Here is a 144,179-nt window from a genome sequence, read left to right as displayed (position 1 = left end):
AAAAGATTGAAATAATAACTAATTTCTTCAGAAGACAAACAGATGCAGCTTAGTGAATTCAATGGGATATGATTTTCATCTAGTCCTAAAAAGTCAGCACACTGGTTTTACAGTTTGTCTTGTGCCCACCAAAAATAGAAAATGGATATATTTACTTGAAAAGAAAATGAATGAATGAATAAATAAATAAATAAATAAAGCAAATTTAGGATTGTCAATGGAAGATGACAAAGCTTTCAGAGAACTTTGCTGCCAAAACAAAAAACCAAACAAATAAACACACAAAACAAACAAACAAACAAACAAACAAACAAAAGGAAGAGAGATTAATGTTGACAAAAATAGAACTTTTGATTCATCACTCAGAAAAAGAGATGCTGGGAAGAAATCTACTAGAAAAGTAGTTTAATGATATCACCAACTGAATCTGGATCTACGAGCATTCACTTAATCAAGAAAAGGAATATTCTAAAGAAAATGGAAGAGCACTTAAAATTAACACATCATTCCAATAAGCAGATCACAGAATCACAGAATGGCCAATGTTGGAAGGGATCTCTGAAGATCATCTAGTCCAACCCCTCTGCCAAGCAGGATCACCTACAGCACGTTGCACAGGATGGCATCAAGGCCGATATTGAATATCTCCAGAGAAAGTGACTCCACAACTTCTTTGGGCAACCTGTTCCAATGCTCTGTCACCCTCACAGTAAAGAAATGCCCCCTTATATTCTGCCAGAACTTCCTGTGTTTCAGTTTTTTTGCCTGTTGCCTCTCATCCTGTCGCTGGGCACAACTGAAAAGAGTCCGGCTCCATCCTCTTTACACGCTCCCCTCAGAGATTTATTAATGAGGTCTCCCCTCAGTCTTCTCTTGTCCAGGTTAAACAGGCCCAGGTCTTTCAGCCTGTCCTCGTATGACAGGTACTCCAGTCCTCTAATCATCTTAGTAGCTCTCCTCTAGACTTGCTCCAGTAGTTCCATGTCCCTCTCGTACTGGGGAGCCTAGAACTGGACACAATACTCCAGGTGTGGCCTCACCAGGGCTGAGTACAGGGGGGAGGATCGCCTTCCTTGACCTGCTGGCAACACTATTCCAAATGCCCCCCAGGATACCATTGGCCTCTTCTCTCCAGGGTCTGAGATTCCTAAGGGCTGATCTTAGCAGTAAAGACTGAAGAAAAGAAGGCATTCAGCAACTCTGCCTTCTCTGTATCATTTGTCACCAGGGCACCTGCTCCATTCAGCAGGGGACCAACGTTTCCCCAGTCTTCCTTTTTCTATTGATGTATTTTAATAATCCCTTCTTGTTGTCCTTGACATCCCTTGCCAGATTTAATTCCAACTCTCTGCTCATCCATGTAGGTCTCCTGCCCCCTTTGCTTGCTTTCTTACTCAAAAGGATGCACTGATCTTGAGGTTGGAGGAAGTGATACTTGAATACTGACCAACTGTCTTCAACCCTCCTTCCTTTCAGGGCCCTAGCCCATGGGATTCTTCCAGGTAGATCCCTGAGGAGGCCAAACTGTACCCTCCTGAAGTCCAGGGTCTCAATCCAAAGCCCTGCTTCCTCCTCACAAGATCCTGAACTCCACTGTATCAGGGTCACTGCAGCCAAGGCTGCCCCTGACCCTGACTTCTCCAACTAGTCCTTCCTCATTTGGTAATACAAGGTCCAGCAGAACTCCTCTTTTTGTTGGCTTCTCCACCACCTGTGTCAAAAAGTTGTCATCAATGCACTGCAGGAACCTCCTGGACTCTTTGTGCCATCTGTGTGGTCTTCCCAGCATACATCAGAGTACTTGAAGTCCCCCATGAAAACCAGAGCTTATCACTAAGAGGCTTCTTGGAGATGTCTGTAGAATGCTTCATCTACCTCCTCTTCCTGATCAGGTGTCCTGTAGCAAATTCCCACAACAGCGACAGCCATGTTGGCCTGCCCTTTAATCCAGAAGCACTCAACTCACTCTTTGCTTCAAGCATTCCAGTTGCTCTCTCACATAAAGAGCAACTCCACCACCTTGCCTTCCTGGCTGGTCTTTTCTAAGAAGCACATAGCCTTCCATGACAGCTATCCCACCATGCCTCTGTGATTGCAATGAGGTCATAGCCCTATGACCACATACAGATCTCCAGTTCTTCCTGTTTATTACCCATACAAGCATTTCAGGGAGATGAAATTATTATTTCTCATGCTGCATGTGTATGGAAAGAAAAACTTCAGATGTCTTTCATTCAACTCAGACCCTTGTGGGGCAGACTGAAGGACCTCCCCAGCATGCAGTTCCTCAAAAATTGATGTGCATTCCCATAGTTTATCACTAGTGGGCCTGTTTTTCTCCCTTTCCACCTTCAAATCTAGTTTAAAGCCCTGTCAATCAGCTCTGCTAACTCCCGCGCAAAAATCCTTTCCCTCCTCATAGAAAAGTCAGTAAGCTTGGTGTCATGTAGACCTTCTCATGATCAAGAAACCCAAAACTGTGTCAGTGGAACCAGCCTCGGAGCCACATATTGATCACTTGGGTTCACCTGTTCCTTTCAGATGTCTTCAACCATATATCCTTAGGTTTCAGATATTCACACATCCTTTCTTGATGCAGTGGAAATTTAGATTGCTTGCTATAGGAGGTTGTAGAGATGGACAATATGTTGCTGGTGCTGGCGTTGTCATTGGAAGATAATACAAACACCAGTATGTTGAAAAAATGGTTTAAAGACATTCAGTTAACAGATATACAAAGTGGTAGTTGTGATAGATATATTTTCTACTAACTCTAATACTGTACCTATAAGTGTTTTGAATAGTTATATCGTTCTAATATCAGTACTCTGAAAGGGAATGGACTGGATAAGTCTTTGCCTTCTCCCTATGGATCTTTTCTTCTTAACCACCACAGACATGGCTACACTCAGTACCCCATTTTCTACTCAGTATTCCTGAAACTTAGATCTTAAATGTAATACATAAATGCAGTAGAATAATATTATAAAGTTTTAGAATTTTAGAAGAGCCAGAATAACGTATATACATTAGATTTCTTTTATTTTACTTTAACACAGTGAATTGTGTTAAATATATATATATATATACACATAAAGGCACCTATCTGTGTATCCTTACAAAGAATGACAAATCAAAAGTTCTCTCCTGCACAAATTCTACTGTAATAAATTTATACTGGGGATGGTTGTGTCTTTGAATGCCTATTATCAAAAATTTCTGAGAAGTATCTGTTATGTAAAATAGGAAAGAATCTTAGACTGAAATTTAAAGGATAGGAACCACTTTCAACAGTTCACATAATTCAATTTATTTTTATCTTTCAAGCAAAGTGACATTCCACACATTTCAAAAAGAATTATCTAAGCTGTGTGGGACATAGAGCAGATGTCAGGTACCACTGAGAAAATCCTAGAGCAACTTGCAACCAACTGATGAAAAGAGAAGCCTTACCTATTTTTATCTTCTATTCATTGTCACTACCATGACTGTTGTCTGACAGCACAGCTCGCTCCTCAAAAGTAGAGTATGAGAGATTATTCTGACAGTGGGCTTTTTAAAAAAGCTGTTTTTTTATGAGGCCATATCTGAAGTAGTTCACACTGACTTATCATTAACTCCAAGGAGTAATTCCAAATACACATGCTAATAGTACTTGCTAGAGTGTTTTTTTCAACACATACCCTTAGGAGAAAAAATCAAAACTCCATCTAGATAAATGTATATAACAAGATGGTGGTTAAATCACCATGAAATAATAATAAAAAAATATGTACCATCATTAAAATTCTGTTTTGTGACAGCCAACATGGTTCCACCAAGGGCAGATTGTGTCTGACAAATCTGGTGGTCATCTGTGATGAGGTTACATCTTTGGTGCATAGGAGAAGGGCAACTGAGATTGCTTACCTGGCTTACCATCGCTTACCTGATTTCTGGGTAGATCTTATAGTTTTCAATAAACTACCTTTCTAATATCTAAAGTGTCCTGGAGGAAATCTGGGAAGGAATATTTGTAAGGAAGTATTATGGTAGGACAAAGGGATAATAGCTTTAAACTAAAAGAGGGCCGATTTAGATTAGGTATAAAGAAAAAATTATTCACTGAGAGGGTGGTGAGGCCCTGGAACAGGTTGCCCCAAGAAGCTGTGGATGTCCCATCCCTGGAAGTTTTCAAGGCCAGGTTGGATGGGGCTTTGAGCAACCTGGAAAGTGTCCCTGCCTATGTCAAGGGAGTTGGAATTAGATGGTATTTAAGGTCCCTCCCAATCCAAACCCTTCAATGATTCTGTGATAATTACTAGCTAATTATGCACTGAATAGAACACAGCTTTGTTCTTAACATTGCCAAATTTAATGTTTAAGTGTAAAATTAGCCAAATGTGCAAAATCTTCTTTTCAGTGTGTCATTATTGCTTGATTTCCTAAACAGTATTAATAAAGCTGCCTGTTTAACTCAAGGTCCAACTCCATTGTTATGGTCACAGTTTTCTATTTTTTTTTTAATACAATCAATACCAATGAAAATTTATTCTCGGTTTTTCATTTTTCATGAATGACATTTCTTTTGTATTAGGAATGATATTTCTGCAGGCTAGAGGTGTTCTTTTGAACTCATGAATTCTAATCTGTTCATACATGCACATTCATTAATGCTTGGACATGTATGCAAATGCTTAAATACATATATATGCACACACACAAGAATGGAAAATTATTTGGATAACATTTCGTTAAAAAAAGCCCATGTATATATATTTTGTACACATATGTACGTATGTATTTTCAGATTCTTCTCAATAATTTGTTGGATCTTTGTTTACTTTTTTTTTTTTTTTTAATTTCTCTGGAAGATAAAGGGACAAAAGCTTCACAAATCACACTCTGACTCAGACCGTGTATTAAGACTAATAGCACAGTGGAAAAATATCTCATATGAGAACAGCTGACACATACAACTAAGGAAATCCATATGAAATACAACTCTTTTATTATACAAGTATAGATAATATTTGATTTTGATTTTTAAACTAACAGATTAACATCTATGAAGAAAATGAAGTATTTTGTTTGATCTAGATTTGTAAAGTGAACCCGTTAGCAATCCCTATCCAGGAAACTTACTGGATGTCATGTTTTCTCTTTTACCTTGTAAAAGGTTACCTTTGTTAAGCAGTATCCCTAGGACAATGTATCTAACATCATTTAAAGAGGCATAGATTTTAAAGGCAGTCAAGTGTGCAAGGGTAAAGGACAAGGGTCAAGACAGAAGGTGAAATGTATCATTCTAATGAAAATTTCAGGCAGTTTCAGTTCATAAGAACAGTAGCAATCTGTACCAAACTGAATTATGATTCTTATGCCATTCTGGACAGATGCCAGCAATGAAGGAGACGGTGACCTGAATTTGCTTTTATTTGTACAATAAATTTTCTTCCCCCTGCTCCCAAAAGATTTCATCAAACAAAAAAAGCGTTCAACTAAGAACAGTCCTCTAGCTTTGGAATAAGGTAAAAAGTAGAAAAAAATACATTTTATAGTAACATAATCCTTCAGTTGCCCAATTATGTTCAGATCTAAGTCTAGGGTCCTGTCTTCAATAAATTAATAGGCCAAAATAATACCATAAACACTAAAGAAAGAAACTTGTGGAGTCTTGCACTGGGTAATAGTTAACATCGACATTGGGTTAAGGTGGGCTTCATGTTATAAAAGCAATTTTAAATAGTTTTCCCTTTTATGTTGCTTAGAAGAAAATGTTTAGATCTGGCTATTTTGTAGTCTTCTCATTCTGTGATTCAATGATTCTATAACAGAAATGATTCTATAATAGAAATTGGGTAACTTACTCTCTTGGTCTCATTGATGTCACATACTGTTTCCCTCTGCAAAATCAGAAAGTCTGAAATAGTTTGTGGTATAGGAAATTTCACTCTGATGATCTAAATTCCCTCACCAGCAAAATCTGTTACAAGGGTTTTGATGTTTTTGGACACTTAGAGTAAGTAATTTCATAATGACAGAAAAGAAAAAAAAAAAAATAAATGAAGGTGGGGTTGGGGAGAGAGATAGAGAGAGAGAGAAATATAAACAATTATGTTGCATAACTTTTAAAGAATTAAGTTAAGTTTCCTTCTTTCAAACTTCTTTCTTTCCATCTTTCAAACTTCTGTGGAGATAGAGAAAGTTCTCTGACAGAGTATTTGAGAAGAGCTTTTTATTTGACAAATATCTGACATATTTGACAAAAAGTCCTATGAAGCACTTAGAAATTCAGATTTTTCTTTACAGAAAAACATATGCACACACACATATATGACAGGACTGCACTGCAGATCTGAAAGGAATGTTGCAATAAAAAGTACAACTAGAATTTATTTTGCCTTGTTAGAAATCAACTTTCTTGTAAAAATCTTAACTATCAAAATATATATATATGTTTTTTGAGTCTTCCCACATCATCCATAAAAAAAAAAAAAAAAAAAAAAAAAGCAAAAACACTCCCAAATTGCAGAAGAACTCATTTTATTATTGAAGCAAAATATATTATTGGGACATTACTTGTACATTATCTTGTACATTACTTGTACATTACAAGCATTCAGAAAATATTGTGTGACATGCATTATATGATATTGTATTGTATGCACAGTACATATCTAAGATCAAAGCACTTTAATGCACCCTTAACCTTTATTCACATTTGCCTAAAATTATAGGATATAACATATTTATTACAAGTTCAAAAGCCATAATAAATTTATGACTTGAACTTTCAAGTAAAATTGGTCAGGCAACCAGACGAAATATCTCAGCCTTAGACATGTACAGGTTTGAGAATTAGGAAACTTCAGGACATTAATCTTGCAGTATGACAAGCTTGCTTTAGAAAAATAGGATGATAGTGTACCAAGCATGCTATTTGCTGCAAAATATTATGGACAGCTTTACATAATTGCAAGCATAATATCTTCAATATAATTTCAAATAAGAGATGCAGATGCTCTGCTTTCCATGGCTTAGCCTAATACTTACTTGAAGAAAAAAAAACAAAACAAAACAAAACAAAAAAACAAACAAAAAAAAACTATACAGATGCTTCCAAGCCTAATTTTACATTTATGTTCAAAGACACCTACACCATTGCAAATCCACAATGCCACCATGATGGCCTTTGTTACAGGAGGAAGGGCAAGAGCCTCCGTAACTGAGTAACAAAATAAATAAATAAATAAAACTATAGATACATCAGTGATAAAAAGAAGACTTGGGAAATTTTGGGCCTTCTCAGGAAGGATATGGGAGACCTAGTTATAGAGAGTTATATATATGCTCCAGGGAGTGCCCTTCTAGTACCTAAAGAGAGCCACAGAAAAACTAGAGAGGGACTCTTTGTCAGGGTGACAGGACAAGGGCTTTAAATTAAAAGAGGATAGACTTAGATATAAGGAACAAATTCTTTACTCTGAGGGCAGTGAGGCACTGGAACAGGATGCCCAGAGAAGCTGTGGATGTCCCATTCCTGCAAGTGTACAAGGCCATTCTGGATGGGGCTTTGGGCAACCTCGTCTAGTGGAAGGTCCATGGTAGGGGGATGAAATTAGATGATATTTAAAGTCCCTTCCAACCCAAACCATTCTATGTTTCTAAGAACTTAATTGCAACAAAATATGCTGCTATGTTGCATTTATTCTAGTGCATACAATGTGGAATTTACCTTCTTGTCAATTCCACATTTTGTTGTTTGTAATTAAAACATGTTTATAGCTATAGGATTTTTGTTGTGAGGGATTATTCATGAATATTTATAGAATAAAAGTTTTCAGAGGCAAAAATCTGAATTATCCTTTATATATGTATGATATAAATATCTTTAAATTCAAATTTTTCTCAAGCTATAAATATATTAATAATTGTACTAAGAGAAAATGACACATCAATAAAATAAAATAAAATAAAATAAAATAAAATAAAATAAAATAAAATAAAATAAAATAAATAAAATAATATAAAATAAAATAATATAAAAAAAATAAAATAAAAGGGGGGAATATGCCTTTCTGACTTAAGTATGTGGCATATTGTCTGTCTTTCTGCTCAAGATAATGGATGCTGGTCTTTGAGGTTAATACTCAAGGCAGAAGGTAGAAAAAATAATTTATTTAGTGATTTATTCACTGGTAGTCTGTTTCTCAACAAACCCAAAACAATCAGCAGTTTGAACCCTTAGCAGACATTTGATCTTACATTACTTTTCCTTGTTGAATTATTATTGGGGAAAAAAATAAAAATATGCCTTATCATATAAAAACATGCAATGTGCCAAACATGAACTATGATTTCTCAATAAATAAATTGATGATTTTAAAATATCTATGTTTTGTTTGTTTGTTTGTTTGTTTGTTTGTTTGTTAGTGACATACGCCACACAATATTTGTGGCGTATATGTGTATATTTGTGTATATTTGTATATACATGTGTATATTTGTGTATATGTGTATGACAAAACCCCTTCTTTTCTTGTTAACCTTTTCCCTTCTTGGTGATTATGTTTCTGTATATACAAGATATGTTGCGGGAAGCAAAAAATTATAAAATACCAAACTCCCCATCACTTTCCTGATGCCCTCCAGAGCTCCTGCAATAACTATATTACCCAATAACCTGAAATAAGATTTTTTTGGTTATGTTTTATGATCACACAATTGCTTTTTTATGTCTTGTGTGCGATAGCTCTGAGAAGTTTTCTTCCTTGCAGACTTTTTCTCCATTTTTTGACACTTGGTATTGCTCTCCATGTTATGGTACAGAAGCTGGATACTTTTGTTCTTTAGCAAACGTCTTTACCTTTTATCCCCTTTTCCTACAGTACTTATTATTCCTTTCTTGTGCATTAAAAAATAAGTTTCAAATGTAATTGAGATTTTACCTTATAAAAATAGTGAGTTGGAATAAGTAATTACATAATGTATATAGACGAAAACTTATCTTCAATCAAACCAAATGAAGCATATTCAGTGCAACAGTAGATGGAAAACAACCTAAACCTAGCAAATTGAAAACCTACCAAAAAAAAAAAAAAAAAAAAAAGGTGTCCTAAAGGTGTCCTACCCTAATAGGTCTGACAACAATCCTGACAGTCCAAATATTTTTTGTTGGACTTCCTTAGATCCAGAAACTATCTTCAAAGAACCTCCAACTGAGCTTATTCACAAATTAGACATTTTCTTCCTCTGTTTTTGTGTTTCCAAGGCTTCTGTGTCCACCTAACACCCGGTATTGCTATTTATTTTGCTGCTCTAACAATCATTACTGTTTTTGCCATGAATCAAAAATAATTCATGTTCTCCTCCTAGATGCACATGGAGGTTTGTTTGTATATATATGTACATATATATGTTTAAATCCTTTAAATTAATTTAACACCACTGAATTTTCCATCTTCCACGGACACAGACATTCTGAACTTCCATTAAAAAGTTCTGAAAAGCCTACCTTGTCAAATTTCAGTTGTAGCTCACCACAGCTCTATTAACTAGCTCATATCATTACATCCATTTCCTACTGCTGTGTTAGTGCTGGAGGAATTACTGAATTCTCACTGCCAGCACACAACTTGTGTTAGTGTGGTGAGTCTCTGGATGTTGCCTGTCAATAACACAAATGGTACTGCAGCTTCTCAAAGGAGGCACAATACTTTCATTTGGGCTCTGTAGTCTACTCTTCCTTCCTTCCTTCCTTCCTTCCTTCCTTCCTTCCTTCCTTCCTTCCTTCCTTCCTTCCTTCCTTCCTTCCTTCCTTCCTTCCTTCCTTCCTTCCTTCCTTTCTGTCCAAAAAGTCCAAGAAGAGTTCCACTAATGAAGTAGACCTATATAACACTAATGAGAATACTTCACAGCAACTGAACACGTTAGGAAAATGATTGCCATCTGAGTGCTGATACACAATCCTGATAACATTTTGCCTGTTTACAGGTAAGTATTTATTTAGTGGGGCAACAAATTTAAAATGTCAAATGACATTTCCCACTTTTCCCAGTAGTTCAAGGGTTCAAGGAGTGTTCACTGTAGTTAATTTTTCTTTCTGTTAAAATGCAGTGAAATATAGAACTGAAATATAAAGTAACATAAAGAAAGAGGTGCACAGCATATTTGCAACACATGCAGACATTAAAGCCAAGAATATAAATGTATTTAACCCATATACTTACCAAGCCATACTCTTACCAAAAAGACAAGTTTTCAAGCATGTCACATGTCAAAATGCTTTAATGGTTATTCATCCCAAGAGATGTCTTTTGTTGTGAAATGATGGGCAAATACAAAACCCAATTAAACAGAACAGAAGGGGTTGGGGGGGGGGGGGGGTGTATAAACATATATATATTTTCTCTCCTTTTTCTCTCAGTCTTGATTTTCACCTGTTGTTTTAAGTCAATGATTAAAATCAATCCTCTTGGATTATTTTTTTCCCCCTGAGGAAAAAAAAAAAAAAAGACTTTTCAAAAATTTCAAAAAGAGTTTAAAAGCTTTGTTTGCTTGATCACTCAAGTAATCTGAAAAGGGATTTTAGAGAAAATCTTTCCTCCTTTTGTTCAAACTCTATCTTTTTTGTTTTTTAAAGATGCTTTCTACCCTCAATGTTGTCCTATATCAGTTGATACTAAAGACCATTAAAATAATTTTCTGATCACCTTGATCTGTCCTTTAGATACCATATCTGGCAGCTGGTACTCCAGCTTTGTGATAAAAGTCATACCCTAACTTAATTATTTAGGAGCATAGCATTGTTTGTTCTTTGTCTCCACATATTAAGAAAAACATATTTTTCCACATACATTTTAAAACATTTCCCTCAAGCAATATTCTGTACATCAGAAATTGAGTACCAAAATTCCTAATGCTGCAAGAGTTATAAAATGTCACTGGGAATGCTGATAGTAATTTAAAACAACTGAGCAGTAAAAGAAGACTAGACATTGACAGCTCTGGCAGCTGCATAAATGTAGGTCTGGAAAAGAGAGTGAGAAAAGCTCTACAAAGCAGAACAGAGGAAGCAATTATTAAGCAGTACCAGTCCCTGAGGGACACCACTTATCACCGGAATACCTTCGTGTCTTAAATTCCTTAGGCTTGAAACCAAGATACTCAAATGAGGATAGTCAAGCTGTGATTTTAACAATTTGGAGATTTAATATGTGTGTTTTGGAAACCAGGCTACCTTTCTCCCACAGGATGGAAAACATGGGGAAGGGATTTCCTGGTGGATACCTCTAAGAATATATATATGTATATCTATACATATATATAAAATTACATTTTTGTAGAAAATAAATCCAATCTGATGAACTTGGAAAGTAGGAGAGTTTCAATGTAGTATAATTAGTTCTGAAATAAATAAAATAAAATAAAATAAAATAAAATAAAATAAAATAAAATAAAATAAAATAAAATAAAATAATAAAATAAAATAAAATAAAATAAAATAAAATAAAATAAAATAAAATAAAATAAAATAAAATAAAATAAAATAAAATAAAATAATTATTTGTTTAATGAGTAGTTACAATATAGAAATTATGTAACAGAGAATGGTCTGGCACAAGACCCTTCTGTCCACATAGGTACCTGGGGACCTGGGGTCTATGCCCAGGCTGAGGTACATGGCTGCCAATTTCACATCTGCAGGTTCAGGTGTTAACAAAGTTGCACACATATCTTGGAGATGCATGGGGGGGCGTACACAGGAACCCATGCACACACACACACTCTGGTCATAAAGAGCATCCCCACGCAGGACCAGACCAGCACTGATGGCCACATCCCTTCCTGTTCTGGGACTGCCATGGGTGGGAGGTTGCTCATGCAGGCACACACATTTGGGGTTCACCAGTACACCCACTCACCAGATGTCCTCAGCATCAGTCACACAGGCTGTGACCAACAGCCTTACTCCAGCTGTCAGTGTGCAGCCTCTCACTTGGCTCACTCATGACAGTCCTTTCAGTAGATGCTTTGGAGAACACACACTCTTCCCACCCCAGTGCCTGGAGATTGACTCCCACAGTCTCCAGTATTTGCACTGGGCTTCTACAGGAGTCAGCACCACACTCCTGGTCTGACTCCAGGAGCTGGTACCTGGCCCACTCACACTGGTTCCCCCAGTAGCTGGCATTTGGTCCTTGCAGCAGTCACGCGTGGGGCAGGGACTGGGATTACACTGAGACAGTTAAGAAATGATTTTATAATATGGCAGGACAGACTGCAGTTAAGAGTTCACTATCAGGGATCTCCCTCCCTTTCCCTGTAGTTTATCAGTTAGTGTAACTTGTGAGAATTGTTTCTGGTTCATTAACATTAATTGGTCAGGTTTCACATCTCTGTGTGTTTGTCTCTTTCCCTTTTGCTATAATTCCAGTTTGCTATAATCACAGTCCTTAGTTGGATAATCTTACTGAAAAAATAAACGTTCTCACAATTCACATATCCATACCAACTCATGCAACTGGCCAGGGTCATTTGTGGCAACCTCACTTGGTCATTTTTCACCCATGTTTGTATCAATGTGTGTTCTTGTTTATGACTTCCTTCTTTTCATTTTTCACTTTTTGCCTTGAAAAGTTCTTTGACCCTTAAAGGCCAAGCACTCTCATTCCACATAACCTTACAAAGCTATGTGAATTTCTTAGTTGCTACTTGCAGAAGAATACATGAATACTTGAGTACTTTGAAGAGAGTTGCTTGTTTGATTCCTGCTCAATGAAGTCATTGCTGGTAAAAGTCCTTTATCTACAGAATAGATAAAACCACAGCAGTGTTATTTTCCCAAAATACCTACGAAATTACACTGTTTCTATTTAAGACATTTGAGGAGATGGGATGGCAGGGGAAGGGAGGGGAGGGTAGAAGAGGAGAGCCAAAATGATAATTCACTTAGTTTTGCCTACAAATTGGAAACATTGTAGTGTGTAATTGGTAAGTTTTACTGCAAAATAAAAGTTGACTTAAAAGGTTAAAAGGTCTTTCCTTCAAGGAGGGATCAAGAAACCTCCAAAATGTTGAATTTCCATGTGGAATTTTAGTACAATAAGAATGGTAAAACACTTTTCAAACAATCAAAGAAATAAGATAAAAGGCTGTGATGTGACTTTATTTAGCTATTTGTTTTCATTTTCCTAGCCAAAACCCTATCTATTGGCTGTCTCGTTACAATCTGATGGAACACCAGTTTAAAGGAAACACAAGCGAACACTGAAGAAGCCTTTCATTTCTGCATTTAGAGGCATCAGCCAGAGAAGTTTTCTTCTTCCCCCAAATACTGCTCTTCAGCTGGTATATACAATATGATAATATTATGAAATTTTATCATGTCCATTATGGTCTCTCAATAGTGTTTGTATTATATTTAGTGAGCCCTAGAGAGGTTTGAATTTGTTTCTGATTAATTCAGCAGCAATGTTAGATATATATCTTAATTTAAGTATAATTTAGATTTTCATTGACAGTTATTTCTATACAGTTGATAGAATCCAGATGTGCAAATGTTTAAATGATATAGCCTTCAACGAGACAGTGCAGTAACCCCATGAGAGAACTGAATGTTATAACAGGGGATCCTTCTAGTTCATATGTATCTTGTCTGCCCTGACACTCCTTTTAGTCTTACTTGCCAGAGTTAGGTAACGTTGACAATAGGTAATAGTGCTGATTTACTGATCCAGTAAACCTTAGATGAAAAACAAACAAATAAACAAAAACAGACAAACAAGCAAAAACAAACAAAAACAAACAAAAAACAACAACAACAAAAAACAGTTCATGAAATCTAAGTATATACAAGTTGTCATCTACAACATTGCAATTTTGGATAATGCAGTATTTATTAAGTATGTACAAATGCTCAAAAAAAAATGTTTTGCATCAAATTGAAAGAGATCTGTGGTTGATGTGAAAGAACTTTTGAACAACTGAACCAGGCAAGTGTATTGTTAGGTTTTTGATCATACAAAATCTGAATCTCACTAAAAGCTGTTTCTAAAACACTAACCAAATTTAAAACGCTTATGTTCACAGGTCTATTAAATATTGTGCTAACAGATGATAGATTTTAATAGTAAAACTAATACTGATAGATAAATGATGAAAATTATGTTGAAAAACAAACATCACAATGAATGTGCTAAGCTAATAAATCACTCCTTGTAAGAGGCCATTCAAACTTGACATTAATGATACCAAGTGAGCTGTAGAATGTGCAAGAATTATATTAGAGTATAATGACAGCTTTAGTATTTAGTGTTATGTGACTCACAAAATGGAAAAGGAAAAAGTGAAAATGTGTATTTAGGCAGAAAATAAATAGTCCAAGAGATGAGTGACATCAATGCAGAAGTCAGATCACCCATCATCTTCAATTAATAAAAATTCTCTCTATTTTAGTAAGAGATGTGCAAGGGTGATAATGATATTCACTTGTCTATGAATTGTTCTATTTATGATACATATATATATTTTAATATATTATTTTCTCAGAACTGGACAGAAGTGTTTTTAATATTGAAAATATGTGGAAAAATATGCTATATTTCAAACAATGTAATCAGGATTACCACTTTGTGGAATGTGTTAGGTTGAAATTATTAAATGGATTGTTAAATCCAAGTAGAGACAATGTCAAAGTACTAGAGCACTTTACTCTATCAGAGTCAAGTTCATGTACAGAACATGAACTTCATGTTCACAACAACTGTATGTAGCTATTTCTTGTTATTTATGCCCTGACACTACCATATAAATTCTTTTTTCCAATATAAGCAATAGGATTTTAAGGGTTTGTCACTAAAGCCTGTCCTTTATGATGCTTTAACATGGAGCCTGATTAGGTATTAATTTTCTTATTATTCATAAACAATTAGGAAAGTTGTTTTTCTATTTGAAGGCAGAATGTATCACAAGTTCTACTATCAAAAAAGTAAGAATTAGTAAACACAGGGTAGGTAAAACTGGCTTAATTAAAATTGAACAGATTTGCAGCGTATCTTAGCCCATGATAATATATCAGTGCTTAGAGAAAGCCAAATCCTGCAGACTGCAGAGCATTTTCACTCTTGTCTCTACTAGGTGTGGTTGTTGCTGCTCCCATTTTCATGTCTAAACAGTATCAAAGCTGAGAACAAATCCCAGTGAAACAGATGCATACCTACACAATGCATACTCTGCTGGCAAAATGGATCGATGCAGACAAGACAAGTGCCTTTACCAGCACCTGTATAAACACACATTTGCTCAAAGAACACAGATGCACACTCACCGCCTCATATGCTCATATTCATGGGACCTTGAACCCTCAGCCAGACTGTAAGTCTCAGAAGAACCCAAGTCCAGACGTACAGATGCATTTATTCAGTCTCCATATCTGACCTTAGGTCTTTCCAGGCTTTGGTTTCCTCCTGCTCAGCTAGACCAACTTGAAGTTTGCTAATTCGTGAATACACAAACACATACTATGAAGAAAATAATTAGCAATGGCATTTTCTAAGATAAATTGGACATTTATAAAGTGTAAGCCTTAGTAAAAGATTACTAATGAGCAGCCTGTTCAAACAGCTTTCCCCTGCCCCCTGCATTTTCAAAAGCTTATTTATCCCTGATCCACTCTGACCCATCCTTCTCACCATTTTTGCTGCTCATTTTTGCTGCCCATAATAAGCTTCACATACTACCACAAGCCTCCTCATACATCCCATAAATCAGCTCTTTCCCATGAGAAGTGCACTAATCTTGCTTTATCTTCTTGTCAACTGCAAAGTTCTGGGTGGACTTCCCCAGGGCTGCAAATGTGCTTCCTTTGATGGCCCATCAGTCAGTGATCTACTGGTTCTGCTATTTGCTATCTCAGTTATCTACTGTTCAATATAATTTGTGTATTTATGAGATTAATTTATTGCTTTTCCTGTTTCTTTTCTCTCCCTTTAATCCTTATATGCCATAAACCTTTGAAAGCCTTTTACACATTGAAAACTTGTGTGGGGGGAGGGAGGGGTGGGAGAACAGATGATGATAAATATCAAGAGCAAAATATTTTTTAATAATTAAAACTAAAAATAAAGTATCTAAAACAATAGTATTAATACCCAGCTGTGTCAGACCCATGATGTACTTAATGTACATGTACTTGGTTTAGAGTCCAGCCACAACAGTGATAATAGGGGATGCTATTTTGGGAGAGCACATGAACCTTGCAACTACTATTGTTTCTTTTCCCTTGTAGTTTCACAGCAACACCCTTTTTATGAGGAATATTGGAGGTCACCTTCCTGCCTGTTGTCAGTTGTTTGTACCTGTTCATTAACAGAATCAACAGCTTGAAAAAGGGACAAGAAATGTCTGCCACCTACCTCCTGTGGCAGGAAATTCAGGAATTTTACCAATTATGGAATATGAAATAATTTTGTTTTAAACTAATCTACTATTTTTAGTAACAGCATTCTTGTTCTAATTCTGTAGAATTTGGTAAATAATACTTTTTTATTCAGCTTACTCAATGCTTCCATGATTTTGCAAATTTTAGTCATATTTTCTTCCAGCCATCTTTTTTTCTCCTAAAGAGCTCCAGCTCTAAAATACATTCTCAAAAGTCATTTGTAGGAGTGATTCAAACATCAGTTGTCTCTACTTAACCTTAAAGTCAGACTAGACCAGACAAGTACTTTCCACAAGTCAGGTACTTTGATTAATCATGGCAATGTTTCAAGCACCATGTTCACAATATTTCCTTTAGGGACCTAAATTAGATGTCAATCTGAAAATACCTAGTAAGAGTTTAGTCTGTGCCTCCCAGCATCTGTGCTTTAAGTATATGGTGGAATGACTTAAATCAGGTGTTTTGGTAGCAACAGCTGGGGGAACCTTGCTAGAATAATGCAACCCAGGACAATAATATTAGGTAGGGTAGAGTTTGTGAATAGTTTGTACTTCCTTAGGCCATCTGAAGACTCACTTTTTTCATTTACTTGGGATAGTACATTCAAAGTCATCTGAATGATTAATAAAATATTTAAGGCTATACTACAATTGCAAATGATATCAAACTTTAAATGGCAAGCTTTAAATGGCAGACTCTTTTTTTTTTTTTTTTTTTTTTTCTTCCTACAGAGTTCTGCATTATAAGGCAGGCCACCTGGAAATTAATTGAATTCTTGTTACAAACATAAATGTTATGTCATCAGAGACAATATTGGGTCTTAGCAACTGTAAAGCATATAGTTTTCTGGGGTCTCAGAAAGAGAATGAATCTTTTTCTGTTAGTATCTACATGTGCTGACTTCGGATACATTTCAAGATCTGTCCTATTTCAGTGTAATTGTGAGGAATAGTTTTGATATTATGTTGTGGTTTAACCCAGCCCGAAGCTAAGCATTATGCAGCTGTTTGCACGCCCTCAACCCTCTCTTTTTGGGATGGGAGAGAGAATCAGAAAAATAAATAAATAAATAAATAAATAAATAAATAAATAAATAAATAAAGGAGTTGAGATAAAGACAGTTTATTAGAACAGAAAAGAAAGGAAAATAATAGTAATGATACTATTAGTAATAATAACGTGTACAAAACAAGTGATGCAATTGCTCACCACCCCACTGACTGATGCCTGGTCTATCCCTGAGCAGCCGGTCCCCCCACCCATATTAATTGTTCAGCATGATGTCAGATGGTGTGTGGTGTGGAATACCCCTTTGGCCATTTTGGGTCAGCTGTCCTGGATCTGTCCCCTCCCAGCTCCTGCTGCACCCCCAGCCTGCCCACTGGCAGGACAGAGTGAGAAGTTGGGAAGTCTTTGGCTTAGTGTAAGCACTGCTCTGCAACAACTAAAACATCAGCTTGTTATCAACATTATTCTCATCCTAAATGCAAAACATAGCACCATACCAGCTACAAGCAGGAAAATTAACTCTATCCTAGCAGAAAACAGGGCACACTAGTAAATTGCCTGGAATAAGAATTTAGAGGAAATAACAAGAAATCAAGAATATAATTCACTCTTTGGTGTTCACTGATGTGTGTTACATTTTAAGTAAACATAACTGAAATACTTACTTCAAGATGACAATACACAAGTAAACTATTTCAAGTAAACTATTAATTTCTTGATTCTCATTATGAAAGGCTTTAACCAGTATGCATTCAGTTGACTTTTACTGCTGAGCACAGGTGAAAGCAGACCTGAGTCATAGTAATGGGATAGAGGAAATTGTGAAAAATTTAGAGTGAAAGATTTTAACACTCATGAAGAGTTAATGAGACTCATACTTTCAAGTCCCCTAAGCAACGTTGGAGTGGAATAAGCTGACAGTTCAGGTATGGAATGATCTTGCTTACTATGGCAAGATCTTACTTAATTGGTTATCACGGCAAAGTCAACTGGAAGACTAGAGTTGAAATAATAACGTTGCATCCAACTCAACCTCAATGAAAGGTTCACATCCTTAGGGGTGAAGAGAGATATCATTTGTCAAGAGAGAACTTCTCAAAGGAAGTTTCTGCAGGCACCCAAAATGTACAGTTATTTGTGGCACTTTAAAAACCATCACTGGGGGGGCGGCAGGGAGGAGGGGAAGATGCTTTACTTTGTGACAGTTCACAGGCTGGAAGGGAAGGAAGCCTGTGTATTGACTAGGTTATAGCCACTACAACAAACCCATTGTGTGTGAATAAGACATCATGAGGATCATGAGGATCTTATGAACATTGAATTGTAGTTAATTCCAGTTATGTCAAGTAAAATTTGTTCAGTTGGGGTGGTTTTGTTGTTGTTTTGTTTAATATATCAGGATTATTTGCACAGGTAATAATCAGTGCAGTCTTGAGAAACTGAGACTCCATACTTGTCCTTAAAATATTTGTAGGTAAACACAACACTCTACAAAATATCACTAAAAGCAGTGTAAGCTTCACATCAATCTTCACCCTCATGTAAGCCTGCAAATGAAGGTTTGCCCCCAAATTGAACTTAGAACATCCCTTGACAATATGAAATTGGGTTACTGTAGCAACAAGCCCTATCTATATCATGCTCAATGAGTCGATTTTGGTTTATTAATTACTGTCAGCCTAAAGGTGATCATGAAGATTTCATAACATCGGTGTTTAATGGTTGATTAAATCACATGCAGGTTTTGTAGCATGACTGAAATAACGTTCAGTGAACTTAAGTACAACACAAACTAAAATGTTTGCTACTGTATAACTGTGGGACTACCATATGGAGTAACTGAATTCAATACCTTATTAAATTCCAAGGACTGGACACAAAGATCCAAGGAGAATATTATTCCCAAATTTGTAACTATATTTTGGATACTATATCTAACGCCATGGCTTTTTGTTTAAGCCCATCTTGTTACTTAGAGGCCGCAATGTTATTCAGAATCAGTGGAACCCAGTAATAGGAACAAGGAGTTTGGTCAGGATGTTTGGTAACACCATTCCTGTGAAAAGGATTTTAAGACCATTAGTAAACAGAAGATATCAAAAGTGAGTCACCTGGAAAATATACTTGTAACAGCTTGGTAAGACACTGAGTCTGTGTTAACACTTGACACATTTCCTGAAAATGTATTTCACACAGAACGTAAAGTTATCTACAGTAAATTTTCTAAAAGCCCTAGATGAAAAAGAACTACAAATAATAGCAATCACTTTAGCTTAGACATCTTTTTTCAAGAATTTGTAGTATATTAACTGATTTATGTCTATAAAAACTAATTTGCACAGATACTCATTTAGTTTCTCTTATTGTAAAAAGTCTATGATTTCTTCAAAATGTGTAATGTTATTTATATGACATGGAGTTCTGCATATTAAGGCTAACACTTTGTTCAAATTCAGCCTTATTATTGGCTCACTTGTTTTGTGTCCTCTGTGCACCAGTTAAATTCATTTTCATTATGTCCAAAAACAGAGATGTAAGTTCCCGTCTTAGTTTTAATACACTATTGAAATGGTTTTTTTTCCTGTAACAGCTCCTACGGTGCTAGAAAATAAATGGCTTTACTGGGATTACTTTTGATGCAAGGCTGTTTAATTAAGGAGGCTCTTCCATAGGGCTGTAGTATGTTCTGTTCAAATATTTAGTGTAATCTTCCCAAATAGGTATTTGGATACTCATTTTTACATGAATAATCATTCTATTGCAAGGCACCAACATGATAGCATGTACTATAGTATATACTGTAGTGCTCTCATTGCAGTATATAACCACATCTATGGAATGTTACTCAGCATATAAGTCTCAGAGTAAACAAACTAACAAACTGTGTAAGTGATGGCCTTTAAAAGAAATTTGTTAGAGTGGAGAGCAAGGAGCACTGAATAGAATTTAAATTCCCCAATGTTAATGGTAAAACAAAATGGAAGAAATTGTCCTTCTATTGGTAATCTTTAAAACAATACCTTTACATTCTGGAACTAGAACCAGTAGCAGGGGAGATAAACAAACAAACAAAGCCCAGACATTTTGTTTTAAGCTAATTTCACAAACTTCAGAGACAAGGATTAACAATAAATGTCTTAATTGGAGTCTGTCATCTACATCCTTCAGTAGCTTTGGGACACACTCTCTATTTTCATTCGTGTATATTCCACATTAGTATCCAATTTATACTAATAATGCAAACTAAAATGTAAATTAATTGGATTACTAATACATCTATGCAAAGGAACTCAACTTCCACTTTAGTGATATAGAAGGAGAAGATAGTTGTCTGAATATGAGCCAGTAGTGTGCTCAGGTGGCCAAGAAGGCCAACGGCATCCTGGCTTGTATAAGAAGCAGTGTGGCCAGCAGGTCTAGGGAAGTGATTGTCCCCCTGTACTCAGCTCTGGTGAGGCTGCACCTCAAGTACTGTGTTCAGTTTTGGGCCCCTCACTGCAAGAAGGACATCGAGGTGCTTGAGCGAGTCTGGAGAAGGGCGACGAAGCTGGTGAGGGGTCTGGAGAACAAGTCTTATGAAGAGCAGCTGAGTAAGCTGGGTTTGTTCAGCCTGGAGAAGAGGAGGCTCAGGGGCGACCTTATCACTCTCAATAAGTACATTAAAGGAGGCTGTAGCGAGATGGTGGTTGGTCTATTCTTCCACGTGCCTGGTGACCAGACGAGGGGGAATAGGCTAAAGTTGCGCCAGGGGTATTTTAGGTTGGATATTAGGAAGAACTTCTTTACTGAGAGGGTTGCAAGGCATTGGAATGGGCTGCCAAGGGAAGTGGTGGAGTCACCATCCCTGGAGGTCTTTAAAAGATGTTTAGATGTTGAACTTAGTGATATGGTTTAGTGGAGGACTTGTTAGTGTTAGGTCAGAGGTTGGACTCGATGATCTTGAGGTCTCTTCCAACCTAGACAATTCTGTGATTCTGTGTTTTCACACATTAGTTAATTTTGACCTCTGCACACTGCATAGTGCACAGTGGGCAGATGTATACTCCTGGAGTAAACACTTTGAAATATCTTAAGATTTGTTTTCTTTTCTTTTACCTCTATGTAATTTAGATAACAATTAAGCACATTCTGACACTTTCATAATTAACATTAATGCCTATAAAAGACCTCAATTAGTTGAAAGTAGTAGAAGTATAATTGAACTCCATTAGCTTTTCTTCATAAATTAATGTTATGTATATCTTACAGATGTTTTAATTTAAAGCTATTAACACGAATAATGAAAAACATACTTTTTTTTTTTTTAATTCTAAGTATTTCTAAGTATTATTGGCAGGTTGAGCAAAACAGTCAAAGCTGAATTTCTCTATTGTAACTTGAATTTCATAAGATAATAAGGTCTTGTTTAGATGTTTTATAATCACATTTGAACAAAATAGAATTGTTTAGACATAGAAAAACAGTTCTTAGTCTGTAGATTATACTATTTTTTTCACGGAAATTTTTAGCATTTGTCTATTTTCAAATATTTAAAGTGTCTTTTTTTTTTTTTTTTTTTTAGGGAGAAGAAAAATTGACATAAATTTTCTTACTTTGCATTTGAAGAGACAGGTCTATGTTCTTTTCTTCCCTTCTGAAAAACCAGGTTTCCTGGGAGTTGCTATCCATGTATAGACACAGACATAGGAAGCACATGGTGGACCTTTACTTCTCCCTGGTCAAGACTCTGAAGCAGTGAAACACCCCAGGTAGAGACATCAGTGTATGTCATTGTCAAAGCCATTGTGGGAAGGGAAGTTTTCATACACATTCTGAAACATATCTGCTTATTCACCAGGACCAGTGAATATTAACAGTTATGAATAATTTCCTTTATTAATGCTTCTAGTTCCTTAAATTTAATGCTCTTACTATGAGATAATTCTTTTTATCCTGCCCTTTATTAACCTTCTACATTAATCAGCATCTGCAGTACTGTTCAAAGTTCTCCCTTTCTGGCCTCCAAAGTAATGAGATAACCTTTTGTCTGTCCCCATTAATACTTAAATTTCTGCTCAAATTCAGAATCCAAGTAAATTATTTCCTCAAAACACAAAGGATTTGCCCTTCTAAACAGTGGTTTTTTGTCTCAAGTATTCCAGAAGCTCACAGGCAAAGCTTTGCTTCTGAAAGCTGTTATCTGTAGGAATGGGTAAACATAGATTTGCAAAGTAAAGCCCATTTTATATTTTATGTTATGATAGAATAAGCAGAAAAGTTTACTGTGAGATATTCATGTGATTTCGCTTTGTATAGGGATATAGAAAATTCCCATTCAATCCCAAATTCATCCAGTGTACCAACCACTATGCAAGAACAGTACATAGTAGAATAAGGAATACTACAGATTACCTTCTTTCCTTTTAAACTACAACACATATTTAGGCAAATATGATGGTGTTAACCAAACTGGAATTTACATGTATATCCTAATGAGTGAACAGCTGTGTAGTGCTTAGTTGCCAGCCAGGTTAAACCACAACAAAAGTGAGGTCAGAACTGTTTTTTATCTTGCTTGTACTGTATCATGTGCTTTGACATGTTCATTAATCATGAAAAAAAATGTTTTAAAGTCTTTGATCTGATTTCATTCTATTAATGAATATCTATAAATTGAACAATTGAACTGGATATACTAGTATCAATCACATTTAAAAGTTGTTAGGCTTAGACATTTTTTTCCCACTTGAGGCACGTAATGCTGAATCTTAGTTTTAGCAAAATGTTTTTGTTTGTTTGTTTGTTTGTTTTTGGGGGGGCTTTTTGTTTGTTTTGTTGTTCTAGTCTTACCATAGGAATTGTATGTTTCTTTAGCACATACAGTGTTTGATCTGGATCTGACCTCAAGGACTGCGTTTTAAAATTTGGATCCGAGAATGGGTAGAGAATTTGTACAATGTAGGCTGCAATATCCAATGCAACATCATGCAGAAGTGCTGTTTTTGATACAAGAAACCAACTTTCCTTTTTTTTTTTTTTTTTTTTTTCTCCTCAGTGCCCATACCACTGCCAATCTGAAGCCACCACTGGTGAGGCCACCAGTGCTCTGTGGCCTCTTCATAAATTCTGTTTTGTTGAAGTCTGAAACAGAGTACAGTGCACTCTCTCATAACTATTTCAGGGTTAGGCAATAGCTGTTATATAGCTGCATAGCTGTTTCCCAGTATGCTTTGAGTATCCTCAGTAAGCATAACTCTCTGCTACCAGCGAGGTTTAGAAACACCATGCCCTCAAGAAAGATGAGCAGCATGGTTTGGTCTTTACAATGCACCATCAACTAATGAAAGTTTAATATAAACTATAGAAACAATCTCCAGAGTGAAGACCAGAACATCACAAACATTCTTGCCTCTAGGCTGTGTTACATTCTTTGTTTTTTTTTTTCTCCCAGATCACATTAATCTTTCACTACACAGTATCGAAATTGCAGACATCAAGACTGTTCTCCCAAAAAACTTAATGACTGTGAGTTTATGCACTCCAGGTGAGGATGTTTGTTTTCATTCCCTCGGGCAGATAAGAAAATTTATCTCCCAGTCCAGACAATGGACCTGTGCATTTTATGAAAAGCCTCAATGAGTCTTTTATAAAAATAAAACCTTATCTAAAGCTGTTATACAGTCCTCTTTCTCTACAAAATCACTTGGCTCCTGGGTCTACTGTCAGTGCTGTCCTGTATCATACAATATTTGATGTCATGCCATCACATTTCCACAACTCCACCTCCAGTCCATTCAGTTAAGTTGTACTTTACATTGAATGCAATCAAATAAACTTCATTTTGTGGCAAGAGACTTAAAAAGGAAAAGCAATCAGGCAATGAGTAGAAAGAAATTATTTCCCCACAAACCATAAAATTTTTCCTTTAAAAAGATTCTGTAATCTTTAAACTGCTGCCAATGTTACTGGCAAAGGTCTTACTGTTACTGTATAAAGAGCATATAGAGTCAGTCTAGTTCAAAGGTTTTATTGTTTGTTTGTTGGGTTGTTTAGGTTTGATTTTCCAATTATTTTAATGAACAAATGGTTAAAAAAAATACAGTTCTAATCTAGGAAGAGATATATGAATTTCATAACATGTACAGTTCCTTCCAAGCTTAAGAAAATTGTTATCATAGTTTCCTAATTTGAAAGAAGATCTGAGATTTTCTACCACTTGTCTGAAATATACCAAGAAAAAAGTCAATAGAGAAGCCTTGTTGAAACATTACTAAGTCAGAAAATGTGAAAACTTAAGCAGAGCAGACAAAATTGTCAAGGCTATTCTAGTAAATTAACAAACTTTTCAATGACTGGGAGCTGATCAAGGCTCTTTCCTTACTCCAGGAAAATGCATCTGGCAGCAGACAGAGCTTACTGTTTCCTGAGAGACACTTCAGGCAATGGCAAAGCCCAGAACATACAGCTTTCTCCGTAACCTGTACTCATTACCAGATGATAGCTAAAATGGCTTAGGGAGATAACACAGGTTTGCATTTAGCAAAATCCTTAACATCTATAGAAATGTGTTATGCAGTTTATAAACTCTTTATATATCTTCCCTGAAGAAAGAATCACAAAAACAGTTTCTAAACTAAAGCCATGTTTTCTTTAAGAAAAGAGCTCTGTGACAGACAGCAGTATTGGAAATCAGCTATATTGATCGTTACTCAAAGCTGCCTTGCAACATTCTTTGTTTTGTTCTCTGCTGTTATCAACATTTACAGCTCTTTTCATTTACAAACTCTGTTGTTATCAACATCTCTGAGGGAGACGGATAGGAGGTGTCAACCTGCCCCTGCTGATACCCAGCATCCCCCTCCTAAGTCCCTACATGGGGTAGTAGCTGACCCAGCTGCTCACCTGCAGGACAGAGGGCTTGATCGCCCATAAGAGGAAAGGGGATGGACCCTTGTCTCAGCTCGAAGGAGAAAGAGGCTTATGATCCTGGCACCCACAGTGCCACCAACCCCCACGGTGTCCCTGGGTAATAGATTCGAGGCTCTTGGGCAGGAAAAGGAAAAAGTTGAGGGTCTGGACAGTAGTTGGAACATGGGAAGCAACCCCAAGAAGCATGACAAGATTGGGGGAAGTACTGAGCCTAGGGCTCAGGGCCAGACAGGGCACTGCATCAAAACCAGTGCCACAAAAAAAGGCCAGAGAGTCTTAGTGATCAGAGATGCCTTGCTGGGGAGCACTGAGGCTCCCATTTGTTGCCCAGAAAACCTCTCCAGAGAGGTGTGTTGTCTTCCTGGAGCACGTGTCAGAGATGTTAGGAAGGCTCTGCCACAGTTCATTAAACCGGAAGACTACTATCCTCTTACTGTCATTCAAGCTGGGTCCCGGGTAGTTGTGACAAGAAAAATTAGTAATACTAAAAAGGACTTTGCATCCCTGGGAAGGTTGTTGAAGGGATCGGGGATGCAGGTCGTGTTCTCCTCTGTCCTCCCGCTAGGTGACTGGGGGAGGAGAAAGGGACAGGTGAACAACTGGCTGAGGGGGTGGTATCTGGTCCAAGGCTTTGGATATTTTGATCTTGGGCAGTCCTTTGAGAAGCCAGGTATGAGAGCTGCTGATGAACTCCATCTCAGTAAGTGGGGCACAAGAGCGTTGGGGAGCAAGCTCTCTGGGCTGATTATCAGGGCTTTATACTAGGTTTGATGGGGGAAAGGAGGGGGGTTAGAAGTGACAGAGAAGGGCTGGGGGAAGTCATCACTACCATCAGTATCTTCTTCTTGCATCCCCGCAGGGGTAACTGCACCTGCTGCTTCCCTAAAGTGCCTGTACACCAGTGCACGGAGCATGGGAAATAAACAGGATGAGCTCAAGATCTGTGTTCGGTCGTGGGGCCATGATTTCATTGCGATCACTGAGATATGGTGGGACAGCTCACATGACTGGAACACTGCCATTGACGGCTATGTCCTCTTTAGGAAAGAGAGGCTGAGGAAGCAAGGGGGCAGGGTTGGCCTTTATGTGAGGGAGCAATTAGAGTGCACCCAGCTCCAGCTGGGGGAGGATGAATTAAGAGGTAGGCTGGTATGGGAGACATGGTGGTGGGGGTCTACTACAGGTCTCCAGATCAGGAGGAGGAAGTTGATGAGGCCTTCTATGAACAGCTGCTAGTAGCCTCACGATCACGAGCACTGGTCTTCATGGGGGACTTCAATTACCCAGACATCTTCTGGGCAAGCAACTCGGCCAGGCACAAGCAGTCCAAATGGTTCCTACAATGTGTTGAGGGCAATTTTCTGACGCAGGTGGCGGAGGAGCTGACGAGGCGGGGTGTGCTCCTGGACCTCATTCTTACCAACAGGGATGGCTTTGTTAGGGATGTGAAGGTTGGGGGCAGCTTGGGATGCAGAGACCATGAGATGGTGGAGTTCCAGGTGGAACTAGGCAAAGGAAGTAAGGCTAAAAGCAGGATTGCTACCCTGGACTTACACGAAGAGACAGCTTTGACCTCTTCCGGGACCTGCTTGGGAGTATCTCATGGGCTAGGCTGCTAGAAGGCAAGGATGCTTGTGAGAGCTGGGCTACATTTAAGCAGCACTTCTTCCATGCTCAGGGTCGGTGCATTGGGGAAGGGGGGCAGGAAACCCATGTGGATGAGCAAGAAGCTCATCAATAAGATCAAAAGGAAGAGGAAGGTCTATGAAATGTGGAAAAAGGGCCTGTCCTCTTGGGAGTAGTATAGATGTGTTGTCAGGGCCTACCGGGACGCAGCGAGGAAGGCTAAAGCCCACTTAGAGATGAGGCTTGCAAAAGAGATGAAGGATAATAAGTGTGTTTTTTTTTGTTTTGTTTTGTTTTAAAGTATGTAAACAGTAAAAGGGAGACTAGGGATAATGTGGGCCCCTTGCTGAACGAGGGGGGTGTCCTGTTAATGGGAGACACCGAGAAGGCAGAGATGCTGAATGCTTTCTTTGCTTCAGTCTTTACTTCAAGGACTCCCTTCAAGGACTGTCCTTCCCTCTCCCCCCCACCCCCCACCCCCCCACTACCCCCAGGACTCCTGGACCCTGAAGGGAGGAGAAAGGGTTTGGGAAATTGAGAGCTCCCCCCTGTTTGATGAGGGAGTGGTTCGGGAGCATCTGAGTGCGATCAGTGCACACAAGTCCATGAGCCCCGATGGGATACATCCACGTGTGCTAAGGGAGTTGGCAGAGGTGATGGCCGAACCACTGTCTATCATCTTTGAAAGGTCCTGGAGAATAGGAGAGGTGCCTGAAGACTGAAGGATAGTTAATGTCACTCTGTTTTTCAAGAAGGTCAAGAAAGGATCTGGGAAAATTTACACCGTTGCCTATCCTATCTTTTAAAAATTGATGCTCCTAGGGCAGAGTGTCAAGATCCACCAAGGTTTTTCTTTGCACACAGAGTAAAGGAGTAAACACTCCTTTCTGTGAAGCCTTTATCTTTGTGCACCTCAGTGCAAAGACCTTGGACTGACTAATGCACTTTTAAATTCTTTCCTACTTCAAAGGATGAATGTCAGTTATTCTTGGCCCTTACTTTGCATTGCACATAGTATCTTTTTCTTAAGAGGAGCTCTACATAGTTTTTAACTATGAATAAACTCGTAGTATATGATGGGTATGTCTGTTACTTCAACAGTTTCACTGTTTACTGTAGGGTCTCTCCAGAAAAGCTAAGACTCTATGAAATCCGAGGTGTCGAGGTGTGCCAAAAAAAAAATAAATTGATACCACATGTCACACCTTGCTAATTTCTTGATATTTTCTGCAATCTAAGGAAAACTTTCCTTTTTACTGTCTCTGCTTCATAACTAATTTTCCTGCATATTTTTCAGATTGGTCACTGGAATTCTGCCTTTCTTTAACATCTACTCAACCTTGTTTTCCTTTCAAATGATTCCTTTCAGCTAATCATATACCATCTTTTTCTTTTTTTTTTTCTTTCTTTTTCTACATAAGAAAACATCTTGGAAAAAAAAAAAAAAAACATTGTAGAATAATCTTGCAGTTTTTGTTCTTTAAGTATCAATATCTTCAAAGGGACAGCGAAATAACCTTGTAAATATCTATGAAAATTCACAATAATTTTATTTGGAATTATTCGTAAAGTAATTTGTGAATTGCTTCAATTATGGTGAAACATTTTTTAGACATGAGTCATTTTGGATTTTGCTCTGTTTTAATATTTTTGTGACATGTACGTATAAGATATTCAGCTAACAAAAAATGTATTTAATAGATTCATAAAAATTAAGCACAGAACATGAGTTATTTGTCAGGAAGGGAATTCAAAATAGAGGATTAACAAAGAGGATTACAAAGTTTAGCTACTGCATTAACTGTACATTCAGTTGAATATTACCTTTTCATATAAATAACACATTTCCCTGATAATGGAGGAAAATGCAGTTCTTTGGTTATATTCCTCAGCATTTTGGGGCTTCAGGAAAGAATAAAGACTGGTACAGCAGGTATATACAAAAACATTTAAAGTTTGAACCCAGTATTTTGAAGATCCAATAAATGCAACTTTGTGACTATCAAAAATGTGGCTATCTTCCAGGTAGTGCATCTCTTCCAGTCAATATCCAATGGAACAATAAGCAATACAAAGTTATTGTGGAGCTTTCATACTTTCATTTTATCTTAAAATGCAGGTTGATTCCAGGAGGAAAAGAAACTCAGATATTGCAGCGGTACTTCACAGAAAGGACACATTTCTCTAATTACAATGTCAAGTGTATATTATCAGAAAATTAGAGTTATCTAGCCTGTGGGCTTTTTGTTGAAAAATCCATTTAAGAACTTGCTATATTTTTATAATCCAATGTGAATAGAAACAGAAATAATGTGTTTGAAAGTGTGACTATGGAATCAGAAATACAAGAAAACTTCAAAATAAACTCCTAGAACTAATTAATATGTTACTATATTTTACCTTTATAGTCTTTATGCTGCACATAGCAAAGAATTCCTTTTCATAGACATTTTCATAAATATTTCAGTGCCTATGAGCATACTTTCTAGAATAATACTCAGACTTTGAAGGAAAGCAAAAAAAGTTTTTTTGTTTTGTTTTGTTTTAAGTGACAAATATACCCATACTTAAAATTGTGTTTTGTTTGCTCATGAGAAATAGTAACTCCAGGAAATTTCTATAAATGAATTTCTAATAACCACACATTAATGGATATTTCAAGGAATATTCACACTTCTTGTCCTGAAATAAATCCTGCGTTCTTGAACAGGACACTTGTGATAGTATTGGAATTGGAAATAATTAGCTAAAAGTTAACCACAGAATAGAAGTAGCATGAGTGAAGAAATAAAAGGAAATGTGTAGTTCATTTAATCCTGCACTACTTAAGGTTTCTCTAAAATTCCTTAAGTGGGAGAAGATTTAATACCCATTACCAATTGTTAGTGTTCATGTCAGGAAGGTGTTCCAATATACAGCAATAAGAAAGGTAGCTTTCTAATGTTGACATTCATCAAATATAATTTGGGTGAATCTGCATCATTTAAAGATTTAATCTGTTAATTAAATTGATAGGACAGCAGTTATACCACACTTTATATTTTTCTGACTATTAAGTATTATCTCACTTATGAGTTTTTACCTTACCATGTATCTCCTTAATCATACTCAACATATGCTGCATTTTGCCAAATTAAAACAGTAAATTTCATTTTTATACAAAAATGAAGCAAAATATGACACTTTTATAGTACGCAACAAGCAGTGGATTTTTTTTTATATATTTTTATTTTTTAGTTGCATACAGAATTCTGGAACGTGTCATGAGAAAAAAGAAAAAAAAAGGTAAATAGGAGATAGATTTCACATTTAAAGTAGTAGTTTGTTCATTGGAACAACCTGAATAGCAAGTCAAATTAAGTTAAATCACTGAGCTGTAAAATAAACAAAATAACAGCTGGAAAGTGTTCTACCAAATTAGGGACAGACGTTTAAAGGAAATGATGTTTCTTTAGAAGTGAAATAGATCTCTTGAAGAGATGGGCAATATAATCGGTGAAAATGTGCTTTCTTTGGAGAATCTTGAGAAACAGAAAGGTAAAAAAATAGAGTCCAAAAATAAGTCAATACAAGTTGGTAATGAGCAAAAAAAAAATAAAGTCAGTTACATCTTCATAAAGCTAAGGTCCCTAACTCACCACAATATTGCACAAGATAATAAAAATGTAAGATTAGGAAAAGATCCAAAGAGACGAGCTGGTCCTTCCTTCTGCCATTGCATGACTTCAGCTATTTGTGATAGATATTCTTTCTTGCACTGATGTTAAACACTTCTGGTGGAAAGGAAACAAAAACTGATTGAAAGACAGCAAAAAGTTGTTAAAACACAGGATGGATGAATGAATGAATGAATAAATAAATAAATACATTAACAGCAAAAGGAGGACTTAGAAGAATCTCCATACTGGATGACACATGATATTAGCACTTCACTTAGTGAACAGAAGAATGGTGCAAATATATATGTGCAAAAAAAGTTGTAGGTGTACCTTTGATCACAATACAGACATATCATTCAGTGTCTAGCTTTGAAGCCTCTTGAGTTAAACAACTGGAATAGAAAATTGATAGGCAAATAAATTAAATTTTATTGAAAAGTTAACTTACTGTTCAGACTTAATTATGAATCCCATCTCAGAGATTTTCTGTTGTGCTTTTCAATAGTAGCAATTTAGTCCTTAAATCCACAAAGGGCCTAAAAAATAGCTATGCAATTCATAAGATGTATTTAGAATAATAATGAACTTCTGTTATAAAGATGTTGAAAATTCCTTCCCTTCCCTTCCCTTCCCTTCCCTTCCCTTCCCTTCCCTTCCCTTCCCTTCCCTTCCCTTCCCTTCCCTTCCCTTCCCTTCCCTTCCCTTCCCTTCCCTTCCCTTCCCTTCCCTTCCCTTCCCTTCCCTTCCCTTCCCTTCCCTTCCCTTCCCTTCCCTTCCCTTCCCTTATGGTTCATACCGAACAAGAATTGAATTCTTTCAGGTTTGAAAATCTATTTTAGATCTACTGAGTTTGTAGAAATTCTACTGGGACATTACATCAATGTCAAAATAAAAAAAAAAAAAACTTTTTTTTTTTATTATTACAATAATTTGGTGAATTTGATCTGAATTAGCACATAATTTTGTACCACCTGAAATGACATTTTTGACCGATTCAGTACCCATAAAAAATACAGAATTAGATTTTCAATGAAAGTGTGAAACTAAAATTATACAGTAGTCTAAACAGTTTACATTATGCATTTTGAGTAATTTTGTGAACTCTGACATGTCACCTTAAGAGGAGAAAGAATTTATCTTTATTAGTGGTAAACATCTGCTGCTGTGAAAGTGTTGTGGTTTAAACCCAGGAAGCAGCTAACTACCATAGATCCTTTTCCTCGCTGTCCCCATTTGGGGTAGGGAAGAGAATCAGAAAGGTAACAGCACAAAAACTCATGGGTTAAGATAAAAACACTTTACTAGGTAAAGCAAAAGCTGCATGCACAAGCAAAACAAAACAAGAAATTCATTTGCTACTTCCCACCTTGCAGGCAGGTGTTCAGTCACTTTCAGAAATGCAGGGCTCATCATGCCTAGTGGTTTCTTGCAAAGACAAATGCCATCATTCTGAATGTCCTCCCCTTCCTCCTTCTTTACCTCAGCTCCCCTTTCTGAGTGTGAAAACTTGTGTTTCCTCACACATATATGGCATGGAATATTCTTCTGGTCATTCAGGATAACAAAAGGGGACCAGGAAATGCAGACTCAGGCCTCAAGATCTTCAAATAAAATTTTAATTGTCCATAATGATTTTCAGTTAGCCACAACAAAAATATCATCCACTAATCCAGGGTAAGATTTGTGTTTCAAAAATAAAGAGGTAAGCAGACTAAGGCTTCCAAACATTGAGTGATTATATCATAGACTCATGCATATGTGAAAATGATGTTTCTCTGATGCTTTGATGCTTCTCCATGAATCTGTGTAGTTCTTCAGACTTTAGCATGCAGAACATCATTTTCTCCCTAAACATTGTCCTAGCCAAAAAAAAAAAAAAAAAAAAGGTTCTTTGAACTCCTTTCTATTGTGAAATAGTGAAATAAGTGAATTAGAAAGGGGGTTGCTGGATGCCCCTTGTCAGACCAGAGCCAGCTTCAGATGTCTCCAAAAGGGACCCACCACTGGCCACAGCCAAGCCAGTGAGAGATGCTGGTTGGGCCTCTGGGAGAGCAGAGTTAATAAAAGGGTGTTTGTGGAGGAGGCAGGGGGGCAAAACTGCTGGGCATCAGCAGCTGGGAGAACAAGCATTGAGAACCAGCCCTGCAGACGCCAAGGTCAGTGCAGAAGGATGGCAGGAGATGCTCCAGGCATGCAGGAGAAGTTCCCCTGAAGCCTGTGGAGAGGCCCCTGGTGGAGCAGGCTGTTACCCTGCAGCCCATGGGTGGAGCAGATCTCCATGCTGCAGCCCATGGAGGAGCAGGTGGATGTGGCCTGAAGGAGGCTGCAGCCTGTGGAGAGCCCCTGCAGGACCACAGCTGCAGGGCATGGACAGGAGCAGAGGATGTGGGGGAAGCTGCCAGCCATGTGAGGGGCCCGTGTTGGAGCAGTTATCTCCTGATGGATGGACCCCATGGTAAGGACTCATGTTAGAGCAATTCTTGAGGAGCTGCTGCCTGTGGGAAGCCCTGCAGGCTCAGTTCAGGAAGGATGACATCCCATGGGAGGGGCCCCACGTGGAGCATGGGCAGAAAGTGACCATGAAGGAGCAGTGGAGATGAAGCATCATGAATTGACCACAGCCCTCATTCCCCTGTGCTTGCCTGGGGGGAGGATGTGGAAGAGGGTGGATGGGGGAAAGATGTTTTTAGTTTGCTTTTGGTTTCTCACTTCTCTAGCTTGTTAGTAATAGGCAATAAATTACATTAATCTCCCTATTCTGAGTCTGTTTTGCCTGTGACAATAACTGTTGAGTGATCTCCCTGTTGTTATCTCAACCTTGAGCCCTTTTCATGAGTCCTGTTCCCTTTGAGGAAGGGGAGTCAGAGAGTAGCTATGGTGGAGTTTATCTGCCCAGCTGAGTAAAACCACCACACTGGATAAACCCAATGCCTCAGTATACCAAACCTTTAAAGTGAATGTCAGTGAACAGAAGCAGTTTTATCCTTTAAAGTATTCTGGAATAAAATAATAATAATAATAATAATAATAATAATAATAATAATAATAATAATATATGTAAATCTATGTCAGCTTTGTTTTGCCTCCCCAGTCTTCCTCTTTCTTTGTACCTTGGATTCTGATTTGGGCTTCTTTATTCAACAGTGATTAAGATAGGCATACTGTAAAAAAGCCAGGCATACTGTACCTTGCACCCAATTTCCACCATGCTTTCTCTGGTTATTTTGTACCCACTGCAGATACATGCAAATCCCTTTCCTGTGTCAGCTAACAATCCATAACTATTTTGGCATTCTATGTATATTTTTGCCCCTTTAATTATTTTTCTTAACCTATAGTAGTTTATTTTGTTCAACAGTTATTCCCATTCTTCTCTTTTCCAGAGGATTATAATTTTAACAACCTTTTCAATCTATTCCTGCTTAACACACTGGTATCCCATACCCTTTTTAACTGTTCACACTTAATAGGATTAATTTCCCTTGTGTTCTGTGTGGTAGTTTATTAAGTATTAACTAATTTTCTGCAGTAGATGGCATATGCAATTCACTATAGTATTTCAGTTAATATTTCTTCCAGCATTCCCCATTCCCCAAAAATCTTTGCAGGATTAAAAATGGGGAATAAGTATGAAAGGATGATTTTGAGAATTTTCTTCACTGCAGGTAAATCCCCTCACTGAAGACTCTTCTATTCACATGGTAGAGAAACCCTGAAATGGTTTAGAGCTTCAAAAGTACTTGCAGTAAGGAGTATTCCTCCAAGCAATGTATATATACTGATGATGTTATTAATAGCTACAATAAATGTTAGTAATTACTACACCTTATTGCTCTCTACAACTCCCTGAAAGGAGTGTGTGGGTAGTTGGGGGTTGGCCTCTTCTCACAGGTAACTAGTGATAGGATTAGAGGGAATGGCCTCAAGTTGCACCAGGGGAGGTTTAGGTTAGAAATTAAGAGACACTTCTTCTCAGAAAGAGTAGTCAGGCATTGGAACATTTTGCCCAGGGAAGTGGTGGTGTCACCATCGCTGGGATGTTCAAAGAAAGGTTGGATGTGGTGCTTAGAAACATGGTTTAGTGAGTGACATTGGTAGCAGGGCGATGGTTGGACCATGTGATCTTGGAGGTCTTTTCCAACCTTAATGATTCTATGATTCTACCAGCTTTCTTAATAAATTATTGGAGCTAAAAAGTCCTTGTTTAGCCAAGCATCTGGCCATCATGTCCTGACCTCCAAAAGTCATGCTACTGTAGGATTTCAATGCTTAAATTTATGGAGAAGATAGGAATAAACCACACATAGTTCACATACTTTAAATGCAATTTTGAAAAGAACTCATACACTGAAGTTATGAAGATAATATCAAGTATTGCTTAACACTTTCTCAGTTGCATCTGAACAAACATGACTACTGATACAAAAGGGTGTTATTTTGAGTTTGACTATCTTCCATAATTAAAGACCCAGTGATCATTTTCTCAGGAGGAAGAGGGTCAGCTTAGATTTCAGCCACATTCCATTTCAGTTTCTTAGAATGTCCTGCATCCTTTGAATGAAGTGTGTTCATTTTCTCCACTTTCTGCCTGTTTGGTGTTGAGGCATACCATTAAAAAGATTTTGTGTTCTATCATAGAGGTGAAGTCATTTCTTTATGTAGCACATTGGGATCTTTATGGATAAAAGTTATTTGATGCTGTAAATTCAAGCTATGCTACTGCTCTGAAAATATGATTTAAAGACAGCTAGTGAAATGTTATCTTTCCCTGCAGCCTTCTTCCATGAGGGTTTGCATGGCCTGCAGACAGCTGTGTGTATTATTATAATGAATTATCTCTTACCTAGAGAAGCTACAAAACTAGGCAGGTTTTCAAGATTTTTTCCCAGGTTTATAGCCGTCTATAATTTCCAGAGATGACCAGACATATATGGACTATGGACAGGCCTGAAACTAGAAAATCGGAAAGGGTCCCAAAGCAGGCTTCTCAGAAATTATTTACAATAGCCACATTTTGTATATGAATTTATCACTGAAGTTGGGAGGGTACAGGTTAGATTTAATTATGCCATTCCACTGATTTCAGTACAGCTGCATATGGGTTTTCGAAAGGCTGGGACTTCAAAAGAAAATCTAAAGTATCTTGGTGAGTTTGTCTGGTTTTAGAGCATGAATTAATCTTTTCAACATCACTGAAGCTTTGTTTCATTATTTTGGAATAACTCTTGTTCAAACTAATGCAAATTTAATCACCTGACAGTGTCAATGCAGACATAAAATCATGTTTGATCAAATTGCTCTCTGACATGTGCAAGAACATCTCCCTTTAGAAATGGTACCATCAACATCATAAAGATCAAACTTGAAACAGAATTCAGCTGTACTTGAGTTGCTAATCTGTGTACTTCCTATGCCTTCCCTGTATGTAATACAGTTATAAATCAAAACCTTTCTGGTTTTGAAATTTGGTCTCTTTGCAGCTATGAAATTTGGTCTATTTGCAGTTCAGAAAATATCCAGGGACCTTCAGTAACTGTCTTGATGACACTTACAAGACGGATTTCTCAATTTAGCCAAAATGTCTAGGGTATGTGTATTTCTGAGGAAGTGGAGAAAATGCATCTTCCTCAGTTCAAGCAATGCAGCCAAAGCATCAGCAAAGAGAAGCTAAATTTGATTTTAATTTCTAGTAATCTGATTATTTTACTGCAGTAAAATTTGTGAAAAAAAAAAAAAGTTATACTTCTGTATGCTTAAATATATATATGGTAATATATAGATGCTCACGTGAGGTTCAGAAAACTTTTGAAAAAGTTAGTGTATGTCAAAATTTTATTACTATTATTATCACTGAATTGGAAAATATGAATGAAAATAATTCAAATAATTAATTCAAAGCAAATAATTCAAAACAAATATAGAACAGTAAGGAACAATACACTATGCTAACTTTTTTTTTTTTATTTTTAATAATTTAGAATGTGCTAGCAAAGTGAAAAATAAAAATAAAAATAAATGAGAAGATATTTTCAGCTCCTTGTCATTGTGGTTTCCTCATAGGAACAATTTACATTTGCTGTTAATCCTTCCTATTTCACAAAATAAGAGAGCTTTTCTCATCATAAAAGGATGAATACACGACTCTCTATTTAATGATTAACCTCTAAGGCTGGGTTTTACTACTATGAAAGTATTACTGATGATTATATACAGTTAGATTATATTTTCAGTTTCTATGTTCTGTTTTGTTTTTCTTAAACAAGCAGAGTTATACCACATATTTGCCTAGACTAATATGTTGTCTTGAATACTATCCTATAACATATATATCAGTGAAAGATAAAGTAAAAATGTGAAATGTATAAGCATGGACAAGTCTTTCTAAAACTTAACCAGATAATATGTCTTCTCTGGTATAATGTCTGTACTGGTAACCTATAAATATTCATTCCATTATAAATTCTATTCTTAGATTTGTTATTGTTGAATTTTGTTTGTTTGTTTGTTTTTCCAGAGCCTACTATTTTTTGTTTAATTAATTTTATATTTTACTAGAGTATTTTGAACTGACTCACAAGTATGATTTTTAGAATGTAGCTATTACCTCAGTGCAAATGCAGACTTTAATTACAGGTTTACTTTTATTGTTGTTCAATTCAGTCACTTATTGGTGTTCAATTCAGTCACTTTTCCAGCCTGTCTAAAGCAAATAATAATAATAACAAAACCAGAAATTTTAGCCTTCTGTTCATTAAATCTTCTTCTTCCCAAAATTCAATTAAAAATATATTAAAAAATAAATAAAAAATCATTGCAAAGTAATATTATTTTAAAACATTTTTAGATTAAGGAAAACATTGCCACATGGCATTCATATTGCTTCAGAAAAATGTATTACATAATTTGAGACCCTTTTAAAACAACATGATGGTGCATCTTATGAAGACATTGGAGAACAGGTTTTAAATAAAGCATTCTAGGTATATAGAATTAGTCTTCATTAGAAAGTCAAATAGCTTATGTGAACAACTTCTTGTATGCGAATAAACAATACACTAATAAACAGTACACAACAAAATAGTTTCTGATGTCTTAGTTACCTGATTTCTTATAGGACGTATTAATTTTATTTCAGCTTGGATCTTTTGTTTGTTTCTTTGTGCATACAATGTCCCTTATAATGCATGAACATTGAGTGGGCCAAATCCCCAGCTGATGATAAAACTTTAAGAAATCAATTACTCAACATTTTATTAAAGCAATATGTATTTTCTAAGTCTAAGAGGGAGAACAGGGTAAGTTTACTTGTGGTATTCATGTTAATGTGAGTGCTGGCTGTGTCTATATGGTGCCTTTAAAGACTCTGAGTGATTGTTCTGTCTGTGGCTGGCCATGTCTGTCCACTGTGTGCTTTAAAAGAGAATTTAAAAGTTGTGCATAGAAACACAGAATCATCAAACCACCTACGTCACAAAAGACCTTCAAGATCATTAAATTGAGCAATCAAACTGATACCAAGCATGATGTATGTTCATGCATTCTTGTCAGGCACACATGCTCAACCTCAGTGGTGGAAAGACATAGGGACAGGGACAAGCAGTATCTTTATATCCTGTCTGCTCCAGATGTGACCGTCATTAGCAATTACAACAGTTACTCAATGACTGAAAGCAATTCCCTGCTCTGCCCTGCCCTGCCCTTTGACTGAGCACCTAAATGGAAATCTAAATTTCATTTTCATTTTTGGAAACCTAAACGAAAGTCCTTGAAAGTAACTGTTAAAAAAGTATTTTACAAGCCACCTTAGAGTCTGAATAATTCTGTTATTTATTCTATGTATTCTATTCAATGTACATTTGCAATTCAAATTATTAAACTTTGATTGTTTTTCCTACTTGTCCAAGCCATAGATAATTATATTGTTAATAAAATGGTTTTTTTTGCAATAACTTATATCCAAAAATTTAAATACGTGATCAATTACTTAGTCATTTTAACAACTGATTTGCATTTAATTTTATCTTTAACTGCACAATGTGCTACATTCATTACACTTTTTAATTTCTTGTGCTTTCTGCAATTTAACTTTTAATATTACAGAATGTACTCCATAATTAGTTTTTATTATTTTTTTCAGCAAAGATATTATCATATGTAATAAAAATCTACCAGATGGCACTGGTAGATTTATCTCTAGACCCCAATCAACAAAGTCGAGAGATGTAATTAACTTCATATATTTATCACTACGCCACTTTGAAAATGGTCTCAGGTTATCTTTGGAGTGTCTTAAGAGTGTCCCATCTAGCTTTCATTAGTCACTCCAAAAAGGCATTGATTTTCCAGACTCTGTATCAAACAGTTGCTGCCAAAACATAGCAGTGATATACGTGAGTATAAAGATGAATTGTCATAAATTGGGTCATATGGATCATGAAAAATCTTCCAGTAGTTCAAATTTTTCTTCAGATGCTTTTTCAAAATTGTACCTATGTACTAAAGATGGTACATAGGACACAATGACTCCATAAAACACATATGTTAGCAGGTGGTCTGTGGCCATGTAGTGGGTTTACATGGCAAGGTTTTGGTAGTGGGGGAACATAGACGTGGCTTCTGAGAGAAGAATCCAGAACCTGCCCCATGTTAGATAAGAGCCTTGCCGCTGGCCAGAGACAAGCCAAGGTAAAAAAAAATGCTGCTTGACAGCAGCTGGGACAAAGAGTTGTGAGAAACAGCCTTGCAGATGCCAAGGTCAGTGAAGAAGGAAGGGGAGGAGTGCTCCAGGTGCCAGAGCTCCAGGTACCTGTGGAGAGGCCCCTGGTGGAGCAGGCTGTCCCTCTGCAGCCCATGAGTCCCACTGAGGAGCAGATCTCCATGCTGCAGCCTGTGGAGGAGCCCCAGGTGGAGCAGGTGGACCTGCACTGAAGGAGGCTGCGGCCCATGGAGAGCACCTGCAGAAGCAGACCCCAGGCTGGAGCTGCAGCCTTTGGAGAGGAGCCCACGCAGGAGCAGGAGGCCTGGAGGGAGCTGTTGCCCACCCGTGGATGACCTGTGCTGGAGCAGTTTGCTCCTGACAGATGGACCCCATGGGAGCCATGTGGGAGTGGTTCTTGAAGAGCTGCTGTCTGTGGGCAGCCCCCCAGGATCAGTTTGGGAAGGATGGTATCCTTTGGGAGGGACCCCATGTGGAGCAGGGGCAGAGAGTGATCGAGAAGGAGCAGTGGAGACAAAGTACTAGGGACTGACTGCAGCCTCCATTCCCTCGTTCCTCTGTGCACCTCTCGGGGGGAAGAGGTGGAAAAGCGCGGATGGGGGGAAGGCGTTTTTGGTTTCTTTGTTCCTCACTTCTCTAGCTTGTTAGTAATAGGCAATAAATTTTACTATCTCCCTACTCAGAATCTGTTTTGCCTGTCACAATAACTGTTGACTAATCTCTGCTTCCTTATCTCAAACCTTGAGAACTTTGCATCATATTTTCTTCCCCTTTCTCTTTGAGGAGGGGAAGTGAGAGAGCAGTTGTTATGGAGCTCGATTGCCCACCTGAGGAAAAGCACCAGAGGTCCTAACATGATGTCTATTCACAGACAAGGTCTTCAAAGCTATTAACAATATACTAGCAAAGCACGCCTACATTGAATTTTTGAGATTACATTAACGAGGGAAGGGGAAGGGGAAGGGGAAGGGAAGGGAAGGGAAGGGAAGGGAAGGGAAGGGAAGGGAAGGGAAGGGAAGGGAAGGGAAGGGAAGGGAAGGGAAGGGAAGGGAAGGGAAGGGAAGGGAAGGGAAGGGAAGGGAAGGGAAGGGAAGGGAAGGGAAGGGAAGGGAAAGAGGTGAAAGGCGAAGAGGGAAGGGGAGAAAGCAGGAGGGAGAGGGGAGGGGGAGAAGGTGGAGTGGGGAGAGAGAGGAAGGGAGGGAGGGGAGAGGGAAAGGGGGATGGATGTAGGGTGGAGAGGGAGGGGGGGGGAGAGAGGGAAAGACAGGGGAAGGGTGAAGGAGAAAGAGAGGGGAAAGGAGGAGGGAGAGAGAGACGGTCTGAAAATACCAACAGTACATTTCTCTTTTGTTGGTAATAATCCAGAAAACACTACAAAACTTGCCAAAGAAGCTGTGAGCACCTGACACGTATACTGTATTAAAATGTTGTCTGTTTCTTCACTTAAACAAAGAAAAAACTGTGGTTTACAGTTTGCATCTTTAAATGAGTTGTTTCTGGATGACTATTAGTGATCTACAGTAAAAAAAGAAATACATTTAAAAAAAAACTGAAAATTTATTGGTCTTATTTTTGCTTCAGCTAAACACAGGGAGCAAAACCAATGAAATGTATATTATAATCTTGATCATTTAGAAAAAAAAAAAAACAAGTTGTCCTCTTTTTTTGGGATTGTGGATTAAGATGCAGATTTTCTTGGCATTTGTTGCTAAGTGAAACACTGCATGACAGAATGAACTGTCATAATTCACATGAGATGAAAGCTTGGAAATTATTAATTTGCTTTTCTAACTTCTGTAATTTGATTTATAATTGCTTATTGTGTTTAAAGGGAAAATGTAATAATAAACCTTTTGTGTAAAAGTAATGACAGCTAGTGTATAATGTATTGATTCTACCATGGAGTGATAAAAACTAAAATTTCTATTTGTCACTTCTATGAACCATTGTATCTTTGCCCTGTTTGTTAAACCACAATGGGTAGTTAAATATTATCATTTTTCTCTCCAATAAGCTGTCAGTAAGAAAAGATACAGAAAAGCCTGGATTTCTTACTCTATGTATACTAACTGCAATAGCAGAAACACCTAAACTTCTTGTTTTTATCAGCAAATTCTATCAACTTCTATATATGAAGTTGAAGGACTACACCTCAAGTGTGTCTCAAAAGGTCAGAAAACCTCCTCTAGGTACTGAAATGTGTTTTTCATTTTTCTTACAAGTAATTAATACAAATAAAATATACTATTTTATTACTGTGAATATAACCTATACATTCTGTTTTGTGTGTGATACAGTTTATGAGTGTTCAGGTTGATCCTATCTCTGCAAGCATTTATCATCTTGAACACAAATATTTCCTATTTTTATGTTAGAAAGCAGCTACTCTTGTAGAAATTGATAGGACACATTTCCTACATTTTGTATTCTAGGTAGGTAAATATATGAGTTGAAAACTGAGCATGGCAGTATATATATGCATTTAATAATCCACATCTCAGAATTTATTTTCTTAACTACAACAATTTATTCTTATCTATAGCCAACCTAACTAAGTCTTAATTAACTAATTAGCTAGCTCAACATTTATTTGTAGGGTAAAGAATTTAACAGAAGAAAGCAAAGTATTCGTTATCAAGGGACTATTTATAGTTATTTTGCTTCCATTAGTAAGTGAATCCCAGGCACATGCCTCGTATTTGAATCTCCAGGTGGCAAATTTATATTTACTGTTGAGGTAATCATATAATTAGGGTTAAGTGTGACTATCTTTTGTGTCACATTAGAAGAATTAATATGCCCTTTCAATTAGTCTTGAAAAGGTTTGTGCTATTATGAACTCTAAAAGCACTGCTGCAAATAACTAAAATGATGTTAAGGGTTGCAAATTGGGGATATTTGCAGTCTGCCTAAAAAGAAATACACCTTGCAATCTCACTGTTGTGTCTCTCTACGGGACATATTGCTTCTCACTTTTAAGAGAATAAAACTGATTATGGCTTTCTTGTTTTCTTGTTTGTTTAGAAAGCTCACAACTACCTCTCCCCCTCCCCCCTCCACCCCGTATGCCTTAGAAAAGTATGAGGAAACCCATGTAGCCAAATCACAGGCACCCACAAATCAAAGCAGTCTACACAAGATACAGAGAATATTTGCTTGCATTTTACTTAGTTAAGCACAGTAAAATAGCATTACTTGTACAGCGTGCAGGAATGTTATGACACCAGTAATACCAGTAATAGCATAAACAGAAAAAATCTGTGTAACATACATAAGTGTATATAGTATATATTACATAGTATGTAGTATATAGTATATAGTATGTAACCACAAAGGTGCAAATTAAATGGTGGTGCATTTCCACAAGCAGGGTGCAGGTTCCACAAAGAGGGTATACATGTAAGTAGCAAAATCTGCAATATAAGAATAAGTGATATAGAAAAAATAGATAAAATATCTGGTGGAAGCAGAAGAATCTATCAGAGGAAGCAAGCAAGATGCCCAGTGAAACCAGAACAAGCATAGTTCCTAAAAATAAGATAAAGATAAGATCACACACTTTCTTTTATCTTTTTTTCCCCCTCTTCTGCATACCCATACATAAACTTCCAGTGTTTTAAGAAAGCATGATAGTGGCCGTTTTAGCATATATTTTTAAATCCTAGGTAATAGACAGAACTCATCTGAAAACATGTTGGACATTTCACAAAAACATAGAATCATAAAATGATTCCCTCTCTCTTCTCCCTTCACTCACCCTCTGAGAGAATAATTATTTCCTTATATGCATTCTAAATCCATCTTTTTTTCAGTTTAAAGCTGTTAGTCCCTGCCTATACTGACCCCTGAGGAACAGCACTCATCACAAGTCTCTTCCTGGACAGAGAGTTGTTGACTGCAACTCTCTGAGTGAGACCACTCAGACGATTACTTATTCAACAAGCAGTCCATCCATCAAATCTGTATATCTCCAGTGTTTTGAGGAGTCTTTTGTTAATACCCTCCTCTCTTCTCCACTCCACTCCTTTCCCCTCTTCTCCCCTCCCCTCCTCTCCTCTCTTCCCCTCTCCTCTAAATATATAATATGTGCTACTAGAAGATGATGCATGAAGTATTTGTATAGTGTATTACTCAGATTGAAAATAAGATCATGACAAAAATGTCAACAGTTAGACCCATCCTATTTACTTTCGTAATGAATTACAGTCTCTAGAGAAAACAAAATAAATAAATAAATAAATAAATAAATATATTTCAGGTATAAGTATATATAAGTATATATTTCAGGTGATACAATGTATGCAGAATATACATTAATTTCATATTTACTAATAGACCACCTTTTAAAAGAGATTAATAAAATAGAGTGTTTATTTCACTTTGGTCCTCTGAAGAAAGAAAGAGAAATACTAAAGTCTCTTTATTTTCCCAGTTATGTTTGTTTGTTTGTTTTCCATTCAGCAAACATGGAATTTCTCAAAAGTGCCAGTAAAGTGTTTGCACAATAAATGGGTTTTATAGTACAGCACTTCTCAGTCAAATAAAACTTTTCTCTTATTAAAATACTTCATATGATCATAATGAATATTAGTCACATTAAGTATATGATTATTTAATTCTAGATTGGAAATAAGTTTATAGACTTACTAACATTAGAATTCATGGGGGCTTCAAATTATGAATAAAAGAAAATTAATAAAATTGTTTTATCTAAATTATTTTTTTTCTTTTTATTATAACAATGAAACAAGGCATAAAAGAATGTGTCCTACATATATTTTACAGTGTGTGCTAACATTTTAATGTCTTAGTATTTCTGAAAACTCTTGATTAAGTGTTATATAATATCAATGTTTATAGTCTTGTCTTCAATTTCTTCACTTTCTTATGGCTGGAGAAGAAACAGCAAAGGATCTACCTTCCTCCTGTAACAGAAGATCATCAATACAAGAGAAATATTTAACTGTATGCTGTTTTATTTTATTGTAATTGATTTATTTTTATAATCAATTAAAATTTTTATAATATTTTTTTTTATTTATTGCATTATCACTTTCAACACTTAATGTCTGGAAATATTCCAATTTTAATCAAAGTGTAGGGTTTTCAGAAGTTATTTCTCTCTCAGGCATCAATTTAAACAGAGTTTTCTTTCTGAGCATTTGGACCTAATAAATTTCAAATGGGTCACTGTCACTCAGAACAAGAAAACACTTTGTTTTTAACACAACAAAGCCATCTAGAATGATTTTTTAAAGCAAATGCATTGTGAAGATTTCAACGTACATTGGACAACACAACTCTATTCATTCACGCTTTCCCATGACAAGATTTTGTTGGCCTTTTAAATCTTTGTATGTCAGACTCAATCAACTCAATCATTCAAAAAACAAACAAACAAACAAAAAAAAAAACAACTTTGAAATGTCTCAAATATAAGAAGCCATAAATGAGACTGACACAAAAGGAAAAGTTAACAGTAATAAGACTTTAAGCTTCCATATCTGGGCTTCCATGGAAAATAATTTGGCAACTTTTAGCTTTTCCATTTGGACTAATCCAGAAAGTCTTTAATGCCAACATAAAGTAATCTTCTCTGCTCTTTACAGGCAGATCAAGTCCTACAGTGACACCCACAGAATGAGCACTTCTCCACCTTGGAGTAGTACTAAATAAATCAGTAAAGAGTTTAAAACTTAAATGCAGCTAGTTGGAAGACTGTTTACAACTGTTCATGAAACTACCTCACTCTGAGGGGAAAGAAGCCATGCTGATTAAAACAGCACTTTTTCGAGTATATGCTTCTCCCAGAGCAACGGCATCTGAGTATCACAAAAGGCACAACTCCTCACTGTGTAGCATCACCTTCTGTGCTGAAAGGAAAACAGTGTCTCAAGAGCAGGAAAATCTATGGAGGGAGCTGATTTGCAGCAGGGAATGTATACCTTAAAGATGGAGGAGAGAAGGGAACAGGTGTGAGTTATGGCTCCGTTTGGATAAATGCTGCTTCAGCAAGTAGCTGGGTAATATAGCTGGAGACTGCATTATCTTTATTGTTGAAACTTTGCACTCCTGAGGGGGCTGGAGAAAATCTGATAGCTATTACTTTTACAGTTCCTTTGAAGCTACACAGAAAAAAGATTGCTCACTCAAGGCATTTTGTAAGATACCCTCTGTTTTCTTAATGTCTTCATGAATACATTGTCTAACACTTAATTTTCCTGAGGCCAGGTTTTGCCAACTCATTCAGAATTGTGATTGCATTGATTATGTTGGAAAAGGTGGCAGAATCTCATTTTGCTAAGAGCACTATACTAATACTGCAGTGAGCTGCAAGTTACGAATATTGGGGTTAAATGTTCAAAGCCCTGTCCATGGTCCAAATTTACAAAGATCTTTCTTTCAGAATAAAGATTATTCTGAAAGAATTTTATTCAGAAAGAACTTTATTAAGATTTATTCTGAAATAATTTTATTATTATTAATTCAGGTTATATAGTTTGGTGAACATTCTGGCCTTCCTTCGGATAACAGTAACATTTATACACAATTATCTAGAAATCCACTTGCATGGATTTTTCAGCTTTTCAGCAGTCTGAACAGACAAAATTCTTTTTTTAATCTGAAGATTATATGGAAATACATTGAGGGAAAGACTGCAAGGGATTTACTGAATGTTTTTATCTAACATCTGGCTGAACAGAAAAAAACAACAACAACAAAAAAATAAAGCTAATCCATTAAATTCTTCTATTCTTCTCTACAAAGATGAAATTGTCAATTGATTTTTCAATTTAAAATTACACAAAAAGATTTGAATATGGAAAAACTTTGTACAAACTGTTGCAATTTTACAGAACCTCTACAACACTTCTCAGAAGCATCTATAACCAGAAATCCTTATATTCTTAAACAGATTGGCATATATTACCATGATTATATATTGAAGAAACAGAAATCACCCACAAAGCAGTCCTATGTAATGTGGTAAACAAAACAAACAGTAACTGCAACTTCAAAAAAAAACAACAACAAATAATAATAATTAAAACAACAACAACAAACAAACAAAAACATACAGTCATAGGATAATTTGGATTGAAAGAGACCTAAGGAACTTTGTCATCCAACTTACTGTCCAGAGCAGGTCGGCTCTGGGGTCAGACCAAATTGCTCGGTCTTGAATACCTCCAGGGACGTAGATGGCATGACCTTTGTGGAACATGATACTATGACTGTCTGCACTCATGAAGAAAAATGTTTTCCATTATATGCTGTTTCCCTATTGCATTTTCACCATGGACTACCGTGAAGAGCTTAGTTTTGCCCTGCCTTTGAAGAAGTAGTGAGACAATGTATACTGGCAACTACAGAAGATTCAGAGGGAGAAGCAAGCTTATAGTTTTGCAAGCCCATTTACTTTTTCAGGACAATACAAACAGGAAGACCTCAGCAGAACAATGAATGTATGCAGTCTTTGATGGTTCCTGCATGGGAGGGAGGCTAAGGTATTTGTGGTTGCCCACGCACAGCCACTGGCTGTGATCTGACCATGTAAAAGGTATTGAGCAAAACATCATGAACACTGCTGCAAAATAGCAGTGCTTTCCCAGCCTAGAGTGAAAACACTTCTGCTCCTTTCTGTGAAATTAATTCACTCTGTTTCTCATTGCTTTATCTCCTTTTAATAAGCCTTGATCAGCCTAGTCAAAAACAAAGAGTATTGCTAGGAAACAACTTTCTTGCTGAGATGTTCTGAAAGAATGCCTCTGTGCCTTTAATGTGTAAGGCTTTAACTACTGCATGTTTTGTGTATCTCCAGTAGCAGCTAAGGAATGAGCGGTGAATCAATCCTACATTCCACAGCAAAAAAAAAATATTGCCAGGTTTCTCTGAGGATGCCCAGTTTTAGTTTGCTGTGATGGTACAGTGATGTTTGATATCTTCTAGGACTCTTTTGGAAGTGAAGTCTACACCTCTACAGTTTTGAAGCTTGATGGTTAGCATCCTTATGTTGAAGACATTTTTACAATAAGGTATTAATTCAGGTTTGATTGCCTTTCTGAACCTTTCATCCCAGCAGTGTACATGTTGAAACTTATTTCCTAGGTACTAATTTTTACTCTTTGAAATATAAAAATGGAAGTAAGATACAAAAACCTTGTAATGAATAATACTCTAATTCAAATGAAAGATTAAAGCCCAAAGTAGATTTCTAAACTCCACCTTAAGCTTCCAGAAACATTTATTGTCTTCTGATATTATAATGTCTTAACTAAAATAATGTACATCTGCCTTTTTTCTAACATTATTCTTCATGAGAAAAAAAAAATCTTTTTTTTTAATTTTTTTCTTTTTGTAATCCTTTATTTATTTATCTCCTAGAAAATAAGGGTTTATTCTAAAATGAGAAAAATTCAAACCCATCATTAAAAAACAAAACAAAACAAAACAAACAACTAAGTGATTTTGTTAAGAAACAGAATAGTATTCTGATGCTACCCTATTGTTTTCCAGTATCCATATGAAAAAAGAGTGCATTGAAGTTAAAAAACCTGTCATCTTCGACATGTAATATTTGTTTCACTGTGAAGAAAAAAAAAAAAAAAGTGAAGTATGCAAGAAGTATTTCATGAATATGAAATTGAATCATAGAATATTTTAGGTTTGAAAAGACCTTCAAGATAAGACTAGCCACTCACCTAACACTACAAGTCCACCACTAAAGCATGTTCCTAAATGCCACATCTACTCATCTCTTAAATGTCTCCAGAGATGGAAATTCCACTACCTCCCTGGACAGCCTGTTCCAGTGCCAAACCACCTCTTCTGTAAATTAATTCTTTCTAATATCCAATCTAAACTTTCACCAGCACAACTTGAGGCCCACTTTGGAAACAAATCATAACATGCTAATTTTTAAAAAGCTATTTGAATAAATGCTGCATTTGAAAATGAAATGCCATGTGTACAAATCACCAACTAAATAAACAAAAAGTTGACAGTTTTCATTATAAAAACTAATGGATAGCACTATTAGTCCATGATAATTCTGATACTAATAAAAATTCTCCCCTATGCAATACAACTGCAGCAAATCATGAGTATCTAGCTCTATTGTAGACACTTTCTAGATACAAACACACCCTCAAAAACAAACAAACAAACAAAAAACACCACAAACAAAACAGAAAAACAGGTTAATCCTCCCAGATTCACATGCACAAATGTTACTTCTACATAAATTGGACCAATTCTTTGATAAATTGGTACATGAAAGGAGAATTATAAACTGCTGGTGGAAGAAATAAAATGAATTGGATATTCTGTAAAGGATTTCTGTGGCCTGTGGAACACTGAAGGACAATTATTTCCTAGTTGATGATCTCTAGGAACTAACCTTTTTATCTTCTGTCATTCTTCCGTTGTCCATTCTTCCATTCTTCCATTGTCATAGGTCCAGCACCTTTTCCCAAAAGTCTAGGTGAACTGGGACTACAAAAGAATTCAGCTTCTCCAAAATAATTTCATTGAGGAAAATAAACAAACAAACAAATAAATAAATATGACTTTGATGGAAGAATAGGCTAGTCCTGCCTACGTCTGGTTGGATTTCCTGGATTTTAGTTATCCTATTGAAACATCAAAACAATCAAACAATAAATAAGCCCTTCTGAAGTTCTGGTACTGAATACCAGCATATTTAGGTTCAGTATTAAATAAAGCAACATAAAAAGAAGGCAAAAGAAACACAATGAGAAGATGAAAATCACTTGAGCTCATCAAAATAAATGATTGGCCAGAAAAGTTATTCAATGAGATGAAACAAAAGCAACAAGCTGAAAACCTTAAGAACAGCTCAAGTAAAAATCACAAGAAATTGTAAATCCATCATCTGTAACATTAAAAAAAAAAAATCTCTGCCAATTGACGTTTGAATGGCTTTCTTTTTATGTCAGAACTTGAGGACTATATTTCTGTACTAACTAGAATTTTAAATAGGTTAACAATATTCACAAGTTTTACATGCATGAGTATTTTATATTCTATGATATTAAATCCTTTGGCTCTCTTCCTTTATTCCCTTTAATAAAAATAACATTTTGCCCAGCATATTTTGATAGATTATGCAAAATCTTGTACATTTTACACAGAGGAGAGGAGAGGGGAGGAGAGGGAAGGGGAGGGGAGGGAAGGGGAGAAGCTTTTTTAATGGAAGCATATATTCTATTGTACTCAAATCTCCATGGGAATTACTGTCAGGAAACTATATATATATACATCTTCCCTTCCCTTCCCTTCCCTTCCTTTCCCTTCCCTTCCCTTTTCTCTTATTAAAAAAAAAAAAAAAAAATTGTTCTTGCTGATCTTTGATCTTTAGCATCATCACTTAGTGGGTGAAAGGGGAATGGTCACACACAGGTTTTTCCTGTTTCTCAGAGCAGAAGGAAAAAACATCCATCTGGCAACAAAGATGGAATATTGTTGCTCTGGATGGGCTAGCAGCATTGTCATAGGGGTTGTTACAAAATTTGTTACAAATTATATGAATTTGATTTTAAGCTTGTTTTCATAATGGAAACAAGTCTTAGAGAATTGGTGTCTGTCTGTACATGCATGCCTAACTTTCTGTAACTAGAGTTGCAGTTAGATTTTGAATGATTTATGTAATTTAAAATTGTAAATATCTTTTAACAGGTTACTAGAAAATTCAAAGTGAGAAACCCGGTCAAACTTTCTTTATAAAGGCTATATTATAGGTTCTGTCCTTGTTAGACATCACAGAATTGAGGCATACCTAGGAATTCATCTCAATGAATTACTTGTTTACTTGAGAGTGAATGAGATGAAGAGATTATTGCTAAAGTCAAACAATCAGGTCATTTGTTAATGCAAGTGCATTCCCAGTTCTTATTTTGTCCTTGAAAATACCATGCATCTTCAAGCTATATTATTTTAAAGTAGTATTCATTTTTAAATAGTTAATTTGAATATTTAATACAAAAAGTAGGAAATATTTCCTTCATAACTAATGACAATGACTTTTAAGAGATAACATTGCCATTAATGAAATCTAATTACAGATTCATCTAAAAAATAATGTCTTGTGTTAATTTATCATGAAAAGCTAATAGCATTCTAAGACAAAAATAGTTCTTTGGAGTTTTATAAATGTTCTTCTCTAAGTTAAACATTTCTATTACACACAAAAAAAATAAATTACAGAGTCTGAAATTTGACTATTAAATAAAGAAAATCACTGAGTGCTATATATTTATTTATTTATTTATTTATTTTTTTGTGAAGGGGTTATTGTATTTTTTCATCATTGTAGATTTCGGGAAAAACAAACAAACAAACAAAAAACTTTTAAATACACCATTATCTTCCCTCAGTATCTATTGATTTCAAAGTTTCTATATTTCTTTATAGATGTCAGATATTAGTCTCATATTGTATAATGACAATATAACATATTTTCTAATGTTTCATCTTCAGTGTTTCATCTTCAGTACCAAAACATCATTTTATTCTCTCATTTGAAGTACTTGAATTGTCTTCAAATATTCTTCTGACCTGAACTGTAATTCTCCCCGCATCTAGGAGACATGGCAGACTACCTTACATGGTATTTGAAGGTAACAACTGCTTTTTGGTAACTGAAGATGGGAAAATTGCACTGAAAGGCTCTCAAGACGAAAGAGACAGATCAGCATCACTTAAGTGAAGTGACACAAGTTAAGGTACCCAGCTGAAGACTAATATCTGTAAAGAAGCAAACCAAAAACAAATGACAACAACAACGCACACACAAAGAAAAACACAAGGATCAGGTAAACAGGGACTAGTAGAGGTATGATGAGACTTACATTTCCCTTACATTTCCAACTTTCATTTCCCTGACTTCCCTCCCTCTCTGGGACGGGGGAGAGAAATGGAAAGTGAAGCCCGTGAGTTGAGATAAAGACAGTTTAATAAGACAGGAAAATAATAATAACAAAATAATAATAACAATAATAACAATAATAATAATATGGTGATAATAGGGAAATAATATGTACAAACAAGTGATGCACAATGCAATTGCTCACCACTCGCTGACCGATGCCCAGCCTAACCCCGAGCAGTCCGGCCCCCTCCCCCCGGCTAGCCACCCCTATATATTGTTTAGCATGACGTCAGATGGTATGGAATACCCCTTTGGCTAGTTTGGGTCACCTGTCCTGGGTCTGTCCCCTCCCAGCTCTTACTGCACCCCCAGCCTGTCCGTTGGCAGGACAGAGCAAAAGGCTGAGATGTCCTTGGCTTGGTATAAGCACTGCTCTGCAACAATTAAAGCATCGGGGTGTTATCAGCACTCTTCTCATCCTAAGCCAAAACACAGCATTCCACCAGCTACTAGGAAGAAAATTAATTCTGTGCTAACTGAAACCAGGACATGCAGTCTATCCTGTATTCTCACTAAATTCCCTCTCTTCCATCAGTATGGGTGCACTTTGAACATGTTGAGTCAGTATAGGTGCACGCTGGCAAATCTCAGGCTGGACTAGCCAGCAAGCAAAGTCTGAAAACTAGCAGATGGAGCAAGACCATGAACATCAGAGGCTGTAGGTCCAGGGAAGATGGGGGATTTTGGATAACAGTCATACACACATGCAAATATAATGTTTTCCATAGTGTTTTTTAACTCTGATCAAACTGTAATCAGGCCATTGGTTCTGTTCATGTTCCTCTGAGTTCTGTGTGTTTAGGTGGATGTATTTTACTGCCTGAGTGGATCTGTGTGTCTGGTCACATATGTGTATATACTATGTGTGTGCACAAATCTACTGGGAGTATGCACTCAGCTGAGCTGGCAACAGGAAACCTCAGAGTGCTGACTGCTGTCAGATATCTGCTAGACTCAGAAACCTCTAGTAAACCTCTGTTGATACAACAAATTACTGTGGTTATAGTGCAAAGCCACCACAGATCTATTCAGCATGGCTGATGTTTTCTGGAACTATCAGCCTTACTGTAATTTCCATAATAATATTCTGCCCTAAAAAGAAAGGAGTACTTGCACACACTATAGATTATTTCTGGCAGTTGCTATCTTTTCTAATGGGCCTTGAGATTCTTTGTGCCATAACAGATTTGGGATTTGATCAGAATATTATAACAAAAATCATAAACAGCCTTCTATAGAAGAGAAAATTAATTTTATGATGCATCAGCATCTTCACTATAGAAATAATTTTGCAAGTGAATAATTTTGATATAATGTGAAGAAAATGGAGAAAAACATGTCCTCTAGGATTTCACTATCTTGGTATCTGAATGCATATATGTGATCTTTTTATTTATTTATTTATTTTTTTTTGGGGGGGGGGTACATATACATATATGCATGTGGATATTCACTACATAGGATAAATTAATATTTTATGCAGAAGAAATATGAATTCGTCCATATGTGTGTGTATATATATATATATATATATGTTAATTGGGTGATCTAAAAGGCATATTGTTTTTTAACATATTTTTTTTCAAAGACAGCTTATTAAATTATTGGCATATAGCTATTACACTGATGTGTATATTGTAAATATAGTCATAAGGTAGTCATAAGGATGAAAAATAAATCTTGCTTCTGTGTTATCTACTAGTTGGGTCTACCTCTTTTCACATAACTGTGTTACTTTAACATTTGTTATAGCAGTTAATTTCCTTTTGTGCAACATATCTTAGAATGTCATAATTTGAACATCTCGCATTATTTAATTTTGTGACAATAAACAATCTTAAGACTGCACATTAATAAAGCTGGGGTCCAAACTTACTGCAAATTTTCAAATGATGGTTCTGCCTGCTACAAGTTGTTAAATTATAAAGCAAATATATTTCACTATGGGTGAGAAGTAAGTATTTCCGTAGGCAAACTAAAAAATGTGCTAGATCCCTCACCTATTTGAACAATTAAAATTCAGCAAACATATACCTGCCCTAGGCAATGATCAGCGAGGTCAGGTACTGTACAAGGTCAGGTCTGAAGTTTCATTAAAAAAACATTTAGCATTATCAGCTTAGCATTGCACTTGCTTTTTAAAAGAAACAACATCAACAAACAAATGCTTCACAATAGTGTGTTTGGTCTTTATTTCATTGTTTGTTTGCTTGTTTGATTGCTGTTTTTTAGTAGAAAGAAACAAATCAGCACAGCAAGCACAACAATGATGAAAACTCCTTTCTATCCTGCCTTGATGTTCAAGAACAAGTTTTAGAAGCAAACCTAAAACCTTGCACTGCAACAACAACAAGAAATAAAAATAAAATAAATATAAAATAAATATAATAATAATAGTACATGATAATAATTGATTGGATAAATTATCAGGCAGAGTACAGAGTGCTCATGTATGGAATGATATCTTAATTGGTTGATGTTTTACAGACTACTGTAGAACATTCACTTAAATTTTAAATTTCTGCTCAATTTAAAAAATAATAGTAAAAAAATCATTGGCATGAAGTTAAGGTGAATGCACAATGGATTTCCCTGGTTCAGCTCTTAGCTACTTTATCTTTATTAGATAGGAAGAAATGAAATACTGGGAATTCTAGGCAAGGAACAAAAGCTGAATGTTATTGAAATTCCTTTTTCCCCAAGACCATCTCCCAGACTATATTCCCTTATCTGATGTCATCTTTGTTTAACATGTAGCACATTTAAGTGCACTTTATTGCTGTACAGACCAGATATATAAGAGATTATTTAAATGATCTTCAAGCAGTGTTTAGGCTAGCAGTACAGTGGATAGTCACACACTAAGTTGTAACTTAGTTATGGAAATGGTAAACTCACCTAAGAATCAATAACAAGTAATCATCTGCATTAACATAGAGACTAGGGTAAACTAGAAGACTATTAATCCACTTTGTTAGCCAATATTATCTCCCATAATCTTCTTCAAGGTGGTCACTGCCATACACCTTACAGTGCTTTTTGTGATCTCTGATCTCTGGGTTTCCTCATCTCTCAAATAAGCCAAGATAAGGAAGAATCAGATCAGAGGTCAGACATGTAGAGAGGAATAGCTCAATCTGGACCTGTCACAGCTTCAAATGGAAGACATTTATTGATATGCCTGAGCTTGCTGATATAAATTTACATAGGCCTACAGGACAGCACAGTCCAATCGGAGGTCTGGAGCACCTCTCCTATGAAGACAGGCTGCGGGAGGTAGGGTTGTAGGTAGGGTCTTGTAGCCTGGAGAGAGAAGGCTCCAGGGAAACATTAATGGTGGCCCTCCAGCACCTAAAAGGGGCTTACAGGAAAGCTGGGGTGGGAATCTTTGTCAGGGAGTGTAGTGATAGGACAAGGAGATATGGCTTTAAACTAAAGGAGATTAGTTATTTGGAATAAATTCTTCACTGAGAGGGTGGTGAGGCACTGGAACAGATTGTCCAGAGAAGCTGTGTATGCCCCATCCCTGGAAGTGTTTACGGCCAGGTTGGATGGGGCTTTGAGCAACCTGGTCTAGTAGAAGATGTCTGTGCCCGCAGCAGGGGGGTTGGAACAAGACGATCTTTAAGGTCACTTCCAATCCAAAACATTCTGTGATTCTATGATTCTATGCTAATTTCTGTTCTAAATTCTATACTAAGTTCTGTTCTAAAGTGAGTGAACAGCACAGGAAGAACATGCTAGTGGACAGGTTTTAGTTTTACAAACCACTGGTTTTTAAGTGACTGTAAGTATTTACATCAATAGAAGTGTTCACTAGGTTATAAAAATGTAACATAAGTTTGGCAGAGCAAACACCATAAAGGGATAAGAAGAAGCTTTTATTTCCATTACAAATATAGATACTATTTGCTATACCAATGCCCCCAGGTATTTTTTTTCCAATAAAATATATTTTGGAAATAAATCATTTAAGCAAACATTTTTAATAGTATGAAAGAGAGAAAAAAAAAAAAAAAAGATTTTGATTGTTTTTTTCTAACATGTTAAAATAATGATTAGTTAATGGGACAAATAAACACAATTTGTTATTCTAATGTATCATTTGTTATTCTAATGTATCATGACTTGGTATCAGGCCCCAGAGAAACTTGTTTCTGAGTATGACAGTGCTGGTGTAAGGGGAAAAGCTGGAACTGTATTCTGTAACTCAACCCAATTTGCATCAGTTTATAAACAGTTTCTTGTGACAGTCTTTCTTTCATGTGGACATTCATGACAAAGAAATAGTGCAGAGGTTCCATCCAGATTATTTATGCCATAATATTGGGAAAGTAATATCTACTATAAATTGACTCAAATTCTTGACTAAATAAACTCTAAAAATTAGAGTTCAGAGTTTGGATAGCTCTGATGTCTCTGATCCAGACCTGGAAAAAAAAGACATTCAAAAGTTTGCATGGACTACCTGCATATCTAATGATATTGCAAGGACTCTTAATTTAGGATTGCTTGATTTTTTATTTTTTTTTTTCCATAAAATGTCTAACAACAGTTTATTAATTTCTGAATTAAACAAAAAGGACTGGGAAAAAAAAAAAAAAGAGAGAGAGAGAGAGAGAGTTGGACATTCTAATCATTGCTTACTTTGTTAATATTTTGCTTTCCATCACTGAACTCTTGTCATTGACCTTTTTGAAAAAAAAAAAAAAGTTAATACTGCTATGGAAAATAGTAACATATTTTGAGAAGGATGGTTAATGCAACCAAACCCAAGTTAAGCAGTATCCACAGTAGGAAAGCAGTAGGAAAGATCCCCTTTAAGAGAGAGACTAGCAGCATAGTAAATCAGCAATAAGCAAGGAGGGATGGAATAGAAAGACAACCCATTTCTCTTCCAACTTTCCCAGCTTTTCCAATCACCTTAATACTGATGAATAATATGCAATGACATATATATCAGTGCTACATAGAGATGAGTGCTAATTATACAGCATTAACTCTGTGGTATTGTAAACACAGAGCTAATTTAGAATGTGAGTGTCAAAAATGGTCATCTTTGTGTTTGTAGGGATGTAAGTACATCAAGAGCCAGTCACTAGCAGAAAGTGTGTTGATAATGAACAAATTTAAGAATTATTATTATTTTTTTTTAATATTAAGTGGCTTGGTGAATTTAAATACTCCCCTCACAGAGATCTCTAGCTGACATGTATATGTGTATTATAGTTGCAACGTCCTCTTAAAGTATGGCCAGTCATCTGTACTGGCTTTAACTCATAGCCCTTTTAATGGGAACAAACAATCTACTGTATGAGCAGGCACTATAATTACTTGACCTAGCCTGTCTTACACTTAAATGACTTATTTCAACAGCTGTAATACCGTCTTCCTAACAGGCAACCGTGTGACTTGGGGTGCAGTAGCCTGTAGGCCAGTGGTGGGTCTAATACATTAAAGATCATGGGATTGCACTGTATGGAGAAATATGGTCCAGATGCAGTGTACTGCCTGCTGCTGCCTGCTGCTGTCTACTGAGCTCAGTGTTTGCACTGCCAGTGTTTGGAGCAGAATGTATGATTTGAAAGACACATAGCTCTTCGTAGTTAAATTCTGAAAGCAGTGTGTATAGATCTGCAGATTCCTGTTTGCATACCTAACCATAGAAACCAGTTCTTTTTTCTAATGATTAGTGTGTATTTTTGTGTAAGGAATACCACTGCTGCACTGTCAATTTCTCATTGCAGTTAGCTGGTGCAGAAAATGGCTTGTAAAAAATTTATGCAGCTTATCAGCTTTGAATAAATACTTGAAAAGGTATGTCATTACAATAAATGTTTAATTTGATAGGAAAAATGGGGGGTTTGTTTATTTGGTTTGTTTTGTTCTGCTTGTGTTTTTTGTTTGTTTCCTTGTTCCTTTGCTTTTAACATTTAGATTGCCATATCATTATGATGAGACAAATAATTTAGAGCATAATGTAAGTGTAATTAGAAATAACAGAACAAAACAAAACATAGTATATATCTAAAATATTGCTTCTCCAATTCTCTTGCATTCTCTGGATTTATTTTGAAATACATATTTACATGTTGTTGATTTACATTTTAAAGACCAGTTAATATGAGAAATATGGATCATATTAGGAGCTTTTTTCAGAATACATCTTGTAGCTCATAAGAACTGGTGATGAGTGAAAAATGAATGTGGAAATTCTTTATTTTTATTTTTTAAATCATTTCAAAAGCCACATCATTGCTTATATAACAGACTACATGGAAAGGGAAGGTTTAACAGAAGAAATGCCAAACAAAACAGCTGATCAAGCAAAGTCAACAGATTTACCAACAGCAAATCATGCCTGACTGGTCATGTCACCTTCTTCTATGGACATAGAGCAGTGGTTTACCTGAACTTCAGCAAAGCATTTGACACTGTTTCCCACAGAATGGCTCTGTGGTCTGTGAGACAGGTAGGAAGCTGTCTGGCAGACTGCACTCAGGGTTTTTGCTCAGGCTGACAGCCCATTCCCACACTGGGAGCCACGCTGTTCAGCATTTTCATAAATGACCTGGGTGGTGAGATTGAAAGTACCCTCACCAAGTTCGCTAATGACACTGAAATGTGTGGTGAGGCAGACACATCAAAAATAAAGCCATTTTACAGGCAATTTAAATCGACACTTTTTACTTCTCAGCGATCACTGAGTGGTAAAATGGGAGTGGTTGAAAGACAACTTACATACAGGCTAAGCACACATAGCACATGACTAACTAAATTGTGCTTCTCATGACAAAATAAACCACTTTGGGGAAAGATAGCAGCTTGCTGTGCCTAAAGACTAGCTAGCCAATTAATGGATGTTCTAAGTTCATCATCAAGAAATGGTAGCCTTGGCAACAAAATGGTGCCTGCCATGGAAATAGCACCCTAAAATGGAGGCTGAAAACAACTGGCAGCCTCTGAGAGGGGAGATGTGGGAGGGGTTTTCTGGCCCTGATGTGCTTCCAGGATGATCAGGAAGGCAGAGGCTGAGCTGCTATCCAGTCCCAGGATGGCATGAGGAAGTTGTTTGTAGCAGTGGCAGGAAAATTGTTCTGTGGGGTTAAGAGAGGTGGGAAATTGATCGTGTGACCAGCATATGGCTTCCAGGTCCAGCAGCATGGGCAGCGAGGAGTAGGATAGTGAGTTGACCCAGGATGACCTGGGCAGGAGGTACACAACTGAGTGATTATTAATTCCCAAAAGTGATGTTCAGTGAAAGCTGTTTTTCCCATATATTTCAGTTAATATTTTTTGCTGACACCTATATAATAAGTCAAGTAACTCAAATGAAGGATTTTATGTATGCATATGAAAACCTTGACTTCATTTATGAGAGAAAATAATAATAAAAATCTAATTAACTGTTTGATATTGCTTTTGTTATTTCATTTATGATACTCATAATTGCATTGCTGATTTTTAATTAAACATATTTTCTGAAATATGTCACATAAATAATCCTACTGAGCCATACTTCTAATAACTATTCATCATTCATTTACTAGGTACAAAGGGCAGTAGGAACAATTACTGAAACGTGCTTCTACAGGCACAGCAGAGTACAGGAGACTTTACAGAACATCTCATTGTCTGATTAAATCCATTGATGGGCTTACAGTGGATCCAATTTTAACAAATAGGCAAATTTAATGTTGTCTTATTCCTTGTTATTGAGAACAATGTCCTAATTCTTTCTAATAGGCTATTTTTAAAGTGTTACTTTGAATGTTGATAAACTATATGTTTATATCCATGGTAACTTCTTTTCCTTATTTTTTTCCCATTGTTTTGTGGTGGGAGATACTGGAATTCACTAAGCAAACAATAGTTGTAGTAAGTACATTTGACTGACCAGATCTTAAGATAGTTTATTAGAATCTATGCTTCTTGATGTCATGCAGAACCTTAAGATGGACAGATAAATGATCTGTACTTATTAAGAACCAATTACTTTTTCAAATGAAGTGAGCAATTTCTGTCTTCAATATAGTTGAATTAAATGTAACTTCATTCAGTTAAATTTTTCATGCTTCAGTACTGTTCTGTTCAGCCCACAAAGTCTAATGCATACATTAGAGGCTACAGAGGTGCCATAGGGTTGATTTTTCTTTAACTTCTACAGTTTTATTTTTTAAAAAATTTAACTATCAAATATTTTGTATTCAAAGTCTTTTTATTTTATTTTATTTTATTTTATTTTATTTTATTTTATTTTATTTTATTTTATTATTTTATTTTATTTTATTTTATTTTATTTTATTTTATTTTTTAAGAAAAAATACTTTTGGATGTATTATTTGTGTGCATAGATTTAGCTCACATTCAAACCAAATGAATGTCATAGACATTCCTGCAGGCTTTTCTGAATAGAGAAGGACTTTAGATTAGCGTACACTTCGCTCCTTTACCAAAGCCATACTCACCATTAAATATTGGTTTTCACAGTCATCCATATACTTAATTGATCATTACCCTTTTCCTGCTGGGATGAACAACAGTTTCATTCATTCTCAGTAATGGTGCATAATCAATAATGAACATTGGAAGAATGTTTATGATGAATTCAAATAGTTTTTTTTATTCCAGGAAGGTGGTGACAGATGATGCTGGACTAAAAGACCTGGCTTCTGTTCACTTCTGGTTTACTGCTGACTCCAACTACTTCACTGGGACAAGGAAGAGACGGATGTACACTAAAGAGGTGACCAGTCTGTATTAAACAACATATTTATAACATCCTAGAACCAAATAGATCCTGTATTTTAGAAAATGCTCATGTTTACATGTATATCTTGGGTATTTCAAAATTAGTCTTTGGGCTTTACAGTTTGAGAGGAGAATTTGTGGTGAATCTACTGTATATAACCTCTGTGAAAACTGTTTACAATGTGTGTTCACAGAGTCATTTCTAATATGCAGATTGCAAGCCAAAAGAGAATTCTTAAATGAATGAACATTTAAAACGAAACAGATTTCAGCAAATAAAACAAATGAGCTATCTTCCTGGAAAAAAAAAAAAAAAAAAAAAGTCAAAATAGTAATGTAGAGGCATGGAAAGAAGTGAAATACCCTCAAATCAGCAGTGAAGTAAATACAGTCACAGAATTTGCCTCTGAAATTTGTCCTTGTACCTGTTTCTTTAACATGGATAACGGAAACAATGTTGATAAAAACTCTGAACGCCAGTTAGGGTTTCTCATCCATAAAGTTTCAAATGTAGTTTAATTTCATGCAGGTGTGATGCACCATGGAAACACTCAGGTTAGGTGTATAGTTATATTTATGCTACCAAATAGTGCAGTAAGAAAAGAGCAGATCTGTATGGCAAAGAAGTACTGATCAATAATAAACTTTCTGCTAGTATTTTGACAATTTTATTTTAGACTCACTCTAGTCTGGTACCATTGATTGAATGCCTATTAGTGACTGTATTGCCTTCAACATAGTCCTGAGCATTTTATTATTATTTATTATTTTTTTTATTTTTTTCCTATAAAGAATCCAATTCTTGTGCTCCAGAATTTCCAAAATGTGAACTGAATTGCTAAGTGGGAGTAAAGAATTACTTCTAAAGCACTGCCCTGATCAAACTTGAACCCAGTGTTGATATTCTGTAGTAAAAATTGTCACTATTAGATTAGTGCCTAAGGAGTTTAAAGCTACCAGAATCTAGTCTTTAAGTACTATGTAGTATGGTGTAAGTAAAATTAAAATTATAAACTATGTAAGTAAGGCCATATTTACACTAAACATTAGTTACTACTTTTGTAGAATTTGATCTGAAGGAATTCACAAAATCATCTGTAGCAATTTTGCATGGATTAGGATAACAAAGTACATCTACACTTTTTATTGTTTTGGAGACTTAATATCTACTGTCAAAGCACATTGCACAGAATGACAGTAGACAGTGTGTGCAAAACAGCCTACAGGCATACACTGAAGAGCAAAGAAAAAGTAATTACAAACACTTCTCAAAGAACTAATAAATGTTTCCCAAATCCATTTTAAAGGAAATTGGAAAAGAACTTTGTCAGCATTCAGACAGGCCTCCAGGAGAATACAGCCTCTGATATTTTCATTGAACCGGGTTACCTTGAGGGAAAGGGAGTGTTTGATTCAGTGTCTAAGATTTCTGATAACTGAATCAAAAATGTAGCTCCAGAATTTTTTTTTTGCCACATTTTTTTCTCCTGAATTGAGGAGATTTTTTGAAAATTTGTGACGTTTGAAAAAATAGAAATTAGACCAAAAAAAAAATAAAAGTAACTGTCTATAGAACAGCGTAGCTTCTGTTGAGTTGGAAATAAGATAGTATCATATATCTCAGGAATGAACTACACTGATGCTATATTTTGTTTTCCAAATCTCTCCTGGTTGAAGTGCAAATATTATTAAGGAAAGAAAAAGTAATCTAAAAGGAAAGTAATTAAATATGTTTGAAATTTTAATATTATTCAAGAGTAGAAAAAGTTTAAGTTCTATTATAGTTCAAGATCTAAGTAACTAGTGCAAGTTACTGATATGTTACTTAATCAAATAATAAAATCAAATAATCAAATTTCAGCCTGTACTTTTAGATTGTACAACCTTCTGCACTAAATAGTGTTACTGTGGTTTCAGTAGAACTCTAACTTAGTTACAGTGGTGCTAAATACTGGTCAATAATATTAATTCACCATTTCATCTGTTGTGTGTTAACTAATGTTCTGAACACCATAAAAATATAGAATGATTGAGATCTGAAGACACCTCTAGAGATCATCTAGTCCAACCCCTTGCTCAAGCAGGGTCAACTACATCAGGTTGCCCAGAGCCATGCCCAGATGGTTTTTAAATACCTCTAAGGTGAGGGACTCCACAGCCTCTCGGGGCAGCTTGTTCCAGTGTTTGATCAGTATTACAGAAAATAAAAGCTTTTCATTTTATCTAATTGGAATTTACTGTATTTCTGTTTGTGCCCATTGCTTTTTCACTGGATACCACTAAGGAAGGTATGTCTTCTTTATTCCTTCCCATCTTATATAAATACATAAAATTCCCCCTGAGCCTTCTCGAGGCTAAACTGTCACAGCTCTCTCTTCCTCTCCTCTTACAAAAAGATGCTCCTTTAATCATCTTCATAATTCCTTGTTAGACTCATTCCAATATGCCCATATCCCTCTTGTACTGAGGAGCACTGAACTGGACGCAGCACTGCAGATCGCTCTCACAAGTGCTGAGCAGACATGAAAGGTCACCTCCCTCAACTTGCTGGCAATGGTCTTCCTAACGCAGTCCAGATGAAATTGGCCTTCTTGCTGCAAGGGCACATTGCTGGCTTATATTTAACTTAGTGCCCAGTAGGACTCCCAAAGTCCTTCTCTGCAGATCTGTTTCCTAGCCAGTTGGCCCACAGCCTTCACTGGAGCATGCTGTGCCCTCATCCACCAAGCTAGTAATCTCACAGAAGAATGTTACTGGGTTGTCAAAGTGTGAATTCCTGTTCATGAATCCAATATGACTACTCCTAATCAGTTTCTGCTCCTTAGTATTGGTGGAAATGATTCCTGGATTATTTGCTCTATCGCTCTCCTAGGGATTGAGGAAAGACTGGTTGTCCTGCACCTCACTTTTTGCTCTTTTTAGAAATTTCTTCCTTAGTGGATGGAGATGTGTACCTATTGTCTATCTTCAAATCATATGCATCAGCTAATCATCTTTTAGGATCTGCTAAATATTGGAGATTCAGCAGTCACACAATTTCACTTGGTTTTCTCATAAATCAAGTTGCTATTTTAAGAAACTACATGAGTATTTTTAAAATAACTTAAAATAAGTATATTGTTTTTATATATGGTCAATATATTTGTCTCCTATTCATTTCTTTCCTTCTTTTTCGATTTCATACAAATATGGTAGTTTTAATATTGTGCTTACTTAACTGCTGATGAAAATGAAATTGATAGGATGTTAGAAAGGGAATAAACCAAGAGAATTGAGAAGGCACAAAGCATCTTTGTTACACTGTAGAACCTGTTAAATAAGGACAAATGAGAGAAAAGGATAAATGAGAGAAGAATTTGGAAAATAATAGCAGGTAAGGGATTTCCTCTTCTTTTGTGCTCTAGGAATTAGAGGAATGTGCTCTAGGTATTACACAAACCAACCAGAGGAGAAACATTACTAGACCTAGTGTTCACCAATGCAGAGAATCTCATTAAAAAGCCCATTGGAGGAAGCCTATGTTGAAGTGACCATGCCCTGGTTGAGTTTGTGATGTCGAGGAATACAGGTCTGGCTAAGAGGAAAGCCAGGGCCCTGAACTTCAGAAGAGCCAGCTTCCAGCTGTTCAGAGAATTAGTGGATGAGATTCCATTGGACACAGTCCTTAGGGACAGGTAATCTTATCAGAGCTCATAACTCTTTAAGGATATTTTCCTTGGTGTGCAAGGAAGTTCCGTACCAACATGCAAAAGAACTTCATGGTGAGGGTGACGGAGCACTGGAACAGGCTGCCCAGGGAGGTTGTGGAGTCTCCTCTGGAGATATTCAAGGCCTGTCTGGACACCTACCTGGGCAGCCTGCCCTAAGGAACTTGCGTTGGCAGGGGGGTTGGACCCGATGATCTTTCGAGGTGCCTTCCAACCCCTACAATTCTGTGATTCTGTGATTCCACATCTGTCAAGTCCATGAACCTCTAGGTGGGGTCTGGGGGAGAAGAGTCCCTCCCACTGTCAATGAAGAGCAAGTTTGGGACTTCCTGATGCAATTTAACAACTACAGGTTTATGGAGCCTTATGACATGTATCCCAGAGTCCTGAGGGAATTGACTGATGTAGTTTCCAAGCCACTCTCCATCATATTTGAAAAACCATGGCAGTCAGGCAGAGTCCCTGGTGACTTGAAAAAGGGAAACATCAGTCCCATTTTTAAAAAAGGGTAAAAAAGGAAGACCCAGGGAACTACAGGATGGTGAACGTCAACTCCGTGCTTGGCAAGATCATAGAATAAATCATCCTGGAGGCAATGTTAAGGCACATGCAAGAGAAGGAGGTGATCTGGGACAGCCAGCATGGCTTCATCAAGGGTTAATAGTGTCTGACCCATCTGGTGGCCTTCTGTGATGGAGTGACTGCATCAGTTGACAAAGGAAGACTGACCAATGTCATCTACCTGGACTTCTAAGGCCTATGATAGGGTCCCACATGACATCCTAATCTCTAAATTGGAAGGATATGAATTTGAAGGGTGGACCATCTGGTAGATAAGGAATTGGCTTGATGGCCACAGCCAGAGAGTAGTGGTCAATAGTACCATGTCTAGGAGGAGCCTAAGATGAGCAGTGTACCGCAGGGGTCTGTTTTGGGACCGGTGCTTTCCAATATCTTCATCAATGACATAGACGATGGGATTGAGTGCACCCTCAGCAAGTTTGCAAATGACACTAAGCTCAGTGGTGCAGGTCATACCAAAGAAGAAAGAGATGCCACTCAAATCAACTTGGACAGGCTGGAGAAGTGGGCCCACGTGAACCGTATGAGGTTCTGCAAGTCTGAGTGTAAGGTGCTGCACCTGGGTCAGGGCCATCCCAGACAGGAATACAGACTGAGAGAAGAACTCACTGAGACCAGCCCTGTGGAGAGAGACGTGGGGGTTCTAGTGGATGAAAGGCTCAACATGAGCCAGCAGTGTGCACTTGCATCCCAGAAGGCCAACTGCATCCTGGGCTGCATCAATAGAGGTGTGACCAGCAAGGATGGAGCACCTCTCCTATCAGTAAAGGCTGAGAGATCTGGAGATGTTCAGCCTGGAGAAGAGAAGGCTCCAGGGAAACCTCATTGTGGCCTTTCAATACTGAAAGAGGTCTTATAAAAAAGATGGAGACGGACTCTTTACTTGGGTAGATAATGATAGGACAAGGGCTAATAGTCTTAAACTAAAAGAGGATACATTTAGACTAGATATTAGGAAGAAATTCTTCACTGTAAGAGTAGTGAGGCACTGGAAAAAGTTGCCAGAAGAAGTTGTGGATGCCCCATCCACAGGTGTTGAAGGCCAGTTTGGATGGTCATCCTGATCTAGTGGGTGGCATGTCGGGGGGTTGGAGTTAGATGACGGGTTGGAGTTAGCTGGCAGTGTGCCTAGATGGCCAAGAAGGCCAACAACATCTGGCTTGTGTCAGGAATAGTGTATCCAGCAGGACCAAGGAGGTAGTTTTCCCCTTGTACTCTGCTCTGGTGAGGCTGCACCTCAAGTACTGTGTTCAGTTTTGGGCTCACCACCGCAAGAAAGACATCAAGGGCCTGGGGCATCTTCAGAGAAGGGCTACAAAGCTGGTGAAGGGTCTGGGACATGACTTGGACTATCTTGAGGTGTTTTCCAACCTTAAGGATTCTATGATTCTATGATCTTTAAGGTCCCTTCCAACCTGAGCCGTTCTATGATTTTATGATTCTATGGTCCTGCTCAGCAGGTTGGACTAGATGATGAACTAGATGATGTCCCTTCCATCCTCAGCCATTCTGTGATTCTGTGATAATACATCCAGTAACTTATTAGGGGTGTTATATAGCAACATTTTTTTACACCTGTGATGTAAATTTACCACTGAAGTACATCTCAGATGGCATCAAAGTAATAATAACTATACATGAGAATCCTCTGAAGTTTTAAGCATTTGGATAAACTATGTAGTTTTGATATAAAATAAGGAATTTTTGTCATGGACATTACCAGACATCTGTGATTACACTGATTCTTGCTTATGTTTATGTTTATTTTCACCCTCCAAACATCTGATTCCTTTAGCACTTGATTTGCATGAAAATATATAGAATCATAGAATCATATCTGCTGCCTCAGAGTTTGCTGTCTGTTGCTTGATGCAGGATAAAGTCTTTATGGGATGGGTGACAAGATTGTCACAACTAGTTCAGGTATGGTTTGTACATAGATTTAGCTAATCAATATAAAGTCATAAAGCACACATTTATGTAGGGCCATGGGCTAGATTAATGATAAGAAAAGAATGGAACAACAGTATGGTGAGTGCCAGCTGACCCAGCAAAGGTGCAAATATGCTTGTGTCAGAGATGGTGGAAAGCAGAAACTGGAGTGGTCATCTTTCTTCCTTAGCTTTCCTCTCCCAAACTCGATGTTTTATGTTCTTCTCCCCAGAGAAAAAGTGATAATCTCATCTGCCCTTCACATAATTTGTATAATTTTGGAGAACAGGTCCTTTTATGTTTTTGCTGGACTCCTTCCCTTTTTAGTCTTTTTCTAGCACACAACCCTCCTGCTTGTTCTCAATTCTCTATTCTTACCTTGCTTATTTTACTATTTACAAGTGTCTTCCTTCTACTTTCTCTTTGTAGCTCTACCATAGGTCTGTGATGCTCTCTGTGTTTACATATAGTTACGTGTTTATGTGTATATATATAAGTAAATTTATATATTTACGCCTAACTGTATTCCAAAAGACTGAAGAACATTACACAAACAAACAAGCAAACAAACAAAAAAGCTAAAAGCATTTTGTAAGGTTTCCAGTGGTACTGTTTTAGTGTGCTTATGCCTTAAGGCAAGACAAGCAAATACTAATTATGTTTTGCTTAACCTGCTTCTGTTTGTGCATGAAACAGGCCTTGTTTTGAATGACTTGGGCATTACATTGTCACTTGGTAAACGTGATGCTGATCTGTCACAATTGAACATTATATGGTTCTTATTTCAAAACAGAAAAGAGTCAAGACAACTTACCACTGTTAGGAATTTTAAAACTCAGTGACCACAGTGAAACCATTAAATTGTCAGCTTTGGAGATGGCCTACCCACTTGAAACTACAATTATTTAGCAAGTACACCTCCAACTGTGACCATTACTATGGTCTGGTTCAGTATTTTAACCTCTCTTAACTGTCTAGATTAAATACAAAGACCTCTCAACCTTTTACAAAGTTTACTTGGCTTTATCGTTAATGTCATGGAAAGGTGTGTCAGTCTCTTCTCTGCATCATGTATAGGTTTTCAATTTGCTTTTCTTTTACTGCTGATTTTTTCACAGTAAGATATATTTTTGGAGATGCCTAAGTACTTCAGATTGTGTTTGTTTTAAATGAGTTTGTTTAAAAGAGTGATATATTTCCAGAAGCTGTTTACAGTTTTGTTTGTTTGACTGGTATTCCATATAGTTCCTCGGGCAGTGAGACTGTTGGATAAGTAATCATTACTATTAGGACTTTGAAGACGGTATGTTTTCACAAACTTTGTTAGCAGTGTTTTAGCTTGCAAGTTTTGTTTTTCAAACAGTGAACTTCATGCAAATTCCTCATTTCCAATGCATTTCCCTGGCTGAAACTTCCTTTACTGTGTTCTTAAAAGAAACATTGCTAGTTTATTTTTGTTGTTGTTCTGTTTTGCTTTGAGGTTTTGTTTTGGCTTTTGCTTTTCTCTTTTTCTCCTTAGTTTAATTTTTGACACTGAACTTTTTCAGTGATTCTTCCATGCCAGCACTGAAACATTAGTTTTTAAAACATTTTGGAAAACTTTGCCCAGTAGATGAAGGCTAGTTTTGCCTATCCTCTTTCGTGTTTTTGAGAAGAGTTACACCAAAGTATTACAGATATTTGCTGTTAAGTAAACAGAAACATAAGACCTCAGTGTCTCTTCAACTTTTTAATTAAAAGAGTAGGCAAAAATTTTGCTTTTTCTCGTGACAAGTTCTGTGCTTGATGGAACACATAAGAACCTTTTCACTTTATTCTTAATTTCTTTCTACTGGTAACAAGGTCTGGTTAATAATCAAAGATTAAGCTGATTAATGGTCAAGGATCACCTCCTCCAAGCTCAGGAGAGGTCCCTTACAACAAACATGGAAAAAATACCAGGAGGCCCACATGGATGGACAAGAAGCTCCTGGCCAAACTCAAATGAAAAAAGGAATTCTACAGAAGGTGGAAGCAAGGACAGGTAACCTGGGAGAAATATTGTCCAAGGATCCAGGGATGAAGTTAGGAAAGCCAAAGCCCAATTAGAACTGAATCTGTCCAGGGATGTCTAAGACAATAAGAAGAACTTCTATAAGTACAAAAGGAACAAAAGTACATGTGACAAAAAGAAGACTACAGAAAAACATGGACCCACATCAAGATGGGACAAATGGATACATAGGGCATAGGAATGGCTGAGGTACCAAATGGCTTATTTGCTTTGAATCATATAATCATCAAATGGCTCAGGTTGGAAGGGACCTCATCTAGATCATCTAGTTCCAAGCCCCCTGCCATAGGCAGGCACACCACCCACTAGATCAGGTTGCCCAGGGCCTCATCTAAACTGGTCTTGAACACCTCCAGGGATGGGACATCCTCAGCCTCTCTGGGCAACCTGTTGCAGTCCCCCACCACTCTCTTAGTGAAGAATTTCCTCCTATTCTCTAATCTAAATCTCCACTCTCTTACTTTAAACGCACCCCCCCTCCCCCTTGACCTATCATTATCTGATTGAGCAGAGTCTCCCTCCATCTTTTTTACAAGACCACTTTAAGTACTGAAAAGCCACAATGAAGTCACCCCACAGCCTTCTTTTCTTTAGGCTGAACATCCCCAGCTCTCTCAGCCTTTATTCCTAGGAGAGGTGCTCCAGCCCCTTGATCATCTTTGTGGCCCTCCTCTGGACCTGCTCTAACAGACCCACATCCTTCTTGTGCTGAAGAATCAACATCCTTCTCGCGCTGACATCCTTCTTGTGTTGACATCTATTGCTCCTCAGCAATCCCAAGAACCAGAGACCAGGGGAGAGGCTGGAGCAAGATGTACCCTTGGTGGAAGAGGATCAGGTCATGGAAGATTTAAGCAAATTGGACATACTCGAGCCCTGACAGGATTACAGGATTGCATCCATGACTGCTGAGTGTGCTGGCAGATGTGAGGCCACTCTTGGCAATCTTTGATTGATCATGGTGACTGGGAGAAGTGCCAAAACACACACACAAATAAAATAATAATAATAATAATAATAATAATAATAATAATAATAATAATAATAATAATAATAATAAAAGTAGGAAAGCAAATGTCACTCCTGCCTTCAGGAAAGGCAAGGAGGACACAGGGAACTACGGACACATCAACCTGACCTCAATACTGGGGAAGATGATGGAGCAGCTCATCCTGGAAACCATTTCCAGGTGCTTGAAGGACAAGAAAATAATCATATGTAGTCAGCATGGATTCGCCAAGGGGAAATCATGCCTGACCAATTAAAAACACTCCTATGATGAAATGACCAGTCAGGTAGATCAGTGGAGAGCAGTGGACATTGTCTACCTGGACACAGGTACCTGTCTACCTGGAAGGCCTTTGACACTGTCTCCCATTAGATTCTCATAGAAAAACTGCTGATATATATTGGCAGGGTGGGCTCAAAATGCAGTCAATAGAAAACTGGCTGAATGGCTAGGCTCAGAGTGTGGTGCAAAGTCTGGAGGTCAGTAAGTAGTGGTTGACCGTAGAAGTCAATAATGTGTCCAGTCCTGTTTAACATTTTCATTAATGATCTGGATGATGGGGAAGAGTGTAACCTCAGCACATTTGCCAACAAAACAAAACTACGAGTAGTGTTTGATAAATAAGAGGGCTGTGCTGTCTTCCAGAGGCTGGCAGCATGGGAGAAATGGGCTTGCTGGAGATACAGGCTGACTGGAAGCTCATGAAGTTTAACAAAGAGAAGTACGAAATTGTGCATTGCAAGAGGAACAACCTCATACACCAGGACTTGCTGAGGGCCACCCCGCTGTGAAGCAGCCTGGCAGGAAAGTCCCTTGGGGTCCTTCCAGACAGCAAGTTGAACATGATTCAGCAATGTGCCCTTGCTGCTAAGAAAGCTAATGGTATTCTTGTTTTGGGTTAAGTAAGTGTTGCAAGAAGGTCAAGAGAGGTGATACTACTCAGCACTAGCAAAAACCCACCTGGAGCACTGTGTCCAGAAACCAGTGTTCAGTGTACAACAGACATGAAGCTACTGGAGAAAATCCAAGAAAAGTGATTAAGGGACTAACATTCACAAACTGTGAAACTGCGACTACTATTCATAAACTGTGAATATTTTACTTTCTACGGACATTGTGGCAGGATCATACTTGGCTATACCTGGGTAAGATGACGTGAGAGCTGTAGAATTGATGTTTACCTTGCTTTAACTTGTTGTCTCTGGGGAAGAAGTGCTTGCAGCTGAGGTGTTTGTTTCTGACACATATAATTCATCTGAACATTATTCATAGATTTTTCAACACTACTCTGGAGTACTTGAAGAAGTTATTTAAGAACCCCAGGAGTGGGGAAAAATGCTTATTTGAAACATAATAGATATGCTGAAAGGAAAATAAAGAGTAGGTTATTTTTTTTGTCTTTCTTTTTTTTTCTTTCCTTGTTAATATATTTGGAATGAATGTTTTTCTTTTTCTCTCCTCTCCTCTCCTCTCCTCTCCTCTCCTCTCCTCTCCTCTCCTCTCCTCTCCTCTCCTCTCCTCTCCTCTCCTCTCCTCTCCTCTCCTCTCCTCTCCTCTCCTCTCCTCTCCTCTCCTCTCCTCTCCTCTCCTCTCCTCTCCTCTCCTCTCTTCTTTCTTTCTTTGTTCTCTTCATTTTTTTTTCTTTCTTTCTGTTTTCATGTATAATACAAGTGCTTTACTGTGTTACAAATACATAATTTTTAGCAAAAAGTCCAGCTGACATTTATGAGAGTCTGGTCATTGACTTCCTAGGATCAAGGCTGATTTCTAAGCACATTTGTCATGATAGCATGGAATTCGAAGCCCCAATAATTTTACAAAGCTTCTTATAGTAACTAGTTTATATTGATATTCAACTCTTTGAATAGGATTTTTTTTTAAATGTGAACATTTAACTGCATGACTAAATTCAAGGATATGAATTTCAACTAGAATTTCCAAATAGAAGGTATATATTTTCTGATTCACAAATATGTAACATTCACATTTTGTTTCTGCATAAGTGAGATATTGAACCAGTTTTCCATTTTAAGTTGAAAAAGGAGTCATAACGTTTATTTGGTCCATAGTCTCCACAGGTCTGAATATGGATAGTTAATATAGACACATTTACTGTAATTAGTCATATTGATTGTATTTCCTATTCTTCACAATATGAATCAAGACATATTTATCATACAGTATTTAGGTATCTGCTCATAACATGCCAAAAGTACAGGTGTTTTCAGCTCACAATCAAGATAGGTCTCCAATAGTTTTACCAGGAATTGTGGCAAAATTTGAAAAAATTTTGAAAAAATAAAATCATTTAATTATTATCAATTTTTTCAAATTAAATGTCACATAAAATATTAATCTCATAAATCATAATGCAGAATATTCATTATATTCTTCTGCTATAAATTACTCCGAGCAGTGCTTCCCATCCCACTAAACTTGTTCAGTACCCAAACCACAAAGGTATATGACTAAACATAGGCAAATTAATGTGGGAGACCTATAACAGGTCTCTTATGTGTACTCATATTTTCCTGCAGAAGGTATGTAGTTCACTGATGGACCACTGAACAAGCAAGAGACAGTTGTTTTTGTTCTTTTTTTTTTCTGGCTGGTTTCTATACTCGGCTTACAGTGTCACTGGATTGTAGCACTCTCCTTTGACATAACATTATTACATGTCTTTGTTAAATCACGGTCAAACTACTTCAAATGTACACTAATGATGCTGTTAAAAAGGCTCAGCAATTATCTCCAACTTCTGTAGAATATGGTAGGGCAATTACTATAAAGTTTGGGTGGATATTTTTTGATCCTTTTCACTGCTTTACTGTGCACTAACTGCTTGTTGGCGTTTTGATAGAGTTCAAGGTTTTAGTCTTAACTTTTAAAGCCCTTAATAGAGTGGGTCACACTCTCTTGTAGGAATTCTGATCTTTGGGAATCTTTCATCTCACCTTTGGAGATCAGAGGGAAAAGGTTAATCGTTGAGAGGGGTGGAAAGAAAGCTTCAGTTTGGCTTACATCTTAGTGGCTGTGCTCTCAGATCTGTGAAATGTCTTCCTTCAAGAGCAATAAGTAGTATGGACTTGGCCTCTTGAAAGAGGCATAAAGACTTCATTTATCTTACAGATATTGGGGAGGCACTTCTGAATCCTCTTGTCTTTTTTTTTTTTCTTTTTTTTTTTTTCCCCTTGGGGTTAAAGATTGAGATAGAAAGAACTTAACACAGTTAGATCTACACATCTGTATGTTCAAGGTACATTCTTTGTGTGGACTTTATGGCAATTCATCTTCACACAGCTGACACCATGGTTGCTATCAAAACCACAAGAAAACGTCTCATAAATCTTTAAGTGTCCCTACATCCATACCAACAATTTCTGTGACTTTCATACCTTCACAGTAGAAGAGGACTTCTATTATTAGCAGTTGTAGTAGTAGTAGTAGTAATAGTATTTCCTCTAATAACTGAACTATTTAATTTCTCTTTGGTTCCTAGTGTATGTTTTGACATGCTTCAGGCTAAGAAACCAATAGAGTATTTCCTTAAGGGGTAGAGTTCTATTTTTTATGCCCTGTGTTCTGGTTTTGTTTGCTCTTAAAATCTGGAGAGAAGAATTCTGTGTGAAACCACATCATTGGTGAACAGAGAAATTCTCCAGACAACTAAAAGCATGCATAAACTTAAAATAGAAGGCAATTTGACAAGGTTTTATTTTATTGGGCCAAATACCTCGAATCTAGATAATGAATTAAACCTGACTGAATGAAGTTATTTCCATTCTCTTCTCCAAATCCTGTTGTAGGTTCAAGCACCTATGACAAAATATCCCCACTGCTAAATATAGAAATCAATATAGAAATCATGATGAACGTAGTATGTCAGATTTAGGATTTGGTGTTGATTTTCAGGTTAGAAATACAGTATCTAGCATTTAAAAGAATTAAAAGTCCTTTAAAAGTATTTTTACAATACCAGTGCAAAACACAACCCTCAGGATTTGCATACTGTATAAACAGACTTTTATGGAAGCAGTTGTTATAATCACAATGAAGCTCTTCTAATTATAAACAGAATACATAATAAATAAATAATAACAAAAAAATCAAGTTACATACCCCTTGTCTCTTTATATAAAATTCACTTAATTTTAATATGGTGCAAATAATATCAAATTAAGATAGAATTGAATGAGGAATTTTGAGATTGTGCAGTATTTGCAATCTGAACTGTCAGTAGCCACTGGCCATTGACATTATGTGTACTATTTACATTAAAAGTTTGTTGAAATTCTTCTGTAAACTAGCAGTCACCACTAACAATTAAAAGTTTTTGCATGTACTTTAATCTTTCTTTTTTTTTTGGTTAAATAAAATGAAAAAAAAACCCTCTCGATTTAATATATATATATTTTTATTTCCAAACTATTATCCAATTATGACTCAAACCTGTCTGCATGAAACTTTCAAAGCTACATAAAAATCCATTCTAGCCCAATATGTCATGAAAACAAAATCACTGGATAATAAGTCAGGATATAAGAATTATTTTTATATATGCAAATGAGTATTTTATTGCAATGAACGCAGTCTATATTCTGTGTGTATTTAAATCAAATTTATTTCTTTTGGTATCAGGACATAAGTTAAATCTTATAAGAAATAAAAGATCAGTATTCTCCCTAGTGATAAGATTATGTGGGTTTTGAACAAATGAGCTGAAGACAGGATAATTTGCAACTTCTCCCCACCTAGCAGTCTGTAAAGAGTGTGAAAGACACACTACTTCCCTTAAAGGTCATCACAGAGCCTGATGTTAATAGTATTTTCATATGCACTCAAATGCCTAGTGCCAGATAATTAAAGCAGTCATCTTAGAAATAATGTTAATCTATCTTGTTTAAATAATATTGCAGAAATAGTCTTAGTCATTCTTAATATTATTATGTTATGGGAAATTTTCATTGGTGAAGGAGTATTCAGATAACTGCTAATGAATATGCAATCTAATAAATGGATTAATATTTCTGTTACATGGATACCATTTTAAAGACTATTTTTTCCATTTTATAAGAAAATAAAAATAAAGCTGAAGAAATGACTTCTTGAGAAGAGAGAACCATATACACTTACACATTATTTATTAAGGATACTTTAAAGAACTATATATTTGTGGAGGAATGGTTAAGTGAAGTAGGACATGTGGATGTTGAGTAGTTAGGAGGTAATGGGCTAGTGAAGTACCGTACTCAACTCATATGAGCCTGGGCAGGTACGCAGCTGGCTGAGAGCCAATCAGGCTCTAGGACACGATGCCCTTGGGCGATCGGGAAAGTCCCTAAGGCGAGATGGTAGCTAAAAGGAGGAACTGACTGAAAAGCCCGGGAAGTGTTAGGCAATCCTGAGCTTAGTTTCTGCAATGTGTATGAGTTGATTATGTTCGAACTAGATAAAAGGCGACTGAGCTATCCATTAAAGTTGAAGTTCACTGTTCACTCATATTGAGCGTCTGTGTCTTCCTTCCGTCGACAACAGATGGTAGCTAAAAGGAGGAACTGACTGAAAAGCCCGGGAAGTGTTAGGCAATCCTGAGCTTAGTTTCTGCAATGTGTATGAGTTGATTATGTTCGAACTAGATAAAAGGCGACTGAGCTATCCATTAAAGTTGAAGTTCACTGTTCACTCATATTGAGCGTCTGTGTCTTCCTTCCGTCGACAACATATATTGGTTAAAAATATTTTGGAGAAAGAATTTCTGATGAGAAAACATCTTGAAACCAAATGACTAGAAACAAAAATTACTCAAATTCACTAAGAAAATTTGATGAAATCCTTTGCTTTCATCAGTCAGCAATAACTTCTAAGGGCATTTGAACAATTGTCATAAGGTTATGGTAGTCTCATAGCTCCTTCATAGAATCATAGAATCACAGAATTGTTAGGGTTGGAAGGGACCTTAAAGATTATCTAGTTCAACCCCCCTGCCATGGGCAGGGATGGCTCTCACTAGATCAGATTGCTCAGGGCCTTGTCCAGTCTGGTCTTAAACTGCTCCAGGAATGGGGCATCCACAGCTTCTTTGGGCGACATGTTCCTATGCCTTGTCCTATCATTGTCTGTCCAAGGAAAAAGTTGCTCTACATCTTTTAGATAAGCCTTCCTTAAGTACTGAAAAGCCACAACAAGGTCTTGCCAGAGCCTTCTCTTCTTCAGACTGAACACCCCTGGCTCTCAGCCTTTCTTTCTAGGACAGGTGCTCCAGCCCTCTTCTGGAACCGTTCTAACAGACCCACACCCTTATTGTGCTGGGGGATCCCATCCTAGACACAGGACTCCAAGCTGGGCCTCACAAAAGCAGAGTAGAGGGGGACAACCACCTCCTTCCCCTGCTGGCCACTCCTCTATTGATGCAGCCCAGGATGCAGTTGGCCTTCAGAGCTGCAAGCACACACTGCTGGCTCATGTTAAACTTCTTGTCCATCAGAACCCTCAAGTGCTACTCCACAGAGCTACTTTCCATGAGTTCTTCACCCAGTCTGTACTCATGTCTGGGATTGCCCCAACCCAGGGGCAGTGCCTTGCACTTTGACTTGTTGAACCTTCTTAGTTGACTCCTTAACACCTTTAATGAGGTCACTTCTGCATTGGAGAGCACCAGGTCCAGTAATGATTATCTGCTTGGTTTGTCTAATACCTGGAACAGGAAGTCATCCTTGCCATACTCCAGGAGTCTCCTGGATTGCTCACAGCCTGCTGTATAGTTTTCCCAGCAGACATCTGGGTGGTTGGAGTCCCCTACCAGGATGAGAACATGTGAGCGTGACACTTCTTGTAGTTGAATGCAAGAATGCCTTATTCACAGGCTCCCCTTGATCAGGCAGCATGTAGTAGACTCCAACAACAAGTTGTCCTTTATTGGTGTGGTTTTTAACTCTCACGCACAAGCTCTCAACCTGTCCGTGGCTGTTTCTCGGCGATATCAGTCAATCACTTCCGTAATGTAGAGGACAACACCCCATCTTCATACATGAATATATGTGTGTGACTATATATTTATATTAATCATGATATATACCAATGTAATGATTTGTTAACTAGTTGTTATTACTATTTTCTTACAACAATATAAATGATAAGTTATCATAACTGCTTACAATGCATATAATCAATTCATTCAGTTCCATGAATAGATTTAATAAGATAACTTATTTAGAAACCATTTTGAAACTTTACTCCTTTAAAATTATAAATTTTCAATTTCTGGTATAAGCTTTGTTCAGTTAGTTCCAATAATTTGTTCTGCTCATTTCTCATTATCATAATTGTTTTTCTTTGCTTTCTGTCTCAGTTTGAATATTCTTTCCTATTAAAAAATAATTGGGATAACTAGCAAGGGCCAAATGATTTATATTCTCAAGTGGTAGAGATTTATTTTTTACTTATTTCTGTTACTGAAGTAATGAAATAGAAGTATGACACAACATTTTCTTTCTGTTAAAAATACCCCAAAATTACTCATAAACTGTTTTCAGACATTACTTACACATTACACTATTTGAGAAAAGGTATATGGTCATTCATTGAAAATTCTTGTTTTCCACTTTTTTTTTTAATTGTTATTATTATTTTACAATGAAGAATTTAATGACTGAATATAACAAATACTTTTTTAAACCCTGAGTGACTTTATAAAAATGGAATAATATGTTAACAAAAAATACCAGTTAAACATAGCACTAAAATTGACACAATTGTAGGCATTTGTATACAATCACATAAAACTTCTGACATTGAGTTAGTGTTAGGGTGTATAAACATTCAAAGTTGAATCTTGATTGAGTCTTGTAGATTGAGACTTAAATTCTCCAAAATTTCTTTTGGAATTTTGAAAGTGTTTTACAGAAGACAGTATATAACCCAGATACACTGGACATTTTCAAGTACAAACATCTTAATAACTGATTTTGCAAGCAAGCATATTATTTGAAATCTATGTAACAAATATGCCCACTTGGTTTAAATTCCATAGAAGTTTTTATGAGAATTGGTCAATGATGTAAAGCGGCATTGTAAGGAAAAAAAAAAAGAAGAGAGAGAGAGAAAACTTATTAGAAAAAAGAAAAATAGCATATACTTGCAGGAGAGAAAATAAATACTGATGTATACTGATATATACTATTTTACTGTTAATATTTTTTTTCAAAGAACCTGATCTGATATCTAAAGGTTCTGGCAAAGAGTGGAAAAGAGCCTTTCCTTTTTTTGATGACTTTTAAAAAGAGTCATAGAGACTGGCAAACTGTTTTCTCAGTGGAAGTAACTTTCCTCGAAAAAAAATGTGCTCATGCAACTATAGAAGAATTTAGCTGGTATCAGTAAATTATTCATTATTTACATTTAAATATATAATATTAACACAGGATTCATACTTTGATTTATTTAAAGTGAACCATGTGTGGGTTATTCTCAGTGGGAAAGGTAGTTCTCTTTATTTCAGCTCTGATCACATGAATTGTCTCCATCTATTGTGCCAGCAGTGTCACACATGCAGGAAGCTGTGTGAGAAAACAGGTCTATCTAATAGCTAATGAGTTAAAGTACAAATCTCAGGCGGATGTCCACATTTACATCAATATTCAGTTACTGGTACATTGCACCCCCATCTGCAATTGTTGCTAGGCAATGATTATGTAATTGTCTATGCGCTTTTGTGTACACATAAAGAATATGCTTATGCCTGGAAATCAAAAATGTCCAAAATTCTGCAATGTAATTTCAAGCTTTTTTTTTGTTTGTTTGTTGTTGGTGGTTTTTTTCTTCTTCTTCCCAGAACTTTCTAGCTGGTGAAGAAATTGCTTGAACAAGCAGTACTTTTATGAGAAGCTCAATAATTCAATATTAACTGAGACAAATTTTCTACGATTAAGCTCTAGAGAGTTTTTAGTTACCAGACATTCCTTTATGGTAGAAATACACTTTTGCAAAGAATGCAATAACTTCTGATTAGTTTTTATTTTTAGCAATTCACTTAGTGGTCACAAATATATTTACTTGCAAAAGTTAAGAAAAAGTAAAAAATAAAACCAATACCATTTAGCAGGCAATACCACACTGTTATCGAAAGCTAACTAAATGAAATAGAAATTACAGCTGAGTATGATCAGTTACTGAATCTGGAATGACATATGGAGGCTAAGGAAGATGATTCAGATGATTCTCTAATTCTGAGACATACAGAGCACTGCTATTTGAACAGATAGATATAGCTATGCATTGCATTGACAAATAGCCTGTCAATGACCCCCATGCTATGACTTCAAATGTCAAACTCCTATCAGTATAAATTTCTTTTTATTCTTAATATCTTTGTATTTAGACTAATGAATGACTCCTTTTCAGTTAGGCAAGACTTCTACATAATTTACAGTGAAACATATGTATGGGGAAAAATAAAATTGTAAAAAAAAAAAAAAAAAAAAAAAAGAAGTGATTATAACTTAAAGTCCATCTCTAGAATCCAATCTCTAAAACTTCTGGCTTAAATAAAAATTAAGGCTTCTCTACCTACAATTGTTAGCAGACTATTGAATTGTGTTGTTGTTGGTTTTCACTATTAGTATTGTTTTAAACATGTAATTCATGACTTAAGGTTGCTTTTGAATGATATCTTTGGTAATAAGAAACTAGTATTCAATGGATTTCCATCCTTCAAAACCATTGAGTGGCAGTTACCATATGAAAAATGTAATTGCTTTCCATTTAGCTGTAATGGAATTTATATCTACATTGTATTGAATGGGGTGAACAATGTGAAGAGTATTGAATCACAATTCTGATACTCACTCCATCTTGTGTGACACATGGAGGTATGCAAACCCCTTGGAAATAAAACTCCCATATTTGCCTTCAGTCAATTTACTGCAAGTATTGTCTAGCAGAGTAAGGCATGCTTTTTAAGCAGAAGTGAAGTGTAGATGATCAACCACAGAGCTCCTCTAATAAATTAATCTAAACTAGTGATACTTTCTTATTGTTCAGCCACACTAGTGGCTGATATTCACTAGCCCATGGGCAATAATACTGAGCAATTGTCATGATCTCAGTTGATCTCAGTTATTGCTTTCTTATTTCCCACAACCTCAAAGGATATAAGAGCCACTGATTGGGACTAGTCTCAAATCCATTTTAAGAGGTCAAGAAGTGTTATTGGAAGTCATCTGGGAAAGATTTTCTTCTCCTATCAAAGACAAGACAGATAAATCATTGCTTTATTATGAAGTGTGTTTCCTTCTTCTCTCATTCAAAAAAAAAAAATGTTTTAAAAAGGCCTGAAAGAAGGTGTGTGCAACTTCTGTCATGTTACTGTCAGCTTTTGTTGTTGGGTTTTATTTGCATGCCACCAGCACTTTGCATATGATGTGGATCTAAGCTTTGAATTATGTCAACTGATTTGTTTATGATTTTTGTTTAATCTATTGAGTTTAATACTTCAGTACTCCATCTAGAATTAGTTTGAAATTACTGAATAGAAACCTTACTTTATATTAGTGTAGGTCCACCTTGGATACAGGCAACTGCATAGTAATATTACTTTATGTTCTTTTTCTGACCCACAGTAACCCCCATTTTTTCAATTTTCACACTAACAGTACAGAAAGTTTTATCCTAGCAATATGTATTTTCCATAGAATCATAGAATCATTAAGGCTGTAAAAGACCTGCAAGATCATCTGGTCCAACTATCACCCTACTACCAATGTCACCCACTAAACGATGTCCCTAAGTACCACGTCCAACCTTTGCTTATATACCCACAGGTGTGGTGACAACCCATTGCAATGTATGACTACTCTTTCTGAGAATAAATTAATTAATTTCCAACCTAAGCCTTATCTGGAAAAACTTGAGGTCATTCCTTCTAGTCCTATCACTAGTTACCTGTGAGAAGAGGCTGACCCACAGCCACCTACACCTTCCTTTCAGGGAGCTGGAGAGAGCAATAAGGTCTCCCCTGAGCCTCCTTTTCTCCAGACTAAGCAACCCCAGTTCCTTCAGGTGCTCCTCATAGGACTTGTGTTCCAGGCCCTCCACCAGCTTTGTAGCCCTTCACTGGACATGCTCCAGGGCCTTGATGTTCTTCTTGTAGTGAGGGGCCCAAAACTGAACCCAGTACTTAAGGTGTCGCCTAACCAGAGATGAGTACAGGGGAAGGATCACCTCCCTGGCCCTGCTGGCTATACTACTCCTGATACATGCCAGGATGCTGTTGGCCTTCTTGGCCACCTGAGCACACTGCTGGCTCGTGTTCAGGCAAATGTCAATCAGCACTCTTAACATCCTTTTTCTCTGCACAGCTTTCAAGCCACTTTTTTTTCTTTTTTATTTCTGTAGATGTTTTGCTTTTAATTTTCAATCCATGCCAATGCAGTTTCAGTTAACTTTCATTTCATTAATGAACCAGTCATTTTTATACTTTTGCATCTCCATGTTCAGGAAAATTATCTGTCCATAGACATGAATCTTCAATTTTATGCATTAAAAACAAAGAAACAAACAAACAAAAAAACTATATTCTTTACTTATATTATATAAGTAACACCTGCGTGAGGTAAGATTTTTTTTTTACAAATTGGAATTTCTCAGATGCACGGATAAACTGACATACAAACATTTTAATTTTCCACAAGTTTCACATTTCCATAGGAAACATAAGCATTGTTTAAAGGTCTGTCACACTAGATAATGACCTCGCCTCCAAGCTACATACCTGTTTCCTGCAAGTAAGGGTCTTCTAGAAGGCATATATATGCTTTCACTGGAAATCATAATGATATTCTGTTTGAGATCAACAGACTATGCAATTATTAGGGATTTGATGCTATTAAAAAAATAAATACCAGAATATTTAGGATTTTTATTTAAAAAATGTATTGTGTATGCTTAAAATCATAAAGTTCAAGGATAACTTTTGTGTGTGTGTGTGTGTATGTGTGTGTGTTTCTTTTTTCCTACTATTAAGGATTCGTTTCATGCAGTAGAATTTGTATAGGAGCATTGGTAAAAAATTAGAAATCTTCTCCAGGATATAATAAAGAAAGCTTGATTCTCAATTGTTGTTTACCTTTTTTTTTTCTTTTTTTTTCTACTTTTTTTTTTCTACTTTTTTTTTTTTTTCCCAAAGAGTACACTACCTCTGAGTATGAATCACAGTTGAAGATTAGTTCTTCTCTCCATTCTGAAGTTGTTTAAAATGCATAACTTCCCTTAAATTCTGTTGGAGTAGACTGCTCATAAGCATTGAAACTCAAATCACTGGTGCCCAAAGACCTGCTTAAAAATATATGATTTTATGTAATCTTATTTTTCTGGGACTTTCTACAAAATTATAGTCTGTTTTGTATCAATAATCCTTTACTACTTGCTTTTCTGTGTCCATAGCTTTTAAATTTTATCCAAATTATTTCTGAGGAACACGTTGGATTTTGCCATTGTCAGGGTTATAATATACTTTTATAAAATCCCCAGTGCTCTTTTGTATCAACAGTCTATTGCTTTGATAACATTTATGTGTGAGATTTTGACTTAGTTCTCATTTTTAAAACTTCTTCTTGCATGAGTGGTCCCATTAGTTTCATTATATTAAAGCAAAAGAGGGAGAATGAACATGATGGAAAGTACAGTTGTTTCTGATTACCAGTTATTCATTTGTACTGTATAATGTATTTTATTTTGAAAGGTGTTGTAAGAGGGAACGAAGGGAAGGTTGCCAGTTCTTCTCTTGGCTACCACACACCTGGTAGGGTGGACCTTCAAGAAAGAGTTTGGGAGAAGTTTCAAATGCTTACTTTCTTTGTGAAACAGCGTGACTTTGAACAGGAAGATCTGACAGTGATTTCCTTGTATTCTTAGCTTTTCTCCTATGGAATAGTGATTTTTATCTGAGGCTGATCAATGTTTCTAGTTAGCCTTACAACCTGAATTAAGTACTTAGACAGCCAAAGACAGGGAAGCTTTGCTTCTCCCTTACTCAATGTGATTGTCTTGGATGCAGTTGGTGAACAGAAATTGCAGCCTAGACCAGAGGAAAGAGAACTTGGTGTCATGTCCCAGCTGCAGGAATCTGAGGGAAGTGATTCTCAAGTGATTCTCAAATCCTCTCGGCCATAGCATTTTGTATGGTAATGCAGCATTCTGTAGCTGTATGGTTCGGCACTCTACATGCACCTTGTTCTAACAGCATGTCCAGAGCCAAAGGGGTTCTGTAAGGCCCTCTTTGACAGCTGTTGAACATGAAAATTCAATTCTCCAAAAGCATGTGCAGTCAAATTATTCAAAATATGTCCCACAACCCTTTATTAACTCTTGGGTATGTCAGTCCTTAAGAGGGTTGTATTCTCCTAAGAGAATATGGCATAGGCTGCATGTGAAAATAATGTGTTGCATAATTCCTTGGTTAGAGAATGCCCTCTGCTTACTGCTTCTTTAAATAGATCCTTGCTTCCCAAGTTTTGCCTCATTTTACATGCAACCATACCAATAAATGCTCCTTTTTTTTTTTCCCCTCACACTCTGCTGCCACCCCTGTCAAGCAGGTCAATAAATCCACCTGGTTAATGAAAAGCGAACTGGATGATTTCTTGTCTGGTGTGCAGCAACCCATCTTACTAGAAAGGACTTCTGTTTAATGACATTTAGGATTTCCTAACACTTTTCTTATTGCCACGCCAGTACTCAATTGACCTCCCATTGGTTTTGTTCCCAAAATGGGAGCCATTCAGTACATCTTTTGAATGTGGCATATGAATCTTTATAAATAAACACTGGTTCTTTAGTCTCAACTTCTCTAATTACCACTCTCCACACAGTTATCGATTCTCCCACCTGAGAACTTCCTTCTCCATCTGTCATGATTATGAATTAATATTCGGGTCTACTGCTCAGTATTTCCATACCTTTCCCTCCTTTCTGGAAGACACATCAGTGAACCACATGTTCTTTAAGTGGGGTTGAACAGGAGGGACAGGTTTTATGTAAGAAGGGGGAGGTCCCTGGTTCAGGCGTTTTCTGGGTGGTTCTTGCATTTGGAGTATTTTGATGGTATTTTAGAGTATTTTGAGTATCTCTTTCAGCCTATCTATGCATGGCCTGCATTCTAAGGCCTACTCTGGACTCACTCTAGTATGTCAATATCACTCTTGCAATGGCAAGCCCCAAACTGGACACAGTATTCCAGATATGGTTTCACAAAGGCCAGATCATTTTATTTGACATTCTGACTACACTTTTACTACCACAGCCATGGGTATGGGTGGCCTTCTTTGCTGCATGAGCACCTGGCTATCTCAGATTTATTCTGTTGTCAATAAGACCATCAGATAATTTTCTGTAGAGCTGCTTTCAAGATAGCCCCATCTTGCATTTACTTTTGTTGAACTTGATGTTCATGACAGACTTTTCAACAGCTTCCAGCATATTTAGTTATATTTAGCCTGAACAGCAGGCCTCTAGCATATTGGCCTCCTCCAAAGTTGGTGTTGTCCAATGGTGCCATTCTGGTACCTTCCAGAATGTACAGTTCTGGTAAATCCCAGGCTGGGCTATGATCCAGGCCACAGAGACCAAGACATGGAAAGATGAAGAGAAACTCTTTACCAGAGAGCGTAGTGACAGAACAAGGGGTAATGATTTTAAACTGAAAAAGGGTAGATTTAGATTATATATAAGGAAGAAATTCTTCACTCAGAGGGTGGTGAGGCACTGGAACAAGCCACCCGGTGAATTTATGGATGTTCCCTCCTTGGAATTGTTCAAGGACAGATTTGATGAGGCTTTGGGCATCTTATTGTAATGGAAGGTGTCCCTCCCCATGGCAGAGAGGGTGGAATTAAACGATCTTTAAGGTCCCTTTCAACCCAGACCATTTTATGATTCTATGATTTGCTGCTGCTTACTTCTAAGAGTACAAGTCTTATAAATACTTTTCATGTATGAAATATATAATATCAAAGATAAAATCTTTTTACAACTCTTTATACTTACTCTTTTAATTGACCTTACACTTTTAATTGATGAGGTTTTATAAAATCCTTATGGAATTTGTTGCATGCTTTGTTGATACTGGGGTAAATTTGGGATAAATTGTGTACTTTCAATGGAGCAGAGTCCAATGTAGAGGTCTGCAGTGGGGAGGAGTAATAGCATTTCAATCACTGTCAGAAGTTAAGAGTGGTTAGTCCAATCACTGTCTCATAGTAATTACATTGAGAATTGGGTTAATTTTTGATCGGTCTCTCATTTACTATGAGACACACTGTTTTAATATACACACTGACACATTGAGATAGACCATTTATGAGGGGTGATGGACTCTACTGCCATTAAATTTTAATACATCATTAATTTTCTAGGCAGATGTAAAACAAGGACTGATATTCTGTTCTTCATTCCCAAGTTTGACTTAAAGTCAGTGACCTCTCATGACTGAGTGGTCATTAAAATCGTCTATACTGCAGTCATTTTAATTTTCAGAGCATATAAATATTAAGTTTAATTAAAAAAAAAATCTTGCAAATTCTGTGTGAGACTCCAGCCTATTAATTTCTACATTGAAACAATGCATAGAATTGTCTTCAAAAGTACCTGAGAGAACCTATGGATTCCTTTGTCCCCTTTGCACAAAGTGAAATTCTGTACAAATGACTGATGGGAAGAGTGTTTCAGGCACTGAATCTGCAAAGATTTAAGCATATTCATTTTTCAGGTATTTAAATTATGCCCCTCAGCTGGAAATTTTTGTAGAAGCAAGAAAAAACTCGTGCTTGAGCATAATAGGATTATATATAGTGTAAAATGATAATGTACTCACATACATAAGAATCTAGAAAGTATAATACTGTGGTGCAAAGCTGAGGATTGTGTTTCCTGTCACTTTTCTTTACTCTGAGTACAGCTTCTATTATGGTTTTTCTTGGACAGACACTCACAGATGGAGAGTTGACTAGAAAAACCCACACAACTAATTTACTAGGATCATCTGTACAAGATTAACTTTCACAAAGGGAATCTAATCTTGAACAGAATAGCCAGGTGCTCTCAAGATGGTGACAGAATCTCCACCACCAACACCCTTGCAGTGATATTTTCATCTGAGTGACCTGAGACTCACTAGGTTGTTGTCCTAGCCCAATCCAGGGATTAAGGACTATGTGTGTTGGGTGTGCATTTAAGTACAACCCTTACACTCTACTACATCACAATTGTAATTACACCACAAATTAAAAAATCCACAGGTTTTGCTACAATGTACATTTAAATGACCCAGATTTTGCCACATCTCTTAAACAAAAGAATCTGTATCTAAGGCAATAAACTGCAATATGTGCAATAGGTTTTTAAATGATCATTTTAATTTCAGATCCTTAGGAAAAAAAAAGAAAAAAAATGTACACAATTTAATTGTACACAATTATTTACAATAAATATTTTTTTTCATTAGCTACCTAGAAAATAATTATTAACATTTTTGTAGCAACGTACCATAAATACTTGTGAATATTTATTTTCTAGCACAACCATCTGTTCTTAGAAACTGTGGTTTGATTTGGATAACATAGAATAAATTGTTGGAATATATTTAGAATAAATAATAGAGAAGAGGAAAATGGAGATCAGCTTTCACCATTGGAGAAAGAATCCTGGATTCTTTCAGTGAGAAGAAATAAAATGAGGTGTAGAGTGCTTTATTTTAATTCTCCCTTCCCTATTATCGCCATTCCCTCTCTTTTCCTCCTCCTCCCCTCTCCCCCCCCATGCCTGTATTTCAGGGCAATACTATTCTCATTTTACAAAGACAAATTTAATAAAAATGTAAGGAGCAAAAACAGAAGGTCTTGTTTTTTTTTTAAAAAAAAAATATTGCTTTCTTATTCTGGACACGTGCTTCCAATTTAGTTTCTACCTTTTTTCCTCTTCCTGAAATGCACTGTAATGCATTTCAAAGTACTATTGGCTGCTGTCCTCTGAAATTTGAAATTTACTTGTTTGTTTTTTGTTCTTAGTACTCCCTTTTTATTCTTTTGTGATATTAAAATCAAGTAGGTCTTGTTTGAAATGCATAGGACTAGGGAATTGATGCTTCCCTGAACATGTTGTGTTTTAATAGAGGATAAACATCACAATGAACAGAGCAGGGTTTAGGATAGGTGATTCCAGGGATTCATTCCCACCTTTATCATTCTGTGATGCTATGATTTGAAAGTGCATAGTAAAGTAATCCTCACCTTGTTTCATCATCTTGGTATGCAAGTTGTATTAAGTCAGACACTCTTATGCTTCAAAGAATGGAGATAATACACACAACTGTGTATTTCCTTTCTAAATCTGAAGTAGTGAGTCATACAAAGTATATACAGGATCCTTGACTAAAGTAGCATGACTTTGTGTCACTGTATGCATATTGACATAACATGGAAGGAGGTGTAGGGGCCTTTGTAAGAACGTAAGTGTGAGCCTCCAAGTCAGATTTTTGAATGACTTGTTAGAAGAACTAATACAATCCATCTGTCCATAGAGGAGGATGGACAGGAGAGGACAGTATTTGATGGGTCATTTTCATCTGAAAGTACAGTTTCAGCTAACTTCCTGTTGAAATACCCTATACAAGTACATTTTCTACAATGTAAAGAAAAAGATGTGGAAAATATGAAGAATATGTAGAACCACAGAAAACATTAAAAAAAAAAAAAACACAAACACATTAATGTGAGAATTTAAAAATGTGATCACTTCAGCTGTCTAAAAGACAACTGAAATATGACTTGATTAAAAGCCAAATCCCTTTCAATAATATTTATAGGGACTCTAACTTAGTAGAGAAATTCACAATTAAAAGGTGCTAAATGCACCTTTTGTCAGACAGTCAAACTGGAACTGTGTTGGGGTTGGGAAAGGAAATAAGAGCAAAAAATATTTTAAAAGGAAAAAATCTATTAAGAAAAATAGTAGAGTCACAGCTACTTTTCATTTCAAAATTTCTTCAGAACAAGTTTTCTAGGAGCACATAGTTCAGTTGAACACAGTATTAGACTCAAAGAAATATTCAGTCAAAATTAATGGCATGTTGTTTAGGTAGAAAATTATTTCTCCTCCCCTCTAATCATTATATAGAACAACAAGGACTGTATCCACCCCATACAAGAAGTTCATGTGGCTTCTGTATTTAATATATTTTCAAAATGATATTATTTCTGTTCCAGGAAATCTACCATGGGGGGTGAGTGGGAAAGACAAGACAAAACAGACCCTGAAATTCTGAAAAACTAGAAATATCAGGGAAAATAAATGTCAATTTCTACCAAAATACACATGAAGAAATAATTTTGCTAGGCAAAGTTTGAAAACATTTCACACTTGCTTTTTATTTTCTTTCTCTCTTTAAAACACATAACTGTCTAGAAGATAATGATTATCTGCTTGTTTTGTCTAATACCTGGAACAGGAAGTTATTCTCGATGTACCCCAGAAGTCTCCTGGGTTGCTCACAGCCTGCTGTGTAGTTTTCCCAGCAGACATCTGGGTGGTTGAAGTCCCCATCAGGATGAGAGCATGCAAGCGTGACACTTCTTGTAGTTGAAAGCAGACTACGTCATTCACAGGTTCCCCTTGATTAGGTGACCTGTAGTAGACCCCAACCACAAGCTGGCCTTTATTGGTGTGTTTTTTAACTCTCACGCACAAGCTCTCAACCTGTCCATGGCTGTTCCTCAGAGGCAACTCTTCACAGTCAATCACTTCCCTAATGTAGAGGGCAACACCCTGTCCCTTCCTTCCCTGTTTATCCTTTCTGAAGAGTTTGTAGCCCTCTGTTCCAATATTCCACTTATGTGATCCATCCCACCATGTTTTGGTGATAGCAATTAGGACAAATCTGTCTAATTGCACCATAGTTTCCAGTTCTTCTTGCTTGTTTCCCATGCTGTGTGCATTGTTGTAGAGGCATTTCATCTGGGCAATCAGTTATATTGCTGTCCTAGAATCTTTCTTGATTGCACTGGGACAGTTCAGAGGCATTTACCGGCCATTACTTAGAGATAGTGTTCTCAGGTATGATTTTTTTCACTCAGATGTACATCCCCTTCCCCCACCACACCTAGTTTAAAGCCCTCCACACAAGCTCAGCCAGCTTACTGCTCAGAACACTATTGCCCCACCTGGACATCTGTGCCCCATCTAGCGTCAACATGCCTGGTCACTCAAAAGTGCATCCAGGGTCATACAACACACTTTTCTGGTGAAAATGCGGATGATAGGGAAATGGCCATCTTTGCATAGTATCATTGCAGGGGACATCCAAATGTTGGCTCTACTTTTCACATTGTTTTATAAGAGAAAACAAAAATTTCTTTTTGTCATGAAGAAAAAAAGGAATGTTTCTAACAACAATCTTAGATAATGACCTGTCAACAACATTATGAATTCTATCATTCCTGAAATGGGTTTTGCCTTTAAAAAGGCAAAGTAAAAAGTAAAATTAAAAAAGTAAAAGTCCCAAGGCTTTGTAAAGACTGCACAACTCAGGGTCTTGGGACTTTTTCAGTTCTGTCTCAGTCTGAGCAAATTTTAGCTTTGATAACAGTTGTTTAGCAAGCAGATAATTTTGCCTTTCATATATTTATTTTTCAGGATTATTTTAGAGAAGAAAAAAAAAAAAAAGTTATTTTATTCAGTGTATATTGAGTTGCCTCTTTCTTCCAGAATAAAATTTTGTGCAGAAGATTTTAGGTATGGAGTGATCCCAGGGTTCTCAAAAAAGAAATGTAAATCACAATAGACAATCATTGGTTACAGGGAGGAAGCCTCATATTGCTCAGGTAAAACCATAAAACCAGTTTTAGAGATAATAATGAGAAGAGAACAGCTGAATAATAGCAAACAAATAGGAGAGTGTTGACAGACTCTGCTAGGAGAATGTATAAAAAAAAAAAACAAAATGGATCTCAAGAATGAGGAAGAAAATAAAAACATTATCCCCCTCCTGGCAAAGAGGAAGATACCACGAATATCCCAATTCTCCCAGTCAAGGCTTCAGGGTGTTGAAATATGCCAGCACTACCTGAATAGACACCATCAGCCTTAAACCCAGAGGACCATTGGGTGATCATAATATTCAAGAATGTAGGTCAGTCCTAGGAGGTTTATGTTTTGTATAACACCTTAAATTGTGTTATTAAGTCATTCTTAATTAGTTTGGGCTGTAAATCTTTGTTTAAATGGACTAGATCAGACATTTTTTGTAATTTGAATTATGATCTTAATTAACAATATTCTTGGCTTTCCATACTGCATTTAGCCCATAAGTGCAAAAACCTTTGCAAAATTCAAATGTTCATGTCAGGAACTTTCCACTTATATACTATTAATAAGGTTCAAAGAAGCATTTAACTACTTATAATTCTATAGTGAAACAATGGTAGGACTGTGGATTAATATTGGTATGTCTCATCAGATTCAGCTTTTAATGATTTACACTTGTTTACATTATTTTATGATGTATCCATTTCATACAGTTGGTTGTTTTGTTGTTCTTTGTTTTGTTGTTTTATTATTTATTTAATGAAGTTATATTATGCTTTGCAAATATGTGTCACTGGTGAGCTGCTATATGGTAGCTAAAGCTGAACGACTAAACCAAATGTCGTTAGAAATAATCCATTTGTAATTCTTCAATCCCCTACAATAAGGAAAGTATTTAATTTCCTCCCTTCCTCAAACCTCATTGCCAAAGGAAATCCACATTAAAGGAAGAACAAGAAGAATATTGACCTTTTCTCTTCAAGTAATACTTACTAATTATGACACATTCTGACCACTTAATCAGTGTATTGTAAGATAATTGGTCCCTGCAAGGATCAGGATGTATTTTGCTGCAGGTGACATTATTCAGTAACCATGGACTACTTAAACTGTCACATTTTTTGTTCTTGATGTGCTTTCAAGGACTGAAAAACGACTAACCTACATAGGAGTGTTATGTTCGTGACCAAAGCCACAGTATTTGTGTCAAAGATAAAATCATCAGGAAGCAGGAAAAGTGGGACTGCCCCTCAAAGGAAGGGGACACAAGGGAGATTGCAACACTGTCAGGGCAGTGTTTTCCCTGTTGAAGGCACAGTACCGCTGTACCCAAGCAGGGCAAGAAGAACAGGTTTGGTGACAGGTCCAACATTCATCTGACAAATGAGGGATAATGAGTTAGGTCTGAGCAGAGCCCAGCCAATAACTGAAGATAAGAAGGTGCCAGGGCTTGACATAGGCTTTCCAACAAGCATAGCTCAGGTGAGGGTGGGGTTTAGGGGACTGAACTGCAATGGAGATCTTGGGCCACTGGCAGAGAGTTGAGCTGAGGGGTCCCATGAGAGGCTGGTCATGTCAATTACAGACTATTGATGCAGTCAGGGCCATGATATACATTTAAATTGTCAAAAAATATACCAAGTAATCATAGAATCACAGGATGGTTGAGGTTGGAAGGGATCTAGAGATCATATGGAAGGATCCTCTGGAGTAGAGGATGAGGATTACCTCCATTTACCTGCTGGCAATGCTTTTCCTGATGCACCCCAGGATACCATTGTCCATCTTGGTCACAGGGGCACATTGCTGGGACATGGTCAACTTGTTGTCCACCAGGACCTACAGATCCTTCTCTGAAGAGATACTTTTTCTGCAGGTCAGCCCCCAACCTTAACTAGTGCATAGCATTTTTCCTCCCTAGGTGAAGGATCCTCTTTAAGATGAGGAAATGGACTTAAGTTTTGCCAGGGGAAGTTTAGGTTAGATATTAGGAAAAAATTCTTCACTGAAATTGTTGTGGAGTACTGGAACAAGCTGCCTAGGGAAGTGGTTGAGTCACCCTCCTTGAAGATCTTTAACAAATGTGTAGATGTAGAACTTAGTGACATGGTTTAATGGTGGGCTTGGCAGTGAAAAGATTAAAGGTTGGGCCAGATGACCTTAGAATTCTTTTCCAACATAAATGATTCTATGATTCTATGATCCTGCATTTGCCTTCATTGAATTTCAAGAAGTTCCTCTTTGCACATATCTCCAACCTGTCAAGATAGTTTTGAATGGCAGCATAGCCCTCTGGGGTATCAGCCACTCCCAGTTTTGTATCATCAGCAAACATGCTGAAGGTGCACTCTTCTCCGTCATCAAGGTCATTGATTAAAAATTTGACCAAGACTGGACCCCATATTGACCCCCAGGAGACACTGCTAGCTACAGACCTCCAACTAGACTCTGTGCCACTGAGCATAATCCTCTGAGACCTGCCTTTCAGCCAGTTCTTAGGCAAAATCTAATTCTTAAACTGTTTTGACATTTTTATGATTGGAACTGCATTTCTTTTACTAGCATGGTAATCTAGATTCCATTTAAAATAATCATTTATATTTTCTCATTGCTCTTTTTTTTTTTTTTTTTTTTTTTCTGAATTTAATTAGAGTGTTCCTAGGATTGAAAAAAAAATGGGTTTGGGGGGGAACTTGTAAAACAAGTTGTAGCATAGTGGAGAGATTATAACCTTGGGCTTTTTTAAATTAAATGAAAGTGAAGGGTAAAAATTAAAAGTGTGATGTGCAAGTAATAATCTCACTTCAAGCACAGAAATTCATAAACTGGAATATTATGCAAGTCTTGTTAAAAGTTATAACAGAGTTGTGTAGAGTTATTATTTCTACTTCAGTGTTCTGTCCTTTAGCTATTCCAGTAATATGATTGAGCATTTTGTGTCTACAGAGTGTTTTGAATTAGAAAGCTACTAACCGTGCAAAATATGTAATGGTAAAACTTCTTTCTTAAAAGTACTGCTAGGAATCCTTTCAAATTCACTCTTGACTTTCTGAGCTGTTACCCTCTATACTGGAGGGAAACAATAACATTAAATATATATCTTTTTTCTGGCAATCTCCACTTTTATCTTTGCAGTAGCTTTTTATGGGGTTTTGTTTTTTATTTGTAATTACTGCATGGAGTCCAAATGCACCATAGAAATGGAAAATCATCTGCATAAGCATGTTTATCATTCCCTTGAGGTGTCTGAATAATGCATCTGTTGAGTTTGGTCTTGAAATTCAAAGTAGACTGTCCTAAATTCACTTTCCAAAACTCTCACCAGTATGCATCCATGGTAAATTCCCCCATTTTTCCAGCACCACTGAAATAAAAATTATGTAGACCCTTTTTAATTGGAATGTTGCTATGGTGAGGTCAACCATAGTAGTGGTTCATAGAGAAAAAAAAAAAAAAAAAAATCAATCAAGCAAACAAGCAAACAAAGCACTTGGCATATCACAAGTGTCAAAGCACTCTTTTTATCTAAGCTTTCTGCTATGGTGAAAGGCAAGCTCATTTTTCCTTCATGCTGATCTTGTGCTGCAATATTCCAGGCTGTCTAAACCAACAGTAATAAAGAAGGAGCCCTTATGGGCACCCGGTGTTTTCTGTGACTGGACTCATTTGCGAAAAAGGAGTACTGTGTCTGTGATACTTCTGGGTTATGACATTTTGAAGAGAGGGACACCAGCCTTTCCTCAGATTCTATAAAAATATACTACCACCAGAAATGGAAGTTTCAGGATACCCAGAACAGATGCTGATGAAACAATGTCAGAGATTACAGGCAGCAATGAGATTCTTTTTATGCCCATAACTTTTTAAGAAGACAAACAAGAAAACAAACAAAATATAACATGCTGAGTCTGTTTTGCCTATGACAATAATTGCTGAGTGATCTCCTTGTCCTTATCTCAAACCTTCAGCCCTTTGCATCATATTTTCTCCCCTTTCCCCCTTGAGGAGGGGGAATGAGAGAGCAGTTGTGGTGAAGCTCAGCTGCCCACCTGAGTAAAACCACCACAGTTATGTAGAGCAAGACAGTAATTGTGGGTAGATAACTTCGGAAATAATAGGAAAACAATTCTGAAAAGATACTTTCAATACTGTTACACAGTTCTCTCTTTTTTTCTTTTTTCTTTTTTTTTAATTGTTGTTTTGCTTTAATGTTCAGCCTAGATTACTTTTTGTTTCTTACTTTTATGAACATAGTATAAGCAATATGAACATAGTAAAAGCAAATATTTTGTCATTAAAACACTTTGTTTTAGAAATAAATAATATTTTTATACCTCTGTGGTTTCTCATTGCTCTATATGAAGCAGCATTTTTATTCCAAGACTCTCAGTAAAATTCTTCAGTTTAAAAATTTGAAAATGTCAATGACCATTGGAATTCCAGATGCCAAATTTATGGATGCAAAGATCTCAGACAAAAGGGGATATGACATGCCTGAGAACCTGACAGATGATAGAGATCCACATCAAGACCTATCATAGTAAATTAGGCTTGAAGCAAGGTTCCTTGATGCCTGACTCTTCTGAGGGGAATGCAATGTTGCAGCACTGCTGACTTAAATGCCAGAACAATGTCAGCTTTGCATCAACATTTGGGATTGCACCAGTGACAATGTACAATGTACTATATATATGTATATATTTGTAAACAGGTAACATTTTCATTTTTTTTTCAGCATCCATGTACTATATACAAATGGTTATATTGAAGCTGATCAGTCTAGCCCAATCCATGTCTCCTTTTTTTTTTTTTTTTTTTGGTTGGTTGGTTTTGTTTGTGGTTTGGGATTTGTGTTGAGATGAGGATTTTTCTTTCTGTGTGTCATTTTACATTTGTCTAAATTGAGTTTCCTCTGTATCTGCCTTGGCAACATATTCAGTATTATGAGTGCTTCCTGCAATTTTTCACAACTGGCACTAGTGTTTACAACACTCAGTACTGATCTGATCTTGAGGTCAATACTTCACCGTTTTCTTCTATTTTGTTTATTTTCCCTAAGTTTATATAGAAAGCTGAAAACATATAATTATATAAATAATTTTGCTGAGATATTTATGCCATATTTTCCATTATATGGGTCTCAGTCATCAGTAAACATGTATGGCAAGTACATTATGGGAGATGTATTTTTATGTGAGTTAGATACATCAGAAATAAACTCTGTCTTGAGACTGGAGGTATCACAATAAAATCTTATGTTTTTAGTATTTTAGGAATGTCATTTGGCATTCTCTCCCTATTCACCAAGACTCTTTTTTTTTTCTTTTTTTCTTTTCCAAACAGAGCTAGAGATTCCTCTGAGCTGGGCTTTGTCACAGCTTTCTGTGTAACATTACTTATGAAGGCAACTTCCAGTGACATAATGAAGGATTCAGACTTGCCACTCCCCTCAAAAATTGTTGTGGATTTGGTCTAATAACTGACTCGGACCTTCAAAGGCCTACACTGTCACTAATACTTGGGAAAGAACAGGTTTACGATTTATGCAAACACAGAAAATTTGATAGCAGCAACCCTGCTGTTTTTTCCCAATGTCATGGTGAAATAAAATCCCCTTACATTCAAAATCTTGTTACAGGAAAAAGGGATACACCATATACATATCCTGGAGTGAAAAATTTATATCTACTCAGATTAATGTTTTATCTGTTTTACAAAGTTTTGGTAATCTACAATTTTTAATAGTCCAGGAGATCTAATCAGTACAGAAAAGCATAATTAGTAACACAGTGAAAATCCAGATAAAAAGCCTTCCTATATACAAAACTTTTTTGTGTTTGTGGTGGGTGGGTGGGTATGTGAGTGTGGGTGCTTGTGTGAGTGTGTGAGTGCACGCATGTTATTGTCACAGCTTATATTTCATCTTTTCTTAGGAAGAAAGTGATGGGGTAGGGTGTGATCAGTCTTCATGGATCATCCCAATGTCTCTGACAGAATGAATGCAATGTTAATATTAGGTGTATGGAGGGGTTTCCTTCTCATGTAAACTGGAAATTGTTTTTACAACTTCTTTCAATACAGTCTACCTCCTTTTCATTGTTTTCTCCCTGAAAACTTAATGACAAGCACTAGCTCCTCAAGCCTTCATTGGCATCAAGGACTTACATGTTACAGTGATTAGTCAGATCTGTTCTTTACAAGCCATTCCCTGAGTTTAAGACAGAAGCATTTAGAGAAGTGGCACTTGACCACTAGAAAGTTCATAGAATCATAGAATATCGCAAGTTGGAAGGGACCCATAAGGATCATCAAGTCCAACTCCTGGCACCACACAGGTCTGCCCAGAAGTTTAGACCATGTGACTAAGTGCACAGTCCAAACACTTCTTAAACTCCGACAGGCTTGATGCAGTGACTACTTCCCTGGGGAGCCTGTTCCAGTGTGCGACCACCCTCTCAGTGAAGAACCTCTTCCTGATGTCTAGCCTAAACCTCCCCTGCCTCAGCTTGACACCATTCCCATGGGTCCTATCACTGGTGATTAAGGAGAACAGATCGGTGCCTGCCCCTCCACTCCCCCTAGTAAGGAAGCTGTAGACTGTAATGAGGTCTCCCCTCAGCCTCCTCTTTTCCAGGCTGAACAGGCCAAGTGACCGCAGTCTCTCCTCATGCGTCTTCCCCTCTGGGCCCTTCATCGTCTTTGTCACCCAGACTGGAGAAGATTAAAAAAAAAAAAAAAAAAAGACCTCAGCTGCTTCTTGTATATCTTCCCCTCCAGGCCCATCACCATCTTCATCACCCTCCTCTGGACATTCTCCAACAGTTTTAATACTTTTTGTACTGTGGTGCCCAGAACTGCACACAGTACTAGAGGTGAGGCTGCACCAGCACAGAGTAGAGTGGGACAATCTCTTCCCTTGACCGACTAGCGATGCCGTGCTTAATGCACCCCAGGATACGGTTGGCCCACCTGGCTGCCAGGGCACACTGCTGGCTCATAACTTTTCAGGTAAAGGCCAGCACACAAACTACTAAGACTTTGTACTTGTCATATCAATACAAAAACCTTTCAAAGTAAAGTCAAAAATCTTGTTTAGTGTGCTACAGTAGTAGATTGGGTTTACATGGCAAGGTTTTTGTATCTGGAGTGGGAGAAGCTGCAGGGGTGGCCTCTGTGAAGAGATCCCCATGTCATACCAGATCCACCTCCAGCCAGCTCCAAAGGGATCCAACGCTGACCAGCACTGAGCAAGTGAGCAATGCTGGTTGTGCCTCAGAAAGCAGAATTTAAAAAGGGGAAAAAAAAATCAAAATGCTGCACAACAGCAGCTGGGAGAGAGATGTGAGAACCAGCCCTGCAGCCACCGAGGTTGAGTGCAGAAGGAGGGCAGGAGGTGCTCCAGGCATGCAGTAGAAGTTCCCCTGTGGCCTGTGGACAGGCCCCTGGTGGAGCAGGCTGTCCCTCTGCACCCATGGGTCCCACATGGAGCAGATCTCCACGCTGCAGCCTGTGGAGGAGCCCCCAGTGAAGCAGGTGGATGTGGCCTGGAGGAGGCTGCGGCCCATGGAGAGCCCCCGCAGGAGCAGGCCCCAGGCTACAGCTGCAGCCGTGGAGAGGAGCCCACATAGGAGCAGGAGGTCTGCGGGGAGCTGCCAGCCGTGGGAGACCCATGCTGGAGCAGTTTTCTCCTGACGGATGGACCCTGGGGTACAGAGCCATGTTTGGAGCAGTTTCTGAAGAGCTGCTGCCTGTGGGCAGGTCACACAGGATCAGTTTGGGAAGGATGGCATCCCGTGGGAGGGCATTGACAAGGCCTCTGTAAATTGGACTTTCAAACTACTTTCACCAAGATGAATAAAGTAGAAAATGTCAATTTTTGTGCATAGGAGGTCTTTTCTCACTTATAAAGGTAGAGGAGTGTCATTTTGTGTATAAGCATATTTCCATCAAAAAATATTCCAGAAAACAAAAACAAACACAAAAACATCATTTTGATTTTCCATATGATTTTTTTTTCTTATGGAAAGCTTAGGTTTTGTAAAAAATATGCTTTAGCCCCTGTAACTGCTACATGTTTTTCTTGCTGAATTTGTTCCTTAGACAGTAGAACTTAGATTAGAGCACAGAAAACAGCTGAGCGGAAAACATAAATTCCTTATCACCTTGTCTACCCATACAAATTTCAAAAATATAGTGTCTTTGTCATTAGTTGCAAAGAGTAGTATTTTTTGCAGCAGTATCTTGTTGAATATTTGCTGAGCTTTTTCTAATTTTATAGTAATTAAAATAAAATTTAAGGAGTTCATAGGTACGAGTTAAATCAATAGATAATAAAAAGCTATTCATCTTCTGCCCCTTGAAATAATTGAAGCTTTTCCTTTTACTTCCCCAAATTCCTACAGTAGAATTAAGCACACAAAGGAGACTCATTTAATTAAATTGTGGTTGAATGAAGAAAAGAGCTTATGTTGTTTAAGCTGAAGTAGGTATTTGGGGAGAAATGGGACACTTAGAAAATCCCATTATTGTTGTATTTATTAAAAACAACAGGTGACAGCCCTCACAGCTAATCACATGTATCTCATGCATATGCTGATACGCAATATACTTGCATATTTTGTTAATAGATTTGCAATTAGCATAGTTACAGACATTTATAATACCCAGAGATAAAATTTAAAAATCCAACAGGTTTAACAGCCATTAGGTTTTTCTAAATATGTGATTCAGCAGTAAGTAGTTTAGAGAGTTGTAATTTATAACAATAGCTATATGATTGGTCTAGATGTGACAATTTTAGACTCTTGCATTATTCATTTTCGTGTTATCTGTTACAAATCATAGTGCACTTCAGTTTTCTTATGCAGCATACTTAACTTCTTGTGTATGGTACTCTAGTTTTTAATATTGTCATTTTGGCTCCAGTAGAACTGAAAATAAAATAAATGTAAGAATTTTAAACTTACAGGTACTTACAGGATAAGCTAAGAACTGAAGTTGTGTAATTTAGATTAGATAAATAACTGCCTTTGCAGGTTATTTGTAGGATTTCACATTCTTTCTTTCTCTGCTGTTCTGCAGTGGAAATGACTGCAGAATTTCAAGGTGTGACCTTACTTTCGTCACCTTTGAGAAAATTAGCTTTTTATTGCACACATTTATTTCCAGGGAATTCATGCTATTGATTTTTTCACTTCTTTTATCCTGTCAGTATCACAGAGTCACAGAATCACAGAAAGGTTGAGGTTTGAAGAGATCTCTGGAGGTCATCTGGTCCAACCTCCTTGCTCAAGTAGAGCCATTAGGGCAGGTTGCTGAGGACTACATCCAGATGACTTCTGAAGATATTCAGGGAGAGAGACTTCACAACTTCTTCGGGCACTCTGTGCCAGTTCTTGGTCACCACCCCAGTAAAAATTTTCCTGAGGTTCTGATGGAACCTCCCATTACTTCTTCTCATATCACTGGGCACCACTGAAAAGAGACCGGCACCATTCTCCTTGCACCCTCCCTTCAGGCATTTATATGCATTGATAAGATCATAGAATCATAATCATAGAATGGCTAGGGTTGGAAGGGACCTAGGATCTAGTTCCAAGGATCAAAGGATCATCTAGTTCCAAGCCCCCTGCCATAGGTAGGAATGCCACCCGCTAGATTAGGTTGCCCAGAGCCTCATATAACATTTATGATCTTGAACACCTCCAGAGACAGGGATCCACAACCTCTCTGGGCAACCTGTTCCAATCCTAACCTACCTCTGAGTGAAAAAATTCCTTCTAATCTCTAATCTCTCCTCTTTTAGTTTAAAACCATTCCCCCTTGTCCTGTCATTATCTATCTATCTATTTAAAAAGCCCTTCTCCATCCTTTGTATAAGACCCCTTTAAGTATTGATAGGCTGTGATGAGGTCACCCTGGAGCCTTCTCTTCTGTAGGCTGAACATCCCCAGTTCTCTCAGCCTTTCTTCCTAGGAGATCATCTTTGTCGCCTTCCTCTGGACCCGCTCTAACAGCCCCACATCCTTCTTGTGCTGGGGACTCCAGACCTGGATGCAATAGTCCAGGTAGGGCCTCACAAGGGCAGATCAGAGGGAGACAATCACCTCCCTCAATCTGCTGGCCACTCTTTTGATGCAGTCCAGGATGCAGTTGGCCTTCTGGGCTGCAAGATTCTCTCATGATCCTTTTGTCCCAGCTCTCTTAACCCTGAATCATAGAATCATAGAATTACAGAATATCCCAAGCTGGAAGGGGCTTACAAGCATCACTGAGTCCATCTCCTGGCCCCACACAGGACTACCTAAAAATTAAACCATATGTCTATGTCGTCTTCTTGAACTCTGGCAGGATTTCATAGGATAGAGTCCCTTCATCATCTTAGTTGTGATTTGCTTGATTCTCTCCAGCATGTCCACGTCTCTCTTGTACTGGGGAGCCCAAAACTAGGCACGTAACCCAATGCAGCCTCATTAGTGCTGAGTGGAGGGGAAGGTTCACCTCCTTCAACATGCCTGCAAGACTTTGCCTAAGGCAGCCCAGGATACCATTAACTTTTTTTTTGCAGCAAGGACACATTGCTGTCTCATGTATATGCCTTCTTTTGAGGTGGAAATTTCCAGAAGCTGCCATCAAAAAGTTGCTTGAATTGATTACTATATAGGGAATTCATCCTGCTTGACTAGTTTGGAAATGTATTTATTTTGGTAGCTTAATCAGCTATAACCAGAGAGTAGGATAAATCTACATATTTGTAAAGGAATGGCCTTGTTTCAGCAAGAGCCTTATCTACTGATCATGTATGAGATCATTTATCAGTTGTGCACTGTACAGGTTAATACTAAGTGTATCATCAGATTTTAACTCTGAAAATCTTTTAACGGTGAAAATCTTACCTACCCAGTTTTTGGTTTTCGTACTTTTCTAGAAATATCTGCAAAAAAATCAGAATTGGTCAAGACTCAGCCTAAAAAACAATAACTGTTCCTTCCAAATCTTAATTTATTTTTAGAATTTGCATTATAGATTAATGACTTTCAATAACTATAAGAAAAAAAATGCTGTGAGATAAGCTTTTTTTAATTATTATTATTTTAACCGGAACAGTGATATGTATACAAATAAATAAAATAATAAATATATTAGCACAATACCTAACTCATAATTCCCATCTGAGACTTTATAAAGAGGTTAAAAGGAGATTAATTTTGAAACTCTTAAAATAGAATCTCACTTCTTATCAGAAATAGACCTAGCAAGTCAAACTGAATTTCAGCATTTGTAGGCCAAAACTCTTCTCTTCTGTCTGTAGCTACTATTAAAGATAAAAAATTTTACTTCTTGCAGTTTTCTGGGGGGAGAAACTGGAGTTATTGCTCTTAAAGGTGAAGCTCTGATTAGATTCTGACACAGCTACTTCCAGATACAGGAGGCAGAAATACTTGCACGTCTATAAACACATGCATAAATAAGGCAGTTGAGAAATAAATGAAGTATATTTGAGTCTAATGTGTCTGGGTGAGTTACTGATTGGGCTATGCAGGTGACATATTGTTGCAGAGCACAGTTAAAGCCTTTTCCCTAGTTACAAGTGGAATACAAAAGGTGAATGTAAGTCTTGCTTCCGGGCGTGTGTCTTAGAATTTAGAAATAGCAGATTGTGCTGGAAGAGCTCCAGCCAGGCAATTTAACCCTTGTCCCATTCAACGATCTGACCTTACTGAACATATTGTTGCAAGACATGTCCTTGGTTCAGTTTTAGAAAGCATGCTGAAAGAGCTTCAGTCAGACTATAAAACTTCACTAGAAAATATCCTTCAAGTGATGTTCAGGGCAGACAGAATAATGTACAGCAGGTCGTTTGAAATTCTGCCTTGAAATAAGTCTCCCATGGATATACAACTTATGTTGCAGGGCAGTATTTATATTTGAAACTCTACAGTCATTGGCTTCCTGACTGCTCCAGACACAGAAGAAAGTAAAAGCCTAAAATAATGCTATCTGAAATTAGTTTTTGCAAGAACAACTACAATAGATTAAATGATAGGGAGAACATTTTTAACAAATCTATAACATATCTATGAATATGATAAAAGTTTGCATTTTTTATCAACAAATTCATCTATAAGAGACACGCTTTTACTCATCTAGTGTGGATGTTTTCACTAATTAGCTGGAAATACAGAACACCAGCTTGATCTTGTAAGATCCTTAAGGTTAGTTTCAAAGTCCACTAATAAGAAGGCTCACTGAAGACTCTTTCAGCAAATGGGATCACAAATGTGGCCCATTCAGCTTACTCCATCAAAGTTGGTCATATTTCAGTAGCTTGTGTTATTTTGCACAAATTAGTGACTGAGTCTTAAATGGACAAGAAATTCCCAAACTGCTCAAAAGCGTTAGCATTATCATTCTAGTAGGCTCTTTAACTGTGTGGTAATTTGGTGTTGTGGGTTAAGCCTGGCATAGCTGCAAGAGCAAGATCTTATTTGTTACAGTTGTAAATCATGAAAATAATGGTCTTCCGTGACAGCTGTGAGCTATTGCTATATTCAGTTCTCTGTATTGCTCAAAGACTTATTTTTGGCTGGTTATCAGTCTTATCCATCTTAATTCTGTAATGAATGTAATAAAACACTCATATTTCTTTTTGTGGCAGTGGCAAATTAGGTTTGAAATATAAAACATTTAAAAAAACAAAACCACAAACTTATTTTTAGTTGTCTTTTTATTTTAATGTGAAAGTTTAAATATTTTTAAATTATTTAATTAGGGCTACCAAATTTGCAGGATAGACAAACCATATGCAATAATTACAGAAAAAGGATAATTTATTGCAAAAATATTTTTACTTTCTAATCAGACTTTTTTTTTTTCCCCCATGCTTTTCTTGAGTCTTTACAAAGACTGCACAGATACCATTGTAAAGTAGAAAGCCTTTAGGAAGCAGACTGCAGGGAACAGTGGTCTCCATGCTAACTATTCCATTACCAGAACATTTTTCAGAGGTCAAATTAATGGATGAAAAGCAGGGAACTTCAATGCCAGCTGGTCTGTAGATAGTAAGAACAATCAGACAAACAGTTTAGGTTACTAGCTGGTGGTAATACAGCAAAATGTTGCAAAAATCAGACCTTTTAATTGGATGGAATAATGTGTTGAATTTGTTTATAAATTGCAAATTTCTTATTAAAAACCTGTATATATAAGTAATAAATAGTTATTAATATCTGGAAAGGGATATTTCCTAATTATTATGGTTTTATTTTAATTGTTACATCTCACAATGATATCATCGTGGATTTCATGTTGGGGAAGAGGAAGAAGAATAAGAAAAAAGAACAATAAGAACAAGAATAAAAATAAGATGAATGGTATTTGTTTTTATCTTTTTTTAACCCTCAGCACAAAGAAAAAAATACGTTGGTCTTTTTGTCAAATACTTCATCAAGTATACTTCAGGTTTAGAGAAAAAAAATGTAATTTTTTCTTCCCAGCATTTCAGTGGGTTTTGCTTCAGCATAGCTTGCTTTTATTTTATATGGCACGTATGTGTTATATTTGAACAATAAGTAGTATTTCTATTTTTTTCCCAATAGCTTCATAGGATTCTATGCTTCTTTTAAAGTAAATGGTACACAAGTGGAGAGTATCCACCCGGAAAATTACAGACTGCAACAGGAAGATAAATCAATAAAGGCGGTAAGATATAATATGCATTTTTATATTTTAAAAATACTAAACAACAAAAAATAATTTTCTAATGCTTATGAAAGCATTATGAATTTTCTAATCCTTATGAAATTCCATCAGAATTAGTAAAGATGGACGTTCACTCTTCATTCATAGAAGGGCACCTATTGGAAAACCAGTACAAGTTTCTTTATAGAGAAGTACCTCAGGAGATATTTCAAGGGTTAAGAAATCATATCATAGAATCATAGAATGGTCTGGGTTGAAAAGGACCTTACAGATCATCTAGTTTCAACCCCCCTGCTCTGGGCAAGGTTGCCAACCAGCGGAGCAGGCTGCCCAGAGGCCCAGCCTGGCCTTGAATGCCTCCAGGGCTGGGGCATCCACAGCCTCTCTGGGCAACCTGTTCCAGTGCCTCACCACCCTCTGAGTGAAAAACTTCCTCCTAATTTCTAACCTAAATCTCCCCTGTCTTAGTTTAAAACCATTCCCCCTTGTCCCATCACTCTCAACGCATGTAAACAGGCGTTCCCCCTCCTATTTATACGCTCCCTTCAAGTACTGGAAGGCCACAATGAGGTCTCCCCGGAGCCTTCTCCAAGCTAAACAAGCCTATTTCCCTCAACCTTTCTTCAGAAGAGTTTTCAATTAAGCTAGATACAGAGCATAAATCTGCCATGACATTTAAACTGAGAATTTTCGGGATTACTGTTGTGAGGTAACCCTCACATCAAGTAAACACCTATGCTACACAGATATTATGAGGAAAAGGTCTTGCTCACTACAATCATCATTAAATTAGGTGTGTCAGGAACGACATCTAGTTGTATATGGAGAGCAAGTAGAGAAAGAATGAAGACTTCATATCAGATTTCAGCATATGTGTGGAATGAAAAATAGGGAACTGTTTCTCAGCTTACCAAAATTTTTCGTTTGCTAAAGAATAGCAAAATGAAGTTGAGGAATGGCCTATCCTGCAAACCAACAGAGCTGAGGTGATATTTTGAATGTCTGTGCACATATGTTAAGAGAAAAACAATGATTTCCTCCAATGATTTTAAAATGTTTTTTAAATGATTTCTCAAGGTGCTTGATTAGATAAATTATTGTAAGACTGATTAGTTCTGTGAAGAAAGTCTCATATAATAGATGATAAACTATGTATATGTTTTATTTTATACATTTTGCAGTAGCAGAACCGTGTGTTATTTACCATAGTCCTTTACTTCATTTATAGTTTTCATCTGAGTGAGTTGGAAGGACTCTGCATTTTGAGGGAAAGATAAATTATTTCATTCCTTACTATGTGTTCATTTTCCATTCATGATTCTGATTGTCAGATTCCTCTTGAAGTTGCTAGGCTCTCTGTTTCTACAGAGAGAACTGGTAAACTGCCCAATTTAAGCATTCATACACTTTATTCAGAAGTTATCAGTAAATTTCAGTAATTTTTGTTTATCTTTTTAGCTGAGAAAGCTTTGTAAGATTAGATTGATTTAAAAGTCTTTTGTCCTCATTTTGCTCTTCTATACTTGAATAATTTTCAGTCCACCTTTTTTGTTTAGTGATGGAAAATTTCTCTAGAAATCTCTCTAGAAATTTTCCACTAAGACATGTTTCCTGAGCACAACTGTTTCTTTGGGGGAGGTTTCAATTATGGATTTAATTAATTTTCACTATAAAGTATGAGTTTAGGTATTAAGTGCAATCGACATCTTGCACCATTTTTTTATGAGAAAGGTAGTTTGTGGCATATTGAAAATCCAGCACTGAAGAATTACAAGTGCCTAAGGACTAATTATTAAATCAGTAACTCATTTTATGCCTGAGGTTCAGCAGCTTGTCCTTATGGTGTCTGAGTTACTTGAATCATGTATAATTAAAAAACAAACCCAACAAAAACAACACTAAGATATGTAAAGGGACTACTGAAAATATCCATTCTCCATTTAACAATTCTTCAGTGATTTCAAATGAAATGTAAATGTTATAGAATCATAGAGTCACTGACATCATTGACCACTAGAAAGTTCATAGAATCATAGAATATCCTGAGTTGGAAGGGACCCATAAGGATCATCAAGTCCAACTCCTGGCACCACACAGGTCTACCCAAACATTTAGACCATGTGACTAAGTGCACAGTCCAATCACTTTTTAAATTCAGACAGGCTTGGTGAAGTGACTACTTCCCTGTTCCAGTGTGCAACCACCCTCTTGGTGAAGAGTATTATGTAATTGTTATTGTTACTGTTATTGTTATTATTATTTTGTAATCATATGCATGTAAACAAATCTCTCTAATATCTGTTGGACTGGATGATCTTTGAAGGTCCCTTCCAATTGAACTATTCTATCTCTGGATGAAAGTATTCACTCTGTACATTGGAAGAGATATCATAAAGATATGATATTCTTACCTGAATTAAGGAGCTATTTGAAACTGCTGAAAAAAAAATGGTGTGGTGTTACAAGGCATGGCTCCAGCACTGGAGAAGAACGACCTCCCTGGACAGAGCCCTGGATGGGGACATGGCCCCATGGGTCTCTTGATACAGGGTCTGCCTTTGTCAGAGGGGAGAAGGAAAATCTGTCCTCTTGAGAAGAGTTTTATTCCTAACTTCCCAGGGGACTAAGGAAAGGGTAAGCAAACTTTAGGTACTTGGATCTCCTTTTCCCTTCTTAGAGATGAGTTTTTCCTTTTGATGTTTCTTCACATGTACATGTATTTTGTTAAGAAATTCTGATAAATTGTTCTTCAGCTTGTGTAAGTCAAGAGTTTGTTTTCAAGAAAAAAAAAAAAAGTCATAGACATGGTAGAAAATAGTATTTCAGAGAAAAACAATGTATTTCTTCACCATTTTTAGTAATGTTCTCAGCATTAACAAACAAACCAAAAACAAACAAACGAACAAAAATAGTCCTACATCAACTAAATATGTCTTTTCAGCATGTTTACAGAAATACTTTATACTGCTGTTGACACAAATGTCTCAGTGTCTCCCAGGGTGTACCTTTAAGAATTTCTAATTTCATTTGAAAATTGACCCTTTTACTTCTATTAATCTAGACTTGAGATATTTTTTTTGTTTTCATTCCTTTCTACTTTCATACTTGAAAACACTCTTAAATTCTGTCCTGTGTTTTAAATAGTCTGATCAGGAAAAAGACTGATGGCTGAACTGTCTGGAGATTATTTTTAGAATTAATATTAGGTGGAGAAAAATAATAGTTTGTTTTTTAATGTGACAATAATTCATAAAAGTCTCCTTTCATTTTCAAAGGAATGAGTCATGCTCTGACTCACAAAATGTAGCTGGGTTTCTGTTGAGGGTGAATACGAGAAGCTGTTACAGTTATCTTCAGTGCTGGATGAAATAGCATGTAATACATTTTCAGGACATCCAAAATGCTTTCAATATCATATTTCTTGCAATGTGAAGCTATCAGAATACTTACCAGATATAATGTTTTTGTTTAAAGTGCTTTCAATCAACTGAATGGCTTAACTGAAGAAATGCTATCTCTAAGGTTTTTAGCAACATCAATTGTGTGGATCATTTTGCTGTGACTTCCAAAAAAAAATAATAATAAAAGATGCATATTTAAGAATGCATAATTGCCTGTCTGTCAACCCATGCAGTGCAGCACCTGGAGAAGAATTTCTGGGATTGTCTGAAATTCCCACCAGGAAAGGCCTAGAGCATTTAATCAAATGCTTTGTTGTGAAGGTGGCAGGACTTCAATCAACCACTTTTCTCAAGTTGGTGTGTTTCAAAGCTGTTCACCATCTCAAATCAGCCTGTTGTCTCATTTAAGCAGACTCATTGTGGAGTCCCAGGATCACCCAGGGAACTGGTGACTAAGGATGTGTACACAGACTGCAGTTATAACTATAACAAATTCTTGAAATTCGTCCTTATTACATAGTTTTAACTTAAATGCATGGATTCTGAAATCCATGAAAAGCTAACAAGAAGTCTATTGCCTACTTGATATCCATAGCCTCAGGTTAGAACTCTGGCTGTGTTTACAAAGACTAGAAGAAGCTTGTTCATATTTACCACAAGTGAAGGCAGTTCAGATAGTAAAGGTATCTAACTCACTCAGCTTTTCTGAAAACTTGGTTCATATCTTCCCTTGCCTGAGGAGATCAACCTGCATTCCTCAAGAGGAATGACCAAAACACGGGCTATAAATTAGTCTCAGATAGGAGCATATATATATATATATATTTTCATTCTTGACAGTTCATATAAAAAACTTTGAACGTTTTTTTATGTAGAAATAAATGTCAGAGAGTTACTGGGTCAGAGTGAGAAGGCAGCAAATGGGAATGATGAAATTTAGAAAAGAAAAATCTGTTTTCTTTCAGTTTCAGGCTGCCTGATGAAATTTACATTAAATATTTATGGCATAAGCATGCACACATAGCTGGGAGGCAGCACAACAGTTACCTGTGCTGTGTGTATAAGGCATGTGTCAAGCTACTGAGCACTGTGCAACATACCAGGTGGAAACAGAGAAACACACATAATGAAGGACAACTTTAAAATGCAGTTCACTAGCAACAAACTAATTTCATTAGGTAACTGAATAAGTAAGAGCCATGGAGATTTTCAGAACTTTTTTTTTTATTATTTGGTTGTTTTTGTGTGTGTGTGTGTGTTTTTTTTTGTTTTTGTTTATTTGGTCGGTTGGTTGGTTTTGGTTTTAATCTGTGAGACTTTGTTCTACCTATGTACTCAGAATCACAGAATTTTCTAGGTTGGAAGAGACCTCAAGATCATCGAGTCCAACCTCTGACCTAACACTATACTCTTATGTGTCTTTGCCTTTAACTGAGTAGGAAAAAAGGTGCTCAGTAGATTGTTTCACTGATTTTCTTTCAGTGTTCTTTAGCAGGAAATGAGCTAGGTAACTCATTAGACCATGTGGAATTGGCTGGGGGACAGTGATCCAGATTGTGAAAAAAGGCCAATCGAGACTGAAAAAAAAAAACACACATAAATTTAACTTTTATTTATTTATTTATTTATTGTTTTATTTTATTTTATTTTATTTTATTTTATTTTATTTTATTTTATTTTATTTTATTTTATTTTATTTTATTTTATTTTATTTTATCTAGTGGTTTCCCTTTCTGTTCATACCAGCTCCACATAGCTTGAATGGAAAGATGTAAAACCTCTCAAGTTATTATGAATGAATATCTAGAAGAGAGATAAATATATAAATATTACTATAAATATATAAATATTTATTTTTTGTGTGTGACTATGCATTTTTTTAAGTACATAGATTTCAGTGTTGCTTCTTTTCAAAGTCCTAATTGTTTGGCTCTTTTGCATTTGCACTGCTTTAGTGAACTAGTATGTCTTTCATACAATCTATTTTATATTTGGCTCCTTCAGCACATCTTTTTTGGTTGTATGAGGTCAAACTCATTTTGATTGTATGATATGCATTGACTATCAACGCATAGGTATTTTTGGACTATCGGTCAGAGTACTTATGACCTGGGGAATTGCTGATCTGACAGTTTGTTTGTTTGTTTTTTCCCCTTTTTAATTTTGTATTTTATGTAAACCATGTAAAACCATGGTCAAGGGCAGCTTGATTTTCATTGAGCTTAAACACACACTTTGCTGTATACATATATGTATATATACATATAATAGCATTAAAAATATATATTAAAAAAAAAAACACGGTCACTGTATTTTAAATATTTGTGATCAGCAATAACAGAAATGTCCTTGTTTGCTTTGGAAAACTCATACATACATGTTCACATTTCTTGCTGAAAATTGTCTTTTCAACCTGAATAAGTGACACTTCTAAGAGTATGGTGCCCAGAAGACAGTTCATAGAACAGGTCATAGGCATTTGCTTTTTAAAAATAGGCAAGAGTGAAGGACAATAAATTTAATAGAAAAACTAACTCATAAAATAATAAGAAATAATTAAAACAAATTTTGTAATGTGAACCTGACTCCAAGGATGCAAAACTTATGGTTTTATGAGGATTAATATACTCCAAGTTTGGTATAGGTTTCTTTCAGAAACAATTTCTTTATCATTCACTGCCAGGAGGCTTCTCACCCTGGGATTTCAAAAAAATTACTGAAAATTTTTGTTCATATGGAAATTAATTGTATACAAAATCAAGACAGTTTTGCAACATATTCTCATTTTCTTCTTCTTCAACATTATAAATAAACTGAGAGTTACAGGCCTAACTACTGCTGTTTTATTCCCTAGTTACCTCATCCAGCTGTCCTAAAAAGTGGTAGCAGCAGAAGGTCACAGGCTTGTGTATAATTTTATTAGTAAATACAACATACTGATATATATATATTATAATATATATAATATATATTATATAATATTATATATAATAATATATAATTATATATAATATATTATATATAATATATATAATATATTATATAATATATAATTATAATATATATATTATAATATATAATTATAATATATATATTATAATATATATATTGATATATTGAATATTGATAATCTATGGTATAAATATTTTTGGAAGAATGCCTTACAAGCATGCCATTTAATGTGATGTATTTGTATATGTAATGTAATACATAAATAAATAAATAAATAAATAAATATCTTCAAAAGATAATAAGCAGTACAAGGTTTCAATATATGAGAATGTAAGGTATCACATTCTTCTCTTACTGATTTAGGTCTCAAATTACAAGGGTGGTTACCTAAAAAACAAACAAACAAAAAAAATATCTTGAACAGAACTTTTCGTAGTACTTTATATATCCACTTAATATTGATTCCAAACTGGACAAAATCTGGCATATGCATTTAAGTTCCAAGCTGTACTACACCATTAAACAAGACTTGCAAAAATGCGTCAAGATATTTATATTACCTTCACTGGAAATAAATATGGAACTTCAGTTTGTGGCATTATTTGCTGAAGACTACTAGAAAAATTATAATGAAAACAGAGTAAATAATTTGCTCTGAAACTTATTGCCGTGGAATAATGTTAGTGTAATAAATTTTTAACTTTCAAGAAAAAGCAATTCATGACATGACTTTTACTGTATTTCTGGGAAAGAATTTAATAGTCTAAGTTATGTGGCAGCACTTGTTAATACTTGTTTTCATCACACATCAACTTCGATTTAGTCATACACTTCAAGGTAACAATATGTATATAAGTAGTGTATGCAGGGATTCACATTTGATAGTGAATAAGAAAATTCTTCTGTAGCAGACAGAAACTTGTTATTTATATGACCAACAAAATGCAGGGTAAAAAAATATTTATTCTAATCTTATGACAATTCTTGCCAAATATTTCAAATATAACTTCATTTAGAGCTGGATATTATTAAAAATTTTTGATAGTTTTTTTCCTATGAAGTGAAGCATTAAAAATATCATGACTTCTTTTCTTATACAGATAACACTATCGCTGTTTCTGTGATGTGATGGTGAAGTAGAATGAGGTCTCCCGAGTTCCTTTTCTTCCAGGTTAAACAAGTTCCCTCAGACACTCCTCATAAAATGTGTTCTCCAGCCACTTCACCAGCCTTGTTGCCCTTCTTTGGACATTCTCCAGCACCTTGATGTCCTTCTTCGTAGAATCATAGAATATCCCAAGTTGGAAGGGACCCATAAGGATCATCAAGTCCAACTCCTGGCACCACACAGGTCTGCCCAAAAGTTTAGACCATGTGACTAAGTGCACAGTCCAAACACTTCTTAAACTCCGACAGGCTTGATGCAGTGACTACTTCCCTGGGGAGCCTGTTCCAGTGTGCGACCACCCTCTCAGTGAAGAACCTCTTCCTGATGTCTAGCCTAAACCTCCCCTGCCTCAGCTTGTAGCGAGGGACCCAAAACTGAGCACTCTATTCAAGGTGTGGCCTCACTGGAGCCGATGACAGGGGGACGATCACTTTCCTAGTCCTCCTGGCAACACCATTTCTGATCCAAGCCAGGATGCTATTGGCCTGCTTGGCCACCTGAGCACACCGCTGGCTCATATTCAGCCTGCTGTTGACCAATACCCCCACATCCCTTTCCAGTGGGCAGCTTTCCAGCCACTCTTCCCCTGTCAGTAGCGTTGCATTAGGTTTTTGTGCGTTAAGTGCAGGACCCAGCACTTGACCTTGTTGAAACTCATACAGTTGGCCTCAACCCATCAGTCCAGCCTACCCAAATCCCTCTGTAAAGCCCTCCTACCCTTGAGAAGATCAACACCTGCCCCTACCCACTATTGCAGATATAACCGCTGTTTTTCTTTTAAGATAGACAGAAAAATAAATAAATAAACAAATTAATAAATAAATATGTAAATAAAATTTGTCTGTTGCTATCACATAACAATAACATGCTTCTCTAAAATTTTAAGTGAAGGAACTTTGATTAGCGGAAAATGTACTTTATAAAGTCAGAGAACCATGAAAAATACAGCAAAACTTGAATTTGAAGAAAATCATTGTGCCACCATATAAAAAATTGAGATTGGAATATTTGTTCCAGTATCCAGTGCTGTATAAGGAAACTTTATCCCATTTTTGTTTCCCCTTGAATTCAAGAGAAACAGATATTCCACAGTGGAGAGAAAGCTGAAAAAATATTTTGTTCAAGTGGCAATTGCCTTAGAAGTTATAAACTAGATTTTAAGTTGAGTGTTAACAAGATTCAAAAATGTCCAAAGGAGACACTTCCTCTGAAAATTCTTTCTTCCTTCCTCTAATAACGCGATTGAGGTATTGTATCAACGTGAAACCTACATTATACCTGAATAAAAGGCTAGCTTCACTGGGAAAAATGTTACAGGGAAGCAGTATCAGCTAAATTTGCCGAAGACCCCAGATCACTGAGCAAGAACAAATGGGCCATGAGAAAGATGTTCATATGTTTTAGTATGCATCTTTTTGTTTTCAATATCTAAATGAGCTTATTCCAGAAGACTTGTATTATGTTTATAGTCTCTATGACTTTTTGTTGCTCTTGAACAGCTGACATTTTACTACTGGTTATTTTGCTGTTTTTCACAAAGATTAATCTTCTGGGAAATCTATTCAAATTTTGGTTTCTTTTCCTCTCTCTCTCTCTCTCTCTTTCTCTTTTTCTTTTGCAAAGTGATCTACCAGATCTGTCCACCTTCATTATTTTTATGATGAGAAATAAGTAATTATAAATAAAAATAAATAGTTATATTGCTGTTGTTGATATTATAAATATTTTTATTTATTTATATTGTTTATATTATAAACTAATTATAAATGTATTTTAAATAAGTATTTATTTACTTGGTTATAAATAAATACATAATTAACAGGAATTAAGCATGTTCATGGTCACTAAAAATCTGTCTTCCCTTTTGAGAACATGACCTCTGTGCTGTGAATATTAATATTTATTAGGCAAATGCCTGGCAAATTTAGTGGCTTTCTATAAAGGGGTTATATCACTGGTGGATAAGGGAAGAGCAACTGACATCATTGACCCAGACTTGAGCAAATCATTTGACGCTTTCCTGCACAACATTCTTGTCTCCTAGTAGAAGAGACATGGATTTGATAGATGGACCATTTGGTGTATATGGAATTGGCTGTATGGTCTCAGTCAGAGTAGTGGTCAACAAATCAATGTCCAGGTAGAGATCAGTAATTAATGGTGTTCCTTTTACCTGTTGCGATTGACACATTTTGTCAATGACATGGACAGTGAGATTGAGTGCACCCTTAGCATGTTTGCAGATAACACCAAGCTGTGTGGTACAGCTGACATGCTGGAGGGAAGGGATGCCATCCAGAAGGACTTGGACAGGCTTGAGAGGTGGGCCTCTATGAGCCTCATGAGGTTCAACAGGGTCCCACATCTGGGCAGGCAAACCCAAGCAGAAATACAGGCTGGGTGGAGAATAGATTGAAAGCAGCCCTGAGGAGAAGGACCTGGGGATGTAGGTTGATCAGAAGCCAGCAATGTGAGCTTTCAACCCAGAAAGCCAAGCTGGGCTACATCAAAAGAAGAATGGACAGCATGGCAAGGGAGGTGATTCTCCCCCTCTGCTGCTCTCTCCCCAGAGCACCGTGTTCAGTTCTGGGGCACAAAGCACAAGAAGGACATAGAAGTATTAAAACAAGTCCAGAGACCACAAAACCAGTCAAGGGGCTTGAGGTCTTCTCCTATGAAGACAGGCTGAGGAGGCTGCGGTTCTTCAGCCTGGAGAAAGTAAGGCTCTGGAGAGACCTTATAGCGGCCTTCCAGTACATAAAGGGGGCTACAGGAAAGCTGGAATTGAACTTTTTGTCAGGGATGGTCATGATAGAACAAGGAGATATGGCTTAACCTGAAAAAGGAGAAAGTTGGATTAGATATAAGGAAGCAATTCTTTACTCAGAGGGTGTTGAGGCACTGGAACAGGTTGCCCAGAGAATCTGTGGATGATCCATCCCCACTAATGTTCAAGACCAGGCTGAATCAGGCTTGGAGCAACCTGATGTAGTGAGAGGTGTCCCTGTCCATGGCCAGGAGTTAGAACAAAATTATCTTTAAGGTCCCTTCCAGCCCAAACCATTCTATGATTCTATCATTCCATGATTTTACTTATCTGAAGTGGTGATAACTACAATCTTGTCCAGCCTTTCCAGCTTATATTGGAGTCTATTTCAATTTTCAGTACTTCATTGAGAAGTACTCACGTATTTTGATGTTGCAGATTCTCATCTGAGGTTCTTCTGGCTCTCACAGTAGAAAACATAGCCTATTTTTGCCCTGAAGAGAATAACAGCCTCAGTAGTTAAAGATATTATTATGCTGATGAGCTTTCCAAATGGACTTGTTTAGCTTCCTCAAGACACTTATCTGAAGTGTGTATTTTTAAAGATGATTAATAACCTGCAGGTGACAGTAATTCCAATAAAAATCCCTGAAGATCTTCTATTCTATTCATATAAAAATACATGAGAGATTATTTTAACAATTAGATCTGTCAGATCAGAAATATATCAAATTCCTAGTTAATTAACATCTTCCTCCTTAAACAATTTTTTGACAAGTCTCCAGAAATAAATTAGTAAAATACTAATTTATAATAATTTGGTTTAATAAAAATCACACTTCTCTGATTACTACACTTTAACCTGTAAAAATTCTAGTTGCTTTTGCTTATCCTACACAGAGTTGACCTTCATAGAAAGCAAAAGATTTTTATAACACTTTATGACTAAAGCACTGGGTATAATATATGGTGGCCACAGTAGTTTCTCTTTAGAAAATCTTCCATCTACTACTATTCTTTAGCTACTGTTAGCTAGAAATACAAGTATACAAATTAAATTTCTGCTCATAATAGCAGCTCTCTAGCTACAATATATTATATCTCAAATGTTTACTTCTACAACTTTAATGACATTTATGTCTCTTCCTTGCTTGGTGGCCAAGCAGATTTGATACATCGGGATAATAATTTTTAAGATGTGTTTGAGCCCTCCAGTGGCCACTACTGTTTCTGTATTTTGGAAACTGCCAATTAGAGCAGTGTTTATTTAATTAGACCCTGATTTTTTGTGTTTGCTTAGCAATATGTTCTTGTGAACCCAATATGTCAAAATATTTTCTTACTGAGCCTGAACAAGCAAAGAAGTCATTTGCCTTAATGGCAGAACCACACTTCCAATCCTCCCAGAGCATCACTGGCTATACCACCACTGTGTATCTAAGTTTCTTCCTCTTAACATTCTCAGTATTTGTTTTCTATGGGTTCTTTGTGTTTCTAGGTTTTCTTTGACTATATTAAGGAAAAGTATATATTACCATCAGAAGCTCAAATACAAAGTCAGGCACTACAGCTATCAGAGCACTGTGGAATATGTGGGTGACTACAGTGACAGGTTGAAAGGTACTGCGAAAATCATAGCCTTGAGGAAATAAGAGAGGAGAGACTGTATCTCAGCATAGGCACAACATCACTCCTATACTTGCTTGAAGGGTTTTCTGTGAATCTTCATTTTTCCCTGGTAACTTACAGTGCTGTGGTTGTCAAAAACCTTCCACAGCCCAGTAACAAGAACCTCTGGTCCCTCTGTCCTTTATCCAGGCCCCTGGACCTGAGGAGGATTCAGGATGCTGCAGGCTGGCTGCTCTCCCTGTGTAAGGATTGCTGACAGTCAGCAAGGGTCAATTATTTATAAACAACACTAGTGTAATTTCCATTCCCAGCAGAGGTCTTTTGCTTTCTAATCACATAGAACTTCAAAGCCTCATCCAGTCAGTAGATCTCTTCCTGTGTTTATAGAAGCTGTGTAGGTAGCAGTGCTGTTCTTGCAGCTTTTCAATGCTGTTGTTCTTTATGTCTTTCCTGTTCCTGAGAAAGCACTTTTCTAAATCCCTAATAACAAACTGCTTGGCCGCAGAAGTAATTGTCAAAGTGTAACAAACTGTCTGCATGTGTATCCTCCAGAGGCCTGGTCAGCTGCAATTTGCTGCTGTTTTATAGCTAGTTTATCAAAGTGCTGAGCACCTTCCAAGCTTTTGGTGGAGAAGCACTCTTTCTACAAAAGTGGCATGATACCACAATGCCGCAGTATTGAAAAACCTGTCCCCTCCACCCCTGACCCCCGTCCCCTCACAATGACTAGGGGCTCCTCCATTTATTTAATTCTAATACTTTAAAATGGAACATTTTTTGTTCTCTTTTTTTCCCCTTCTTGTTGTTCAACTGTTCAAGAGGCAAAAATGTATTTCAAAGGCTACAATAAATTTTATTTTACACATTTAGTGATCTTTCACTTGTTGGCTTATTTTCCTATTTTGTTAGTGCTTGAGTACAGAAGCTTGCATTTCTTAGTGCTATACCTCTGGGCCACAATAGACTTTATTTTTCTTATTTGTGCTTTGTGATATCCAGTTAACCTTTTTTCTTTCTTCTTTAATGAGATAAATGAAAAAATGCTAACTTAACAAGTTTTAGAATATTAAATATTTGAACTCTGATTTGTTGTTGTTGTTGTTCCAAGTTCATTTTGAAATTAATACAGAAACTTTTATGGAAGGCAATTTTTATGTAATGTTCAAATAACATTTTTTTTAGAGGAAGATCTGTTGTCATTTTTATGAAGAATACACTCCTCATTCTTATGGCATGTATTTTTTAGTTAAGGTAAATGTTGGCATTTATGCACTTGCCTTGGATTTGATTGTGATAAGCTCTTTGTTGTCTTGAAACCTCCACTCTATTTATCCAAAGTTACTTCTGGAATATACATGTATGCCCACTATATTATGGGAATCAAATTTTATGGCAGGCAAGTTTCACATTATATGTAGGATGCATAAAATCAAGGAAAAAAATAAAAGTACATGGAGATTTTGCACATAGTGTTTATGGACAAATTAGAATTTTCAAAGAAAAACTAGAAGTGCAGTGTGTACAAGAACAAAATGACAAAACTTGGCTTCAAAGAATCTCAAATTTATTTACTGAACAGTGGGGATATAGCACACAGTCAGTGATTTATAGCTGAAGATTTCTATTCTGTGGTATTTGCACACTTCGCACTCAAACATGCCAGACTATGCTAGGCTAGCTATGGACTCAGGAGAAGAGGACACCATCTAAGACGGGCAAGGAACTTGATCCTTTTTTTGTTGTTTGTTTGTTTTTGCCTCAAAAAACTCTGATCAGGAGAATGATGAACCAAGTCCCATGGAGGCAGGACTTCAGGCTGCCTTTCTCTGCTCCCCCTTTCCAGTTGGGGAACATCAGTTTGGGCAAATTGCTGGGAGCAAAATGCGGAATAATCGAAAACTGTTCCAAAGCTTCCAGAATACAAAACCACTTATGTGTGAGACAGTTTCTGCCCCAAGGGTGGTCCTGGACTAACAAGACTGTATAGGGGTGGGCATATATGTGTTCCAGTGTCAATCCTACAACTACAGATCAAGACCATGACTTGAGCCAACAGTGCCGGATCTAAGGGTGGTGAAACCTCACTTGAAGCGAGGCTGCAACAGCATAGCGTAGAGTGGGACAATCGCTTCCCTTGACCATCTAGCAATGCTGTGCTTGATGCACCTCAGGATATGGTTGGCCACCAAGTCACACTGCTGGCTCATGTTCATCTTGCTGTAGATCAAAACCACTGGATTCCTTTCTGTGGGGCTGCTCTCCAGTATTTTGTCCCCCAGTCTGTACGTATAAGCAGGGTTGCCCCTTGCCAGGTGCAGAATCTGGCACTTGCTCTTGTTAAACTTAATGTTATTGGTGATTGTCCAGATCTCTAATTTGTCCAGATCTCTCTGCAAGGCCTTACCACCCTTGACAGAGTTAACAGCTCCACCCAATTTGGTGGTTGTGAACTTGCTCAAAAAACCTTCAAGTCCTACATCCAAATCATTTATGAAAACATGTAAGAGCACTGGTCCTAAAATGGAGCCCCGGGGAACTGCACTAGTGACAGCTCACCAGCCTGATGTAACCCCATTCACAGGAACACTCTGGGCCTGACCCATCAGCCAATTGTTCTCCTATCTTATTACTCTTTTATCTAACTGTAGTCTAATCATTTTGTCCAAGATACTGTGCGAGACAGTATCAAAAGCTTTCTTGTCGTTGGGCACAGACCAGTTTTGCCATAAAGCAATTGGTGAGGGATTAATACCTGTGCCAAACACCTTTATCTGCACTTTTATTGATTGCTGTCAGAAAGAACCAACAAATTGTCATGTTCCTCTGAGTCATTGTCATGACTCTGCTGCCTCCATGGCCCTGCCAAGCAAGACTAGCCCTTTTGTTGGGAGATTATAAAGATCCACCTCCCTTGCCACCCACTGAGTGGGACAAGACAGACACTGATAGTTGCATGTTTGGTTTCATGGGCTTGTGGCCCAGCATCCATGTGTAGATGTTCTACCAGAGTCTCAGCCATTCCACTACCCAACATGGTGTTATATGTGTTTCCCCCAGAGAATGTTTTCACTGTTTATTACTTTATTAGTCTGTCAGCATATGCCAAAAACGGCCTTGCTAGTCACATATCTAGGTCAATCTCCTTGATGTCCTCCATATCCAAGGCTAATTAGCAGTTTTCTATCACCTTCTGGTCTGCGAATGTGCTACAAAAATCATGAATATGGAAATTGTCAAATCAGTAAGTTAATCTGTTACTTCTCTGAAAGCAATTAATGGATTAATCTATACAATTAGAGCTAGTAGTCAAGGATTCACTTATCTGCAAGGTGTTCTTAAGCAGATTTTACTTCAAGATCCACATGGATTCATGTCTTTATTGATGCATACGGTGTTGTTTCTGCTGCTTTAAAAACTTTTTAAAAGTTTTATTTATCTTTTTTATCTAATTAAAATTGGAGTTGGAATAAATATGTCCAAAAGTGACACCTTGTATTTACATGAGGTCTTCAGTAAGGTCATATCTGAAGAACTGATGTATTGTATGATGTACCTTAGGCATTGTTTATTATTTTGAACAGATCCAGAAGACATATAATTCTCAAAAGTGTAAGCTGAAAAAATGTCCAAGGCAAAGCACAGTTAACAAAGTAAATTCCTCTGTGATGACAAATACTTTTCACCCTTGCATGTACTTTTGTTGTGATTCAAAGACCAAGTGACTGGGCCCAACCCATGACAGATGGGCACTCAACATACTTCCAACCCCACATCCAAAAACAAAAGGAAGAAAAGTATGATTTTGGGAAGTATGGCCATCTCTTTATTTCCCTTGAGGTTCCTTTCAGAACTATAAACATTGGATATTTCTATTTTTATTTTTATTTGTAAAAGAAATGAATCTTCCATATAATCATCAAACATAGTATTTGGTGTCTTAAGAAAAAAAAAATCACATTTGAAAACTGGAGATAAAAATAATGAGACTTAGCAATGATTCAGTCAATAAAGGTAGCAGAATTGAAAAATTATATTATCCTAATTCTAAAATGCAATAACAATAATATTATGCTCTATTATTCAAAATGAGTTTCCCATTGAAATAGGTATTATAAGTAAATCTATCTACTACTGCGGTCCAGAGTGTATCTGCATAATTTCAGTTTTCATATCCCTTGCTGTAGCTAATGGGTATCAGCCAAGCATAACACGGGAATCTGAAGATGCACCAGGTGATATTTGTTTAAGAATATTTTATGAATAATCAGTATTCTTTTTAGAATCAGGTGGAATTGCTCTGCTTTGATGGGCTTCAATGCCAAGAATTTTAAACACTGTGCCAAAACAGAGGCCACGTATAAATTAGAAATACATCAATCAGGATATAATTAATACTACTTTGCCTGAAGCCAAATATTAGCATATTAAAACAGTATAGCAAACAAGTAGTTTTTAAATGATGTTATGGCATGGCTCCACAATGTATGCACATTTCAAAAATTTATGTGAGTAATGTGACAACCAAAGCAGCTTATGTGTTTTGACGCAGAGTGTCTGGAAAGCTGTGCAGAGGAAAAGGATCTGAGGGTGCTGGTTGATGCTCGCCTTAACGTGAGCCAGCAGTGTGCTCAGGTGGCCAAGAAGGCCAACAGCATCCTGGCTTGTATCAGAAATAGTGTAGCCAGCAGGGCCAGGGAGGTGATCGTCCCCCTGTACTCTGTTCTGGTGAGGCTGCATCTCGAGTACTGGGTTCAGTTTTGGTCCCCTCACTACAAGAACATCAAGGCCCTGGAGTGTGTCCAGGGAAGGGCTACAAAGCTGGTGGAGGGCCTGGAACACAAGTCCTGTGAGGAGTGGCTGAGGGAACTGGTGTTGTTTAGTCTAGAGGAGGCTCAGGGGAGACGTCATTGCTCTCTACAGCTACCTGAAAGGAATTTTGGCCAGCTGGGCTGGAGATGTCAGCCTCTTCTCACGGATAACTAGGGATAGGACTAGAGGGAATGGCCACAAGTTGCGCTAGGGGAGGATTAGATTGGAAATTAGGAGACATTTCTTCTCAGAAAGAGCAGTTATGCATTGGAATGCGTTGTCCAGGGAAGTGGTGGCACCACCATCCCTGGGGGTATTCAAGGAAAGGCTGGATGTGGTGCTTAGGGACATGGTTTAGTGGGTGACATTGGTTGTAGGCTGATAGTTGGACCAGATTGGACCAGATGATCTTGAAGGTCTTTTCCAACCTCCATGATTCTGTGACTTTATGTATATAGTACAAATATATATATACATGTACGTATACAGCCATATACACAGGTATACAACTGCAACATAGTCACATTGTGATGTTGCCCGTGTGACTATCCACCCACCCAGACTGTAATATCACAATTTGATTAGAAGGGTATTATAGGATACGGTAACAAACCTTAGTAAAATCAAAATAAATGACACCTACTGATCTCCTTTCATCCTGAGACACAAGCATTTTAACCTAAATACAATTAGATTAATCAAGCATAATTTAGCTTTGATAAATCCATGCTGTCTACTTCCAGTCACCTTTTTCCTTCTCTGGCGTCCATAAACATGTCCATGAGGATTTTTTCCATGATTTTCCCAGAGAACAAAGTGAGGTTGACTGGCTTATCCAGCCTGAATTATCTTTTTGACCCTTTTTGAAGGCAAGTATAACATTTGTTTCTCTTCAGGCATTGAGAGACCTCCCCTGATCTCCAAAACCTAACAAAGATCATAGTGAGTGGTCTTGCAAGGACATCCCTCAGTAACTTGCAAGCCAACCCTCTCAGTAACTTTAAATGAACCTGTGTTGATTCCTTAGCCTTGTTTGAGTCAAGTTATCTCAAGTAACCCCTGATACATCCTTCATTCACTGTTGGTAAGTCTTCTCATCGTTGAAAACCTTTACTAAACTCTGGCATCTGGGAGACCTCATTAGTGATTGGAAAATGAAGAAATCACTGAGTACCACTTCCTTACATGTGTCCCCTCTCAGTAAATACATGCTACATCTATCATTTCTTAGATATGGTAATGCCACACTCTGGAATACCAGCTGAATTTTGAAAGTGGAAAAAAAGATGAACAGCCTGATCTGAACATGAAAAGGAATATTACAAAATATATGCAAATATCAAAGTGCTGGTTTTGTTGTCACTTGAGTCTCCCAGAAAATCTGCAGAGGTATCATCCTACTTAGAGATTCAGAAACTGCAGATTCATGAGCTCATGTATAATCAGTCTGGAGCCTCTTTCACTGACTTACATAACATAGACTTTACAATGAAAATGCACTTGAATTGATATACTAAATTCCCACTGTGGAATGGATTGTCCTTTTACCTTTCCCTTAGACTCTTGGCTGAAAATTCTCTCCCTGTCCTTTGCTTGGAGTGATTAAGTTTGCTACACCAATCATTTAATTTTACCAGATCAGATATTTGTATTTATTTTTTAACAAGCCCATAAAGTTATACTGATTTTGCAGAGCATCTGATGGTTACTGACATTGTGGAGAGAGTAAAAGAAGGAAGGAAACTGCCCTCTTTTGGTAGTACCAAGCTGTTAGAGAGCTGTAATGGAGAACTTTGATTTTAATACCTTAATTGCATCTACAGGTTGTCTGCCTTCAAAGAGAAAAATTCTAGTATGCAACAAAATAATTTTAAGTAATTAGTGTTATCCACAAATATTTATAAATGTTATTATTTCCGGCAAGTTAGCTAGCTCTTCCTGAATTGTTAGTTAACTGCTTGGAAATGTTGTAACTAGATGAGATGCAAAAGGCTTCTAACTGACAAATTTTGTAGCACTTTGATAAATATTGCAGTTATGTTTTAAAAATGCTCACTGTGTTGTAAACAGTGCTGCATCATTTATTAAAACATGAATTAATGAAGTCATAGACTTTCTGCTACATCAGGTAATACTTGACTGTACCAGAGAAAACTACTGAGCATTCTGCAGAAATCATTTAAGACTTTTTCACTAGCAGCTTTAGCTCCATCTTCTCTTCCTTGCTGAGGGAATCTATATTCCTCAGTGTCATCACTCTCACCTGAATTCCAGTCTATTTTCTCTACTTTTGCTTATACTTGAACTCTTTCTGTAGAAGGGTCTTATGAATGCACATACCAATTCTGGGCTTTGTATTTTAAGTCATCTGCATAAAAATTTGGTTTAATATGTTATAGTCTTCTCCAAAATTCATAATTTTGTTTAGCTTTTTCAAGGTCAAAATTGCCAAGGTATTATGTTTTGGTCCGGGTGAAGACTGAACACCCACTCACCCAACTGAATGTCTTCAGCTGGCAGTGGGGAAATTCAGGTTTATGTTTCTGATCCTCTGTTTTTTTCTTGTGTGACTCTGGCATGTCACTTAAGGCAAAAAGCTTTTTCATTTTCCATCTGTAACATTTGGACTAGCAGTATTTACCCCCAGAGAGGGATGTGGCATAGAGATAGATAGTAAAACTCTCAGAAATGCATAGGTCCCAATCTTCTACCATTAACAGTTAGTGCGTGTAGAACTGGGTAAAGATCTGCCTAGCTTCTACACATATGTGAAGATTGGTCTGCCTTTCCTTTCACATTACTACAAAAATGTGAAACCATAAAAAAGTCCATATTTTTCTCATGGATTTCAAAATTGGTTAAATTCCCTTATTCCCCACTTCAGAATTTTATGGGTGCTGTGATATGATAGGTAAAACACTACTAAACAGCATTTGAACGTGCATTGTAGAAATGGCATATTTGAAAATTGGAGACAGAATTACTAGTGCAGCACTGCTGTATGCTTGCTTTAAAGTAATTTATATAAGATACTATATATACATACACACATATATATGTATATTTTCCCATGGAAGGGATAGTTGGGAAAAAATACTAAACAATAAAAATTAAAAACTTGAGACTGGATTGAGTAGCAAATTTTTGTGCTCTACTGCACAATTGAAGGTTGGAATAACTAGATGCACTTCATTCAGTAATGGATGCACAGGTTTGCTCCCAAAGGTGGTTAACAAATCGCATTTAACTAATTAGAAAATTCTGCCATCTAGTGTCTGGACTTGCTCTCTGAAGATTTTGCACATCCCTGCAGCTGAGGTTTGAGGACATCCTCATAGTTCATAAGCAGCTCAATTTCAGCTAGAAGTTTTCATCTCAGTAAACATTACTTTTCCTAGCTGGAAATCATATGGTTTCTGACCAGTATTTATCTGCTATGATTGCTGACAGAAATCCCAATTTGGAATATTTTTTTATTTCTCTCCCCAGTAATATACCTCTGGAAAATAACCAACAGCTCTTTACTGTACCTTTATTTTTAACCTCTTGCTATTTTTTATGCTTTAAAATGCTAGTTTGCTAGGATAGCTCCTGATAGACAGGTACCTATATATATAGGTACTAATATAACTCTATGGCTGTAACATATTATTCTTTCTCTCATGGTATGTTCAAATAAAAGATTAGATGACAGGCAGTTTTGGATGATCACCCACTCTCCATTTACAGCTTTTCTCCCCATTTACAGCTTTTCTCACAGCAAGCTATGCTGTTTGAAAGTTGGACATTTCTAAAAATAACTTTCTATCTCTGATTTTATTTTTTTTTTCCTTATTGGTTTTGGGCTTAAAAATCAATGATACCAGCACCAAATTTGTTTCTCTGAGGACAGCTTGGGGCATGAAACAATTCTCTCCTTGAAGACATTTCTTCTTTTGCTGTTGTGACTCCTAAGAAAAGGGGACTTTGATCCATGTTTTCTGCTAAATGAAAACACCTTACTTTTATATAAAGCATAGAATAAAACTAGTAGGAAAAAGTACTTCTGTACTATTTTTGCATAACACACATATTTAAAATTATTATTAGAAAAATATTTTAACAAAAATCTTGCTAACTTCATCTTTGTTTTCTAAATGTATTGATTGCTATAATGAACTCATGGAAATTATGTCTCACAATATTCCAAATAATGTTACTTATGTTTTATGACAAATAACTGATCTAGACAACTAGTACATATAGAGAAACGCCATCTCTTTTAAACCAGCCTAATCTGATTTTTCTTGTGTTATTAGATTTTTTGTTCCCAAAGAAATGAGTGGAGATGCACAGCAAAACTTGATGTGGTGCTTCTAGATCTGGACAGTGAGCAGCTTTGCACACTGCTCACATTTCAGTAGGATTGCAGTTTCATCGGCAATACATTTTCATCTTCCAACTTCTTTGCTGTATATCCTACCCTCATACTGGATTCAGACAGGTGACTGTCATTAAGATGCCTGATTCATTTTCTCAAGATAGGGAAGAATGTACAAGATAAAAATACGAGGTAGATTTTCCATGCACATACAAGTAATAGTGTTAAAAAAGGCATTAACCAACAACATTCCTCTACACTTTTATGTTTTATTCTTCATAGAAATTAGTTTTTACCTCTTAATTCAATCCTAATTCAAGATACTGAAAAGATACAATAAGATTTTTCGCTGAACTTCTATAAACAATTAGTTGAATGTGATTGAATAACTATCATTTTCAGGTAGTACATCCTTGTTTGTACTATAAAACTTTATTCCTAACCTCTCAAAAAGTAGTAGTGCATCAGCCAATATTAAATAAGCTGTGAGGAATGTGAGGAAAGGTAACTTTATGAAATGTTCAGGTTGGACTGTAAAAACTGTAGAAGCCGTAGAAACTAAAGAAAAAAAATCTTGTACAAACTTCATATTGAACAATGATAATGTAAATTTGTAAACTTTATGTCAGAGGAAGCTCATGTCAGGGAACCAGGTCCCTAGTGTACTGTAAAACAGGAATAGACCTGTTCATGTTTGGAGAGGAAGACAAAATAAATCATGATCTTTGTATTATATTAACAATGTTATGCTAATTTATTTTGTGAGATGGATTTCCAAGAATAAAAATTACAGCTAGTCATCTGATTGTCTGTGTTATATGTATTTCTATTTCTCCTTGACACAGAAGTGTCAATTAGTGGGTTGCAGTCTATTGTGCCTGAGTTTAAGCAGTTTGCTCTGTTGAACCACTAGGGTATTGTTCTTGTTGATCTGACGTGCTGGTTGAGAACTGTCAAAATAATAAAGTACCCTTGAAAGGAGTAAGAATCATATTTGCTTTTAGCCTGTTAAACTAAAAAACCGTGCTGAAATGAAGCGCAAATTTTCACCTCAGACTTTCGCTGAAAATAAAGTCAAAAGAATGCATTCAGAATTAGAAATATATGCTAATTTCTGGAGAACTGTGCAAGTGTTATTATTATTTGATTTTCCAAGAGGTGACCTTGCTCTTTGAAGTCTTTCATTTTGACTACTTACAATGTTAAACTGTTTGCAAACAACAGTGGTTCTGCACCAGATAGTTTAATGGTACTGTTAATATTGTTACTTCAGGAAATGAATACTTAGGAGGAATAAAACATATATATGTATCTTGTTTGCATCCTAGAGGTGATGAAGTTGAAACTTACATGGACAAAATAAGAAAAGGTAATGATAACATACTGCAGAGCACCTGAAGAGTCTTCGAATTAGACCTGGTCCACTCAGGAGTTGCTTATCAATTATAGTGCAAATACATCCATACTTTAAAATGCAGCACCAGAGGAAAACAAGTCAAAACAAAAAACTCTAATGAATGCTAGAGGTGTATAGCTAGTATTTAGCACTTAGAACTGAAATAGCATCAGTAGCATGATTTATGTCAAAGTCTCTAGCACTGAAAAATATATTGTCTACATATAACTTCCAATATACCCTCAGACTACTCACATTTTACTTGATTAAAAGTTATCTTTTTGCATATTTGCATCACTATGGGTAAGAATTCGCATTGTTAATAACAAATATATATATATATATATACATATACATATACCCTTTCTGTGATATTCTGGGTGTTTTACCTCTAATACTGTTCTCCATTTGTTTGATAAAACACTCTTACTAAATCCTGAAAATGTTCACCGTGCATGTATGTGCTTTGCTCCAAGTGCTTTCTCAAAAACAAAACTCCCTCCTCTCATGTTTTAGACTGCAAACATGTAAAGGATTAGTCAATCAAAATTATTTGAACTTCATATATAGAGCTATTTGCTCAGTCTGTTCAGGTTGTTTTAGTACTGGTTATTTATTTATTTATTTATATTTATATTTTTCTTAGCCCTTATAAAGACCAATTGTCAAAAATAAAATGTTGAAAATAGTTCTGTATAATCTTGGCTTAATGATCACAACTCCTTTTCAAATCAACAGAGAAATGTTTAGCAAGTGCTGGTCACCTTTTCAGTGAAAAGGATTTTTTTTTTAAGTAATTCTAACTAGTAAACTGTCATTTCTTTTCAAGTACAGATCAACCAATATTCATTAGCTAGAGTGGGAAAAAAAAAACAACACACAAAAAAAAAAAAACAAAAAAAAAAACAACAAAACAACAACAATTAAAATGTCCTTTTTCATACTGCAAATGTTTGATAGCATAATCTTCCAACCTTCTAACAAGAAAATATTGCAAATATGAAATCAGAGGTGTTGCAAATACCAGTTTAGTCTTGCAGCACTAATCAGAGAAGATTGTATTACAAATTAATGAAAGAGAGAATTATCTGCCAGTTTAGAGGAAGAATATAAATAGAAACCCCTAAGTCAAGTAAGTGCACATGTACATCATGTACATGCATTCAATTAGTGTTCAAGTAGTGTTTTTTTTTGTTTTTTTGTTTGTTTGTTTGTTTGTTTTTTTATTTTTTTTTCCCCAGTTCCATTGTATTGTAAATATCTGTTGCTTTAGACAGATCTTTTCCTGTAAACTTTATTGTGTAGTCACTGACTGGGATTCTGTATTGGTCATTTCCACCAAGAAACCACATAATCAGATCATTATGTATCGACTCCTACGTTCACCATATTCCCAATGTCTGAGGATCATGATTCCTCAACTATCCCACCCCTTCTTCTGTCTTCTTTTCCCAGACATGTTTGTACCTTTTAGACTAGTCAACAATATTGCCATTGGTAGCAAGAAGCCACATGTTTTTACTGATTTTCCAAGAACTCCAGACTGATGATTGTTGGGCTTACCTTGCCTGAACTTGTCTCAATTTTCCTGAGCTAACAGCAATATTTCTGATGAGTATATACCTCTAGCTTTCTTGTTTTGTTTATATTTCTTTGGTATAGCCATAATTTTAGTATAGGTCATAGTGACAAGTAGTTATTCTACAGAGTATTTATGAATAAGAGAATATTGTGGTGCAGGGGGATATAGACACAATATAACAGAGAATATTTTCAAAATGGGAACATAGGATGGTATGTAGAATGGCACAGGGGTGTGGTAATTAAAAATGGGACATAGACTAGCCTGGAGTCCTCAGGGCTTTAAGCAACTTTCCAAGTAGTCAGATGAAGAAATGGTGTCATATTTTCCCCTTAAACAAAAACAGTTTAAGGGGAAAAAAATAAAAATAGTAAATAAAAATAGTAAAATAAAATGTATTCAACCTACTTAAGGCACACTGTCATGATTTTTGTTGTAATATAGTACTGCAGGTCACTGAAGAAAATGAACAATACAAAATGCACATGCTGAATACTCTGTAAGACAGAGGCAATAATATATAAGTATAAACTGTGGTGTATAACTGGTGGAGTATAAGCTTCAAGGACAAGACTTCAGCTAAGAGATCAATCCATGAAGAGTGTGTGGACACCTGGCATTTTGTGTTTAATTTTTGTCCCTTCACTACAAGAAGGATATTAAGTTGCTGAAACAAAGTGATTCAGCAACTGCTTTACTTTTTCAGAATGTCTTAATGGAAAACCTGGCTTGGGCTGTAGAAATTTCAAATAAAAAATCTTTTTCCTGAAATGCCATATTAGATTGTATTCCATCTATTGTGCAAAATACCCTAGATAACTTGTGATGTGGAGTCTGACTATAAATGAAGTTCCAAATAGAGAGCCAGTCTAGTCATTAAAATACCTTATTTATTCAAATTTTCTTCTGTATTAGTTAAAAGAGAAAAAAAAAATTAAAAAAAAATAAAAAAATAAAAAAAACTTTGATAAACATTCTCTATCATAAACTTTGAGGAGAAATGCTATCATTAGAAAAGAGAAATTAAGAGTAACATACCCCTTTTGTTCCAAATTCAGACTATAAAACCATCTGTAAATTAGATTAAATGAAAGTAGATTAAATGAAAGGACTGGACATGTTCACAAGCCTATTTTTACCATGTCAACGATTTATATCCTCCTAAATCTAAACTACTTGTTTATTTCTTACCTGGTAAAAAGATGTATGTTACAGAATTCCATACTGTGTTTGCTATTGTGGGAGCCAAAGCAGAAGTATGTTTCAGGAGAGGTGTAGGACTGATGATTCATAAGCCAATTTTTTCTCTATACTACTTTCATGGCAAGTCTGACTTGAGGAACACTAGGCAAGAAGTGAAGACTAGAGCAGATTTAATTTCTGTGTCACATTTTCAAGTGTTCTGGTTTTAGCTGGGATAGAATTAATTTTCTCCCTAGTAGCTAATACGTACTGTGTTTTGGGTTTAGGATGGGAATAATTCTGATAAAAGGATGATGTTTTAGTGGTTTCAGAGCAGTGCTTACACTAAACCAAGAACTTTTCAGTTTCTCACACTGCTCTGCCATTGAGGAGGCTGGAGGTGCACAAGGTGCTGGGTGGGGAAAGAAGCAGGACAGCTGGCCAAAGGGGTATTCTGTACCATCTGACATCATGCTGAACAATTATATGGGGTTCCTGGCTGGAGTGGGGAGGATCACTGCTCTTGGACAAGCTGTGCATTGGTCAGTGGGTGATGAGCAATAGCATTGTGCATCACTTGTTTTGTATATTGTTCTACTATTATTATTATTGTAAGTTGTATTATTTTCTCTTCCTTTTAAAAACACTATTAAATAATGGGTAAATCTTGACCCATGAACTTTTACTATTTTGTTTCAATTCTCTCCCCCAGCCCATTTGGGTGGGGCAGGTGGGTGAGAGAGTGGCTGTTTGGTGCTTAACTGTCTCCCTGGTTAAACTACAACATAAAGTTATTCAGAATTCAGACTTAGAAGTTAAAAGTGATCAGTGATAATGTATATTGGCATAGTTATGCTCACTTATGTAATACTGATTTCTACCTGACTTTTTGTCACTGCAGTGTTCAAAGAAAAAGGCTATTTCTGCTGGAGCTATCAAAAAATGTCTTTTAAGCAAAATTATCCTAGCATTATTTTGCAATAAAATAGTTCCTAAAGGGTGGGAAAATGTTAGGGTGGGGACAAAACTTAATATCTGTTAAGAACAAAATCTTTGTTGGTGCAAGTAAAAATACACATGCTTTTCCAGAATGTTACTTTTGTATTACTTCTGCCAAATTTGTCTATGACTACTGGACAATAATATAATAAATGGCTCAGTCTTCAAAATAGGACTATAATCAAAGTTTACAATTTATTAAAGGAATAGAGGTAAGCAAACAGCGCTGGATGCTCCGGGAGTCTCTGCTCCACCAAGACGCACACCAGTTACATCAAGCAGCTGATTTTTATGCTCCTAGGTTAATACATATTCATTACTACTTCTGAAAAAAACAGGGTTATTATAATTAGTTTCCAGAATCCAAACCCTCCTACTGAAGCATGCGTATCAGTCTCTGGTGATCCCTCTGGGGGTCTCTGGGGGTCTCTCATGCTGAAGGCTCATAGTCTTCCTCCCTCTTGTCCTTCTCTTTTGTCCAACTTGGCTGCATGTCAGAGACTTGTGCAATGTCCCCTGCAAGCTTTGTCTTTTAGTTGTTCTTCAGCTCTCCCCGTCTCCTTAATCTCCTGGTCAGATATCAGAAACTTGCATAGTGTCCCATGCAACAGTCATAATAGTTAGCAGTTATTCTGAAACCCCCCAGATATCAGAGACTTCAAGGAAAAGCCTAAAAATACAATTCCCTTCAAGCTCTCTATTGACACAAATTGCTAAAACATTCCTTTGCAAGATACAAGAATTATGTACATTAACCACTCTGTTTTTCTTAGACTTGTGGTTATACAAGGGTATGTAAGACAGAAGGTCACATTCATCATACCATGCAGCCCTAACATTGTTCCATACTGACACAAATCAGATGAACATATCTCACAATAAGAAAACCTTATCTGAAATGAGGTACAAGTTTTCATACAAATTACATTGAGACAGTATGATAAATAATGAGGGAAAAATATTTACTACCAATGTGTATTGGGTTTATGTGGCAAGGTTTTGATAACAGAGGGCTGCAGTTGTTGCTTCTGTGAGAAGAATCAGAACCTGCCCCATGTTAAGGACCTCACTGCTGCCCAGAGCTAAGCCAATAAGCAATGTTGTTTGCGCCTCTGTGAGAGCACATTTGAGAATGGAAAATATATATATATATTTTCTTTGTTTCTCACTTATTAGTTATTTGCTTCCCACTTGTTAGTTATATGTAATAATTTTCCTTAAAATCCTCTGAAAGACTCTATGTTTTGCCTGCCATGATTGTTGAGTGATCCTTATCTCAATCCTTGGGCCCTTTTCATCATATTTTCTTCCCCTTCTCAAGGAGGGGGAGTGAGAGAGTGGTTGTGGAGCTCAGCTGCCCACCTGAGTAAAACCACCACACTATGCTTCAACGACGAGAAAAAATGTTCCTAAGTGTTTGTTTATAATTATTCATCATTACTAGTTAGCGGTTTTTCTATAAATCTTGAAATATGCAAACAGATTCAGTCAATGGGTATGTTCTGAAAACCTTGCTTTTAGATGTATATTATTATTTTAAAAAATCTATTTATTTTTGGAAAGAAGAGTATAATAGAGTGAGAAATAGTAAAATCATCTTGTCTATCACTAAGAAACAGATTCTTACTGCCTTTGGTGTCACACCTCAACCTGTTTTGCCTCCAGTTTAAAGACTCTAGCCATCACACAGCTGTGCACCAAAAAATGACACTAGACTGTCTTTCTCCTTTTTCATCAGTGTGAGATTCACTTGTGCTAAATCAGAGTGGCTGCTCAAAAGATAGGTCAGGCAAACTTTGTTAAGGAATAGTGGAAATTAGTTTATAATTCACAACAGCCACAGTTACACTGCTAGCATAGAAAATAGACTGATAACAGCAATCAACTTTTTCATGTAATGATATGATTTGATTTGTTAAATCTGACAGGAAGAGTAATTTCCTGTTTGTCAACATTTATTAGTGCAAAAGTTGATGATGAAATCTAATTGTGTTTCCTTAGGTACTGTAAGGATGTGTCTGAATAGAAATAACAAAATTGCCCTATGAGCCTGGTATTTCAGAGTCCTCTGAGGGATCCGCATATTTGGAATGCTGAGATTTTGGTGTTGATGGCTAGAGGCCATACAGAAGTGTGTGGTTATGTGTACATCTAGTGTTTCAATGTATACACAAACCAGTGTAGACACTGAAATATGTTGGGACCAATCCCATGACTGGAGTGCTGTGAAGGATGGCTACAAGCACTTCAGAAGAGACAGGCAACTCAGGAGGGGCTGTGGCATGGCTCTCTATATTAGAGGGTGTTTCAGTGCTGTTGACCTTGGGGTTGGGAATTATAAAATAGAGCCCTTTTGGATAAGGATCAGGGGGGTTGGCCAACAAGGTGGTGGGAGTTTGTTATAGACCGCCAAACTAGGATGAAGAGATGGATGAGGTGTTCTATAAGCAGCTGGCGGAAGTTGCTCAATTGCCAGCGCTTGTCCTCATGGGGGACTTCAACATCCCAAACATGCTGGAAATACAGTACAGCCCTGAGGAAGCAGTCTAGAAGTTTCCTGGACTGTGTAGAAGGCAGGTTCCTGACTCAGTTAGTTAGTGAGCCTACCACAGCATTTTCTTGGAGAAGCTGGCAGCCCATGGCTTGGACAGGTACATGGTGTTGGGGCCCATCCTCTTTAATATCTTTATTGATGACTTGGATGAGGGAATTGAATGTACCCTTAGTTAAGTTTGCAGACGACACCAAGCTGGGGGAAAATGTCAATCTGCCGGAGGGTAGGGAGGCCCTGCAGAGGGATCTGGACAGGATGAGTCAATGGGCAGAGGCCAATGGGATGAATTTTAACATGGCTAAGTGCTGGGTCCTGCACTTTAGCCACATCAGCCCCATGCAGCGCTATAGGCTTGGTGCAGAGTGTCTGGAAAACTGTGCAGAGGAAAAGGATCTGAAAAGGATCTGATTGATGCTCGCCTGAACATGAGCTAGCAGTGTGCCCAGGTGGCCAAAAGGCCAACAGCATCCTGTCTTGTATCAGGAATAGTGTAGCCAGCAGGGCCAGGGAGGTGATCGTCCCCTGTACTCTGTTCTGGTGAGGCTTGAATACCGGGTTCAGTTTGGAAGGATACTGTGCAGGATACTGCACTTCTCTTTATTGAAGTTCATGAGATTCTTGTCAGTGCACCTCTTCTGCCTGTCAGAGTCCCTCTTGATGGCTGTGTGGCCTTATGGTGAGTCAGACTTCTCCCCAGTTTCATGATATCTATAAATTTACTGAAGGTACACTCTACTCCTTCATCCAGGTTGTTAATGAAGATGTCAAACAGTACTGTAACCAGTATTGACTCCTGGGCCATGCCACTCATTACAGCTTGTTTGAATATCCTCTGACCTGATCTGCTTCCGTAAAGGTATATGCCATTCAATCTGGCCTCTGGAACCTGGTATTTCTGAAGCCAGTCTCACTGGTAAAGAATGAGGCATTCAGTACCTTGGCCTTTTCATGGTCCCAGGTAGCCAGGTCTCCTGTTTATTTTAGGAGAGGGCCCATATTTTCTTGTCTTCCTTTTGTCACTGAGGTACTTGCTGTAGAAGCCCTTCTTGTTGCCTTTGATGCTCTTCTATCTGGGATTCAATTCTATCCAGGAGTTAGTTTTCCTAATTTGATCCCTGGCTGCTCAGTGTCTGTATTCCTCCCAGGTTACCTGTCATTGCTTCCACAAAGATATAAGAACATATAGTAAGAAAAAGGACTTTATCTGAATATTCCTTTTCTTCTAATAAGTTGTTAGCTGTATAAGTCAAATTATTCTGATGTTCGTAACATATAGAAAGTTTTCTGGTCAATGATTTTTTATTAAAAACTTCAAAAATAAAAAAATTTTATTAAAATCAGTGTAACTTGTATTACCCTCCTTGACTAGTAAGAGATTCTCAGCTTCAAAGATATTATTACTCTTTTTTTCTTTTTCTTTCTCCAGCCATTCATTTCTATATCTTTTGTACTGTCTAATATTCTTCATACCAGTATGACAGCTACATTCAAGTTTTGAACAAATTAGAGCTTAAGAATTTGCCTTATAACATATTCATGTGATAGAAATTGTATTGAATCAATTGATTGCTACTGACTTTTTTTTGTTTTTAATTAAAAATACTTGTGCATCTGCTTAATAACAATGCTAGACAAATATTCTTTCTTCACTCTGTTTCTTGCTTTGTGGAAACTGCTTGGCTATGTCTCTGTAAAGATGTAGATTCCAGGTAAAGACAGAAAGAAACAGTGCCAAATAGAACCTTTTGGTTCTCAAAAGGGAAAGGTGATCAGGGAACTCAGCATTACCTGAGTGAAGTCCTCCTTTAAAATTCAGTTTTCCTTGGATCAAGCTCATATTTCATGTGTTTCATAAGTGCATAGATAATTCACTGTTCCTTAAAGCTTCTCTAAAGAATTCTCTAAAAGACTTGCTAGGATCCTATATATATACCTTACAGGAATTAAATTTATAAGCTTTAAGGAACATGGAATTATATGCACCTGTCTTTGAACATATATATATGTGAAGATAAATCTATATTCTTTTTGAAACAAGGAGTTTGTAATACATGGACAAAGACATCAGAAAAAAAGACAGTAAACTTGAAGTACATTCCCTGAAGGAAGATTCTTTGTGAAAATGCAATTTCTGTTATTGTTTTTAAGGTGCTGAAATTTAAGATGTAATAAAACATGAATACCAATTTGGAAGCATTAGTTGCTCCTGGCAACCTTGAGAATGCATTATGCTTTATTTTTCCTATCCATCATCTCTGCAAAAACTGAGAAAGAAAACAAGTAACAGCACATGCTCACTGAACCAGTTGACAGATTTGACCTCCTTTTCCCCTTCTCAGTAGTAATAAATTATCATTAAAAATATGGCTGTAGGTATGGTAGTATGCAGTGCATCTCAGATCAGTAAGAAATTCACCCTCATGCCACCTTTTGGCATTATAAAGCATTCTATTTTAGAATTGGTCAGCTGAGTGTATTTCCCAGGGGACAGTTCTGTTTCATTTTGAAAGCCTTTAATAAAGATTACCAAATTAATAAAATATTTTTAACATAAATCAGTATCAGTTTAAAGAAAATTCAGATCCTCTTGAGCTGAAGGGAATGTAGCAAATGTCAAATAATGGAAAGATAAGTTAAGAAAAGATTATTTTCTGGTGGAGATGTGGAAAAATATCAAACTAACATTTTTAATTGTACTTGAAAATTTTGCCTTTTCTTTTTTTTTAAATGCAGATATATTTTTTCTTCTGTTTTTTTTTTTTCTCTATCATGCAGAGCTGCTGCAGCTCGTCATAATATTCCTATAGATATGTATATTTAAAGAAATATTTAATAAAACCTACCACAACATCCAGTCATCATTTTGTGTTGTATTATTCATAAGATATTCAGAGAGAATAACTGAAGGATAAGAAGTGGAAACCTGCGTTAAGTCTACTTTTGCTTCTAAAAATTCACACCTGGAAATCTGTCTCTACAAGAAAAAAAAAAAAAAAAAAAAAAAAAGAAAAGGAAATAAAGATAAAGCAATATTACCATTGACACAGTGACTGTTTTAGGGTTGGTATTTTACTCCAGATATTTACGGAGAATTTTGGAACATGGACCAGAATATCTTACTTTCAATGTGTTTAGCAGCCTATTGATGTCTACAAGCTCTGTCTTGCACAGGGCTGTCTCAGGTCAGCAAAAGAAAATGTCTTGCACACCTTTAGAACAAGCTGGAGTTTTTAATTCTATGGATTTACTTAGCAGCCAGGACACTTGGACTTTAGGTACTAAAACCCCTTGAGTGAAGAGATTTTTGTTGCGAGAACTTACAACTGCATTTAAGACTTACCATATTTTAGGCTACTTGATGGTTAAGAAATTGTAGACACTATTTTTTTCTGACATGTTTATTGGAGAATAAATGAGTAACGGAAGAGTTTATATCTATCAAAAAAAAAAAAAAAAAAACTTGCAAAAATTCCACCTTATATATGAAATGCTTTACCTTGTCATATTTACATTAAGCAATACTACTATGGACATTTATGAAATCAAAAGTATATATTTATACAATTTCTGGGTAAAACAGCCATATAATAATTATTTTTAAATAATTTTATATGAGCAGCAAAGCTGAAAGTACATCTGCAAGACTTATATTGCCAAGATTCAACCATACCTTTTACTTCTAAGTTTTACAAACATTATCTAAACACTATCTGCAGATATGTGCTAAACATGTTAAACATGCTAAATTATTAAATTTCCCTCTGTACAAATTTATGAAGAAATAAAGGAATATAAAGTTGCCCTTTTTACTGTGTATCAGCATGTAGAGTCATAAATATTGATAACTATTATGTCAGGGAATGAGCCACAGAATATACAGAGATCTTTGAAGCAGAAATTAGAGACAGGGACCAATAAATTGAGACAATAATATTTGGGAGCTTTGTCAAAGACACAAGATGACACAAGGAAGACTAGATGATCCTGATTAGGGGTAGGAAGGGAAACAATACTCTCTTGAATTAATCAGCATGTTACACTTGTGATTAATTGTATATAAGAAAGCAGCAAAGAGGAGGCTTCACAAAGGAAGGACATTCGGGCATTGAGCTTGACAGCAATATGTTTTGTTTTGAAGGATATCTATTTAATGGCTTTCAGCATAAAAGACAAATGCAAAAGACTATGAAAGTAATTAATAAAATGCAGAGATATACAAAACCTGGCAAGCTGTAGATAAGGAATACAATGAAGACTGGAATCCTTAGGTCACTGATGGATGGGCCAGGGAAGGAGCTTCCCATGCACAGCCTTGCAGAACTTCAGCCAGAACAAAATAACTGACTAAAAAGAGAGAAACAAGTTAATTATAATTGTCATAGGAAAAAGCAAACTGAAGGGATGTTTTGAGAGGATGGTAGGAATTTGCAGAGTTTTTTGAAGAAGAGACAAAGGTGTGGAAAATGGGAAAATAGCACTAGGGTGTAATCAAAATGGAAAGAAAAGGAAAAAAAATAAAATGGTTAAAAGTTTCTTATTATATATAAGCAAACTGATAACTAGGTGCATGTTTGGTCTGTGGGCACAATACTGAAAGGATCACAGAATCAGCTGATGGAGAGATCACAGATCCACACCAGTTACCAGAGAGATCTATTATGTGGGATAGTATGGAGGTGTAGGGTTTGCTTATGGGCTATAAACCTGATGTGCCACTAAGTAGGAGCAAGATATAAGATATTGTTATGTTTGCATGAGCATCACCTTTGTCTGAAAAGGTACTGCTCTTTGTGTTGCTCTGTTGGTATGTTGGGGCTATGTGTTCATTCTCACTACTGATTGGACCTAGAACCAGGAAGCACTGCTGCCTGGCTTTATCAGTCTGGGAAAGAAGCAAGCTCTGTGTCTAAGGGCCCATGGGCTCTAGGTTAGCAAGATGGGAAGGAGAATTTCCCTTGATCCTGAAGTGCCATGATTTCACCTTCCTTGAACAAATGGGAGAAAGTGTTGTCATTTGCATGTTTAAAAATATACTTTCTTTATGTGAAGGTACTGTCAATCTAAACAGATTTGCACTTTAAACATGATTTTAAACAGACACCTACACATACAAAGTGCATACAAACGTGCTGCTTTTGCAAAAAGGCCTAAAACTGTTCATTTACAAGGCAGGACATATACTTTCCAGCAAAGGCATAATAAACATTTACATTGCTTTATCAAGTAAATGTTATGGAAAACAAAATAACTTTCTAGTAACATATTAAACCTCAACTAAAATCAGTGAAAAACTTTTATGTACTCTTCATCATTCTGCATCAAGATAGACATAGACACACCAATATGCCACAAAGATTTTCTTCAAGCTAACCAGCTAATGAGACAGAGCTGGTTAGCATAACTGCTGGGGGAGACATCATCCATACAACATTTCTAGTTCAATTTTGCAGATTTGAAGAGCTTGGAATCTTAAAACTAACTTGTGAGATGTTATTTAAGCTTGGTTTTTGAAGCTATTAATGGTTTGTGGAAAATAATAATGCAAAGAAGGAGAAATACTTCAATATTAAGATGAATACTATTTGTTATTATTCCTTTGACTGTGGCACAGATTTCTCCATCCTTTTACTCTTCTCACTGTACTCTCTTGGGAAAGAAGTGGGGGGGAAGGAATGAACAGAGGTGATGACCTGTTAAAATGAATGCTTTCAATTCATTTAATTTATAGTAGGTTCCATAAAAACTAAGCATTTAAAATACAGAATATGATACTAATACAACTGATAATTTGAAATTTATTCATGATATCATTTTTAGTAGATACTAAAAACTGGGCTACTCTTATGCTTATCACTGAGTTTTCTCAGTGGATTTTGCTGTGTGTGATGACAATGAATGGGAGAGCTGCTATACAGGTGACTTGTCAAAACTGCAGTCCTTGGAACACTGATAAAGACAAGGAAAGCTAAGTCTGACAGATTATGCTGTATTGAAGAGACCATTAAATAGTGGAAATGAGACAAGGTTTCTAGCTCTAATAGAAGGTGAAAGTGAAAATGGAATTGCCTTTAGTTTCAAGTAATTATCAAGGTTATATTAAGGATGCTAAGCTCTTAATGGTTTGGTAGGCAACAACAAAATTCCAAACTGCCTAGAACAATAAAAAATGTGGACCTCATTATTTCCACATATATTTATATGTGGAATATTAGTATATCTTTGATTTCTTAGAATCACTAAAGGAAGGAAATGGGGAGGAACCTGTATAGATCATCTGGTAACTGCCAGCTCAAAGCAGGAAAAGCTAGAGGAGGCTGACAAATAATATGACAAAGTTTACATCTCTGACTAGTTAATATGAAATGCACAGTCCCAGCATTTGTGGTATATAGTGTTTTTATTTTGGTATATAGTGTATTTATTGAGGAATGGATGAGCTGGAAGGATACCCCATTTTGGATTGAATTTGACAAGCAATATTGTTTTAAATATTTTTTCATGACACTTTCAAAATTGACTTTTCAGTTTAATTTATAATGACATATTGCACATTAGGCAATTAATATAATGAAAAAATGGACCTTAAATAATGTCAGATCATTTTCAGCTTGATGCAAATCAACTTCTTTTACTTCTTTTACCAGAAAGCATCAAAACACTTACTTTGATCAAAGCTTATCCTCATTCTTCCACCCATCACACACTTTTTCCAATATATTAATTATTTAGTGATATCTGCTCTCAACTTAATACTTCTCCTCTCCTCTCCTCTCCTCTCCCCTCCTCTCCTCTCCTCTCTCTTTTTTTTCTCTTTTATTTGACTATAATTTTGACTATAGTTACTGTAATTGGATCAAAGAAGTAACACCCTGCATGATCTTGCTGTACAGTCTAATCAGCCAGGCTTTCAAAGAAGGGAGGCTTTACTTTTATTTTTATTTTTATTTTTATTTTTATTTTTATTTTTATTTTTATTTTTATTTTTATTTTTATTTTTATTTTTATTTTTATTTTTTTTTACTTATTTCAAATAATATTATTGGCATTGTAACTGTTCATATGATTTACAGCTGCTGTTTTCAGAGAGGAGCTACTGGCAATATAACAGCTTATTACAAGGTAATAAGGATTTGATATAATCTGAGTTAGTGTTTTTAAAAATCTTCAGAATTTTTTTCCACTTTATCTCTGCTGCATGTATCCAAAATGTTTTAGATAATTGAACTAGTCATACTGTTTCACTGCACATTTCTAGCACATCTGTTTCTACCCAGCCTCATGATGTTTCATTGAAATTATTGATAGCTAAAGAGCAACACAGTTCTGAAAGATAATATTCAATCACCTGAACTGCAAAATCATGGATGTGATACTATATACCCAGTCATGCATTGGAAAAGTGCTGGGAATTAAAAGAGAATAATTGCTCCTATGAAGTTAAATCAAAAGAATGTTGTAAACATTGTATTGGATTTAGACATCTTGCAAAACAGTTGTATGCAGGACTCCTTTTTAAAAATGATGGTTAAATTAATTGCTTATCTATTCCTATTTGTGGGTTTCCACCTCTATGTTATATTTAAACTAATTAAGTTTTTCTCCAATGCCAGAAACAATTCAAAGTAGACAATTTACAAGTCTGAGTTTGACAGCATGTCAGGGATTTTGTGTGGAAGCACTGTTGAACAACATGCTGTTTAGTGTAATCTAAACAGATGCTTTCAAAGAAATACATGGCCCTAATGGAGGGTTATAATGCTATCATACTAGACACTATCATACTATCCTGTTGTATAGAATATTTTGTATAAGAAATGCATATTACCTTAAAATAAATAATTAATAAAATAAAACAGCACATCTAATTGTTTAGATTAGTTTTGCATTTAGAGATAAATAAGATATGATATGCTAAAGTTTCATTGATTCCTGAAATATGCAGGGAAATTAAAAGAAATACATGATTAAAAAATCTGGGTGTATTACTTTCAGTGTTAAGATTTTCTCATGGAAATGAACTTTATTTTCTTATTTGTTCTCATTTAAAATATAATAACATTTCATAGAAACTTATCATCTTCTCTAAAAAAATCTTTGTTAGAAGATTAATAAAAATATTTTTTCCAAAATTAAAGTTCTGTCTTTACACATATCTGGTACAGATAATATATACAAATAATAAAGGATATTTTAAATTATATGTACACTATAAAGAGTACAACATTATATAAGAATGTAATGAAAGGACTTTTATTTTTATTTATTTTACTTATCTTTATTCTTGTTTACCTATTTATATTTTAATAATATATATATATGTATATTATAAATATATATGTATATATTATATTTATATACCTATATGTTTTGTTTTTATTTTTACTTTTTTTTTATTTTTTTTATTTTTTATTTTTATTTTGGTTTTTGGGAGGAGCTGCTGCCTGTGGGGGACCTATGTTGGAGCAGTTTGTTCCTGAAGGATGGACCCTGTGGTATGGACCCATGTTGGAGCAGGGGTGGAGAGTGACCAAGAAGGAGCTGCGGAGACAAAGTACTATGGACTGATCGCAGCCCCCATTCTCCCATTCCCCTGCACCACTTAGGGGGAGGAGGTGGAAGAGGGTGGATGGGGAGAAGGTGTTTTTATTTTCTTTCCTTTGTTTATCATTTCTCTAGCTTGTTAGAAACAGACTATAAATCTTACTGTCTCCTTACTCTGAGTCTGTTTTGCCCATCACAATAATAGTTGAATGATCTCCCCATCCTTATCTCAACCCTTGGGCCCTTTTCATCATATTTTCTCCCCCTTTTCCCTTGAGGAGGGGGAAAGAGCAGCTGAAGTGGAGCTCAGCTACCCACCCAAGTAAAACTACTACAGTCATTGCAACAGGTTTATATGTAATGCATAAGTCATCGACACTAGACATGAACAATCTTAAAATAATCTGTTTCTAAATACAGTACCTGGTCCACCTGTCTGGAGGCATATATACTTCTGGGTTCTAGAAGATGGAGTAGAATGACGTAGCAAACAATTATTTCATCAATTGTGCTATAGCAGCCAGCTAAAAAAAAAAAAAAAAAAAAAAAAAAAAAAAAAAAAAGCAACAAATGAACAAATAAAGGCAAAAAAAATAAAATTATCCAATATGTTTCTTGGAGGAAAAGAAAAAAAATCAGTGAATAGGCATTTTAAGAATTAGTTCAACTATTGACTTTTATATATACCTACCATTATGGGTCTACTGTAGCTAATAAGATCGATATCAGTGGGCTCAGACTTCCTTGGACAGTTGTTTCAGAGGCCTGGTTGCTGATATGACTGTCAAAAATGTGCTGAACAACTTGATGCAGTCAGGTGTAGGTGAAAATCAGTTTACGAACAGAAGCTGGTTTTGCTGCACATCAACTTGGTTTTGCTACTCAACAAAAGATTTTCTTTGGTGAGAGTGTGTGTGTCCTACCCTGAAGACCTATTTCAAAGGCTTTCTTTTCTCTATTTTGTGTGGGGAATATATTTTTGCCAGTCCCACCTCCCACTTGCCTGAGAGCAAGGTCAAGGTTGAACTACTGTTTTGTGGTAATATCCTGGTGCTGGTGCTACTTGGCAGTATGATGTAAAATTCATCTTTTTTTTTTTTTCCACTCAGCTCCAAATACTAAGTATTGCTGAGGGATATTTTACATCCAATAAATAAATTTCTGAAGTCAGTCATAACATTTTACTAAAAGCTGTTACTTTCTTCCCCTTCCTTTCACAGTGTATATCTCTATAATTTTGTCATCTCTCTCCCCATCAGTGTTTGCATTTTAGAACCCTTCAAAAACATCACCTTGACAGATGTGTGACTGTAGTCTATTTACGTGGAACATGGGTATCTGATCTCACTGTTTCAACTACTATGAAAATTTAATCTGCTCTTAACCTTTCTCAAATACTCTTTTTGTTCTAGAAACCCTCACTTAAACCCCCTGCTTCTAAGCATATGCACATTTTCTTTACCTAAAAAGCAACCTCCCTCTACATAATATTACAAGTCTGTAGTCATGTATGAACTGTGGTTATAGCTCTTCATGAACCCACAACTGCAGAAAGAGGTGATGTGCTCAAAGTCTTGGTTTGGAGCACCCTTTTAAAACACCTTTTTAAACACTAGAATATTTCAGGATCTGTTTTGCTTTTCTGAATCATAGCCCAGGTATATTTGGGAAAATTGTCATCATTCAGATGTGTTTACAGTCTTCAGGGCATCTGGAAAACAGCTACACAACAACTACTGGAGAGAGCATGGGAATTGATGGAAATGCAAACCCGTGACGGACATGCAGGGGAAGAGGAGCCTGTGCTAGTACCCAGGGTGACTGGTGAGTTTGCTTGTGCTTATGCACACTGGGAGTGTTATGGGTGTGTGTAAACCAGCCCATGTCCCTGCCAGCCCCAGAGGAGGAGGGGATGTGGTTGTCAGTGTGGGTGTGTGATGTGCATCTTGTGCATGGCTGGTGGCAACAGCAGCACCTTGGCTGTAGCAGTCTGTGTAAATGGCCATATCAGTGTCCTGTGCGGGTATCTCTGGGATGTGTGATCAGCTTTGATACCAGCTGAACCTGCAGAGGGGAAAGTGGCTGCTGCATCCCCCAGCCTGGGTAGAGACCCTGGGCACCCCAGCAGCTGGATAGTGCAGGCCTGGGCCAGAGCAACTGGAGGAGGAAGACATGCTCCGGGCAACCCTTAATAAAAACTAATATCAGGAAATAATTATATTTCTAACATTGATTTCTATAGGGTGTTTAAGTCAAATCTGTATTATTTTGTTTTAAAGGAGATAGAAAATAAAGGAAACAAACCAAAACACACAATTTTTCTAGTGAGTGTTATATTTGGATAATAAATGTTGTTTTTATTTTGCTACTGCACCCTGTTCTTACATATTTCCCTGAACTTTTAGTACTTATGTGTATATAATTAGGGAAAATCCAATTGGGATGTTGTAGAACTTCCAGTACCAGTCCTCCAGTACCTAAAGGTGGCCTACGAGAAAGCTGGAAAGGAACTCCTTGTCAGGGAATGTAGTGACAGGAAAAGGAGTAATGGCTTTTAAAGAGGGTAGATTTAGATTAGATATGAGGAAGAACTTCTTCACTATGACAGTGGTAAGGCACTGGCACAGGCTGTCCAGAGAATCTGTGGATGTTCCATCCCTGGAAGTGTTCAAGGCCAGTCTTGGGGGGCACTTTGAGTGACCTGGTCTACTGGGAGGTGTCCCTGTTCATGGCAGAGGGGGTGGAATTAGATGATCTTTAAGTTCACTTCCAACCCAAACCCAATTAATATGAATCATTCTATGATTCTTCACCTTATAGTGAAGAATTTCTTCTGAATATCTAATCTAAACCTACCCTTTTTAGTTTAAATCCATTACTCCTTGTCCTATCATTACACTCCCTGACAAAGAATCCCTCCACAGCTCTCTTGTAGTCCCTCTTTCTTGCCCTTTTCTTATATTTTCCACTAGGTATCTGCTTTGCCCACTACTGAAAAGCAGATGCAATTCTCAGTTACCACTGATATGATGCACTATAGCTATTTTTATATTTGTTGGGGAGGTTCAGTGTGAAACTGTTTCTTAAATTTACTTTGTAAAACAGTTTTTCAAAAGGTTTCTTGCAGTAACTCTCTGTAGGCATTCAGCTGAAAGTCATTATTTCTGTTTTAGAGAAGAAAGTTTAGCAACCCATCTTAGCCAACAGAAACCCACAGTCTTGAAGCGTTTCTCAGAGCTCAAAGATCTGAGTTGTGAGTTGGTTGATGACTCATGCCTATCTCATGCTCAGGCATGATAATATCCTTAATAATATGCTTTAACTTTTATTTAACCAAAACTTGATGATTTTGTAGGTGCTTTCCAACTGAACTACCCTAATTCTACTTCTAAATAATTCTCTTTCTAGTTTTAGTTCTAGTTCTATTTCATTCTAATTCTAATTCTAATTCTAATTCTAATTCTAATTCTAATTCTAATTCTAATTAATTCTAATTTCTAATTCTAATTCTAATTCTAAAATTCTAAAATTCTAATTCAATTAATTCTAATTCTAAAATTCTAATTATAATGTATTGGCTGTTGATGGCAAGGTTTTAGTAGCAGAGGATATTTAGGTTTGGCCCTCTGTGAAAATATATTTAAGAAAGGGAAAGATGCTGCAAAGACAACAAGGAGTGAAGGAAAAAAAAATAGGGAGAAACAACTCTTCGAAAGATCTCACTGCAAAGATCTCCCTGCAGCCAGTGGAAGGAACCACGGTGGAGCAGGTATCTACACTGCAGCTTGTGGAGATGACTAACAAGAACTCTGGTCTGTAAAAAAAACATGCTGGAACAGGTTTATCCTGAAGAAGAAGAGCCCATGGAGAGGACCCATACTTGAGTAGTCTTGAAGGACTGCAGCTATTTGGAATGACCCATGCTGGAGCAAGGAAAAAAGATATAACTTATAAAACAATGTC

The 144,179-nt window shown here is 36.6% G+C and overlaps 2 long non-coding RNA genes across 5 annotated transcripts; one reads left to right on the top strand and one right to left on the bottom strand.

The window, feature by feature from the left end:
• Positions 1 to 28,489: 28,489 nt before the first annotated feature.
• LOC106015671 (uncharacterized) lies at positions 28,490 to 51,804 on the bottom strand. Of its 4 annotated transcripts, XR_011811069.1 has the most exons (6): positions 51,433 to 51,804; positions 51,211 to 51,257; positions 48,741 to 48,851; positions 31,991 to 32,483; positions 31,073 to 31,171; positions 28,491 to 30,738 (listed from the first exon to the last, which is right to left on the bottom strand). It is a non-coding gene; the product is annotated as an uncharacterized lncRNA (long non-coding RNA). The 4 variants fall into 4 exon arrangements; XR_011811068.1 differs by having other exon boundaries at positions 51,211 to 51,802; XR_002400125.4 differs by lacking the exon at positions 51,211 to 51,257 and having other exon boundaries at positions 28,492 to 30,738; positions 51,433 to 51,799.
• Positions 51,805 to 57,566: 5,762 nt separating this feature from the next.
• On the top strand, positions 57,567 to 138,853 carry LOC140003135 (uncharacterized). Its single transcript, XR_011811151.1, has 4 exons — positions 57,567 to 58,505; positions 59,922 to 60,036; positions 102,774 to 102,876; positions 138,746 to 138,853. It is a non-coding gene; the product is annotated as an uncharacterized lncRNA (long non-coding RNA).
• The last annotated feature ends 5,326 nt before the right edge of the window (positions 138,854 to 144,179 follow it).

This window comes from Anas platyrhynchos, chromosome 8, assembly GCF_047663525.1.
Source record: "Anas platyrhynchos isolate ZD024472 breed Pekin duck chromosome 8, IASCAAS_PekinDuck_T2T, whole genome shotgun sequence".
NCBI classification, from domain to species: Eukaryota; Metazoa; Chordata; class Aves; order Anseriformes; family Anatidae; genus Anas; species Anas platyrhynchos.
The sequence above is the reverse complement of the archived record's forward strand: the minus strand, read 5'-3'. Positions and strand labels throughout refer to the sequence as shown.